Source organism: Setaria viridis, chromosome 8 (genome assembly GCF_005286985.2).
Source record: "Setaria viridis chromosome 8, Setaria_viridis_v4.0, whole genome shotgun sequence".
Classification (NCBI taxonomy): Eukaryota; Viridiplantae; Streptophyta; class Magnoliopsida; order Poales; family Poaceae; genus Setaria; species Setaria viridis.
The window spans coordinates 2145151-2281715 of NC_048270.2; the positions used below are offsets into that span (position 1 = coordinate 2145151).

Sequence of the window (136565 nt, forward strand, 5' to 3'; positions counted from 1 at the left end):
GCCGTGCAGGACTACGGCTACGCTCACTCCGGCGAGTTCCACTACCTCCTGCTCCGCCGCCTCCTACTCTGCCTCTCCGACAACAACCCCTTCTCCCCTCATGTAATGTAGCGGCACGGGTACTGTAGCACCACGTGGTAGTGTAGCTCGCGGGAAAAAAACCACCTAAGGGAAAGTGTGACTATTCCTACTAGTTCCTACAATTTCTGGAGCTGGATTTGCATCTGGTAGCCAAACAGTTACATAGCTCCCTATTTTCCTGAAGTTGGTAGAGCGGAGCTAAAAAACGTAGAGCTGGTGGAGCGGAGCGGATTTTTTTTTTGAGCGGAGCAGTCCCAAATAGACCCTTACTTGGCTCTCTAAACTTAGAGTAGGGATCTGCTGGAGTTTACAGGAACAATCTCCACGATAAGATCCCTAAGGAATTGGGCAACCTAAAGAATATGAATAGCTTGGATTTTTGTATGCCAACAAGCTCACTGGAGGAATCCCCAAGTCACTTTCCAAGTTCAACTCAGTATGATTCATGTATTGTTGTGGATACTTTCTTTGGCCACAAGTTTCAGCGCAAGAAGAAAGAGAAGAAAGAGATATAGTCCAAGGCTGGTTAGTTGTTCGGTTGGTTGATAAGATTGGAAGTTTGTTAGGGATTTGTTTAGGAGATTTGTTAGCTGGCTCTATAAATAAAGAGTATGGGTGTTTGTTTAGGCAAGCAGAGATAATCCTCAAGCTCATAAACCTCCAGCGTGAGGGAGCAAGGGTTATCCCTGCCATTGGTATTCAGAGTTCAATAAACAAGCCATAACATCTTTGTATCAGCTGGGATGTTCCTCGGCTCTGCTGATCGTCAATCCACCACCCCATCCTTCCTCCACGCGCCGCTAAACCCATCACTACACTGCAACCATGGGCGACGACTTCATCCGCAAGGCGGATTTCGATGAAGCCATCGAGTGGATGATCGCCAAGATGAACGACATCAGCAAGAAATTGATCTGAAGGTGGGCAGTGTCCGCCAGGAGCAAGGCCGCCTCTCCACCTCCATCAACAACATCCATAACCAAGTACTGGATAAGAACGACAGGTTCGACTTGACCTCGTCGTCCTCCTCGGGTGGCAAGCAGCCCGCCTCGGCAGCCATCCACAAGCTTCACTTCCCCAAGTATGATGGCGCCGAAGATCCTCTCGGTTGGTTGCACAAGTGCGACCAATTCTTCTGCTCCCAGGGCATACCGGAAGATCAGAAGGTCTGGACAACCTCCTTCTATATGGAGGGCGTTGCACAACAATGGTACTATTGATTGGAGAAGAACCAGGGTGTCCCTACTTGGCCCAAGTTCGTCGAGGGCGTCAACAAGCGCTTCGGTCCTCCCATCCGCAGCAATCCTTTGGGCGAGCTGGCACTCCTTCGTCGCACGAGCAGTGTCGATGACTTCTAGGACCAGTTTCTCAAGCTATTGGCGTGCTACGATAGCGTCACTAGCAGGCAATAGATCGCCATCTTCACGGCTGGTCTGGGCGAGCCAGTGGCAGAGGGAGGGAGGGGCTGAGGGGGGCCTGGCACCCCCAACATCTGGTGCCCCACAGTACCTCCTCCATTAGCTAGATAATATCTAATATAGTCAGTGCTATACTTAAATATAGTCAGTGCTATGCTTATTTATTCTCCCTCCGTATTCATCTCAACGACATTTATTTTATTTAGGATTATTCTTCCTTTTATCTTCTCATTTCATGTCCTTTGTCTTTATTATTACCGTGATTTTTTTTATTCTAGAATTAGATTGACCGGTGGAGGTTAGACACCAAGGTGTAATTAAATTTTGTTCCCATATTCTGATTTTTGGCCTTCTTTTGTATTGTAGAATAAACATTTTTTTATTATCTACGCTCTCGTTGTATATGTATTTCCTCATGTATGATTAATTGTTATCGCTTAAACAGCCTCCTATGCTCAAATTCTGGCTCCGGCCCTGGGGCGAGCCAATGTGCACCGATGTCGAGATGCACAAACCATAGACGTTCGAAGACGCCATGGCGTTGGCACGAGCATACGAACGCCGTTCACGGGTGGACGACGACACGGCGCGCTCCTTCGTCAAGACGTCCCCGCGCCTGCCAGCCACGCCGCGCACGCCGTCCGCGGCATCGACGCGGCAGGCGCCCCTTCGCCCGGCTCTGCCATCTCCTCAACAGCTGCTTAGTTTAAAAAAAACATGTTTTGTTTTGTCAGAAGCATAAGTACTCTCAATTCATTTTGTTTAGAAATACGTATGTGATGATTTTTAGTAAAGGATTAGAAGGAATTAGGTTTGGACCTCTAAATTCTAACGAGTAAGCCAGGAATCAATATATTTTTTCTAAGCTGATAACTGAAACTTGGTTGCATTTGTCTTGATAGGCGCTTCAACGGAAAAACAAACAAGTTGTAATAACTTTCATTGAAGATATTGACAGATACTGAGTATGGATTATTGGGCAGCTGTACTTGCTTGAAGTGTGACCAGAAGGAACCAAAACCCACCTCCCAAGGCAGTATAATACAGTTGATTGCGATGAGGCTTTGATTAAAGAGTCGTGATAGTGGTGCCATGTGATTAAACCAAAAAAAAGGGTATTCTTGTATCGAACGTTTTCGCAGGCTTCTTGTAAGTATAAAACAAATGAAAGGGAAAGCAGCTCACGCGCCCTTTCTTGTGTCACAACTTTCAATATGATAAACAGGTAAAAGCAAAACATGAACAAAAATTTAAAGCTGCCAAATTATAAATAAAGTAAACAAGCAGAGAACTCAGGCCTAGAGGACCTTTTCTATTCTTAGACTGCAAAATAATCTGCCACCTAATCTACCCATGCACATGGCCTTGACCCTTGAAGCACCCTTTCAAGGAATAACTTACGCGAACTAGCACACTGGACAAGTAGCTGCACCATTTAGCAGAGGTATGGTAAAGATGACAACAATACTATGAGTTTCATGTGGGTCAGCACTGAGCTTCAGTACTAAGATCTACATGTTCACTTTTAACAGATAAAACGTTGATGCTTAAAGATGAGAAATGCATACCTGCTTTAATAGGGTAGTGGTTGGGAAAAATAGGCAGGGAATTGTTTGCATCACAACAATGGACATTGGCATAAGTAATTAAGTCCAAAGGTCCAACTTCAATTACAGCATTTTCTGTAAACAAAAACAGTTAACGGTAGCGATAAACTCGAAACTTTTTACAGAAGATACTTGTAACAGAATTTAAGTATAATATAGAGTGAGGGGGAGGCAGAATCCAGAATAAATCTCTATGTTTAGTACAGACAACAATCAAAAGTTTACTGAAAAAAAACTACTGTCAAGGTTTGTACAAGATGCACATAAAGGGATGACAGAATGCACATGATTCAAATATTGCATGCCCGTGCCCTGCAAATGCTTAATTACTTGTAACCTTACATATATTCGCTGCAGAAGCACAAGCTAGCTATTATGTTCTTCTATTCTGACTTAGATGTTGGTCATCAAATTAGGTATACTTATAGGGTGGCTTCAATGGAGCAAGAGTCCTTACATTCGGACTGACATCATATTAATATGACAATAATACATTGAGGACCAGGGTGCAGCTTTTTATTAACCATGATAGCTGACCAGAAATTACTTTATTTTTTTTAACTGTGACTTTACATAATTTATAGCGGATAAAAAATTTATTAACTAGAGAAAATGTAGAAGGGAAATCGCATATGATGTTCTCATAGAAAATACATCCACAGCCTATGAGAAAGAACTTCCACACAAGAATTTGGGAGACTGAGTTTAATCTTTTCATTTAAACCCTGACAACTAAATGTCGTTTTGATAATTGAAACACTGAGCAAAAGAAACTTTTCTGTGTTAGCAGGACAAATTTTATAGCTACTCTGTATGAATTCTTCAAAGAGATAAAGACATAGATCAACACTAGGGTTCTCTTAGATCTGAAGCAAAATCTGAAACTGAACTATGTGTAGTTGAGGTCTGAGGCATGAGGATGACCACTGAAGGTGATACCGTAATGCACAATACAAGCAACATGTGAGAAAATATAAACAAACTGAAGGCATGTGCTTATCTCATCTCTAGATTAGTTAAAAAAAAGGGAGGGGGCATATGTTGTCATCATGAATTCAGTGTTGGTCCCTTCCCCTAATTACGATTCTGGAAGCCATAACTACAGGCTAATAAGCCACACATCTCGACAGGAAGGCAGAACATGATGTGCAGCACGGCATGAGAAATATGAGCATACTGCTAGAAGATTTAAGAAGGAAATGCTTCGATTGCATTGCTATAACAACATTCAGATGACAAACACATACGGACAAGGGCGTAACTCCAACCGTGTGTCCCCATCAGAAAAATATGGCTCTGTGTTAGCATCAACACGGCATTGTGTTGGGGAGCTTGGAGATAGACGCAGAAGATGGGATCAGGGCAGGAGTACCGGGGGAGTGATCGGTTGTTACTGACCGAGTGACCGACGAGGTGAGGCGCGCCGAAGCATCCGTCAGGGAAGGAGATGGAGCCAATTCAGAGAAAAAAAAGTGAAGCAACTGGGGGAAATTAGCCGGCGTTGGCGGCTAGTCCAACGCCGCCGAGCGCGAGGAGGTGGACGTCGGCGCCGGCTCGTCGGCCGGCTCCTTCCGGTCAGCCGTCGTCTGCCAGCACGGTTGTGATCCAGTGGCCTAGTGGGCTTCATCCTACTGATCTGGCCCATATTGTAGTAGTGGGCTGAAGAGCTCTTAATTACAACAAATAATAGGAGGCCCGGCGGTAGGTCCTTTTTTTTGCCTTTTTTTCCTCGGGTAATTGGCTAAGATAGTTTCCTCTCTCCTAACATTCCTGTGGTTCGGTTCAAAAAAAAGGAAAAAGAAGCATTCCTGCGATTTCAAATTTCAATTGCATACTGACTCGGCTGGCCGGCCGTCATCAAAGGCTGAGCTCTGGCAAAGTATGGGGCACAAGTTGATCTTACGGTCAAATTGCAATCCACACATCAGGCATCCGAATTTGAAGAACATGCGCATGTTTGGCAGCTAGCCGTATGGACTATGGATCACATTCATAGCTGCTTAACTGCCGGCAAGTCCTTTGTAGTTTGTACGATCCAACTTCGTTCTCCTCCCGGCATGTGTGTTTGCCCCAAGCTCCCTAAGACATGGGCAAATCGGCAAACGCGTTGCGTCCCCCTCCATCGAGCCGACACGTACAACAGTTTAGACAGCAGCGGTCTATAAACTATGCCATGTTATACACAGACAACTAAAAAGACAGCTTATCTGCAAGCTATTTACTTCATTCGTTGAAATAATATATTTGATATATGGGAGAACGAATAATATATTCAAATAAGTTGCATGAATCTCTGATCAATTCTATCTTTCCTTTCTCCTCTGGATCTCTAATCAAACCATTGCTCTGCTCACAGTCTACAACACGAATGCATGTAGTAATCAAAAGAGTACTCATGATAACACGAGCCAGCTCCCTCACAGGCATTTCCACGAACACATTGAGCACACCATCAAATCGACCAACGCAATCGGAGTTTCAAACCAACAGCTAGAGAAACTCATCAATCGAGCGGCGGTGTGCAGCCATCGTCGCCATGAGCAGTTGTAACCGCGCGGCCACATTGTCAATTTGTCATGGACAAAACACACTTCAAATCCTTGCACACAGCATTGAGCACACGGCTCGTGAATGTGGGCAAGTTGGAGAGGGGCTTCGGCTGCAACAACACGGCTCGTGAACGTGGGCAAGTTCGAGAGGGGCTTCGGCTGCAACAGTGGAGGTGACGAGGCGGCTTCCATGCCGGTGTCAGCGTCGTGCCGTGATTCCACTCCCCCGTCATCTTCTTCCTCGCCCGCGCACAGTAGGACCGGCTCAGCAACGACGACGAGGGCTTGCTCACCCGCACTCAACGCGCGCACGCCCGCGCGAGGTTGACATCTAGCAGGACACCCCGATCCCCTTTCGTGTCGGCGGCAGAGACCTGCAGCGTGGCCTTCTTGAAGCAAGCGGAGGCGAGTTTGGTGAGGAGGCGACAGGAGATCGACGACGAGTTTCTCCAGGGAAGAGGAATTGGAAGATTCTCCATGTGCCACCATCAACTTCGTCAAGCTCTTCAACCTCGACATCTTCCGACGTCGGGCGCTTGCCACGGAGGACCTCGTGTGAGAGGTACGTACGCCCATTCCGTTCTGCTCTGGGACCGCGCGGCCCGAACTCCTCTGCTGCGGCGCCGCCACAGCTCCCCCATGGCCGACGCCGATGCTTTCCGCCCTGCCGATGACACGGCGGCCTTGCGCGTTTGCGCAGCTGCGGCCGGGCGCGCGCATCGGATCCACGCTGCCGTCGACGAGCCACAGCAGCTCCTACAACGCGGCCGGGGTGTGGGTGATTTGCGTTGGAGTACGAGCGCGAGCTGTAGATGAACGAGACGCCGGCAACTCTCTCTTTCTTCAATTAATGACCATCACGGAGGCTAATTCTGCTGACCTGGACACAAATAGACGGCAACCGGCTATCCTTTGTACGTGGCCTAATCATCCGGCGTGTTGTCAGTCGGTGAACTCGTGAGTCGTGACCCATGGACAACACAAAGGTTCCAACTACATCTAGTACCCAGCTCTTTGTTCGTGGCTCGCTTGCTTGCTTGCCTAGCTAAGTCGCTATCTTCTAGCTCCGGCATGGCGGTATGGCAGGAAGCATCACGAAATAAACCGGCCCGTTCAGCAGAGGCTGGGTAGGAGGCGGAGGCCGGATGGGATGCGCGGGACCGATGGCGGCGCTCTCCTCATCGATCCCGCGGCCTTCTCCTTTCTCTCGCCTCGCCACGGCGACGCAGCACGCACTGGCAAGCAAGAAACCGCCGAGCTGAGGCGGCGACCCAGCTGGCCGGCCGGCCGGCCGGGACGGGCGCGCAACACCCATCCCTGTCGCGACGAAGCGCGTGCAGCAATGCAAACTCGACAAGGGATACCCAGAGGCCAGACCGCCAGAACATGCCGGTGCCGTCGTCGTGCCGTGGCGGCCGCGCGCGCCGCCATGCCTGACCGGCTTCACCGTCCAGGGGGCAGGGGGGACGGTATTTCATTTACCGTCCGGGCTGGAGTGCTCCTGAGCCGTCGGATGGCGTCTCCGCGGCTGGGATCGGATCTTCTGGATGGGGAGCGTTACCGCGTTGGTTTGGGCTGCGCCAAGTGAGGGCCCAGTTTCCTGAGCCCATTACCTCGCTGTGGGGCCCGTAGCCTCCTAGCGCATGCACCGCTGCCTCAGCGGCCGCCCTAGTTGCTTGCTCCGGCGCTCGCCGCCGGCGCCCATCGTAAGAGTACTCCAGCAAGCCCTCGAGCCAAAGTCCCCATAGATCAAATGGGATTCTCTCTATTTGTTTAAAGGATAGAAAAATATCTCCAACTCCAGCAATAGTCCATAATAGAGAGCTTCCTAAAGTCTTCTCTAGGAATGGAGGGTGAAGGGGAGAATTTGGAGACTTCCCAACATGGGGAGTCAAATTATTTTTGGAAATGAGAAGTCAAGTAGATAGGCTGCTGAAGTGCGTTTTTTACTTAGTCCTCTAAACTTGAAGTAGAAGGGCTATTTAGGGTCCGTTGGAGTTGCTCCAGGGGATGACCAGTCACGGCAGCTCCCGGTAGCCCACGGAGCGTGATCAACGCCAGCGCGGTCGATGCACGACTGCTCCTGCAGGCTGCAGGCGTAGAGAAACAGAGCAACACCCCAGGTCGTCATTCGTGTTCCACACAGCGAGGGATCGGGACGACGACGACCGATCGAGCCCGCGGGCAAGGAAGGCGGCGGCCGGCGAGGTGGCGGCGTCGGGCACCAGTACAGATGCGAGCTCTTTGGTAGTATAATACTACCAGGAGATGCTAATCACTGCACTTGTCAATTTGATAATAACGTTGCTGCTTGCCATCCCTGGCGTGAGTTTTGTGTATAAACAGGACTGATGAAACGTCAAGGTAGTGGTCAGATTATGCCACACTTGTTTAGTCAAATACTCAAATAACGATCTAAAGACTACACGCCAGACAGCCGAATTTGAAGACGTTCGAATGTTTGCAGGTAGCCCCGTACGGACGATGGATCATACTAGAGTAGCTGCTTAACTGCCGGAGAGTCGACACTTTTGTAGTTTGTACGATCCAGCTTCGTCCTCGTCCCGGCATGTGTCGCTCGCTCGCTCGGAAAGCCTCCATCTCGAGACACCAGACGTCTTGCGGTGCCTTTGCCATAACCCATAGGACATGAGCAAATCGCCAAATGCGCTGCTGCTGGCTGCGCCGATCATTGGAAGTGCCGCGCCGGCGAACTTTCCCGAGCCACGGCACCCGCACGGAGGCACGCCGGGTCCCGGACGACGCGCGCGCCCCCTTGCTTCTCGCTCGTCTCCCGACCCACGGAATCCCGGCAAACCTGCCAATTTTTCTCCATCACCGCCGAATAATCCCTGGGCGATGCCGCAATTGCTGCTCGGTTTCAACTCCCAGCAGCCACCACACTGCGCCCACTGCTCGCCCCGTGACAGGGGAGGTGACACTCCCAATGCCAGTCCCCACTGCAGCTGCAGCTTTCCTATGCTCCTTGCCCACCCCACCAAAGCCGTTGGCGCGCAGATGCCTTTTGACCTCACGCGCGCCGCGTACATAACCCAACTGCCGCCCGGCCGGCCAGTCACTCGCCTCGCCGGGCGCCGTCTCGTGCCGCCGCGATCGACGAGCGGGACGATGCGGAAGCTGCGCGAGCCGAGGGGCGGCGGGGAGAAGGTGGGCGTGCTGGCCTTCGAGGTGGCCGCGCTCATGTCGCGGGCCGCCGGCCTGTGGCGCGCGCTCGGGGACGCCCACCTCGCGCGCCTCCGCGCCGAGGCCATCCGCCTCGAGGGCGTGCGCCGCTTCGTCGCTGACGACGACGCCGCGCTCCTGGCCCTCGCGCTAGCCGAGAAGGCCGCCGCGTGCCGCGACCTCTCCCGCGCCGTGACGCGGCTCTCGGCGCGCTGCGCCGACCCGCTCGTCCGCCGGTTCGACGCCCTATTCGCGGCCCTCGTCAAGGGCGGCGGACGCGCCTCCGACCCGCACGGGCTGCGGTACGCCGCCGAGAAGAAGATGGACCGGAAGGCGCGCAAGATGCAGCGCCTGGTGGCCGCCACGGCGCACCTGTGCCACGAGATCGACGTGCTCGCGGAGCTCGAGCAGGCCCTGCGCCGCGACAGCCGCGGCGGGCACCGCGCGGCGAACGGCGGAGGGGAAACCGCGCGCCGCGTGGCGCGGCAGAGGCGGGAGGTTGAGCGCCTCCGGGGGGCCTCCCTCTGGAACCGCAGCTTCGACTACGCCGTCCGGCTGCTCGCCAGGTCGCTCTTCACCATCGTGACGAGGATCACAGAGGTGTTCGACCTGGAGCCAACGAACATCTCAATCTCCTCCTCCATGGATGACGACTCCAACTCCAAGGTCTCGCGGCTTTCATGGAGCAGCTCGTTCGTGAGCAGCAGCATGCAGTCCATGGTGTACCCTTCCGACGTCGTGGCCGCGGACACTCCTCAGAGGATGCTGCGTGCAAGATCCAGCAAGACTACCAGCGGCAACGCTCGTCGGTTTCTCATGTCCAGGAGCAAAAGCTTGAGGCAGCAGCTCAAGTGGCCGGCGGCTGGCAGGCACCTCGTCGGCTGCGTGGTCATGGGGAGCAATTCTCCGATCAGAAACGGGTGGATCCATGGCGACGCTGACCTTCCACTGAGCTTCAGCTACATATCCGCAGCCAGCAACGACGATTATTCCATCAGCATCAACTTCCAGCCCCAAACGGATCATCACACGAACGCGAGGCCTTCGACGTCCGTGTTCGAGTCCACGCACGACGTTCTGACCAACGCGCCGGCGACGTCCCTCGGCGGCGCCGGCCTGGCGCTGCACTACGCGAACCTCACCATGCTCATCGAGAAGCTCGCCGTCTCGCCTCACCACATCTGCTCCAACGAGAGGGACGACCTGTACGGCATGCTGACGGACAGGATCCGGGCGTCTCTCAAAGTGCGCCTCAAACCGTTCGCCGCCATGAACACGCCCTGCGACCCCGTCCTGGCCGCCGAGTGGTCCGACACCGTGCAGAGGATTCTGGGGTGGCTGGCGCCGCTCGCCCACAACATGATCCGGTGGCAGGCCGAGAGGAACTTCGAGAAGCGGAACGTCGCGTCGAGCGACGGCGTCCTGCTTCTGCAGACGCTCCATTTCGCAGATCTGAGGAAGACTGAAGCTGCGGTGACCGAGCTGCTCGTTGGTCTGAATTACCTCTGGAGATTTGGGAGGGAGCTCGAAGCAAAGGCCAAAATGGAGTCAGCGGGTTAGCGGCAACTACGATGGTTCCCTGGGTGACATGTGTCAATATCATATCTGTGATTCCAGTTGTAGGAGGCTGTCAAGCGTCAACTGAACTGAACTAGATGATGAGCTTGGATATTAAACCAGCGATAGCATCTCCCAGAACACAACAACACCTTGCTAATTTTGCTCCGTCAACGATGCTCCCAAGGAACAGGCATCAATCAACAGCTCGTCAGCTTGGATGCTGCTATTTCTGTACGTCTGATCTGCATTTCTGATAGTTACTTCCACCATTCCATGTAAAGGTCTTTTATGTACTCTCTCCTCTCTCCATTCTTAAATATATGATGCTGTTGACTTTTTTCATTTGTTTGACTATTCGTCTTTTCTACAAATATTTTTGCAAATAAATAAACTTACAAGTTAAATTTAAAGTACATTTGATAATAAACATAATGATACACATTTTACTTTAGTTAATTCAATAGATATTGGCGGTCAAAATTGAAGTAAAAAATCAACGGTGCCATATATCTAAAAACGGAGGGAGTAGTTATGTACTAATAAAGAGACACATATTTGCAGTGCTTCAGGAACAATTTTTAAAATTATTTAAACACAACTGAAATCATTATGCTTGTATTTGTACATAATGCGTTTCGAGTGGCTTTGTCTTTGTGAACATCTGCAGTTGAATGTCGATTTACCAATTACTTCGCACTTAGCTGATTTACATTGTGTATTGATATTGTGCTGACGAACTAAACAGTTATGTCCCCTAATATTCTTTTCTGGCAACTCTTGCCGATGATTTGAAGTAGCAGTTTAAAAAGCACCAAGATTTGGACATTATGCTCCACCAATCCAGCGGCATCCTTTTTTTGAGGTTAATCCAGCGGCATCCTTATAGAATTCAGTTTTCTTTGCATGCAAAGATTTATGTTTGCGAGGTGCTGAACTGGGCAGATATGTAACAAGTAGATCAATCCGGCCTGAGCAGGCCCGGCCTCTTCTGGCCCAACTAGCATTGCAATCAGGCCCAACTCGATAATTCTGTCTGATAAACTGTTAAGATGATGGGCCTTGGTATAGGTTTTCGGCCTGAAATGATTAGACTTTTCCTTATTAGCCCGGTCCAACGCCATGCCTTAACCCAAACAAACAAAAGAGGACCGAGGCACACAAATTTTCTTTTGCAAAAAATGAGAGAGTGGGAGAAGTGAACATACCTTAACCCAAACCAAAGAACCAAAATAGCAGTTAGCCTTATATTACGTAAGAAGAATGTAGAGTACACGTTCTCAGCTCATGAGAGAATCTGCTGTAACTGAGAATTTACGCATTTTAAAACTTAGTTTCAAATTGCTTTTGATTTTGTGTTATTAATTAAAGGTTTACCAATTTCTTCAATCATTGTGTCTTATCATGCTATTCAATTCACCTTTGAAGTTGACTATAGGCATGTTTGAACTGCGATTGCTTCATCTAATCCTTATGACCATTCTTTTAGGATTCGGAATTCTCATATAATCCTCATGGATTTCACATTTACTTTCTTGTCGATGATTAAAAAAGCTCATGTGACAAGTAAAACACATGAAAATTGCTGAGAAGCAGTAGTCTGAACCAATTGCTCCAAATAGATACATAACCTCACCTATTATTCAACCGGTGTCCTAGTGACATGAATTACGCCACCGAGAAGAAGATGGACCGGAAGGCACGCAAGATGCAGCGCCTGGTGGCCGCCACGGCGCACCTGTGCCACGAGATCGACGTGCTCGCGGAGCTCGAGCAGGCCCTGCGCCGCGACAGCCGCGGCGGGCACCGCGCGGCGAACGACGGAGGGGAAACCGCGCGCCGCGTGGCGCGGCAGAGGCAGGAGATTGAGCGCCTCGGGGGGGCCTCCCTCTGGAACCGCAGCTTCGACTACGCCGTCCGGCTGCTCGCCAGGTCGCTCTTCACCATCGTGACGAGGATCACAGAGGTGTTCGACCTGGAGCAAACGAACATCTCAATCTCCTCCTCCATGGATGACGACTTCAACTCCAAGGCCGGCGAGCCAACGAACATCTCAATCATCCAGAATAAAGTCCACCTTTTCATTAACTGGAGAGACAAAAGGTAAAGGTACAGCAAATTTGAGGTTATCTGGTATTCTGGTGTTACACTAGATGATCATGGATGCAACCAGATACATGGCGCAGCAAAATTGTCTAAAATCGCACCCAATTTGTGGAGAATGCAAGTGTGCAAGCCAGTGATTAACAATTATCGGCATCCTGCAGATCCGGGATGGCACTATTGCTGCATCCCTATTCTTGAACTGCCTCAGCTGAATCAACAACAAAGTTGGCTGCAGAAACACAGTTCACCACGATTGCTCACAAGATGACAAACTCCCAGGTAGATGCTGGCTCCTCGATATGTGATCAATCTCTATCCTTTCTTTTACCAGTTATCAACTCATCCTTATTTTCGGCCAGCCTCTGCTGTATCACGTTAGATGCCTCAGTTGGAGGAATTTCGTGGACAACTCCATTAGTTGCAGGAACTTCACCATCTTCTTTGCAGGAACCTCCCCTGCCAATACAAAGCCAAATCCTACCTCTCTCATTCCCAGACTTCTCTTCCATTGGGATGTGCCAACATCCCATTTCCGACTCCTGCAATGAAGATTAAATGAGCAACAGCAGATACTAAGCTCTAGAAAATGCTGAAAATAGAACACTTACTTGAATCTCTGAAGAATAAGGGGGTGGCATCACAAGCACCGCTTTTCCTTTATTAAAGGTGTACTTTACCTGCACAATTGTAACAAGTTTAGCAAATTCGCAAATAACAACTATCAGTAAAAGACAAAATCCAATGCATGGAGCAGGTTAAGAGAGAATTAATTACATTCTCTTTAGTTCAAACTATGTAGTAGTATTCTAAGCTTCTAGAACCAGGCTTTCTTTGTAATAACCATGCACAGAGAAATAGCACTATATCATAGGTTTTGCAGAGCTCACCTGATGACGTTGCTTCCACTTTGGAAAAAAGGACGACCCTAGAAGCTCGAATATGTGATCTCTCATTTCATCATTAGTCACAAGCAAACAATTTAGTTTGATTGCTGCATATAGCCAATACCTGGATGTTTGCATTTCATATAATTAGAAACATATAGGAGGAAATATAACAACGAAGAAAAATGAATAATCAACAAACTATGTGATTATAGATATTTGCGACCTCTGCAGAATTACAGCGTAAACAGGAAACACCTCCCAGTTTACAAGAAAAGGTGGCCGCAAGGTCTTTCCATTGTCTTTGAGAATTGAGCATAAACAGTAAGTTCAGAGATAATGAAGGCTAGAAACTGAGCATTACCAGTCATCGTTTGACCCACTTGGTGAAGTATACAAAGCCCCATTTGTTCTCCAAGTCTCAATCGAATGTCTATTAGATGAATTTTCCATAAGCTTGGCAATTCGTTTATTATGTAGTATGACAAGTGGCCATTTCCCATGATATCTATCCCGTAGCTCTGCTACAACGGCATCCAGCTGCTCTATATTAAGCATGCAAAGTCGAACAATAATTAGCACGTATTGCTTAATTATCAACATGAACATCTCAAAGCTCCTGAGCACCTGCACGCGTCGCTGAGCAGGACATGCTGCGACGGTGGGCGAGCGCTGCTAACGCCCTGGGGAAGAGCAGTGGGTGCAGAGAGAGGGAGCGAGGGAGAGGGGTTCTTGTATATGTTTGCTAGCGTGGCACCGTTTAAACGGTGCTCGCCTGCCAGATTTAGATTTTGAGAGTTCGTGGACCTAAGTGCCACACGAGACAAGTTTAAGGGCTACCGGTGTATTTAACTCTTTTTGTTATGTTGATATTGGTTTACACGTGTCATTCACCCCAAATCGTGTTGCAAGGTTGAACCTATTGTGGGAGGCTTTTGGTTTCCCTTGACCAAGTATCATCAGTGATATCACTGCGTTCTGATTTAACGCAGATTATGTATGAAACACTTATCTTTTTAAAACCTTTCTGAATTTAGAAACGAATTTGAAACATTACCCTCATTTCCATCCTGTATATATGTTTTTCTATCTTTTGTCCCTGTAAAATCAAACTAATTTGAATTATTATGTTCAGAACTACAAGCTGATTTACTTGTCCCATTTGCTAATAACAGGGCCTTGTGATTTCTAATGAACATTGCAGAGCATGTTATAAAGCGTATGCATGAACACCAAGGGGATGAAACCATTGATATATTTCTCATAACCTTTTGAACTTATCATTTAGCATATTTGTGTTCTAGTGTGACGTTTCAGCCACGAGACATGAGAAATGTTAGCTCATGGATTTTGGTTATTCATCATGGGTTCACAGATTTGTTTTTCTTTAAAAGAGTTGGGAAGTAGCTTTCTTTCTGGGTATATGTGGGGAAATGCATATGCAATCTTTTATTTATTGAGGTGACTGTAAAATTCTTGTCTGACTGAATATGCGATTTCAATCTACATGCTATACTTAGGGAAATTTGTGAATCTCCTAATGTTTGCTGCATGGCATGAATGCATATTTTACTGGTCCATAATGTGAAGTTCTGTATATAAACTTCTCGTGTTGACCCTTTAGAACATGCTAACTGGAGAGTTTTCTAGAGTAGTTAAACAAGAGATTTAGTTAAATTTGCACACATAGGTGGGGCCTGGCATACCCTAAGAATCGGCCTAGCCGGCCAGCCCATTAGTAAAAAAAAAAAGCACCGCAGTCAGCAGTCCCCACGTCGGTCTTCCTCGAGTCACGACTCGCGAAACTCCCGTCCTCCGAGTCCAAGACGGCGGACTGCGTCGAGCGCGGGGCGGGCGATTAGTTGCCCGGCTGCCGGCGGGGGATGGCCAGACAGCCGGATCACCGGCTCCTCTAGTCCTCCCTCCAGCCTCCGCGCTTCTTTCACAGCGGAGCTAGCGGCGAGGCGCCCGACCGACACCCTTCTTCCCAAATCCCGGCGGTCCTGCCTCGATTCGGCCTCCTCTGATCATATTAGTCAAGAAATTGATAATCAATTTGATGAAGTTAATATGGAGTTGCTTTCTTGTATGGTTGCCTTCAATCCTGCTAATTCATTTGCTTTATTTGATGCACAAAAGATACACAGACTCGCTGAATTTTATCCACAAGACATCACAAGCACGGATTTTCTAAAACTTGAATTCCAGCTCGATAATTATATTGATGATGTGAGATAAGATGATAGTTTCAAAGGCCTACAAGATCTTGTTAACTGAGACTCAGTTAAGCTTGTTGAAACAAAGAGGCATAATATTTATGATTTGGTTTACTTGCTTCTCAAATTGGTATTAGTTCTACCTGTGGCGACAGCTAGTGTTGAAAGGGATTTTTGTGCAATGACTTTGATCAAGAGTAAGCTAAGAAATAAGATGGGTGATAGTCTTTTGGATGATTGTCTTGTCACATTCATTGAGAAAGATATTTTCTTTGAAGTGGATGAAGAAGATATAATTAAGACTTTCATATCCATTAGAAATCGTAGGCCGGAGAAGAAGTAATATTGTAATTTTCTGAACTGTAGGTCTGTAAGCTTCTTTTAAACTATCTACATTATAATTTATGGACCTTTTAATTTAACCGTTGAATTCATGATATTATGAGATTTTTTATCTATGTTATTATTGTTTACCGATTTATTACCAAATTATTAGTTTGATCTTACAATATTGTATTTTGGATGATTGGCTCGGCAAACTCTAAGTTTAAATCCTAGCTCCGTCACTGTTTGCACTGGCTTATATGTGTGGAGTCACTTAACCTATGCACTTGGACCTCCACTCCCTTAGGTTTTATGAACCTAATTTGACAGCCTGCTCGTCTTTTATTTTCTACCAATCAGCTAGGAACGAACATGGTGATGTTTGCATCTCTGCCATCAATGGCTTACATGTCATTATGTATCACATTAGCAAGTCTTGTTTTGTTATTGGGTGGGATGACGGGGACTCTAGCTGGAATTGAATCAAAGTGGTAGATCACAGGGTATTCATTGCCATGTATTTCTGCAGTTGCATGGACTTGCATCAAACGGACCTTCCTACTTATGTGATTGTCCTATATGATCTCCTTTGATTTCATTTGCACACTGTAATCACATTAGCTAGAACACTCGCTTTTTGCTTCAAATTTGAAATTCATATCATGATGGACTAGAACGCTGAATTTCTTGATTGCTGAGTTAGTAATCACATTGTGGCGCTGCCACAGAAGCTGGACTCTTCATTGTTGTTGCCTTGTGGGCTGCCGTGTGCAAAGAACAAGAGCGCACGGTATTATAATAGCAGAGCAGAACACAGACAAGCGACAAGGAGCAGAGCAGAGCACAGCCAAGCACAAGCAGTAGAGTAGAGCAGAGCAACCGGGAGAGGAGGGGGAAGTCCGGGAGGGGGAAATAGTTATCTGGGCACATATGCAGAGTAGAGCAGAGCCAAGCGCAAGCATTCATGCACTCAAGCATGCAGCAGAGGTGTAGCAAGGCAAGCACAAACAGCAGAGCAGAGGGAAGGGAAGGTTGGGAGATGAATAGGCGAATAGTTACCTGGACAGAGCAGCGGGAATGGAGATGATGCAGATGCTTCCGGAGACTGGAGATTTGGAGAGGAACAAGGCCACGTTGTGAACGAGGTCCTTTCTCTTCTCTATTTCCCGCGCAATACTTGTGCATAGTGGCTGCCTCATCATCCAAGACGCCCACTTCAACCTGAGGCGGGTGCCACAGACATCCTGGCTAGGCGACGGCTATCCCCAGCACGCCCCCGGCGCCTTACGAACCATGATCCTAATACTATAAATTGTCACGTACTCACCTTGTAATCTTGTTTCAAGAATGCTCTATATGTTAACCTTCGTTTTTCCTTTTCCGGGTAGGGAAGTGGATATTGCTGTTAATTATGTTATGTTGATATTGGTTTCCACATATCATTCACCCCAAATGTGTTGCAAGGTTGAACCTATCATCGGAGGAATTTTTTTCCCTTGACCTTTATATCACTACGCTCTGGTTATGTATGAAACACTTGTCTTCTTAAAAACCTTAATTTAGAAACGAATTTGAAACATTATCTTCATTTACATTCTGTATATGTGTTTTCTACCTTTTGTCCTATATGATCTGCTTTGATTTCATTTGTGCATAGTTTTTTCAATTCAGACCTGGTGATTCTGAGGTTCATGTTGTGCTGATAAGCAGCCTACTATTCAGTAACACTTTCATGTGGCATGTTCATGTTAGCTAGCTAGAAATACTGTGCTTTTAGCTTCAAAATTCAAATTCATGACATGATGGACATTGACAATGAATTTCTTGATTGCCGAGCTATGTACACTGTAATCACATTGTGGGGCTGATAAAATAAGCAGCGGAGACACATAACAATTGAATCTTAAGCTTCACACAGAATCTGGACTAGTCATCCTCATTCCTGTCATGCTGGAAATGTCTTTCATACGTTTCAATCACAGCAATTGAATTCGTACTGGGGAGGATGGCAATGGTGCGTGAAGAGAGATCAATGTGGCAAATCTCACACTGTTCATTACCAGGTATCTCCGATTTCTGGTTATTTTAAATTTGCCTTGACATGTGACTTACTGAGGTATTGTATTTCATTTAATGGTAGTTCTGAATTTATGGTAACCTTGGATGGGGTTTGTCACTTTATCCACGCACGGACTTACAAAGGACAGCAAATGAGTATTTTTAGAGGGCTCCTGTCTAACCATGGACTATACTTTATGTACCCTTTTTTGACATGGTAATTTGAGGTTAATGGAAAAGTAGCATATTTTCCCTGTAGTTACCTTGGGTTTACTTTCGCATTGTTTTTTTTACAGAGTTTGCAACCAGTGTTTCATTATCAGATGAACGCAACCAGAGGGTATCACTCGTGGAGAGCCTTGGCGTTGCAGAATAGTCCCGCTCCAACTTGTAGATCGTATATACTCCCTCTGTTCTAAAATATAAGTTATTTTGATTTTTTTAGTTATATAGATTCTACTATGCTAACATGATAAACCCATAATCCATCCTGAGGAAAAACCAGGCTAAGAATAAGTGCTTTCATGACATTTAAATGTCCTGGAAAGTCTTGTTTTGTTTATATGCTTAAGCAAAGTAGTTCTGGAGGGCATGAAAGAAAAGCATCGTGTTGATGAGTATTGCTGGATGTTTAACTAATAGATCACGATCCACTAAGGGGGTGTTTGGATCCCCAAGCTAAACTTTAGCTCCTATCACATCAAATATTTAGATACTAATTAGGAGTATTAAACATAGACTATTTACAAAATCCATTGCACAGATGGAGGCTAAACGGCGAGATGAATCTATTAAGCCTAATTAGTCCATGATTTGACAATGTGCTGCTACAGTAACCGTTTGCTAATGATGGATTAATTAGGCTTAATAGATTCGTCTCGCCGTTTAGCCTCCATCTGTGCAATTAGTTTTATAATTAACTCATATTTAGTCCTCCTAATTAGCCTTCAAATATTTGATGTGACACAGACTAAACTTTAGCTGCAGGATCCAAACGCCCCCTAATAGTATTGTGATATATTTAACTGAACAAGGCCTAAGGATGGCCTTTAGGACAGCATTGCTTTCTCAGCCTAATTGGCGCCTTACATTTGGTGACCATACACGGCCCGTTAAGGAAATTTATGCCCAAGTTTGCTGAAGCATTGAAGTCACAAATGTTTTTGACTTCTGATGGCCTGTTTTTGACCTCCCATGGCCTAGTAGCAACCCTAGTTTTTATCAGCAATGACCAAATGTTAGCCCGGTTTTGCCCCATCTTAGGGTCTAATCATGGACCAATAAAACATGTTCTAGACTTCATGGTCATCGGATGCGTGTTCGGCCATGTAATCGTGTGCTATAGCTCACGGGAGGCTGAAAATGGCCTGAAGGGGCACAGTGGATGAAAACATCGGGGACGCTCGGAACACAAGAAAATGACCACCAGATACGTGTTTGGCCATTGTAACTGTGCGCTATAGTTGATAGGTCGAAAGCGGCTTGAAGAGGCATCAATGATGGAAACATGGGGGATGGTCGGAACACTTGAAAATGGCACTGGATAAGTGTGCTTATTCCTTGTAGGATGCTGAAAATGGCTTGGAAGGGTCATCTAGGATGGAAACTAGGTGGACAATAAGTGAAAATGGGCAGCGGACACGTGTTCGGTCATGTAACCATGTGCTATAGTCCACTAGAGGTCGGAAAACTGCCCTAGGGACTCTAGAGATGAAAACGTGAGGAACAGCTGAAAGGTTACGTGTTTGGCCATGACAGCCCTATTAGGAAGCGATAGAAGTGGAAAGATAGCTGGTTTCAGATTGGCATCCCATCTCTGAACTTTTGCTTCCCCCTTACTTCCATCTGTAATCCTGGGGCATCGAATTAAAAAGTATACAAATCACTTTCAGATGTAATTGAGGGTAAAGAGGGAAGGTTTCACGAGACTCTACAATGTTCAAATCGTTCATTCGTTAGGATGCCTCAGCTGCATACATTATTGCACTTCCACTTGACACCTATTTAAACGGTTCGTCTCGCCGCTACAAGGTATCATCAGATATAGAAGAATTAGAGACCGGGGGTAATAGCAAAAAAGAAATATAACTCGTCTGAGGAAGTGGGCGCAGGGGTAGTGGGGTAAGGTAATTGAAGTAAGTAGCCTGTTTCTTCCTGAAACTTCCCAAGAAAAATCCCGAATTGGATCCAAAATTGACGGATTAATCAACCAAAATAACCGTGAGAAGCCACAATGTTATAAGTCCCTTCTTCTCGACCAAATTTGTAACCCTTATTAGCAGACTCATTTTCAGTGGTTTCCCTGATCAAACTAGAGGTTACCAAGGAACCGTGTGCTATAGCCCACAGGTGGCCGGAAACAGCCAGGAAGGGCTTCGGGGATGGAAACAACGTGGACGGTCGGAACATATGAGAATGACCACGGGATACATGTTTGGCCCTGTAACAGTGTGCTATAGGAAGCCGGAAATGGCCCGGAGGGTCACCAGGGATGAAGATGCAGGGATGGATGGAACGTGTGAAAATGGCCACCAGTGGTTAGTGGCAGGTCTAGAGAGATATCTCATCAAATCGGTGAGTTATATCCGGTTTAAACGAGGATCAAAATGAGTGTATTTTCCACTCATCATATTGTCTTTTCGTAGCTGTACCGCCTTTAGTGTGTTGTATTGTTCCCCAAACACTAAGTCTCCGAGGCCCGATAAAATAAGGAAAGTGATAGCAGCCCAAAAATTGACAAGTTTCTTTCCCCCTTTGGCTTTCCTACTAGGATTCGGAATCCTCTTTCGCATGACAATCTTAATTATCTCCCATAGTCCAAAACTCACAAAAACATCAAAAATCCATCGAGAATAAATTAAGTAAAAAACATGCACACACAGATAATAATAATAATCATGTTTCAATAAAATTGCTAAGGCCAGAGACAATACATAAACATATTAGACTGTTCATGACACATATCACGATGGACAGTGTCGGTGTCCTTATTACAAGCAGCGAGAGGAATTAACTATGCTTGTCACCACACACGCGCGCACAGATGCACGACATACATATAGTTGAGACCAACGATGGATCAACTAGAGGTCGCCCCATATGGTGAACAATTTATTGGAGATAGACATTAACATAACTTGGCCATAGCTTGAAGCATAGCAACATATGCCTATGAATGGCATTCATGCTATCGTTTTAGGCTTGTCCTTCTTCCATCTTAGCAAGCACTCCCATTTCTTCCATCTTAGCAGCAACTGTCAAATTGAGATATGGAAATCCCATTAGCACATGAGTTAATTTTGCAGTGGAAATAGAGTACAAGATGTCTTCATGATATAAGTAATATGCCTGAAGTTGTGAGATGGGACGTGAAGTCAACAAATTACATTAACGGAAATGCATGGAAGGCCACACAAACGTATTAGTCCACGACATGCTACAATGCTTGTATGTACATATAACAAATTAAATGCATTGAATACAGTGAGTTTAGTGAGTTTACCAGAATCGGTCAGAATACATGGGAAACAACAAGTGTTGTTGTTCTTGCAGACTGTGTCGGAGGCACCCACAGCAATACAAGCAAAACAACATGCTTTTGCCCGGGCGGATACGCAGCAGCCGCACTGTGCCGCGGTGGCCGAGTTAACATTGAGGCTCAAGATGACCAGGCACATGATCACCATCAAAGCGGTAGTCCTCTTTCCCTCCATTGCCTCCTCACAATCTTAAAGCGGCAGTGAGTCACGTTGGTGTAACAAGCAGTACATCAGCTGGAAGATTGATATGTCTATAGATGCTTCTTCTTATCTTTCCACATACTGCACAATGTCAAAGTAAAATGAGAAAGGATAACAAGCGGATACAGAGTGATTGGATTTACTTGAGAAGCTTGAAGAAACATCCAGCAACAACAGAAAAGTCAAAGTATCAAGCGCATGGAGCTATAAAGCAGATTGTATCGGCTAGAAGATTCAGGACGTTGAACTTAATTAAGTTCGAAGCATGGCCATTGCGATAACTTTGCACGGGCATCACGGAGATGCCAACATACAGGAAAGCAGAACAATCAACAAGTGCCTCTGCTGATCGGTCAGGTCTCAGAGTTTGAGAAACTGGATCTGACGGATGTGAAATTAATCTATGTGGCTTCATGCAAATTTGTTCACAGGTTTGAACAGCATGTAATCTTTTTCAGGCATATATAATGGAGCGTGGGTGTGTTATGTTATCTTCTACTACAAATATAACATCAAATTCATTCGATCAGTTTGGCCGAGAGCCCAAAATACAACGGATATGCCATCCAACGGGGGAGAAAAAAAGATGAGGAACAGTATACTCTATCTTCGAAATGAGTTATAAAGATTCAGCTTAAAAAGAAATAACGAGGCGTCCAAGACTCGAGGAGCCAGTCAAGAGCAGACAAGAGGCACATAAGTGAATGCATCCACACCTTGGGATGCTGCAAACTTTTATGGGGCTATATATAGCCAAGTAAACTATTTTATCCTGCTGCAAGCTGCATACATAAGTTTATTTAACCTTTGTTCACAATACTCTTCATACACCATTCACACACGTCTCAGGGAGCTGCAGCAATGGCGGAGATCTTAGCTGGAGTGCTCACTTCCGCTGTCGTCGCTATTGCCAAAGACACAACCTAGCTCACCTCTGCTATTGCGGAGCAGGCCAATTTGCTGTGGAACTTCGGCGACGACCTGAAGGACATGAACTCGGTGCTGGAGTCCATCTCAGCAGCGCTCCAGGACGCTGACACTGGTAGTCTGCCAAGCTTAAGAAGAAGTGAAAAAGTAAGCAGGCCCGAGATCGAGCGCCAGGGTCAAAGCCTTGATGACCGGAGGGGTCGGCCATGGAATTCCAACCTCCATGACTGGCGCAAGGAAAAAATAACCTTCCATCCTCAACAAAAATCCCATTAGCTTTTTTACCTGGAACTAAAGAGGTTTTAGCCCCGTGCATATACCTTTAGTCCGGGTTGCTGTTACCAACCAGGAGTAAAAGGGTCCGACGGCACCAATCGGGACTAAAGCGTCCCCCACGAGTTACTATATAAAAGGATTGCATCCTCTACTCAGTCAGATGTACTGTGTAGGTGAGATGGTAAGGAAGCTATGCGTGAGGCTTGAGGTTGTGGGTTCGAATCCCACGCACCGCGCGCGCACGCACATATTTTGCGTGAAAATCGCGTGACGTGATCGGCCAAGGAGAAGTGGGTGCTGCTGTGGCTTAAGCGGCTGAGGCACGCCACCATAGACATCTCGGATTTGCTCGAAGACTACCAAGACACTAGCGAACCCTTAACGGCAAAGTTGAGTACTTATGCATGTCAGCATCTATGTTGTCCATGCTTCCAATGCAATAACAAGAAGGACTACTCTTCCTAGCAGATTCTTCACAACCACTCGTAAAGCTATGCGTTTCTCAATGCAATTTCGTAGAAGGCAATCGATCCAACCAAGCGACTAAATCATTCATCCTTGCTAATGATGTGCATCAGGTTTTCTATATGAAGGACATGTCTAGCAAATCCAAGATTTTAGAAGAAAAAGAAAAATCATGAGAGTCAAAGCGCCACATAGTTCTTCCAGGTAAAAAAACAATCATCCACTGGGATAGATCCAAAACGTCCATATTTAGACTTTTTGATAGCAGAAAAAACATGAAATGTCTAATATTTGTAGTATTAAAAGGAAAAATAATATATTCACTTGACTTTTTTTTTTCCGTAGCAACGCATAGTCAGACTTAATGCACGATGCCTGTGCATCCACTGGGCCTGCCCTTGTGGATCACGCGCACCAGGACACAGCTCATTAGCTAGTCGTGCTAATCCTTACCACCAAATAAAAAACTAGCATGTGTTGTGTGTTTGTGACCCTAAACGATCACAAATGAATAACGTTTGGGCTTTGCTAGCGCCTGGATGCCGGGTCCGGGATGCTAGCATCGGACGCACGAGCAGCCATCCGATCGGGTCCGACACCACTTCAGGATCTGGCTTAAAAGGAAGTCCCACCGAAACATTGTTCCATGTTGCATGAAACATCCCACTATCCATCCCCAGGTCTAGAGCAAGCACCACCTTCAAATCTGCCGCTCACCCAAGCTAAATAGGGGCATTAAAATTGCAGAAATATGTCGCATACCCTTCTCAAATTAAACTAAATGGCAACATCCAAAAATTTCTTATACAAAACCATGAAACATATCGATTAGATAGGTGTAACAAGATGGAATATGGTATGCAACATATAGATTCGGAAAAACAGATGAAACATTATGTAATGATTGTTGAAACAGTCGAGAAAAATTAAGAAAAGAAGCTTTATGCAAATTGCAAAAAGCTGAAATAAGTGGTTGAACACTTCAAATCACCAAATGCCACATTTGAAATGACTAGATGAAACATCACAAAATTAATTGTAACAGTTGAAGATGAAACATTCAAATGCCTTACCTTTCTCCAGATTTGACCCTCCAAGCATGAGTCCAGCCATTTGCACATTAGACCCTTGGGAGGAGCTCACCGGAGAACAACAAGACCGTGTTCTCCAACAATTTTCCAATCAAATTGCAACATAAAAAACAAAGCATTGCAACATCTGGCGAGCTACAACATCAACCAGTTAGGATCAGGAGAATGAGGGCAAACACAAGGCTAATAATGAGTTATATCCTGTTTAAACGAGGATAAAAATGAGTGTATTTTCCACTCATCATGTTGTCTTTTCGCAGCTGTACCGCCTTTAGTGTGTTGTATTGTTCCCCTAACACCAAGTCTCCAAGGCCCGACAAAATAAGGAAGGTGATAGCATCCCAGAAATCGACCAAGTTTCTTTCGCCCTTTGGCTTTCCTACTAGGATTCGGAATCCTCTTTCGCATGACAATTTTAATTATCTCCCATAGTCCAAAACTCACAAAAATATCAAAAATCGGCCGAGAATAAATTAAGTAAAAAACATGCACACACAGATAATAATAATAATAATCATGTTTCAATAAAATTGCTAAGACTAGAGACAATACATAAACATATTAGACTGTTCATGACACGTATCACGGTGGACTGTCTGTGTCCTTATTACAAGCAGCGAGAGGAATTAACTATGCTTGTCACCACACACACGTGTGCACAGATGCACGACATACATATAGTTGAGACCAACAGATGGATCAACTAGAGGTCGCCCCATATGGTGAAAAATTTATTGGAGATAAACATCAATATAACTTGGCCATAGCTTGAAGCATAGCAACATATGCCTATGAATGGTATTCATGCTATCGTTTTAGGGTTGTCCTTCTTCCATCCTAGCAGCAACTGTCAAATTGAGATATGGAAATCCCATTAGCGCATGAGTTAATTTTGCAATGGAAATAGAGTACAAGATGTCTTCATGATGTAAGTAATATGCCTGAAGTTGTGAGATGGGAAGTGAGGTCAACAAATTACTTTAACGGAAATGCATGGAAGGCCACACATACGTATTGGTCCACGATATGCTACAAAGCTTGTATGTACATATAACAAATTAAATGCATTGAATAGAGTGAGATTAGTGAACTTACCAGGATCGAACGGACCACAACCTCGGCCACAGCAGGTGATCTCGCAGACTGCGTCGAAGACACCCACAGCAGTACAAGCAGAACAACATTTTTTTGCCTGTTGGGATTCGCAGCAGCCGCACTGTGCCGCGGTGGCCGGGTTAACATTGAGGCTCAAGATGACCAGGCACATGATCACCATCAAAGCAGTAGTACCCTTTCCCTCCATTGCCTCCTCTTGCTGCTACCTTCCTTGGTTACCTAGCTAAGTTTATTGGTTTTGTGTTGAGAGGTGATTCTTGAATGGACGTTGCCGGCTGCAATTTATAGGCAGCTGCGCTATGTGATGATATGGACAAGGTGCAAATGGATGCTTGACATTCGCATCAAACAAAGCCCAATGGCAACTGCTGACACGCAATTAATTTCAGATCCACATCCAGCCATTGACTTGTAATTAAACTAAGCCCACGCGGTCCGCGAGATGCAGCGTCCGTAGCACAATAGGCAAAATTAGAATTCAGAGATAGTAGTGTGGGACATTTAATTCCTGCGCAAGCGCAGACGACGGTGCCAGCAGCTGCTACCATGAAACACGGTTACATAATTTGAAAATAATACATAATTAAAAACTAATACATAATTTGACACGGTGTACCTCGAGAACGTTTTGAAAATGTACTCTCGTTAGGCGTTCACCTCCTTAACAATAACTGCGACTGTAAAATAGGTACATCGACGCTAGCTAAATAAACCACTATAAGATTTAGCAAGAGATCATTTTATACAATTCTGTAACGAAAGAATTTGACAATTATAGTGTCCATATATTTTGACAAAAACGTCTAAATTATATAAGGAGGTGGGCCCGAAACAGTTGGATTAGCATATGGTTACCCGTTTGTTGTCTTCCGGCCCTAAAAAAGGGACCATCTTACTGAAAAAGGTTCTATTAGGCCATGCAGCCGCTCTGTGGTACCAAAAAGAAATTTTTGACACGGTTTTACATCGAGAACATTTTGAAACTAGACTTTGGTACGCAGTTCACCTGCTTAACAATAACGGCGTACATAGACGCTATCTAAATTAACCACTTTAAGATTTAGCGAGAGATCTATTTTTTTAATCCCGTATAATCGCGTAGCGACTGTAAGAAGGACTGAAAAATAAGTTTGATTACCATAACTCGTTAATGGAATAAACGATAGAGATTTCAGCGAGGCAGACTAGCCTTTCACACAGCAGCTCTGCACGCACCAACTGAGCTAGTTGGCATGATGTATTTGCTCTTACTCCCTTGGTCCCATGTAATTATCAGTTATACTTATGGGATACTTAGATGACTTGATGTATGAATCAAGAAAATGCATCTCAATAATTTAGAGACCATGCGCACATGCATGGGACAATAATATAGTGTGGAAGGTGTGCGTGAGGATCGTTATCTATATCGTGTGTTAGAAAAAGATTGCATATATAGTGCCATCATTCAATATAATTAATTGCGTGCATGTCATCGTTACAAGATTTCTAACATTTCCCAACACTTCTCTTACAAATGCCCAGTGGGTTTTAGCAAAATTTGGATAACTAGTAGCTACATGACTGTGGGAAATGATCATATTCGGAGTTATATTGTTACTGATTTGATAAACTGTTAAAAAAATGCAAATTGTATGAGAAAAATTGTCAGGCATTATTTGAGAAGTTAGCTTATAGCACGTACACTTTGCAAGATGACAGTATACTTAGAAGGATGACGGTATGGATCTGTGGCATGGGGAAGGTAGCTAGGTGGAGAAATAGAGATATCACGAGGCAGCGGTGGTACTACGTGGAGAGTGTAGTTAATGTTTGTCTTTCTTCGGATAGCACGTTAGCTGACCATTGACAACGTGTGATGATTTTACTAACATCAAAATTAGGCATGCCCCCTTTTTTTAATTGGTGCTCATAGAGGCATGAGTGGGAGGTTTTGGTGGGTGAGCGTTGGTGTGCAACTCGTGTGCGTGAGCATGTGTGCATAAGATAATGTGTTTTGTTAGAAAAAGAAGATAATGCCTGCAAACAATCCAGAATAGAAGGCGGGCCCCGACGACAAGATAATGCCTTACGTGGCGATGTCTCAACTTGTCACCTGGGGCGGCTTTTGCAGTTTCCCCATACACACACTAAGAGCCTCCGACCCTTTTTCATCAAACCTTCCCATGTAGTCATGCATATATCCATGATGATTTGAGTCTACTGATTGATACCTAGATGTTTTGCTTGTTTGTGAGAATTTTTAGTTTCTTTCTTTTTAGAGTGTCCACCTAAGATCCTAGGTGGCTTCACCTGAAAGCTTCGAAAGAAGCGTCCAAATTTAATCATAAGATTTTCTCAAAAGAGACTTAATTCTACCACTATAACTTGATTGGCTGCCCCAGCCTCACTACCGGAAACAGGAAATATGCCGAGTGTTTTTCCTTTGCCGAGTGCATTCCATCGGGCACTCGGCAAAGGAGGCATTTGCCGAGTGTCTCCATGGAAACACTCAGCATATACATTACACTCGGCATAAAACCTAGTTGCCGAGTGTCAGAGATAGAACACTCGGCAACAATAAACACGACACTTGGCAAAGACCTGACACTCGGCAACTATCCAACACGTGACTGGCACGTGCGACGTCCGTCAGATGACGTGCTGGCCATTAGAACTTTGCCGAGTGTCATTAACGGACACTCGGCAAAGCTAAGGTTTGCCGAGTGTTTTCGTGAAGCACTCGGCAAAGTTTAGGTTTGCTGAGTGTCGGGGATACATCCCCAGTACCCGCAAGGAAGGAAGAAGTCAGACTCCTACTAGGAATTCCCTGTAATCCGACTAGGACTAGTCCCGTGTACTCCTACTAGGACTCCTCCTTGTAATCCGACTAGTACTCTGCCCCCTGGAGTATATAAAGGAGGGCAGGGGTACCTAGCTCGGCAGGTCATACCTCAACACCCAAGCTCAGGACACACGAGAACAACTCCAGTTCATCAAATACAAACCAACATACAGGACGTAGGGTATTACGCGATCTAGCGGCCCGAACCTGTCTAAATCGTGTTCCTTGCGTCACCATTGATTCCTTGATTCTCGACGACCCTTACCGCACAAAAGACCACCTAGGGTACCCCCTAGGCAGGTTGCCGGTCTAAAACACCGACACTGAGTGTTTTTTGGAGGCACTCGGCAAAGTTAAAACTCTTTTTCTCTTTTGCCCTCCAAACTTTTTCTACTCCCCACATACAACATGTGGTACTACATGTTAAAAGTTGGTATATTTCCCGGTCCGTTTCCTATATTTAATTAATTAATTTCATTTAGAGGAATTTTTTTGTTTAAGTCAAATTTGAACCCCACATGATTCAAATAATGGAATAAAATGAGTGGAAAAATAATATTCATGTTATTGAGTCCGGATTGAAGCCTTATCCAAGAAATGAAAAGGAATTTCGAACATCTTGTTCAGTAAACATGACCACGAATGTGTGGCCGAATGGTTTTTAAATTCTAACAAACAAACAAACTCTGAAAATCACGAGATTTGCCAAGATCTCATGATATCATATGTGGAGGCTGTGGTAAAAAGTTGAGAAGGTTGTGCACAATTTATCACGTACGATGCTTACAAACCGAAGCATCTCCGAAGAAGAATCAACGAGTTGAGAAGGATCTTTTAAGATTTGGAGTCAAAGTGATGGTCGAATTAGGGTTTGACTTCAAACCTTTTTGTATAGGCAATAGACAACATAGATTGGTTCATGTCAAATTTTGGGAATTTTTCGGATTCGTTTGATAATTTTTATTTATTAACTGCAATTATAGAATTTTAATTGATATAAGTTCAATTTGAGCTATAACTCCATGAAATAATGGAATAATATTTGTAGAAAAATCAAATATGTATTGTTGAGTGAATTTGACAAGATTTTTGCAAAGTACATCGGAAAAAATTTGGTAAAGCACGTTATGGAAGTTATACATACATGAAATATGAATCCACTTTGCCGAGTGTTTTCGTGAAGCACTCGGCAAAGTTTAGGTTTGCCGAGTGTTTACTAAGCAACACTCGGCAAACTACGTCTAGAGGCCCACTGTTAGACGAGTGTACCATTTCAAAATTGTAAAAATAAAAATAAAAAAAGAGAGTTTGCCGAGTGCCCGCGATCTGGCACTCGGCATACCTTTACTTTGCCGAGTGCCAGATCGCGGGTACTCGGAAAACCTCCTGACTTAACCACCCGGTCTGCCGCACTCGAACCTCACGCGCACACACCGAAACACTTACCGCTGCACCCCTGTGCACCCGCCGCCGCCACCGTCGGACACCCCCGTCGCCCTAGCGCCCCGCCCCTAGCGCAGCCGCCGCCCCCGGCACCCCACCTGCCGCCCCCGATGCCCCACGGCCGGTGCCTCGCCCGACAGCCCGCCCCCGGCGTGGCCGTCGCCGCCGGACGCCCCCTCGCCCCTCCCGGTAATCCTCCAATCTATGTTGTTCAAGTTAGAAAATAGAAATTAGAAATTAGACAAGAAATTAGAAATTAGAAAAGGAGAAAAATTAGAAGTGGTAGGATAGAGAGGTGGTAGGGCTTTTTTTTAGAAATTAGAAAATGATGAATGATTTATGGTGATATCAAATTTCACTAATTTGAATGTTGTTGAAGTTTAACCATGAACTATTTGCTTTCTTGTCAAATTTTTGAATCCATGTCAATATCCATATTTCACTACTTGGAATCAACAAGTTTAAATCCATAACCTATCATTCTTCTGAAGAAAATATGGTTGTTTTGCAAGGTCCTCCCTACCCCATCTTGCCGCCATCATCCGCCATCCCCTCCCGCCGTCCCACACCTTCGAGTTGCCGGCCGTCGTTTTGCAAGGTATAAGAGCTATATGTGGTTGTCGGCCATCGTGCCATTCCGTTGGTGTGGATGTGGTTATCGACCATCGTGCCATTTTATTTGATGCAGGTTTTGGAAACCTCCCCGTGCAGGGGAGGTGCTGCCAAAATTTCGACTTGACACTACAATGTTCCTTTTCTTGCAGGAGAGGCTACGTTACCGTCCTCGACTCGTCACTTTGCAGGATAGCAAGGTGAGGCATCCTACACCTCTCTTTCCGTATGATGTTTGTATATCACATAACCTATCTAGGGGTCTCCCATTCGAAAGAGATACGGTTGGAAATATGCAGATCTTTGCATATCTATAATCGTATCTGTTTTGAATTGTCCACATTTTTTGGACAGCCCAAGGATGTGTAGGTGCGGTTAGTTTCCATGCTCTACTCCGATCCGTGATAGAATTTCTACAGCACCTCCCTGTTGTTCTCCGGATACACAATCTCCAAGCCTGGACGTGTATTTAGAGAACAGTGGGGAGGTGCTGCCGAAATTCTATCTCGGATCGGAGTAGAGCATGGAAACTAACTGCACGTACACATCCTCAGGTGGGATTAGGACCTATCTTCACCTATTAGATAGTATAGGAACATGTAGATGCAATGTGATTTTTTATATTACTCGCTGATATGCTAGAGGATGGATGACCGTGAGTGGATGCACACGGGCCACTCTAGTCAGGCTTCATTGACCGATGAATGGATTGACAACACCGATGCATTCTTGGAATGGGCGTTTGCTAGGGTCAAAGGAGCTAGTGTCACTTGGTGTCCGTGCAGCAGATGTGGAAACATGCATCAGCAAACCAAGTTGGTCATGGGTAAACATCTTGTTAAGAATAGATTTATGGCAGACTATACCAGGTGGATCTACCATGGTGAAACCGATCGTGGGAGAGAAGAGGTCTTGAGACAATGCATCAAGGAATATGATGATGATGCCGGGGTGGGAGACATGTTAAATGACTATCATGAAACACGTAGGGAGGAGGAGCCAGAGACTACCGCAAAGGCGTATTACGACATGTTGTTTGCGGCACAACAACTCCTTCACGGGCATACCAAGGTTTCTCAATTGGATGCCATTGCATGCCTAATGGCTGTGAAGTCCCAGTTTAGCTTGAGTCGAGACGCCTTCGATGTTATGCTGACAGTTTTTGGCAGCCTGCTCCCGGAGGGTCACATCTTGTCAAAGAGCATGTATGAGACACAGAAACTCCTTCGTGCACTTAAGATGCCATACAAGCAGATACATGCTTGCCCGAAGGGATGCATCTTATTTAGGAAAGAGTATGTGGAAGCAAAGTACTGTGTGAAGTGCAAATCATCTAGGTTCCTGAAGGTAGACTCTGGTGATGGTCAGAAGAAGCAGCTCGCAATCCCTGTGAAGAATCCGCGAAACAGATGACCTGGCACAAAAACGGACGTCGATACAATCCTGAGAAGCTGGTACACCCATCCAATGGTGAAGCCTGGATAAGGTTTGATGCGATTTATCGTGAGAAAGCTCTAGAGGCCTGTAATGTACGTGTTGCGCTAGCAACAGATGGGTTCAATCCTTATGGAATGGCGGCTGCCTCGTACACCTGTTGGCCCATGTTCATTATCCCCCTCAATCTCCCCCCTGGCATCCTCTTTCAATGACAGAACATATTTTTGTCGTTTATAATTCCAGAACACCCATGGAATAATATGAGTGTGTACATGGAGCCTCTGATTGATGATTTGGTCCGTGCTTGGGAGGAAGGGGTATGGACATACGACCGAGCTACAAAGACAAACTTCAAGATGCATGTTTGGTACCAGTACTCCCTGCATGACTTGCCGGCATATGGGATTTTCTGCGGCTGGTGTGTGCACGGGTAGTTCCCATGCCCAGTATGCAAGGCTTCTTTGAAGTTCATTTGGTTGACGAAGGGTGGAAAGTATTCTTCATTCGACAAACATCGAAAACTCCTCCCTCCTAACCATCCATTCAGACGAGACATCAAGAACTTTACGAAAGATGTTGTAGTTAAAGACCCCGCACCGTAGATGATGACAGGGGCCGCAGTTCATGCTCAATTAGATGCTCTCGAGGTCAATAATGAAGAAGGTGGTTTTGTGGAATAATGCGAGCAACATGCCTGGACTCAGAAGTCGTGCTTGTGAATCCTCCCCTATTTTGATAACCTTCTTCTTCCACATAATATTGATGTAATGTACACCGAAAAGAATATCGCCGAGGCAATTTTTGGTACAATCATGGACATTCCTGATAAGACAAAGCATAACGTTAAGGCTAGAGTGGATCAAGCGAGGTTATGCAACAGGCCAAAGCTAGACATGGCGCCTCCAAGAGCTGGCAAGTCGTGGAGAAAGCCTATAGCCGATTTTGTTCTGACGAGGGCCCAAAGGAGGGAGGTACTAGAATGGTTCCAAACGTTAATGTTCCCTGGTGGGCATGCAGCGAATCTGAAGAGGGGAGTGAATTTAGCTACTAGGCAGATCAACAGGCTCAAGAGTCATCATTACCATATATGGCTTGAGCGCCTACTTCCAGTGATGGTTCGAGGCTATGTCCCTGAGCATGTCTGGCAGGTGTTAGCGGAGTTGAGCAATTTCTTCTGCCAGTTTTGTGCCAAGGAGTTATCTCGTACCATGGTTGCAGAAATGGAAAGAATGGCGTCTGTGTTGCTCTGTAAGTTGGAGAAAATCTTTCCACCCGGCTTCTTCAATCTGATGCAGCATATGATTCTGCACCTCCCATATGAAGCACAAATGGGGGGGCCTATGCAGGGTTGTTGGTGGTATTCAATTGAGAGATGTCAAAAGGTTCTTCGAACTAAATGTAAAAATAAATGCAAAATTGAAGCATCCATTGCAGAGGCATACATTCCGGAGGAGGTGTTAAACTTCACAATAAAATACTATGCTGACAACCTTCCTAGTGTGCATAATCCACCCTCTTGTTACAATGCCGGCGAAGATGAATCAAGCCTTAGCATTTTCTAAGGGCAACTCAGAAGTGCAAGTGGTGCGACCCACAAGACCTTGAAACATGAAGAGTGGCGCATTATCATGCTGTATGTATTGACCAACCTATCCAAAGTGGAGCATTACATGTTGTAAGTTCTGAACAATCTTTTTCTTAAGTAGTCGCTATTCTGTGTCCAACTCCCATGTTTCTCGTTGGTACAGGAAATTTCATCGTCAATTCTGGCGTAAATCAAGGGAACCTACCCCGTATGAAGCTGAGACCATTCTTATAGAGGGTGCGGGAAATGGAATGCCCAATTTCATTTCTTGGTTCAAACAGAAGGTAAAATCCAAATTAGCTTGTACTTAGTTTGATATTACAAGTTGCTCGTACATGCGAATAATATAACAAACCACCCTGCTTGAACTTGCAGGGCCAAACCGATGCTTCTATGAGTGTCGAGTTGAGATAGGTTGTCGATGGCTATGCCTATAGGGTCAGGTCGTTTACCGGTTATGACGTGAATGGATATCGCTTTCACACAAGAAGCCACGAGCAGAGTCGGCTCAATCGAAGAACCACAAATACTGGAGTTTTTACGCCAGGCCTTGATGGGGTCGAGTACTACGGAAGAGGCTTCTTATTATCATTCCACATACTGCACAATGTTAAAGAAAAATGAGAAAGCATAACAAGCCGATACAGAGTGATTGGATTTACTTGAGGAGAAGCTTGAAGAAACATCCAGCAACAACAGAAAAGTCAAAGTATTGAGCCCATGGAGCTATAAAGCAGATTGTATCGGCTGAACAAAGATTCAGGACATTGGACTTACAAAAGTTCAAAGCATGACATTCATACTCCGAACTCGGGGGCCTTTGTTTTAGCCGGTGAAATCCCTCGTTTCGCATTGTTCATCAAGTCCACGTGCCCATGCAGCATAGCATTTTATTATGATACGTTGAGTTATGTCACATTGTTACTTTAAGTTATTTTTAAGTATTAGTTGTAGACAATTTAGTTGAAAATTTAAGTGGTTATTTTAAATTATTTTTATAATATGATAAGTGGGTAATTTAGATGAAGATTAGGGGGTTACTTTAGCTTATTTTATATAATGGCTGAGGTGGGTAATTCAGATATAGATTTAGGGGTTACTTTAGACTATTTTTTTTAGAAAATATAATAGATCCAATGGCTACGATGATTTGAGTCTATTGATTGATGTCTAGATGTTTTGCTTGTTTGTGAGAATTTTAAATTTTTTTTCTAGAGTGCTCACCTAGTAGCCACTGCTAGTGCACGTGCAACACGAGTGCCGGCCCATCTGGCACTAAGACCTCGTAAAGCTATGCGTTTGTCAATGCAGTTTCTTAGAAGGCAATAGATCCAACCAAGCGACTAAATCATTTGTCCTTACCAATGATGTGCATTATGTTTTTTATATGAAGGACATGTCTAGCAAACCTAAGATTTCAGAAGAAAAAGAAAAATCATAGGAGCCAAAGCGCCACATAGTTCTTCCACGTAAAAATAAATCATCCACTGGGCCATCACATAGTAGCGATCCAAAACGTCCATATTAAGACTTTTTGATAGCAGAAAAAATATGAAATGTCTAATATTTGTAGTATTAAAAGGAAAAATAATATATTCGCTTGACACCGGTGCGTAGTCAGACTTAATGCATGATGCCTGAGCATCCACTGGGCCTATGATGTGCAGCAGTGGCTCAGATGGCTGACCAGAAAAGTACACTTAATTTCAATGGTACCGACAAGACAAACCACCGTTGCTACTACTTTGTACTACTTGATACATATCTCCACCAAAAGCGAGGCACCCCTTTCCTCTCACGCTCCCTGAATCATGAGTTTATCTCTAATAGGTCAAACAAACCTTGATGATCACTTGTTAAAATGTCATCAGTATCGGTTATCATACCAACATAATCAAGCCGGCGCGTATAATAAGCACCAGAGCCGGCATTTGTACAAACTGGTATGGATAGTAAAAACTCAAATTTATAAATAAATGAAGATATTCAAAGCCCTCGCTCTCTTTTTTCATTAATTTTGCGGAATTCCCAGATTTGCATGAAAAAGGGATGAACCATTATTGGACGAACTGGCACACTTGTTTCTACCCGCTCTCCGGACAGCCCACAACCGCCCCCCGGTGTGAGTGTCCAAGTCTTGGATCGTTGCCCGCGTTAAGCTGTGCCACCGCACTGCACCACAGCGACAAAAGCCACACCACCGGCAGCATGTGCCAGTGGGGAGCGCTTATGCTGGCCATAGTGTCCCCGTAGGACCGCCGCGCGAGCCTGTGAGCCACCGACCGCCGTGCCCCCAAGGGCCATCACCGCGCCACCCGAGGATGCTCTCTACCCAGTGCTACGCGCCTCTGCCGGCTGCCTGCACCTGGGCCGCCACCGGTCGCCTGCACAGCCACGTGTTGCAGCCGCCCCCCTGCGCCGAGCCACCCCATTTCGCGTCGGAAGAACCACCTGAGTCTCGCACATCGAGGTCTTGCCGGTGATGACCATGGCCTCCAGGATCAAGTGCTACACAGTATTAGGCCTTGTCAAGTTTTCTATTCATTCGAGATCAAATGAAAAAGTTGGTACTCAAGACATACATCCATTAATCTAGTCGTGCTAATCCTTACCACAAAATAAAAACTAGCATGTGTCGTGTGTTTGTGACCCTAAACAATCACAAATGAATAACTTATCAACTTCAAAATTTAGCCGGTGAAATCTCATAAAAGAGAGATAAGTAAAATAGAGGTAGCGCATGCAGAGAGGGCAGGCCAGCACGTGCATGCAAAGGTGATTAGAATAAAAAAAAAAAGAGGAAGTTAATGCGTGGGAAGGAAGTCCATAGTCACGCTAATCACGCATGCGGATTGGAAGGATTGGAGGGAGCTTCGTTAGAAATGATTGTACATATGAGAAATTAGAATCCATGTATGTTAATATTTCCTTTTTTAGTGTTAGGAAAGTTTTGTACGGCTCATTGTCGTAGCTAATCAGGAGTGTAGGCAACCTCAAGGATATAAATATGTGCACCCGAGGCTTGCAAGATTTTATCTCTCGATTAATCAAAACAATTTTTCGGATCCACACTGCCAAACTCTTAAGAGTAGGAGTAATGTAGCTTTTCGACGAGTTTCTTCTTGCGCGCAGGGCTACATCAGCTTCGATATCGGACGAACTTGTAAGTACCATCACCCGATCATTACGCTAGTTATCGAGTTATCTTAGATTGTAAATAAAACTTTCTAGGTTTTATCCAATATTCCATTTGTCTTCGACGTTGCTCACAGTTATTTAACTGCTTAATTAAATCTGCTTAGGTTCTTCTCATCGGCTTCCTAGTCTTGTTTAAACGTTCACAATTTATCTGATCGGATCGGCTAGTTCGACCTTGCATGCTGTTATCGCTTTATCTATACTAGGTCCGATAGATCTTTACCCCTTCCCCTCGTATTGCTAGCAGTTGGATCCCTAACGTTAGAACGACACTGTTGAGAGCCGATGCATCGATTGAGTATCATCCATATCTCTATAATGTATCGTGGTTAATGGCAATTTAATGAAATTATAAAGGATAACAACGATCGTGCTTTCGGCGTTCCAAAAATCAATCAAGAATTCATCATGGTTGTGCAGTGTATGGAAACCTTATGGGAATAGTTAGATGGGAAATGCTGTATTATGTAATAATAAATCCAGGTACATCACAAATCAGGATGGATGGATGTCTAATACTGTTGAAAGAGATTGGAATAAAGCAGACTCATCTCAGACTATGCACCATGTCTGAGTGACCCACCTCACCTTGCCAGGTCACTGGTCTTGCCCTCGTGGTTCACCCGCATCAAGCCAGCACGCAAGCTATGATGTTGCCACCAGTGGTCAGTACACAAATCTAGCTACCAGTCGGATCCAAGGGCAGGCATGCATTTGTATTGTGGTTGTGCTTGAACATGGAGATGTCTTGTGATTGTCAGGCACCATCCATCCTCTCTCAGTTTCACTCCTCACACACGGATAGCACACACCAGGGACACGACACCATGCATGCCGATTTCATATTGTTAATATTTATTTTTTTAATGGTTGTTGAAACTATATAGTTAGTCCAATCTCACGTTTCCGATTATAAAAATTAACATAAAGAGATCGGAAGGAAGAGCCGGCATAATGAAGCCAACACATATAATAAGCACCAGAGCCGGCATTTATACAAACCGGTACGGATAGTAAAAACCAGAATTTATAAATAAAAAAATAATTTGCATATCTAGAGAGATATCTCATCAAATCGGTGAGTTATATCCGGTTAATTTAAACGAGGATAAAAATAAGTGTATTTTCCACTCATTATGTTGGCTTTTCGTAGCTGTACCGCCTTTAGTGTGCTGTATTCCCCTAACACCAAGTCTCCGAGGTCCGAGAAAATAAGGAAAGTGATAGCAGCCCAGGTATCGACCAAGTTTCTTTCCCACTTTGGCTTTCCTACTATGATTCGAAATCCTCTTTCGCATGACAATCTTAATTATCTCCCACAGTCCAAAGCTCAAAAAACATCAAAAATCCGCCGAGAATAAATTAAGTAAAAAACATGCACACATAGATAATAATAATAATCATGTTTCATTAAAATTGCTAAGGCTAGAGACAATACATAAACATATTAGACTGCTCGTGACACATATCACGGTGGTGTCTGTGTCCTTATTACAAGCAGCGAGAGGAATTAAATATGCTTGTCACCACACACACGCGCACACATATGCACAGCATACATATAGTTGAGACCAACAGATGGATTAACTAGAGGTCACCCCATATGGTGAACAATTTATTGGAGATAAACATTAACATAACTTGGCCATAGCTTGAAGCATAGTAACATATGCCTATGAATGGCATTCATGCTATGTTTTAGGCTTGTCCTTAGCATCTTCCATTTAGCAAGCACTGCCGTTTCTTCCATCTTAGCAGCAACTGTCAGATTGAGATATGGAAATCCCATTAGCGCATGAGTTAATTTTGCAGTGGAAATAGAGTACAAGATGTCTTCATGATGTAAGTAATATGCCTGATGTTGTGAGATGGGAAGTGAAGTCAATAAATTACATTAACCAAAATGCATGGAAGGCCACACATACGTATTAGTCCACGATATGCTACAAAGCTTGTATGTACATATACAAATTAAATGTATTGAATAGAGCGAGTTTATTGAATTTACCAGAATCGGACAGAACACATGGGAAACAACAAGTGTTCTTGCAGAGTGTGTCGGAGCCACCCGCAGTAATACAAGCAAAACAACATGCTTTTGCCCGAGCGGATACGCAGCAGCTGCACTGTGCCGCGGTGGCTGGGTTAACATTGAGGCTCAAGATGACCAGGCACATGATCACCATCAAAGCGATAGTCCTCTTTCCCTCCATTGCCTCCTTTTGCTGCTACCTTCCTTGGTTACCTAGCTAAGTTTATTGGTTTTGTGTTGAGAGGTGATTCTTGAATGGACGTTGCCGGCTGCAATTTATAGGCAGCTGCGCTATGTGATGATATGGACAAGGTGATATGGATGCTTGACATTGGCATCAAACAAAGCCCAGTGGCAACTGCTGACACGTGATTAAAAACTTGAAAAAGGGATGAACCATTAATGGACGAACTGGCACACTTACTTCTACCCGCTCCCCCGACACCCGACAACCGCCCCCCGGTGTGAGCGTCCAAGTCTTCAATCGTTGCCCGCGTTAAGCGGTGCCATCGCGCTGCACCACGGTGACATAAGCCACACCACCAGCTGCATGTGCCAGCGGGGAGCACCCTCACTGCCTGCCCACGAGGAGCGCTTATGCCTGCCATAGTGTCCCCGTAGAACCGCCGCGCGAGCCTGTGAGCCACCGGCCGTTGTGCCCCCAAGGGCCATCACCACACCACCCGAGGATGTTGTCTACCCGGTGCCACGCACCTCTGCCAGCTGCCTGCACCTCGGCCGCCACCAGTCGTGTTGGGATCCGACCTCGAGGGAAGCAGGATCACAACACACTATTGGGAAAGATGCTTCTTGACTTCAGAACAAAACAACTCACAATCCCTTCAATGAGCAGTCTTGTCAATGAATAGTGCGCGTGCGTTACAGCAGGGCGGTATCCCCTTTTATAGTGTCATAAAGTGACATTCTTACTTTCTCTAAACACCCTTGCTCAACCACTACATCCTATGAATATGCTTTACAAAGGGGTCATTTGGACCTTATGCCCGACACGTCGCACAGTTTTTGTTACATAATTGCTCCCGCTCAACTGCTACATTCATAGGATATTCCCCCGGTATGGTCTTTTGAGCACCACGTCTTTTGCGCCTTCCCTCGCTTGGCCTCGGGTAGTTGTTGCATTCGGAGCCCTCCCGACTTCGCTTGCCATCCCCTCCTTGGCTTCGCGGTGGAGAGGGGGTCCTCCGTTTCCATTTCCGAATTTGGCGTCTGAGTCCGCAATGCCATCCTGGTATTTGACCTGCGTCCAAAGAAAGGAGAGGAGCCTTGTACCTCTTGCGAGGCCGCTTCTGGTTAGTGATTAAGCTGCGCTTTCCCTAGCCTCGGGTTTAACTTCCGAGTCTTGGGTTTAGGTTCGTTACCGTGCGCTATGCTTGCTGTCCCGAAGCTAAAGTTCATCCCCCGAGGTTAGGTGATTTTCGGCGGATTGTAGAGGGTTTGATTCCACTGACTTCGAGGGGCAACGTTTTTCTTGGGCGATCCCCAACAGCAGCCCCTCATGGGTGAGGATAGGCGCCGACGACCAAACCCACGAAGTAAAAGTGCTCGCCCAAAAAACGTCACCCTCCAGCTGTTGTGCTGTGCAAACTATGCTTTCTGCCTCTTCAAGTCCTCCAGCTGTCTCAGGACCGAAACCAGTTCGTCCTCGAAGTCGCTTGGGTGTCTATCTTAGGTGTCTGGTGGTGGCTGATCTTCGTTGGCAGTTTTGGGCACGGCTCTTGCTTTTAGTGCCTTTGCTCTTAGGACCTGTTCGATTCTTGCACAACGCTCTCCCTTGTCTGACATGATCTGCTGTGTTGGTTTGGATGAGACAAGTTGCCTTCCTTCTGTGGCTTCGGGTTCTGTGGTGGTTCTTTTCTTTCTCTGTGGAGGCATCGTGGGCTGCTTCTCGGCTTAAAACACGGTGGGCGCCAAATGTTGGGATCCGACCTCGGGGGAAGCAGGATCACAGCACACTATTGGGAAAGATGCTTCTTGACTCCAGAACAAAACGACTCACCGTTGGGAAAGATGCTTCTTGACTCCAGAACAAAACGACTCACAATCCCTTCGACGAGCGATCTTGTCAATGAATAGTGCGCGTGCATTCCAGCAAGGCGGTATCCCCTTTATAGTGTCATAAAGTGACATTCTTACTTTCCCTAAACACCCTTGCTCAACCACTACATCCTATGAATATGCTTTACAAAAGGGTCATTTAGACCTTATGCCCGACACGTCGCATAGTTTTTATTACATAATTGCCCCCGCTCAACTGCTACATTCGTAGGATATTCCCCCTGGAATGGTCTTTTGAGCATCACATCTTTTGCGCCTTCCCTCGCTTGGCCTCGGGTAGTCGTCGCATTTGGAGCCTTCCCGACTTCGCTTGCCGTCCCCTCCTTGGCTTCGCGACGGAGAGGGAGTCCTTCATGTCCATTTCCGAATCTGGCGTCTGAGTCCGCAATGCCATCCCGGTGTTTGACCTATGTCCAAAGAAAGGAGAGGAGCCTTGTACCTCTTGCGAGGCCGCTTCTGGTTAGTGGTTAAGCTGCGCTTGCCCTAGCCTCGGGTTTAACTTCCGAGTCCCGGGTTTAGGTTCAGTACCGTGCGCTATGCTTGCTGTCCCGAACGTCGACCTCCTCCTAGCTCCATTGATTGGGTTGTGCCGCTCCTGAGTAGGATGAGGAGAAGAAATTGGTTGGAAATGTCGGAGAGGTGCCTTCCTATTGGAACCTGTATCTGCTTGCCGGGGTTACAGTCTTCTTTGCGAAAGATAGATGAAAAGTTAACATGCTTTGAAAAAACGTCACCCCCTCTTCTATCTTTCGGAAGGGAAACGAAATAAGGTGTGTCGCTGGGTCGGAGCCGCGGCCCTTTCTCGCGAAAGGCAGTAGAGTAGGTATCTTTGTTGAAAATGTCACCCCCTCCTATGGGCAACCACAACCGGCATCTGCACAACGCCCACTCTCCTCCGAGTTAGACCCCCACACCAACGACAGGTTCTAAGGATTGTAGTCCTCACCTGCCCCCAGCGCGTGAGCTGCGAGGATCTCCTTCCTAATGTTGGTCCCCAAAGCCTCATCCAGACCTTTCAACCTCGCCGGCAACTCAACACCTGCAGCGTCAACCTCGCCGGCAACTCAACACCTGCAGCGTAACGTTTAACCTTTAGCCTCACATGAGCTTTGCTACACACCTCCCCGAAGCTGCCCATCATCCTATGAATATGCTTTACAAAGGGGTCATTTGGACCTTCTGCCCGACACATCGCAAAGTCATCACTAATTTTGCTCCGTCAACGATGCTCCCAAGGAACAGGCATCAATCAACAGCTCGTCAGCTTGGATGCTGCTATTTCTGTACGTCTGATCTGCATTTCTGATAGTTACTTCCACCATTCCATGTAAAGGTCTTCTATGTAGTTATGTACTAATAAAGGAGACACATCAGATTTGCAGTGCTTCAGGAACAATTTTTAAAATCATTTAAACACAACTGAAATCATTATGCTTGTATTTGTACATAATGCGTTTCGCGTGGCTTTGTCTTAGTGAACATCTGCAGTTTAATGTCGATTTACCAATTACTTCGCACTTAGCTGATTTACATTGTGTATTGATATTGTGATGACGAACTAAACAGTTATGTCCCCTAATATTATTTTCTGGCAACTATTGCCGATGATTTTAAGTAGTAGCTTAAACAGCACCAAGATTTGGACATTATGCTCCACCAATCCAGCGGCATCCTTATAGAATTCAGTTTTCTTTGAATGCAAAGATTTATGTTTGCGAGGTGATGAACTGGGCAGATATGTAATGTAACAAGTAGATCAATCCGGCCTGAGCAGGCCCGGCCTCTTCTGGCCCAACTAGCATTGCAATCAGGCCCAACTCGATAATTCTGTCTGATAAGCTGTTAAGATGATGGGCCTTGGTATAGGTTTTCGGCCTGAAATGAATTAGACTTTTCCTTATTAGCCCGGTCCAACGCCATGCCTTAACCCAAACAAACAAAAGAGGACCGAGGCACACAAATTTTCTTTTGCAAAAAATGACACGGCGGGATAAGTGAACATACCTTAACCCAAACCAAAGAACCAAAATAGCAGTTAGCATTAAACTAAAAAAATAAACTTGTGCTTCAGCCTTCTCGAAGTTATGCCCTTGAAATAATCTCCCTTTATATTTGTCAACTTAAACAAAAATATTACATAAGAAGAATGTAGAGAACACGTTCTCAGCTCATGAGAGAATCTCCTGTAACTGAGAATTTAAGAATTTTAAAACTTAGTTTCAAATTGCTTTGGATTTTGTGTTATTAATTAAAGGTTTACCAATTTCTTCAATCATTGTGTCTTACCATGCTATTCAATTCACCTTTGACGTTGACTATAGGCATGTTTGAACTATGATTGCTTCATCTAATCCTTATGACCATTCTCTTAGGATTTGGAATTCTCATATAATCATCATGGGTTTCACATTTACTTTCTTGTCGATGATTTAAAAAAAGCCCATGTGACAAGTAAAACATACGAAAATTGCTAAGAGGCAGTTGTCTGAGCCAATTGCTCCAAAATAGATACATAGCCTCATCTAGTATTCAACCGGTGCCCTAGTGACATGAATTGAAATAAAAATGATTGGCTAGTCAGCCGAGCTTGGGAAGATGCTATGCTACAACATAGCACTCCCTAGGGCTTACGATTTAGCATCAAAGAATCATATAACATATCATAATGGCACACCGCACCCGGTTCATCGCACCGTTCAATTGTACACTTCTAATCATGTAGATTATTATGGCTGAATTGAACTACATAAACAAGCAATTCGAGAGGGACACCAGTTACAACATTTTGCCTATCTCACATACGGGTGTGGAGACGTTCACGAAGTTTAGTGTAAGCCTATGTGCAAAGATAGAACTAGAAGCAATCAGAGGTACAAACAACTACGCAGGTGTAGTCACACCAGCACACCTCGCACCTAGTCCACAGGTGGGCACACCCGCACACAAGCAACCGCTGGCGAGGAGCGAGAGTGCCAAGGGGCACCGCAGCACACAAGCAGCAAGTCCGGGCACTTGGCGCGAGCCAACCGTTGCCCCCCTGCCCTACCTGAGCAAGCAAGCTGACGGCACGCTCCCTCCACCGTTTTTGAATTTGAAAAACTCGGAGCACCTCCCTCCCTCCCTCCTTCCCTCCACCGCCTGGCGGCCGTCGACCAGCGGCCGTCGTACGTGCAAGACCTGGTGGTGGAACGCGCGCAGCCTGACCCGGTTCAGCCAGCTCGCGCGCGGACACGACGAGGCTGCACGCTTGCTCGAACCCAACCGGGTCCGTTCCCACCCGCGCGCCCGCATCCGCCCACGAAGGAACGAACGAACCAGCTCTCCCGAAGGGCCGAACGGACGACGGGACGAGCCAGCCGGTAGCCAACCGGGCGGGTCGGTCCGCACACACGCGCCACGACCCCCGCACCCGCACCCGCACCCCCGAAAAGGGAACTCGAACCGGAGTGACGCGAGCCAGGCTGGTGCGAGTCGGGGTGCGGCTCGGCCCTCCCTCGCCTGGTGTGCTTGCGCCCGTGCTACAGTTCTCTCTTCTCCTCCCTTCCCTTCCTCCCCTCTCCCCCCCCCCCCCCCATCCCCCCCCACCCCCATCATCTCCACCTCTTCCCCTCCCCCAACTCCTCTCCGCCGCCTCGCCTCCCGCCGCCATCGCCATAGGGTTTGCGGGCCCTGCAGCCGACCTTCCCCATATCCCGTTCCATTCATCCACGCAGGCTTATCGCTGCCGCCTTCGCCGCAGAAGGGCGAGATCGGCGGCTTCCGCAACTCCCAGATTCGTATCCGGTCATACCCGTCCCCGCATCCGCGCCGGCGCCGCCTCCGCTTCACCAATCCCGTCGGAATCTGTCCTGGAGGTCCGCGATTCGCTACGAGGATGGCTCTGTAGGGCGCACTCGCTAGGGTTTTCGGGCCCGGTACCATGGACGCCGTGGAGCCCCGGGAGGGTTCCGATCGGGTGCTGGACGCCTCCTCCGCCGCGGCGGCCCCGGCGCCGGATGCTGACGAGGTGGATATGGAGACCGCCGATGGCGGCGCTGCGGTGGGAGAACCTGCTACCCCACGCGCGGCCAGTGAGGCGGAGGCGGGTGAAGGCATCGCGGCGGAGCATGGGTGTGATGTGGGGGCCTCGGTGAGCAAGCCGAGGATGGAGGTTAATGAGGGCGGTGCAGCGGGCGGAGAGCACTCCGCGGCGCCTGAAGCAAACGAGGTGGATGAGGGCGGTGCTGCGGGTGAAGGACACTCTGATGTGCCTGCAGCGAAGGAGGTTGGTGAGGGCAGCATTCAGGGGGAAGTGCAAGATGTGGCTCCTGTGGTGTCTGAATCGAAGATGGAGGTGGACGAGGGTGGTGCTGCATGCAAAGAGAACTCTGCAGCTTCCACACTGAGCGAGGTGAATGTGGGGAGCGTTCCAGAGGCAGTGCAAGATTTGGCTCCCGTGGCATCTGAAATGAAGATGGAGGTGGATGAAGGCTGTGTTCAGGAGCAAGAGCGCACTGCAGTGGCTGCGGAAGGCAAGGTTAAGATGGAGGAAGGTGATGGCAGAGTGGCGAATCAAGGGCCTGCAACTCCTGCTGGGGGCCTTCAGGTGAAACAGGAGGTAGGGGAAAGCTTGGTGGGCCGCTACATTGGCCGGAGTGCTCCAGGGCATGCAAGGATTCTGATAGGGAAGGTTGCATCCTATGATAGCACAACTGGGGTCTACAGTGTGGTGTTTGAAGATGGACATGGTGAGGATTTGGGGCTTCCTCAACTCCAGGAATTTCTCATGTCCGATGAGAATGGTGCATTAGGCATGAAAGTGAGCTGCAGGAAAAGGAAGCTAGACTTGCTGGTTTCATCAGGGAGTGCCTCGGAGGTCAAAGAGCCATCAAGTACTAGGCAGAGGGTTGATGGATGCGAGTCGTCTGCCAGGCCTGATGCACCACAGCATAGTGGGTCTGGCTCGGATATGTCTGAGGATGTTGAATCTTCGAGTAATTCATCAGATTTCACTAAAGAAGGACCATCTGAGCCATGCCCTCCTGTACAGGCCGTGGAGTTGCCTCCGTCATCGGGAGACATTCCTGTGCCAGAAGAGTCCATAAGTTATCTCTTTTCTGTTTATAACTTCCTGCGATCGTTCAGCGTGCAGCTGTTCCTGAGTCCATTTGGGCTGGATGATTTTGTTGCGGCCATTAATTGCAGTGCGCAGAATAACTTGTTGGATGCTGTACATGTCTCGCTATTGCGCGCACTGAGGCGGCATCTTGAATCTAAATCTGGTGGAGGATCTCAGCTTGCCTCAAATTGCTTGAAGTAAGTACTCTATATTCCAACCCCTTCTTAACTACAATAACTATTTCGTAACTGCTGTGTTTCCTTACTTAAAATTCTGATAATAATTTCACTTTCCTTGAAATGTGTGCAGGTATCTGGATTGGACATTATTAGATGCATTGACTTGGCCAACTTTCTTACTAGAGTACCTGTATGTGATGGGTTGCATTAAGAATCTAGGGGGACGGAGTTTTGGTAGAAGCCTCCTAGCCACGGAATACTATAAACTTCCTGTTGCCATGAAGCTGAGGGTGCTGCAAATACTCTGTGATCATGTCATTGAATCAGATGAGCTCAAAACTGAACTGGAGGACCGAGAAGGCTATAATGAGGAAATGGAATATGAGATTGATTCTAGCGCCCTTTTGGAGGCTGGTTCAAGAGCAGTCTCGAACAGAGCCTCAAAGGCCTCTGCTTACAAAAAGATGAATGATTTGCAGAACGTGGAAAGCACTCCAAATGTAACAAATTCAGAAGGTACTGTAGCGGACACTTCTCAGGATGGCAACAGTGATGATTGCCGAATATGTGGAATGGATGGGACTTTGGTATGCTGCGATGGCTGCCCATGGGCATATCACTCGAGATGTATTGGTCAAAACAAAGCCTTCCTTCCTCAGGGAGAATGGTTTTGTCCAGAATGTGTTATTAACAAGCTTGGACCAACTTCGTCAAGAATTGAGCGTGGTGCAAGAGGGGCTCAAACGTTTGGCAATGATATGTGCGGGAGGCTATTCTTAGGAACTTGCGATTATTTGCTGGTGTAAGTTCTTGCAAATTAACCATACAATACTTCAGTTTTACTCATGATTTGTTCTGCATGACCTGCTACGGTGTGTCCTATACTTCCTTTAATATTTGCTCCATGAAATACTTCAGGATCGGAACATCTTCAGCTGTGGAGTCTTATTCAAGATATTACAATCGTTATGATGTTGTCAAGGTCCTCCAAAGACTTGCTCTCTCAGATGCATATGTGGATATATGCAGTCAAATAGAAGAATACTGGAAGCATTTAGTTGGTATAGCTCAGAGTGAGAGATCAAAAATAGGTAAAGAAGTTGGTGTGAGCCATACTCCACAACCCGGTATGTTGAGTTTTACTCCTATGAAAGCAGGAGATGGAAGTATCTGGACAACTTTAAAAGATGGAGGGGACAGTAAAACAGTAGCACTTCCTCAAACATATATGCAGCAGAAATTTGTGTCTAATGAGGAACAAAAATGTATGCCCAGCTTAGTCGCTGCCGCTGAGAAGAATGCTGAAGTTTGCAATCAAACTCTATCAGCTCAGTATAACATACATAACACACCCAGAAATGGAGCTTTTGGACCATCCGTGGTATCGTCAATTTCTCATCAGAATGGATCCATTGTAAAGGGTGCGTATAACATAGCGCACGCACAGCCAACTCAAAGTATATCCCGTCCAGACTTACCCACTAACGTTGGAAGTAATGGCATGCCTAGGGAAGGTACCGTGAGCACCATTTCTGCAAAGGCAGAATCATTTTGTCCATCTTATCAAGGTAAACAACACCTTCAGCTGTTTGCTGAAAGATCTGGAAACATGAGTGGTGGCAAGGCAGCAAAATTTTCATCTTTTAAACCACAGGCTTACATGAATCTCTACAATCATGGCAATATTGCAGCATCTGCTGCTGCCAATCTTGCTGTTATTACATCTGATGAGGGTAAGGTTTCAGCATCCAAACAGACTGCAAACCCAAGGAAAAGAATGGCTGCAGACAATTCCCTACAGTTGAAAGCATTTTCCTCAGCAGCCGCACAATTTGTTTGGCCAAGTACTGAAAAGAAGCTTATGGAAGTCCCAAGAGATAGGTGTGGTTGGTGCCTTGCTTGTAGAAGTTCAGCAATTGGAAATAAAAAGGCTTGTTTTCTTAACATGGCCACTGCAAATGCTGCTAAAGGGTCTGCTCGAATTCTTAGTGTCATGCATGTAATAAAAAATTCTGATAGCCATTTCCCCAGTATTGTTGCTTATTTAGCCAACATGGAGGAAAGTTTGCGTGGCCTATTAGTTGGTTCACTACAGGACGCGCAGCAGAAAGAACGATGGCATCAACAACTACGAGAAGCTTCCAACTGCAGAACTGTAATACCCCTATTGCTTGAGGTGAGTTATAGGATTCAGTTAATAATTTTTCTGTATCCTTTGATACTCAATATTCTACAACCAAGTAACGATATAGTATATGACCCCGGATGCTGTCAGCAAGCGGTGGTATTAAATAGATTACTAATTTCAAATTTCTTATGCACCTTGAGCTAGATACATGATATTCATGCATGTATGCTTTTAATAAAGGAAATTACCTCTACATACAATGTTACGGACTGTTAAAGATTTAGTATGCAATAAAGGATATTGAAAGAAAGATAGAAGTTACTTTTAAGAAAGTTATTGCCATAAATGATAGTCACAGGAAGTGAGCCTAGCTCAACTGGTTGGGGTGGGAGTCCTTTTGAACGCGAATTTGTGTGCCCATTTCTTTCTTCTTAATGAAAAAACACATAATTTCTCCTAGGTTGGATCTCCTTTTTTATATAAATGGGAGTAAAAATGACTACAGTTGTTATGTCATTAAAAATTGTTACTATTCTATGCAGTTGGAAAGCAACATCCGTGGAGTGGCATTTTCTGCAAGCTGGTTGAAGCCAATAGATGACTGGCCTGTGGAATCTCCTGGTCTATCGGCTGGGGCATCTCGTCCTGCACAATACCAAAAACGTGGAGCTGGTGGAAGGCGTGGCAGAAGACGTTCGTTGGCATCTGAATGTGGTACTGCTACTGCTACTGCTACTGATGATGACAACAGCTGGACTTGGTGGACCGGAGGAAATATTTCAAAACGTACTTTGCAGAGGGGGGCTGTTCTATGTTCAACCATAAGAAAAGTTGCTCGCCAAGGTACTGTGCATTTAACTGTTACTAGTCTTATTTCATCCTCTATCAGTCTCCAGGGCATGAACAAGTTGTCGTGTTTTGACTCCCACTAGGTGGTAAAACTAGGATAGCAGGTTTACCTTACCATGAAGCTTCCAATTTTCCAAGACGATCTCGTCAATTTGCTTGGAGAGCATGTGTTGGACTAAGCCAGACTTCATCTCAACTTGCTCTGCAGGTTAGCACTTCTGTTCTGATGTTATAAAGAGTACTATCAAACCTACTTTAGCAATGATCCTAATATTTATTTCTCTCAGGTTAGATATCTTGATGCCCACATTAGATGGAAGGAATTCATCCCTCCAGATCAAATTCCTTCAGATGGAAAAAGTTCTGATGCTGACTTTTCCGCCCTCAGAAATGCTGTAATCTGTGATAAAAAAATAATTGACAATAAGATAAGATATGCACTTAAGTTTCCCAACCAGAAGCATCTTCCTGTGCGTGTGACAAAAAATATCTTGGAAGCAGAAGGTGATCAGGATGAAAATAGCAAATTGTGGTTTTCCGAAAACCACGTGCCACTGTACATGTTGCGAGAATTTGAGCAGAATTATGGTAGTAGCTCCTTGCCTAGTCCAGGAATTTCAAACTCTAACTGTTTCACCAATTTGTACCCAAGAGTAAAAGCATATACCGGAGATGTCTTTTCTTATCTCTTTCACAAAGGAGATGTTTATCCCTGCACCTCATGCAAGAAGGATGTTCTGTACAGGTTTGTTTTTCTACTTCGCCTCGTTATGTGATAAACTGATCATACATTCATTCTTGTTTGAGATACTAACTTTTGTATTTTTGTTGATCGCATGCAGGGATGTTGTTAAATGCAGCTCTTGTCAAGGTATGATTTTATGGCATGCACTTTAGATGATTTGTTTTCCTTTTTTATCCTCATAGTATCCAAGAGTATTATTGATCGATTTCTGAGCTCTCCAATACTTAGTCTCACTATTGCTGTCTAAAAATAACTTTCAGGTTATTGTCATAAAGAGTGTACATCAAGATCTATTGTTAGCAAAGGAGGCAGTGCTACTTCCAATTTGACATGCAAGCTATGCCTCCAGAAGCGGAATCTTATGCTGACAAGTTACAATACAAATGTAAGTTATATCCGCCCCCAACAGAAGAGTACTGGCCAACAGCAAGTGACCGCTCCCAAAGTTGTCTTTAAGGTTGGTTCTTCCCATTCTGCTGAACCTTCCCTGAAAGTTGAAGCGCAGACAGTCACAAAGGTTAAAGCACAGCCAGCCACAAAGGTTAAAACACAGCCACTTGCAAATGTGGAAGCTCAGCCAATTATGAATGTGAAGGCCCAGCCAATCGCGAAGGTGGAATCCCAGACACTTGCAAAAGTGGAAGCCTTGCCAATCACAAATGCGGCAACTACGAATATCATTAGCGTACCAGCTCAGCCAAAGACAAAAGCAAAAAAGTCAAAATCAGAAAAACCTAAGAAACCTAAAAAAGTTCAAGCGATCACATATTTTGGTCTCGTATGGAAGAAAAATAAGAACGACAAGGATGATGGAAATGAATTCAGGGCGAATGATGTGATCCTTAAAAGTAAGGATGGCATAGGTTCGTCAATAAAACCAACTTGTTGCCTCTGTAACAAAACTTATTCTCCGGAATTCCTGTATGTACGCTGTGAGAGGTGCAGAAGTAAGTCTATTTAGCATTGTTGCATCTTAAAGTATTATCCTTTTGTGTTATGTAATAATTTTTTTAATATCTTGGTATTCCCTGCACACAGATTGGTTTCATGGTGATGCCTTGCAACTTGAGGATGAAAGGATTGATGAGTTGGTTGCGTACCGATGCTGTAGGTGCCGAAGGAGAGCCATACCCCAATGTCCTCATTCAGATGATTATATAAAGCCTGAACCAGAATGTAGTGAACAAACAGTTGCTACATCATCGCAGTCAACAATGCTATCTAGTGAGGCGACTTTTGCTTTAGGAGATCAGGACCCACTGCTCGCTTCATATGGAATCGTTGAACCAATTGGGGAAGAAACAGTTGATGCTGATTTATCCACTAACATGGTAAGCTTTGCCCCAGGAAGCAACAAGAAGCTGTCAATAAGAAGAGCACAAGCTAAAAATTGTGAATACCTTGATCAAGCAAGATCTGCGAATGAGTATTATATCCAGAATCAATCTCAAGGGAATGGGAACATCAATTTCAGCCACATGAATGAATATTCCTTTTCGGAGGCTGACAGCGTGGATGCTTCAGAGCTATTGGGGTGGGATTTTTCCCAAGGAACTGCATATGCTGCCCCTCCTGAATCCACTGCTACTCACCAAGCAAATGACACTAGCTGTGGCAACTTTGCAATTGACCAATATGAACCCCAGACTTATTTCTCATTTACTGAGCTGCTTGAAGCTGATGATACACAGCTTGACAGTGCATTTGGGATGTCTACTAATCTGCAAGGCAATGGCAACTGTACAGGAAACTTCGATCAACAGGGAGCTGGTTTTGATGAAATGTATTTTATGATAGAAGATGGAGCTTCAAATATGAACTTCCCAGCAGATGATCCCTCCCCTGATGTGGTAGCATGTCACAAGTGCCAGAACACTGAGCCACCACCTGATCTCAAATGTGCAGTCTGTAACCTGCAGATACACCGGCAATGCTCACCTTGGGATGAAAATGTGCCGCCTGCTGCGAGTGGCGATTGGAGTTGTGGTGGTTGTCGAGAGTGGCGATGATTACATTCTGTACTTCATTGCATCTGTTGAGAGTGGCAGCGCCAACTGTGATAGCAGGTAACCACCTTGGTCTTCCATTTTTATACGGATAGGATTTTTGTTAACTAGGTTTTAGTTCCTGAACATGCTTTCTGTTTAGGTGGAAGGTATACGGGTGAAGCGTGCCACGGATCTGGATGAAAATTTTCCATCAAGCTGTTATGATGTGGTGCTACTGATTGTTCGGATGCTGGGGTTGATCATTTGACATAAGTTTAACCATCATATAGTTAGACTAGCAATGACTGCTGCGGAGTTTACACTGTAAATACTAAAGGATGGGTCACAGAGACCATTTTCCATTCTTTAGCAACATGGTATATGGTTCTGAAAAACCATATTCGTGTAATTGTATTACCACCTTGCAACTTGCATTGTTCTCCTCGTCTTTTCAGATAGAGGCCTTTGCCAGAGTGGTCTGCCATTGCTATGCTCTATATATTTGCCTTAGTTTCTTTTTCTCAGTATGCGAAAACGCTTAGTATTTGCCCTTACAGCTTGGTGCATGCTGCTGCGATGAGATGAAAGATTTTTGAGAAGATAGCAAAATTGTGGTGCTCCATTTAGCTTGAGAAATTCGAGTGATGTTGCTGAGAATGTTTCATCACCGTTTTTTAGGGCAGAGAATGTTTCTCTTTTTCTTTTGAGGAAGAAATTTTTCATCGTTGTATTTATGTTTTTGTTCTTGTTTCGTTTTTTTAGCAAATTTTGTTCTTGTTTCGTGTGAAATGAACACCGCATCGGGCTAACACAAGTCGATCAGCCATCTCAAGCAGGTCTCCGGCCCAATTCCTTACTGGGCTCCATTAGGGCTCTTGCATCTAATGTGGGCTGGTCTGTATTTTCGAAAGGCGGGCCATCGCAGGAGAGAGAGGGCCTTCTTCTACTTGTTCCCTTGTTCCGCTCCGGCCGGCAGCTCTCCACCACCGCGATCTGTCGTCCTCCATCTGCGGCGGCGATGGCGCTCTCCTCCTCCCGGCCGCACCACCTCCTGCGCCCACTCCTCCGCGGCTTCCACGCCTCCGCGCAGGTTCTGTCGCGGGCGGAGCCGCACGAGTTCTCCAAGCCTAGCGGGTACCTGGGCAGCTGGGAGTCCGCTGGGGAGCCCCGGCAGGCGTGGGCGCAGCTAGACCGGCTGAGCAAGGGGTACGCGCGCGACGTGCGGCAGCTGCGGCGGCAGTACGCCTACGAAGTGCAGCTGATGGAGGCCGAGCGGCAGCGGAAGGCAGAGGCGCGCGCCGAGGCCGCCCGCGTCGCCAACGAGGAGCGCAAGGCAGCCAAGGCCGCCGCCGCGCAGACGCGCGCGGCCGAGCGGCGCGCGTTCGAGGAGGACTTCCGCCAGGCCCTTGTAAGTTTGCTTTCCCCGTCTCCTTCCCTCTCTTCCCCATCGTTCTCCCAGTTCGCCATTGCACACAACTTGTTTGGTGAATTGCCTCGTCCATTTGGACTTCTTAGAATGCGAGTCTTAACATTGTGTAAGTTGATATATTAGTTTGGGATTAAGAGGGCGTCTAATCCTAGACCTGCCTGTTTCAGTCATGTTAGCTTCAGTTCAGACGTATGCATAACAACAGCGTCTTTAGCACTCAACTGTAAAGCTAATTGAGATTGGTGCCGTGAAATGTTTGTAACTGAGATGAGATAACTTGCAGATGAAAGAAAGGGCTGAGAAGCTGGAGAGCTGGCGGAAAAAGGAGAAGCTCCAGGAGCAGAAGAAGGCGGAGCACAAGGAGCTCCTGCACAAGAAGAGCAGTGTGTGGCTTACTGAAGATAAACTTGAAGATCAAATACTTGATGCTATCAAGAATACCACTCCTCTATAAGGTTGCTGTGAGGTTAGTTGTACTCTTTTTCTTGCTGTATCATCGCTAACTTTTCTCATCTCTCCAATTTGAAACAGGAAGAGCATCCATGTTAAAATATTTATTTAACGTGTTTGGAGTAAAAATTTTAAAGTATGCAGCCTAAGAAATGGACAACTTAAAATCAAGTTGTCTTAAATAGATGAAGTGCCTATATAGATTGCAAGTCATCGTTTAGATTTTAGGAGATTTGTAGTCTTTGATCCTAGTGAATAGAAGGTTCCATGGAAACATTGAACCAACTTAAATGGATAATGCTTACACTGATTTGAAGCTTTTAGACTTGGATTTATAATGCTTTTGTCTGTGGAGCTTCATTCATATGAACATATGCTTCTCTAGCTTGTAGCCTTTTACATGAAGTTATGTATATGCATAAATCTTACAGAAAATCCAATACCAAAAAATCACTGGTTAGACATTCTTCTATTATTCACCTTGAGACCATATAAGGTGTATTGCAGGCTACAGACTTTTCAAATTTAAGGGACAATTATTGGGAGGCAGAATAGGCATGAATCACTATTACTTTGGAGTTTAGTACCAACTTAGTTGTAAATTTACTTAAGATCTCGTGGAAATGGAGCTCTGATCACAATTGGCTATGAAACAATATCAGGCTTATGGAGTTCAGAACATATAAACATCGAAAGTTTGAACTTTCAATCAGCATTACTCGTATGGTAATTACTAATTTACTAAAAATAAACCGGTACAGGTCACTACGCTTCTGTATACCGCTAGCTCTTCGCAATTTTTTTTGACTGAAAGGATCTTTACGAACTTTGGACGCCAAATTCAAAAATCGCTACTTGGGAGGGGCTAATGAGTGCACCGTTTAGATAAAGTATGATCCATGCCGCCCATTAGTGGTAGGTCAGGCATACATGGAGGGTTTTCAAAAAACCGAGTGGTCAGGAACTTCAAACTTCAACATTTGTTGCATTTCAGATAATAATTGAAGGGGTTCCAGAAGATCTGCATTAATTTTCATTAAGAAATGAGTTTAGATCTCTATGTAATTGTGATGTCCAAAAGTAATTAGGTAACAGCATATCAAATTATGGTATATATCAGTATCTAGAAAAACTGAACGTGTGTGATATCCTTGCTCTGAGCCCTACAGAAATTCCCGAAGGATTTATAATTTTCTAGCTACAAAAGCATTATGTGCTATAAATATTACAATGAGCTAATGGAGCTTTCTGAGTATAGGTTTTGTAGCCAATGCTTCATTTTTCAGATTGAATCAGTAGCATTTATTTCTAGATTAGAATGTAGAGTGGACTTTGCTCAAATTAGGAGTATTTTTTTTTGTAATACAGCTTGGACGAGAATTGCATGGATAAAACTCTGATAGTCTGATTAATAGATACAATGTCTGTATTTTGGTTTTAAAGTTTGTAAGACGACTGGTGGATTTTCATTTTTCTTATTTGCATCCCCTCAGCATGGTTTTGTGGTTATCACCTTTATTGACAGGCTTTGTATTCAGTAAACCTTCACTACATTATATCCATTTTTCTACTGCGGTAGACACGTGGTGGGCAAAATCAAAATCCTGTAGTGACCTTATCTTGCATTGAGTTGACCACGCTCTTGGAAGATACTGACTAGCATCATTTTTCGTTATGCAGGAAGCCAATAGCTGCATGCGAATCAAGAGGAGGACTAGATTATACCCAGCAACCAGACTAGGCCATAAGAATCAGTTTGGGTTTGAGATGTAATGTTATATGTTTGTTAATTTGACTGGATCGCATCAAGCTGCTTGGAGAGATGGCTTTCCTCAATTCTTCACTGAGCAGAAATTATTTAGCTGGCTGCACTCAGAACTGCTGCTGTTCAAAGTTTGCTACCCTCCTTTTCTTGTGGATTAGGGATAATGATTCGCCATTTGTTCTGGTTTGCATAAACTCTTGGCACGATCTGGAAGAACAGGACGTTGCTGTCGAGTCATATGATTTCCCTTTGGCAGTATTTTTCTTGTTAGTTCGATGAACTATCATCCATACTGTTACTGATGTTTTTTTTCTTTACGATTGTTGAGGCATCGTGCTGCTACTATTTTGTCCTAATTGGCGGCTGGCGCCCCCGCAATGGTGCAATCAACTTGCGAGAGAAACGGGATGTGATGACTGATGAGAATGTGAGCGTGAAAAGAAGAGGCAAAGGGCAAAGCAAAATGGAGCAAAAGCGCCGCATGATGAGTCCGTTGCCTTTCTTGTCACGCCGAGAGAGGATCATGATTTCACCCTCATCCCTGTTTCTCATTCTCAAGGTAAGATAAGACCAAGACCAGTGGTAAACTTGCATCTTGAGGGTCCATGGTTCATGTCCCAGAACTGAAGCACAACAATATTTCAGAACACTGGAATTTCTGTAAAGGATCATATAGCATGCAAACTAGTCTAGGCCTGTTTGCAACATGGGTACTTTTCCTATTTCTTAGGGAAAAAATTAAACTGCTTCGTCTGCAATTCTTGTGAAAATTACTGTGTTTCCAAAATGGCCTTGTCCGATCATCACTATGTGCTGCTGTGCATTGTGGTGTGATGGAGAAGACTGCTCTCCTACCTAGGCCTAGGGGACCTATGGGCAGACAGTCACAGAGCAAAAGCGAAAAGTGGAAGCATCCAGTACTGACGAGCCTGACACTGGGCTATGGCCTGTCCAAAAGAAAACAGTAGAGTGAAGAGGTCCCAGTTCAAACACATCCTGATTTCAAAAATCAAAAGGCACGGTTGTTCTCTTGTTCCAATGCAGATTATGGAGCAGCCAAGATCACTCATGGCTTTGATTGAGTAATTCCTCCATGCCGATCTTGCAATAGCCCCAACCACACTCGCCGTTGCAAACAGCAACAATGGCTCTGCAGTTCTTGGCGCGTTCCATGGGGTTCTTGGCGATCTTGGCGTGCCTGAGCTTGGCAATGCCGGCGGCGGCGGCAGCGGGAGCGGCAGCCGCGACCGTGCCGCAGCCGGAGCCGGAGGTGAAGCCGAGCGACACGGACGCGCTCACCATCTTCCGCCACGGCGCCGACGCGCACGGCATCCTGGCCGCCAACTGGAGCAGCGGCGACGCCTGCGCCGGCCGCTGGACGGGCGTCGGCTGCTCCGCCGACGGCCGCCGCGTCACCTCGGTCGCGCTCCCGTCGCTGGACCTGCGGGGCCCGCTCGACCCGCTCTCCCACCTCGCCGAGCTCCGCGCGCTGGACCTCCGCGGGAACCGCCTCAACGGCACGCTCGACGCGCTCCTCCGCGGCGCCCCCAACCTCGTGCTGCTCTACCTCTCCCACAACGACATCTCCGGCGCCATACCCGACGCCGTCGCGCGGCTCCCTCGCCTCGTCCGCGTCGACCTCGCCGACAACAGCCTGAGCGGGCCCATACCGGCAGCGGCGCTCGGCAAGCTCACTGGCCTCCTCACGCTCAAGCTCCAGGACAACCTCCTCACCGGCCTTCTCCCGGACGTCACCGCCGCGCTGCCCCGCCTCGCCGAGTTCAACGCCTCCAACAACCAGCTCTCCGGCCGGGTGCCCGACGCCATGCGCGCCAGGTTCGGCCTCGCCTCCTTCGCCGGCAATGCCGGCCTCTGCGGGCCCGCGCCGCCGCTGCCGCCTTGTTCGTTCCTGCCGCGCGAGCCCGCCCCGACCCCGCCTTCGTCCGTGCCTTCCTCCATGGTGCCGTCCAACCCGGCGGCGTCCTCCTCCGTCGCTTCGTCCTCGCCGGCACTGGCGACCCCGGAGTCGCTCGGTGGGGCTGGCAAGGGGGGCTTGAGGCCCGGCGCAATCGCGGGGATCGCCGTCGGCAATGCCCTGTTCTTCTTTGCTCTGGCGTCGCTGCTTGTAGCGTGTTGCTGCTGCGGGCGAGGCAGCGGCGGCGAGCCTGCAGCCAAGAAGAGGAAGAGACGCGGTCGCGTCGGCCTCGAGGACGGAGATGGCGCGCTGTTCGGCCACCTCAAGGGGGAGCAACCGGCTCGTCCGGGCAGCGCCGGCAGGTGCAGCGACGGCGGCGACAGCGACGGTGCGCGCAGCAAGCTTGTGTTCTTCGGGGCGGATGGCGAGGGCGGGGAGGACGGCGGCGGCGACAGCGATGGCAGCGCCGGGGGAAGGCCAAGGGGCGGCGCGCCGCTGACCTCGCACCTGCAGGAGAGGCGGAGCAGGTTCCAGCTGGAGGAGCTGCTGCGCGCGTCGGCGGAGATGGTCGGCCGGGGCAGCCTCGGCACCGTGTACCGCGCGGTGCTGGGCGATGGGCGCATGGTCGCCGTGAAGCGGCTGCGTGACGCCAACCCCTGCGCCCGCGAGGAGTTCCACCGGTACATGGACCTCATCGGCCGGCTCCGCCACCCGCACCTCGTCCCCCTCAGGGCCTTCTACTACGCCAAGCAGGAGAAGCTCCTCATCTACGACTACCTCCCCAACGGCAACCTCCACGACCGCCTCCACGGTACCATCTCCGGCGATCCTTTTGTCGATAATCATCCCCAAGCAGGAGAATCTGACACGAACAATGTTCTTGCCATTGTCTGAATGATTGATCATTCAGGACACAAGATGACGGGCGAGTCGCCGCTGGACTGGACGACGAGGGTGAGGCTGCTGCTCGGGGCGGCGCGCGGGCTGGCGTGCATCCACCGGGAGTACCGCACGTCCGGCGTGCCCCACGGCAACATCAAGTCCACCAACGTCCTGCTCGACAAGGGCGGCGCCGCCCGCGTCGCCGACTTCGGCCTCGCGCTCCTCCTTAGCCCGGCGCACGCCATCGCCCGCCTCGGCGGCTACATGGCCCCCGAGCAGGCCGACAACAAGCGGCTCTCCCAGGAAGCCGACGTGTACAGCTTCGGCGTGCTCGTGCTGGAGGCGCTGACCGGCAGGTCGCCAGCGACGCAGCACCCGCACCCCTTGCCCGACGCCGCGGACGCGCAGAGGAGGGACAAGAGGAGCGGCGCGGCGGCGGCGGCGGCGGCGGCGAGCCTCCCCGAGTGGGTGCGGTCGGTGGTGCAGGAGGAGTGGACGGCGGAGGTGTTCGACGTGGAGCTGCTCCGGTACCGGGACATCGAGGAGGAGATGGTGGCGATGCTGCACGTGGCGCTGGCGTGCGTGGCGCCGCAGCCGGAGCAGCGGCCGTCCATGGGCGACGTGGTGAGGATGATCGAGAGCGTGCCGGTGGACCAGTCGCCGATGCCCGAGGAGGACAGGGACGTCTCGGTGACGTCGCCGTCCATCGGCGTCACCACCGACGACGGGGGTGGCCGGCTCAGCTACTAGTTCAGGCAGCCTTAGCGCTCGTCTTTGGTTGACTGTAATGTAATACTGGTGTGATGTTCGTTAACGTGGTGCTATGGTTTTGGTAGAACGCTGTGAATCTGTGATGCTCAAGGCCATACAATATATATTTGGGCCGGTTTGTTTGAAGAAACTTGGATTCAGTAGTAGTGGCACCAACTATAAAAGAAAATTATCTCTCTTTTTTTGTTTGAAACGAAGAAAATGATCTCTTTAGGCATACAGTTTGATTTCATCTCAAGATAAACGTGGAAACGGTTATTTGATTTGATTTCATATATTTGATTGAGTTGACGATTAACAGCTGCATTTCTCTTGCTCCATGTATTCCCAACCCAACTTGTGCAGTCATTTGGATACCATGGCAGAAAGGAGAGTGGTCAAAATCGTGAAGAAGGTTGACGACCAGGATTCCTGTAATCCTTCTCTGGACCACGTGTTTGGCCTAGAAGTTCTTTCCCCTGCAATCCGGTCAAGTTCAAGCAGAATAGTAGATCACGCTATGTTGGATTGGAGAATAGTACCTGGACCTGGACCTGGACCGGTTCGTAAGATGTTCTGGAAGAAAGAACAAGAGGAAAGCGACGGGCAGTGCCAAACCATGGCATGACACAGTAGCTCGGCATGACTGAAAGGGGGAAAAAAAGCTCAAGAATGGAGCGCAGAGGGGTGGGTCCGTTGGGATTCGAGTTGACCGGGAGGCATTAGCTTGGAACACGAGAAGAAATGCGTCAAACCCAATGACGCAGCAGCTTTCGCTGGGCCCACTGCCAGGCCCAGCTCACGGTTTTGGGCCGTTCCGTTGGTTCCACGGGAATGTCGCCATCCACCGGTTCGCGGACCATTGGTTTGGAAACCTTTCCCATAGCATATGCCGCCGTAGGATTTTTGCCACGATCGCATCGTGATTAAGAGCGAGCAGCGGAGGCGAGGGGAGAGAGCGCACTAGCCATCTGCATAGATCCACCACTGCTTTCTTGGAGAAGAAGAGGAGAAGAGGGGACACAAGGGGAGCCGCCGCCGCTCTCCCCGCATCGCCCCCGCCCCTCCCGATCTGACCCGAAGCGCGAGCAGCAGCCAGGCAGGATGCATTCGACGAATCTGCTGCTCGAGGAGCCCATCCGGATGGCCTCCATCCTGGAGCCATCGAAGACGGTAAGCAGCAGCACACCCCTCTGTATTCCTCCTCTTTGTTCAGATTTGTTCAATTGGGCGGGTTTTGCGAACCCTAGCTTAGCGGATTGCTCCGTCCCTGATTGATTTTTCTGGATCGTTTCTGATTTTTGATCGTGTGGGAAAAACAAAAACCAAATAGAGCTTCTTCCCGGCTATGACGAAGATCGTCGGCACGCTGGGGCCCAAGTCGCGCTCCGTCGACACCATCTCCTCATGCCTCAAGGCCGGCATGTCTGGTAAACCACACTCTTGACTGTTTCAATGGGATGCGTCGCAAGCTCTTACTCGTTATTACCTATAAAGTCTAGTTAGAGCTGATTTTTGTTTTCTCCTCTTGTTCTCGCCAGTCGCACGTTTCGATTTCTCGTGGGGGGACGCCGACTACCACCAGGAGACGCTCGAGAACCTCAAGCTCGCCATAAAGGCCACCAAGAAGCTATGTGCCGTAAGTGCCCTGCTTCTGACGAACCTCGTTCTACTACCACCATATGCCACGATGTGGCTTCTCTTGTTGGGCGACGTGACAATTGGTATCCTTCTTTGCTCGCAGGTCATGCTTGACACTGTCGGCCCGGAGCTGCAGGTGGTGAACAAGAGTGAAACCTCGATCTCCCTTGAGGAGAATGGCACTGTTGTTCTCACACCTCATCAGGGCCAAGAAGCCTCCTCCAACTTGCTGCCCATCAACTTCTCTGGACTCGCCAAGGTTAACATGTGCTCATGCTGTTCTTCTTTTTGTCAGATCTAGTTTCCTATGTTGCATTTACTTCTATGTTAAGCTGCAACTGCTAGTAGGTCATTCTCTGGCTATCCACTATAGATTTTTTTTTCCCTTTTTGCATTGTGCGCCAACATAGAGGTCAAATTAAAACAAAATCTTTGGTCCTTGTAGGCTGTGAAACCAGGTGCGACAATATTTGTGGGGCAATACTTGTTCACCGGCAGTGAGACTACTTCAGTTTGGTTGGAGGTAAAACAGCATTTGTTATCCCATACCTATGAGGAATTGTATTGTTTGTTTCGCATGCTATTCCGTACGATTTGGTTTGCTTTCTGCATTTTCTGATACCAAAAACTCTCATCTGCCTGCTGTAGGTTTCTGAAGTTAATGGAGATGACGTGGTCTGTATAATCAAGAACACCGCTACCTTGGCTGGGTCACTGTTCACACTGCATTGCTCCCAGATTCATATTGACTTACCCACGCTGTCTGATGAGGATAAGGATGTAAGTTACTACTGATAAAATTGTGATTAGGATATCCTTGTGTAACTTTGGCATTTTGTGTCGTTTCATTCCTTTTAGAATTTCACCTTTAACAACATAAATTTGCAGCCCTGCCCTCTAGCGCAGCTTAAAACTTACAGGCATGAACTGTTTTCAGGTTATCAAAAAGTGGGGTGCTCCGAATAAGATTGACTTCCTCTCTTTGTCTTACACAAGACATGCAGAAGATGTGCGGCAGGTAGGTGACTAATGACATCACCGATGCATTTTGAGTTATTCAGTTTGCTTGGCTGTTTGCCCTCTTTAATTGATGTGCTTCCAAGTTCCAAGCATTCAAGCAATACCTGTTTCTTCAATGAGAAGGCCGCATTGCTATATTTGAATACAGTATCTCCCGTTTGTTTGCGCTCAATACTTGAGAAAAATGTTATAAACAGTGGCAGTATTTTTTCTTACAATGCAGGCACGGGAGTTCCTCTCGAAATTGGGCGATCTTAGCCAGACTCAGATTTTTGCTAAAATTGAGAATGTTGAGGTATTTTAAAGATAACCTTTTATTTTATTTTATTTTATTCTCGAAAGCATCTTTTTACTTTATTAGCCAGCTATCATTTGTTTTTCCACCGATCCACTCTTATAACTTTGCAGGGCTTGAACCATTTTGACGAAATACTGGCTGAGGCAGACGGTATCATTCTGTCAAGAGGAAATCTGGGAATTGATCTTCCACCTGAGAAGGTTCTCTATCTCGTCTAAATTGTTTGCAGTTCACGTCACTTAATTTAGACATGTTAATTTTTGGGAGAGCTTACTGTTGAGATTCACACACCAGCCAATTCACCCGAAACTTAAACCTTAAGAGGCATGGTGGTGATGTACACGTCTTGTAACTTCAGTGCTCCCCTCATGTTTGGGCTCCTACAACCACACACCAAGCTGCATGGGCCTGAAGTGGTTCACATGCTCTGGCCAATTCACCCAAAGCTTAAACCTTAAGAGGCATGGTGGTGATGTCCACGTCTTGTAACTTCAGTGCTCCTCTCACATTTGGGCTCCTACAACCACACACCATGCTACATGGGCTTGAAGTGGTTCACAATTATTTTTTATTGACCACTAGAAGTATAGAACCTTGACTTTGTTACCAGATTGAGTTTCATGCATCTACTAGTTGACCCTAATCCTAAGCTGTTGCGTGAAGATGGACAATATACACTAGCTTTTAGTGTCAGTCTTCAACATTTTAGCTCAATTTCTTTGTTTCATCTTAAGATGCGATTTGTCTTTGCCCCTAGGTATAAGGTTCTAATTTTTTTCTTTTCAATCTGTAATATAATGATGCACAGCTCTCATGCGTGCTTGAGAAAATTTTAAGATACGGAATTGTTCCTGCTTTGCCGCTACTTTATTTGGTATTTCTTTGCCTCTCCATATCACAGGTCTTTTTGTTTCAAAAGTCTGCTCTGCACAAGTGCAACATGGCTGGAAAGCCTGCTGTTGTCACTCGTGTTGTGGACAGTATGACTGACAACCTCAGGCCTACTCGTGCGGAGGCGACTGATGTTGCAAATGCAGTACTTGATGGTAAGTTGTCAGTTTTTATTGCATTCTGAAAAGTATTGGGTAGACTTGGGCTTTGATAGTCCGACACACACCTGCTCCTTCGTGCACCAAAACAAGTGTGTTGAAACAAATTTAATCGTGAAAGCCAACTGTTTTTATTTTAGGGAGTGATGCCATTCTCCTTGGTGCTGAGACTCTCCGTGGTTTATATCCAGTTGAGACTATTTCAACAGTAGGGAGAATTTGTGCTGAGGTGAAATCTCTATCAAGTTCCGTGTTTTCTGTATAATTGAATGTATTTTCAACAAGTATACTTAGTTCAAATCTGATGCCTGCTTTTTCATTCTGCACCTGACTTGTCTCCCATCAATTGTTTCACAGGCTGAAAAGGTCTTTAATCAAGATTTATACTACAAGCGAACTGTGAAATATGTGGGTGAGCCTATGACCCACTTGGAATCGATTGCTTCATCTGCGGTAAGGTCTTCATTTCTTCTCAGGTTCCAATCTTCGTTTACTGTTCACATGTGAATCAATTTTCTGTCATTTATTGAAGTAGTATCACAAAGTCTGTAAAACATGGATTTCTAAGTCTGAAATAGTTCCATAACTATTTTCTAGGTACGGGCTGCTATCAAAGTTAAAGCCTCTGTCATCATTTGCTTCACCTCTTCTGGACGAGCTGCAAGGTAGGGAGAAATGGGTATTACTCGTACAATTTTGTGGTTTAACAGAAATGAATCTCATATATTATGTGTACCTGCAGATTAATTGCCAAGTACAGGCCCTCCATGCCTGTTCTATCTGTGGTCATCCCCCGTCTAAAGACAAACCAACTAAGGTGGAGTTTCACTGGTGCATTTGAGGTACGTGAATAGCCTTTTTGTCTTTTGTTTTTGATCTGTACATGTCTCTGTTTGGGGAATCCGGGGGATATCTAATATTAGCATGCTGATAATTGATTTTGTAAAAATATAACTTTGGGATTACAAGGGTTTTCTTATTGACATCCAACATCTAACATCATTGTACAAGTCAATGCAGAGGAGCAACATATCAATACATGCCATACAATACTAGGGAAGGAAAGTTCACATAGTTGTAGCAATTAACTTTTCTTCCTGAAAGCTGTACTGATAGACACTGGTTCTTTATTTCCCCTGGTACTTAGTTCTGTTTGGTTCAAGTTAGTTCCTTTGTGTGGATATTTACTCAATGTATTATCTGTGGAATCTTCTGGTTCTGTTGCAAACATGTCTACGTTAACATTCTATGGAAATAGTAGGGAAGAACCTTACAATTTACCTTTTTGTACTTTGTATAAAGACACGTGCTCATTTTAGGTGATGTAAGCCCATATTTTTGTATTCTTTTTCTGCAGGCAAGACAATCGCTCATAGTTAGAGGCCTCTTTCCAATGCTTGCCGATCCACGCCATCCAGTAAGTTTCTTTTATTGGCTACATGAATTGTGAACATGCACTACATATTTGTTCACCTTTAAAGTTCTTGGGCATGGGCTTTTACTGGTTTCTAAAATGTATCAAGTCTAGTAGACCCATCCACCTTACAACACAGGGCTAGAGTAAACCTATGAAGCACACACTTGAATTCTTTATTGCTGGTTTTGAGCTTCTATGCTAATTCCGACAGCTTGAGCTTGGTTGCTAAAATTATTACTACTCTGACTGGGTGGTGACTTGCCTTACTGCTGATCCTACTGTGTGTCTTTCAGGCTGAATCTACCAGCGCTACAAATGAGTCAGTTCTGAAGGTTGCTCTTGACCACGGCAAAGCTTCCGGTGTAATCAAGTCCCATGATCGCGTTGTCGTTTGCCAGAAGGTGGGAGATTCATCTGTTGTGAAGATCATCGAGCTGGACGATTAGACAAGCAGCCTATGCTTGTTGGCTAGGGCATGTTTTGCCAATTTTTGAAAAGGCCTAAACTTGTTGGCTTTGTATAATCCTATAGCTTCGCAACATGAGCAGTTTTTCCTATGGTGTCATCATAGGATTTGCTCTGCAATCTAAAACTCCTATGATGCTGGTTGGAAGTTGTCCCACCTAATGGGCTGATGGAATAATGAAATCATACTGTACCCTTTATATGCCTTTTGCTGCTCGTTACGTCTGTTACGATCCATTCAATTTGGAGGAAGGCGGTTAACCTTTGATTAACCATTCAATCTGACTACAAGGTGATAGTGCCGTATCATCAGGTGCAACGTCTGAGTTGCCCCTGAATCATCGCTGAGAACCTGCAGCCCGTTCGGCAGCGCTGAAAATTTGCCCCTGAATCATCGCTGAGAACCGATTTAGCTGGCAATCCACAAATTTGTTTTGCTGCTCAAGCACTACAGTGTGCTGCCTCGCAAAAATGTCCGAAATCCTTTGAACTAGCCATGCTAATGCCATTATCAGCCACTATGGAAAGAATCTACAACTTGGTCATCACACGGGCACGGCCAGCGCCCAACGCCACCTGACGCCACCGCCGGCCCCGACCAACCCACGCATCCGCCACCGCCGCCACCACCATTCCGATTCCAAGCCTCGCGCACTCCGGAACGCAGCACGCGCTGCTCTGCCCCAGCAGATCGCACCACCTCACCGACCCCGCCTGCTCCCCTCTTCCACCCCCGAGCCACTAGCCGTGTCCCGTGGACATGTCCCGCCGCGTGACGGCCGCCCGCGACCGGTGCTTGGAGCTGGAGCGCGTCATCGCCGGCCGCGCCCGCTCGGGAAGCCTCGGCCTCGACGACGCCCTCAAGCTTTTCGACGAATTGCTCCCGATCGCCAGGCCCGCCTCGGTTCACGCCTTCAACCAGCTCCTCACCGTCGTCTCTCGCGCCAAGGGCAGGGGCTCCTTAACCTCCGCGCTCGTCGTCTCCCTCTTCAACCGGATGGCCCGTGCCTCCCCCACCAAGGTAGCTCCCGACCTGCGCACCTACAGCATCCTCATCGGTCGCTTCTGTAGCATGGGCCACCTAGATTTCGTTTTCGCCGCCTTTGGCCTCATCCTTAAGAAGGGCTTTAGTGTGAATGCCATAGTCATAAATCAGCTTCTCAATGGTCTCTGTGACGCAAAGAGGGTGGGTGAGGCCATGAACGTATTGCTCCGACGAATGCCCGAGTTTGGTTGCACGCCCAATTTAGTCTCATACAACACGATTCTCAAGGGTTTCTGCAATGAAAATAGAGCTCAGGAGGCACTTGAGCTGCTCCACATGATGGCTGATGATGGAGGTGGTAGCTGCCCACCAGACGTGGTGGCGTACAACACTGTCATCAATGGCTTCTTTAGAGAGGGTCAGGTGGACACAGCTTACAGCCTATTTCATGAAATGCTAGATCGGGGGATTCTGCCAGATGCTGTGACCTACAACACAGTCATTGATGGCCTATGCAAAGCTGGAGCAGTTGGCAGGGCTGAGGGTGTCCTTCAGGAGATGATCCATAAAGGTGTTAAGCCAGATAATAGGACATATAATTGTCTGATCAATGGATATTGCACTACAGGACAGTGGAAAGAGGTGCTTCGAATCCTCAATGAAATGTCCACACAGGGTCTGCGAGCAGATGTTGTTACTTATAATTTGCTGCTGGATTATCTTTGCAAGAATAGAAACATCACAGAAGCTAGAAAGATTTTTGATTCTATGATTGGAAAGGGAATAAAACCTAATGTGACTACCTATAGCACTCTGCTTAATGGGTATGCTTCGAAAGGAGATCTTGCTGATATGCATGATTTCTTAGATCTGATGGTAGCAGATGGTATTTCACCTGACCATCCCGTCTTCAACATAGTGTTCCGTGCATATTCTAAAGGTGGTATGATAGATGAGGCAATGCATATATTTGACCAGATGAGGCAGCATGGGTTGAGTCCTGATGTAGTCAGCTATGGAGCACTAATAGATGCACTTTGCAAATTGGGAAGGGTGGACGAGGCCATGCTTAAATTCAATCAGATGATCAATGAAGGGGTGACTCCTAATATCGTTGTTTTTACCTCCCTAGTTTATGGACTGTGCACCGTTGATAAATGGCGAAAGGCTGAGGAGTTACTTGATGTTATGGTCTCGGCTGGTTTGGAACCTGATGTTGTTGCCTATAATACTTTGCTTCACGGCTACTGTAGAGCTGGCAGGATATACGATGCATTTAGACTTTTCCGACAAATGTTGAGCAATGCAGTTATGCCTGGAGTTGCCACTTACAACACCATACTGCATGGTTTATTTCAGTATGGGAGATTTTCTGAAGCAAAGGAACTCTACGTCAATATGATCAAAAGTGGAATGCAGTTGGACATTTACACGTACAACATAATTCTGAATGGTCTTTGCAAAAACAATTTTGTTGATGATGCATTCAAAATGTTTCAGAGTCTATGTTCTATGGATTCTCAACTTGACATTATTACTTTCACCATTATAATTGATGCTTTGCTCAAAAGTGGCAGAAAGGAAGATGCCATGGGTATGTTCACTGCTATCTCAGCCCATGGTTTAGTTCCAGATGTTGTGACCTATCGCTTAGTGACAGAAAATCTCATTAAACAAGGGTTGCTAGAGGAGTTTGACAATCTGTTTTTGGCCATGGAAAAGAGTGGATGCACTCCAAACTCAGGTATGCTAAATGCTATAATTAGGAGGCTGTTGGATAGAGGTGAGATAATGAGGGCCGGGGTTTACCTCTCCAAAATTGATGAGAAGAACTTCTCACTTGAGGCATCCACTACTTCCTTGCTATTATCAGTTCTCTCTAGGGAAGAATATCGGCACCATGCGAAGTCCCTGCCTAAAAAGTACCATTGTTTTGTGGATGTTGATAAATGAGCATTATTGCAAATGAATTGAATTCTAACTGTATTGAGACATCTTGATGTGACATGCAAATTTGTTGGAGTAATTATGTCTGTCTAATGCACTGTCTCATGCTCTGATTTACTTTCCATGTTCTGTGGTCTCCTTTTTTTAGAGAATTGTTATCCTGATCTTCAGCATCAAGTTATCACCAAGTAAAATTATCTTGTTTTCAGTTCCAGTTATCTTTATAACAGGGGTCAATTTACAAGTTAATGGGTGCCACAAAGTTTGGATACTTTTCGTTGCATAATTTGTTAAGAAATCCTGCACTCTTGACTCCCGAAGGTAAAATGAATCATAAGTGTCTACTTTTTGCAATTCCATGGATTAGGTATATCCAATACTATCATTCTATGGAGGTTAGGAACAGTTGGATTTGTTTGTTTTGTGTGAAGTGTTGGATTTGCCAACTTTGACATGATTATCTTCTATGTTGCTTATTCTTTAGATGTTTTTGAAGATATTAATTTTACATTCCCTGTTAGATGTTTTGTGTGAAGTGGTCTTCTTTGATTGTTGAAATTCTTTAGATAAATGTTATCCTGTTTCTTAGTATGAAATTCTGCACCCGGCAAAATTCTTGTTTCCATTCCTAGTTATTTTACAGCAGTAAATAGTTTACTAATTCACGGGTACCGCAGAGGTTTTTTTCATTTTTATTGCATAATTTATTAAGAGATCCGACACTCCCTGGGTAACATCTGGACTTCTTGATCCTTGAGATGGTTACTATATTTTAAGCTTTGTATTTTTTGGTCTCCATCAGTAGCATTTATTATGTGGACGAAGGTCTTTACCTTTGACTCATTTATCAGGTTGAGTTTCACTTTCACACCTACCAGTTTACCCAAAATCCTAAGCTGCTGAGAGAAGATAGACAATACACATGAACTTTTAGCAACAGAACCTTAAATGTTTAAACTCATATTTCTGTAATCCTATTAGGATGCATAATTATCCATGTTTTACTTCTAGTTTATTTTTCCTTTGATCTTTGCCTCTCTGTGTTTTTGTTTAAAAGATCTGCTCTGCACAAGTGCAACATGGCTGGAAAGCCTGCTGTTGTCACTCACGGAATCATGGCGTGGACAGTATGACTGACGATGCCAGACCTGCTCAGGAGGAGGCAACTGATGTGGCAAATGCAGTACTTGACGGCAAGTTGTTGACAGTTTTAGTTGCTTTTTGAAAATCTTGGGTAGACTTGGGACCAGTGCACTCGGAAAGGACAGTTCAATCATGAATTGCAATTGTTTTTACTGCAGGGAGTGATGCCATTCTCCTTGGTGCTGAGACTCGTGACTTACATACAGTTGAGACTATCTCAACAGTGGGCAAAATTGTGTTGAGGTGAAATTTCTGTTGAGTTATATGTTTTCTAGAAAAAGGGTTGCATTTTTAACATTTATCATTACTTCAGTGCAAATATGATGACTGTTTTTTTGGCTCTGCTTCTGACTGATAGGATAAGTCTTAGTGGTGTGGTTGGTGGTGCATGTGGGCACCTTTATCTTTATGTAATAGCTATCTTATCTCTAAGCTACCTGCCCTCTATGGTTGGACATCTATATATGTACCCAAACTGCTAGGTTATTGTTAGAGTTAATAGAAAGAATTCAGTTTGGGCCAACATTGACTTGCCTTCATTGATTTAGTTATATTCGTTTGCCACTTTTTACAGGCTGAGAAGGTATTCCACCATGATTTGTCAGCAAGTGTACTGTGAAACATGTGGGAGAACCCATGACCCAGTTGGAGTCTATTGCTTATCAAATTCAGCCTTTGTTTAATCTACATGGGAAACTCTTTCTGTCTATTAATGTTTTATCACCGTCACAAATTTGTCATGAAACACGGATTTTTTAGTCTATGGATTAAGTGCTTTCTAGGTGTGACTGTGCGGGCTGCTATCAAAGTTAACACATCTGTGATCATTTGCTTCACCACTTCTGGGCGGGCTGCAAGGTAGATAGAAATGAATATTGCTTCTACAGTCGTGCAGTTTAGTGGAAATTAGTCTCATGCATATCTATATGATCTGCAGGCTCACCGCTAAGTATAGGCCCAGCATGCTTGTTCTTTCTGTTGCCATTCCTCATCTAAAGACAAACCAACTGAAGTGGAGTTTCACTGGTGCTTTTGAGGTAGTGTGTTCATGATCTTTCGTGTTTCCTATTTGTGCAATATGGGCATTGTCTCATTATTATTGGCATGCTTTTCATTTATTTGTGAATGGTAACATTGGTCTTGTGAAGTTTCTCTTGTTGACATTGAACATGAACCATACAGCATTGCATAACTCAGTATAGAATAGCTGTATGTCAATATGTCCCATGTGATACTCGGAAGAGGCAGGTTATTTGGCTATCAAACTTTTGTGCCACATGGCAACATTATTACTATCCCATGCAGAGTGTCGTTCTGAATTTTGATACATATTGGTTCATTTTCCCCCAGTACTCTGTTCATTCATGATTCTAGTAGGATTTCTCTCAATACTGCATGTGGCATCTTCCTTTTCTTGAGACATTTTTTATTCAAAACAATAATTAAGAGCCTTGACTCCTTTTTGTTTGAGAAGACAGGCCTGTGCTGATATTTGGCACTATGTAACTCGTATTTGTTGTATGGTTTCTTCTAGGCAAGACAATCACTCATTGTTTTTCCTGATGCTTGTTGATCCACGGCATCCAGTAAGTTAACAATCTCTTTTAATTCATGAATCTAGTATGCAACACATACTGGTTGGATTTCGTTCAGTTGCAAAATACATTAATCCCTATCATTGGGAGGGAGGAATTCTACAGATTTGTAGCACACTAGAATGCAGCTCACTAATTCAATTCTAAACCTTTTCATGGTCTGATAGCATGGTTAATCAAAAGATATTTCCAATTTTAAAAATTCTCTGGTTAATTGAGCCAATCCTTATAGGAGAAGGCTTCATTAAACTGATAATGCTTGAAGTGGTGATGCCACTTAGCTTGTTCTTGGTGCTTAACTCTGGTTGTCTTAATCTCCTGAGCAGATATGAAGTTTTTGTTTTGTCATGTTTCGTGTATTTCCATTGCGTGGTGCAAATTGATTGATTACTCCTGTCCGAACTAATGAGTGATTGCCTGGTGACTTGGTATTAATCATATACATTGGCTTTCAGGCTGAGTCTACCAGCGCTGCAAATGAGTCAGTTCTGAAGGTTTATCTTGACCACGGCAAAGCCTCTGGTGTGATGAATTTCCATGATTGTGTCGTTGTTCGGCAGATAGCAGGAGTCATTGGTTGTGAAGATCTTGAGCTGGATGACTGGACACGTCTACTAGGGCATTGTTTTGCCGATTTTTGTCTAGGGTGAAACTTAGTGGCCTTTGCAAAATAAGGAGTTTTTCCTATGATGCCATCCCAGGATTTTGCTTAGCAATGTAAAACTCCTACGATGTATGTTGAAGTTTTCAAATTATACAACATTACAACCTAAATGTGCTCCATCAAACTGTAGATCCCTTGCTATTGTTTGACCAGAGCCTGTTTTTCATTCATCTATTCATTTTGCCGCTCATCACGTTTGTTTTGATCAATTCAATTGGGAGAAAGGTTATTAGTATCTTGATCTGTTTCTTATACTAGCATGAAATCTACCATCCTGTCAGTGTTTAAACACTTAGGTGAATGCAGTCTGGTCTAGATCCTACGCAGGAACTCAATTAGATAAGTACCAGCGTGTGTCTAAAGGACTAGTTACCGTTGTGAATCAACGCTGATACTGTTTTAGCAAGTCATTAGAACCAACGCTTACATAGCAAAACAGTTGACACAGCTCTCTCTTTGTATTCAACTTCTCATAGCTTGTAATATACAAATTCATTTGCTTCTTGATCATTTACAAGTGTTGATAGCTTCACTCCAGCCTTTACAATGTTCACACAACAATATTTGAAACTATACATATCCTTTTAGCTTGCTATGCTAGTGCCATTATCAGGCACTATGGAAGGAATGGTATAATGAAGCTACAATTTGTAAAAAAAAAAAAAGCAGTAGTTCCAGTGGACCAGTCCTCCAGCCCTGTGGTGGCAGGGCGCTTACTCTATATTGTGCCCAGGGCAACTTAATGAACAATTTTTACTCAAAAAGCTACCGATGCTTCCATCAGAATAGGTCACTAGTTTGATGGGTTATTCAGTATGATTGCCAAGTGTTGCTGCGTTGTTCCTCGATGACAGGAGTGCGTGACATCTGCGGAGGATAAGAAGATATCCAATTTGCCCACAAATTTGCAACTTTAACAATATAGTGATTGCCATTCCACATGATCAACTTCATTCCTACATGGAAGCAACAGGAGTAATTCGTTGAGCTCTTGAAAGAAAAATCAGACAGCCAAAAAATTTTCATTCTGAAAATAGTAGAACCGCAGCACAAGTTTTACCTGGTACAGAACTGGGTGGCAGGAGGCTTAGTCTACATGTTGTCTTGTTGGTGGGAAGAAAATTTTGTAGGCTGGGCACCTCAAGTTCATTAATATTGTTTATGGACTCCAAAAGAGCTTTAGCCACAGATGCATCTACGTGATTGCTGTCAACAACCCTTTTAAGAGCCATTTCTAAACCACTTGTCCAAGCATTAATACATCTGTCCAAACAAACCAGCATTTTACTCAACATTCCAGGATCTGCAAGAACCCAAGGCTTGAAACACTGCATGGAGAAACATAAAATCTGTGCAACTCTATATATCTCCCCAAGAGCAATAAAGTAATGACCACCTGTAAAACCAACATAGCTGAAAGTTTATAGTTGAATTCCATCTGTGAAGATAAACGATCATCCAAAAACAAACGATAAAGCTTTACTGATTGTGCAAAATATTTATACCTTCAGAAATCACTCGGTCGCAGACATTTGTATGACAAGATTCTTGCCAAATCGCTGCACCATACTGCAATTCTTGGGCACAGGGCAGAAGCATACTGTACCATGCACCAACATAGTCACCTTGTTCCTTTCTGGAAGCTAGCTCCAATGTATGAAGGGTGGAAACACTGTGCTTGTAAAGTTCAACTGCCACACTTGTATCTTCAATTGCCTGTAATTACGTATCACACAGAAAATGTTCAATCAATATATTATTTACTTTCCCTAATCAAAATCAGATCATCAGTCCATCAATCATTCTATCAAGAAGCAGAAGTTAAAAATTGCAAGATTGAGTGCACATACTGCACATAATAAACAACAGAAATTCACTCAAGAAAAATTTCAAGAGTCATTTACCAAAAGGGATTGCTGGTGATAATAATAAACAGTGACATCACGACAAAATCATGATGTCAAACTGAGCAGAGAGAAATTAGGTGGTTGAGAAAGAATATTAGTGTATTGATCTTAAATAAATTTAGATTAAAAATCAATATTTCAAGACAGCAATTTACAAGAAGGAAAACTTTATTTCTGATTTCTGCACTGCCAACAGTAGGGAAAGCTCCTACAACAGCATACTGATAATGAGCAGGAACTTACGTAACATAAACGATTATACTTATACATACCCGTGAAATCTTTTCTGCTAAACAATACTCTTGTTCAAAATCCTTCAGTTGTTCCTCTTTGATACAGTTAAGCAGTTCTGTTATACATACATCCCTAGGATGTTCCTCTGTCCAAAAGCCATTGGGCAGTGAAGAATCTTTTAGTTTGTCATATATTTCCTGGATATTGAGGAAAATGCATTAAAAATTATAGTTTGTCCTCGAATTGATGCATGTTAACTCAAAGAAATTTTCGATATATTCAAAAGACAAATCTCATTTATAACCACAGATAATCAGAACACACCTGAATCTCCCTTCCGATTGCTGTTGCTTTCCTGTTTTCACCAGAGAGTGTAAAAACCTTCTGTGCTGCCTGAAGGCATATCCTTAGTTACTAAATCATGAAGCAACAAAATATACCAATAAAGTCGTTTATAGTGTATTGAGTAATCACCAACCTTAAGATCCTTCACATGCCGGAATACTAGTGCCAAGGACTCTTCTTTCAACCTATGGTAGAAGTCAATCAAAATGCAATCACCTGTTGAACTACTGGAACGGTTTTCATCTGTTTCAAATGAAGAGTTCTGATCACTGATCATTAGTGTACATCAAAAGAAAAATAAACTAAAATTGTGTCAGCGGATAACTTAAATATAGTGAAATCTCACCATTTCATTGTTAGAAAACAAATCATACGAATTCTGCATACTTTCTGCAGAGCTTTCCTCAATGTGAATAACATCTGCCCGGACACTCTCTTTGTACAGGTTGAGTATGGCTGAATATGACAATAATGGTTTACTTTTTTGATAACCAGAGTCCAGAGGTCCTAGTGTTGTGAAACCAATGAGTTTGGTCGGTGATTTTCTAAAGCAGGTCAGGTTTGGCAGCCTAGCTTGAAATTTACAAGCATGTAAGGAATCAATAATCCTTCCATCTGTTACCCCAAAAACAGCGTCGTTCATATCATCCCAGTAGCCCACCCTTCATTTTACACCACACTTATTCAAGTTTGCATTATGTTAAGTATCACATTTCATCACCATATATACACATCATGCTTGAAATAATCATATATCATGCTGGGGAAATCCAAATGTTCCTTTCAGATAGTGCCGATGTCATTATACAGTCATTCCAACTAATGACTCCAAACATCTCATGGCAATTTGGCAAAGAAAGCTACTAAATAAGTTACGGAGGGAGAAATGCAACACAGAATGCCACGCTCACCTCAATCTTTCCCATCCCATCCCCAGGCGCTCGTCCGCCTCGATCCTGATCGGCAGGTTCCGCCGTCGCCGCCGTGAATTCCCAATCATCGTCTCCGATCCCTTCGCCGTCCTCCGCCTCCTCTTGCGGACCCGCATCCGCAGCGCCGCCGGCGGTGGGGGAAGGCTGAGATCCGTAGAGGCCAGCGATGAGGTCCTTCAGATCCGCTGGCCTCGATCCGTCGGTGGTGCAGGACACGGCGCGCTGTGGCGCGGTGGCCGTCGGCGGCGGCCCCGCCGATCCTTCCTCCTCCTGGTCGTCGCCGGCGCCGAACAGGGAGAGAGGGAGCGGGCCCCGCGGCTTCTCCCAGGAGGAGGGAGCGGCGTCGGAGGTGGCCGTCGGAGGGGTGGGCGGCGCGGAGGCGTCCGCGTTGGATCCGAGCTCGCTCGCCACGAAGTCGCCCCAGTCGTCGTCGAAGGCCGCGAAGGTGGCCGGCCGGGGATCGGCGAGGGCCGGCTGCGGCGCGGTGGGCGCGGGTGCGGAGGCGAAGGTGAAGTCGCCGAAATCGAAGTCGTCGTCGAGGAAGGGCGCGGGGGGCGGCGGGAACGCGACGGCGTCCATTGCGCAGGGGAGCGGCGCTGGCGCGCGCGTGCGTTGTTGCTCGGCGGCTGGAAAGGGAGGGAATAATGCAACCCGTTGATGACGCGCAGGTATCAGTTTGTGCGGGCGGCCCACCCCACCAGGGCAAAACTTCCCTTCGATGTACACTGAATTCTAGGAAGAAAATTAGGTGCGCACCATATGTAAACCGCATCCAGTGCACACCCGTGCGCTCGCGTGACGCGTGGACGCCAATTCCAATCCGACGGGAGCCCTCGCGACACTCGTCCAGCGGCTCTCGCTCGCTCCGGGAACCGCGTGCGCCAGCGGCTCGCTCGGCTGCCTGGCTCGCGAATCGCACGGCTGCATGGACGCGTTTTCAGCGTCGGGAAGGAATTAACGCCAGCTAATCGCGCAGCAGTCGCGCGTGTCCTCCTCGGTGCTGCCGCTGTCAGTCTAGCTCAGCCGTCGTCTTCTTCGTCAGGTGGTAGTATCATGCCGACATGAGCTTGGCTCTCAAGGATGAACTGGCGCGGTAATTGGAATCAAATTAATCCATTGATTAGTAATTAACAGCAGTGTGCTAATGGAGTACGGAGGACTACTAGAGTAATTAGCTAGTCAACACAGGCTTTGCATCTGGCTACCCCAGCTGGATGGTTAGTCCGGGCCTTGGCTATGCATCGATCAACAACAAAAATGCTTTGCTTGATTTGATTTGGTTTGTTTTGGGGGGCTCGCTGAATGGGCGAGGAGCCGAGGATGACATCAGAAGTGTTCGAACAGCTGCTGCATGTCGGCGGCCTTGTCGTCGCACCGGTGCAGCGCGGCGGGGGGCGGCACCACGGGCGGGGGCGAGGATCGTAGCAGCGCCACATGTTGAGGCCCGTGAAGAAGGCGTGCGCCTTCACGTCGGCGGCGCCACTCTTCGACCCGAGCCGGGTGCGTGGGTCCTTGTCTAGGAGCCGTGCGATCAGGTCGCGCGCCGCGGCGTCGCCGCCGCCGCCGCCGTGGGAGGAGGCGGCAGCGGGGAACTCGAGCAAGCGGCGCACGATGTTGCAGAGCGTGGCCTTGCTGGTCTCCCCCACGAACGGGGTGCATCCGTAGATGAGCTCGTAGAGGAACACGCCGTAGGCCCACCAGTCCACGGCGGCGCCGTCCCCGCCGCCGCGCGCCACCTCGGGGGCCACATACTCGTGCGTTCCCACGAAGGAGCTCGACCGCGCGTCCACGGGCTCCGCCACGAACCGCGGCCGGGGCGCGGCGGATGACCGGCGCTTCCACCGCCGCAGACGGAGGAGCTGCAACTCCGGGATCGGGAGGCACGTCGGCGCTGGCGCCGGCGCGCCCTCCCCCCTGTCGCGGCTCCTCGCGTCCTCTAGCGCCGGCGACGCCGTGGACTCGAGCGACAGGTCGAAGTCGGTGTCGGTGAGCATGATGTGGCCGTCGCCCCGGATGAGCACGTCCTCCGGCTTGAGGTCGCGGTACACGATGCCCATCATGTGCAGGTACTCGAGGGCGAGGAGCACCTCGCCGGCGTAGAACCGCGCGGAGGAGAGCGGGAAGCGGCGGCTCGGCATGCGGTGGTAGAGGGAGTGGAGGTCGCCGCCGGGGCAGAACTCCATGACGACGCACGAGAAATCCGCGCCGGCGTCGAAGTCCGCGAACATGGTGGGCAAGAACGGGTGGTCGAGCCGTCGGAAAACGCATCCATGCAGCCGTGCGATTCGCGAGCCATGCAGCCGAGCGAGCGAGCTGCTAGCGCACGCGGTTGCCGGAGCGAGCGAGCCGCTGGACGAGTATCGCGAGCGCTGCCGTCGGATTGGAATTGACGTCCACGCGTCACGCGAGCGCACGGGTGTGCACCGGATGGGGTTTGCATCCGGTGCGCACCTAATTTTCTCCCGAATTCTACCGTTCTGCGTTTCAAAAAAAAATCTACTGGTCTGAAACCGTACTGCGAGGGTGGTAATGGATCATAGCCCTCATACCTCCTTCACAATCTAACTAAATCTTATCTATTTTTAGTTTAAAATCATATATTATTATAGCCCGGTCCTTATGGAACCCGATCCTTAAATTTGCTAGGCTAAATTAGAGGATCCTTTATCACCCCTGTTTGTCATCGATCACTCAAACACACAAAGATGTAATTAGGTAAAGTGGAGTTTTTTACCATGATTTATACAAAATCTAATGAAATAAATATTTTGAAAATAAGCCTACCCAATAAATATTTTCACATCTTGTTTCTTTGTCGCACCAATCTGCATAGTGTGATTGGATCATGGTGTAACGCCATCATACATCGGCACTGCAAGCCTGCCACGCTAGCACGAGAGCTACAATTTGACTGGTACGTGGTAAAATGGTTGATAGATGAGAAGCACGATCCTTTTATATTGCTTTGCATTGAATATTTTATTAGTATATATGTCTTTCTGTTTTGAGCAAATTCCATGTCTCCATTTGAGTCGGTACTAGCTATATATCCATTCATTCAAGTTTCTTGTATATCCATATGGATTGAATTGGGATTGTTTTGCCTATCTAGATTAGGCCTAAAGAGTTCATAAAAATCATTGTCTCAGATAAGAATGGTGCCCGGTGATCAGAAAAAAGTATGGAATTCGCACAAGAAATCATGCGAGGCACGCTTTTAACTTCTTTCCATCTGCCGTGGGCTGTCGGCTGAGCTTGCGGGCTGGCCCGGTTTCCTTCTGTGGCTGGGCCGTCAGCTGAAAACCCCTGCTAGCTGGCCGGGTCCGTTACACCCGCCTCTACCTCCTCTCGGTAGTGTTTGTGACGCGAGCACTCGAAGATCGCGAAACCCAGCGCGACCCGACACGCAACTATGGCCACCGTCCGACCCCAATCGCCAGCGGGCCCCGCCCCTTCTCCCCCGCAGGAGGGGCGGCACGGTGACGCCCCCAACCCGCCCGCCGCCTCCGGCGAACCCCCAGCGGCGGCGGGTCCGGGCGGCGGGGGCGGCGAGATCGCCGCGCTCGACAAGCAGCTTGCCGTCGGCGGCGGCGGCGGCGGTGAGGAGAGGAAGATGGGTGGAGGAGCTAGCGCCGGCGCAGGCGGGGGAAGGAAGCTGGTGGCGGAGGCCATGCGCAAGTACGCCGCGCCGCGGTCGTCGCGGTTCCACGGCGTCACAAGGTGCGGGCCGGCAACCCTGGGGAATAGGGGGGCGGTGGCCGCGGCTGCCCCGTCCGGGTGCCTCTCGTCGTGGTTTGGATTGATTAGGTTGTTCGCTGCTGCTCTGGCCGCAGGCTGAAGTGGAGCGGCAAGTACGAGGCGCACCTCTGGGACAACACCAGCCAGGTCGAGGGCCGCAAGCGCAAGGGCAAGCACGGTATGCACTCTACCAACCTCAACTCCGAGCTCTAGCTCACTGCAAAATCTTCTGAATGTTTCAACCATTGTTGTCTATATAAGATGGAACCAACCCTGCAGTTTAATTAGGTGTGTCGATGCCATGTGCAAATGCATTGCCTTAGGCAAACAGTGGCACATGTACTAAACGGCAGGATCAGTTATCCAGATTACATTTCTTTTTGCTTTTTGCGGCAGAGTAGCTAATCAGTCGAATACATCGTATTCCTGGCCTCTTTCATGATGTCTTAATTGCATCTTCAATACAGCAACTAGAGTTCAGAAAGTCACCTATTATGCTCTATCCTAATTCTACCTTTAAAGGAGGATAGATCATGAGGCTAGGATAGTATTATTGTGTTAAGAAAGTTTGTGCCTATGGATGGGTGCATCAGGTGCGCCGTCAATCTTGTATTCGTGAATGGTTTATCGATGTTCTTTTTTATTTATCTTTGAAATAGGATATATAGCACCGCAAAACTTGTGCTTTATGAGGTACATGTATTGTGCTCAAAGTTATGTTTTCTGTAATCTTTATGATTTTCTATCAGAAATGTTAATCGCCATAATAAGGTGTAAATAGGTCACAATACAAGACGAATTTGATGCTTAAAAATGCGCTAGGATTCATGATATCAGCATATGCTCTGGATAAAGAGTCATTCTCCTAATAGCACATGTCCAGTCACGTCCCTAATTTTCCAGTCTTTTTAAGCTGATCCTTCATTTAATTGTGCATGGAACTTGGTTTCTACTCTTGGCTGCTGTTTGGTCTTCAGTGTACTTAGGTGAGTGGTGCTACTCGTGGAAGGGGCTCATTTGGAACACAAAACTGCTCAAGTTTTAACTTCTTTTCTGGCATCACAGGCAGCTATGTTACTGAAGAGCAAGCTGCAAAGGCACATGATTTGGCAGCCCTTAAATATTGGGGCACAGGTCCAAACACCAAACTGAACTTCAGTGTAAGATTTTTTTTCCTTGATAATTCTGTGTAAGAATTGAATGTTGTTTAGTGCATACTTATATGTTTAGGAACTAGCGTATCTTGTTCAAGAACTGGGAAAGTAAATTGCATTAATAGCTTTTATTTGTTATCAGATTTCTGACTATGAGAAAGAAATCGAGATTATGAAGACCATGTCTCAAGATGAATTTGTAGCCTACATAAGGAGGTCAGTGGTACATTCAAAAATTTATATTGTAGTACTTATATGATGTGATCTTTCTTTTTTATTGTCATGATTTATTGTTATAGGCAAAGCAGTTGTTTCTCAAGAGGTACTTCATCATACAGGGGTGTGACCAGGTGATGTTCCTTCTTTGCTAAATGAACTAATAACCATTTGGTATCCTTTGAATGGAGCAAAAAAAATGTTGTGCTTAACTAGGGACATTTGAATGGTCTGTTGCAATTTTGCAACTTTCTCTAATCACTTTTTTTTACCAACAGACGAAAAGATGGTAAATGGCAAGCACGAATTGGTAGGATTGGTGAGAGTAGAGACACCAAAGACATTTACCTTGGGACTTTTGGTGAGTTATAGTTTTCTACCTTGTTGAACTTCCAAAGCTTTTCTGAATGATAGTCACTAGGCACTACGAGCTTGTTTCTGTCAACTAGAAAGCTACTGTTGATTGATATTTGATGCGCAATTATCCTTAAAATTGGCCATGGCTTGCAGACACTGAAGAAGAGGCGGCAGAAGCTTATGACATAGCAGCAATTGAGCTTCGTGGTGTTCATGCCGTTACCAACTTTGACATTAGTAACTACTGTGAAGATGGTTTGAGAAAACTAGAAGGCCCGTCAGAAGTGGCGAAGCTGGAAGGTCCATCGGAGGTCATGAAGCTCGCTGGACAATAGACACTAGAAATCTAGAATAGCAACATGTACATTATTTCTCCATTTCATTTCCTTTGTCATAATATTTCACCCTCCTTTTGGTATTCCTGTTACCTTCTTTTTTCCCCTTTCGTGAGTTTTCACCGCGCCTTGTTGTGTAAGCCAGTATTTACTGGCTCTGAAGGACAGTGTGATGTTGTATTCCAGCCTCACCAAAAGGTCTTACTAACCTTTGATGCAGCAGCGAAAGTTACAATGTCGTAGCTTGATGGATGGTTGTTTTTGTTTTAATGTTTTTACATGCTGTTACTTCCACCGCTGTTCAAGTATAAGCGTTCGTACATTGAAAATGCTGTACTGTATACACAAAAAACATTAGGTAACCTGCACAGCTACAGCAGCCAAGTTGATGAGGCTGTGCAGCTGCAGCCGAAACAGCCGCAGCACAACATTTTCCGTTTGGATTGGGACATCCACCAGGTCTCTCTTAATTCTGCCCGGTCGGATTGAGACATCAACACGAGACTTGACGAAAAACTCTGCTCGATCGGATTGGGACATCGACCTGAGCCTCCACGAATTTTGCCCGGTCGGATTGGGATGTCAACACGAGCCATCACACAACCAACACCACATACTGGATCCTCTTTTTTTTAAAAGGAAAGAGAAATAAAGGCAAAGAAAGAAAGCTTTTTTTTAAAGGAAAGAGAAACAAAGGAAAAGAAACAAAACGCTCGCTCGGTACCATCGCTTAAGCATGCCACTTTGCCAGAATTGCATGACATCGTGACGCCGAAGATGTCGCCGATGCCAGCCCAAACCGGCTTGGGTTTTCACCCGTCTCATCCGACAGGGAAGGCCAACATCCTAGTCGTTTGGCCCTAGATAGGAGCCAAGGTCTGCGCCAGAGATGCTCAACGTCACCTTCAAGAAGGACATGACTCCAATGGCGCCATTGACGCCATCCTAAGAAGGGATGAGTTTTCACCCGCATCATCACTGTGGTGCAAAGAGATAGCCGACGCCATCAGCCCCACCACCATGGCGCTGCTGGTGAGCCTCTGCACGGCCGCAACCAACGACACCACCACGATGATGCTGGCATACGCCCGAGCAAACCGTTTTCGGCCATGCCACCGCGGTGTCGCCGATACACCACTGCACAACACTTTGGAGCCCACCCACCGCACCAGATCGAACAGATGCCGGCACCTAGGAGCCCATCCACCACAGGGGCAGAGCGCGACGCCACTGGAGCGACTAGCCGCCGCAGGGCGTTGGGCGACACCGTGCGCGCCGGTCGCGGACACCACCACAGCCGAGGCACCTTGCACCAGCCGCCGTAGCCGAGCCATGCTGCCTGAGCCGCGGTCACCGCCCATACCGGGCAACACCGACTGCTGGCCACCGGCGCCACCGTAGCCGAGCCAAGCGTGCGCCCGACGCACGCACCGCTGAAGCCAGGCCCCGTTGTCACCGCCTCAAGAAGCAGCCACCACCGCAAATCCCCGGCACACCGAGGCTCCGGGGAAGGAGATCCGGCGGCCGAGGGTGCGGATCCAGCCAGACCCTAGGCAGATCTGGTCGCGAACGGTCGGCGGCAACCGCCGCTGCCATGATCGCCACCAAAGAGAGCACGAGGGGAGGAAAGGAGAGGAGGAGGGTGGTGGAGCCCCGCCGCCGCCTTCCTTGCAGCCGCTCGGGGCGACAGCGAGGAGGGGAGGCGGCGCTGGAAGGGGCGGCGGCTCCACCCGAGCCGTTCCGAGGAGGAGCGACGCGGGGGCTAGATTACTCGAGGAACATTTGATAGAAATGAATATTGCTTCTACAGTTCTGCAGTTTAGTGGAAATGAGTCTCATGTATATCTATATGATCAGCAGGCTCACCGCTAAATATAGGCCCAGCATACTAGTTCTTTCTGTTGCCATTCCTTGTCTAAAGACAAACCAACTGAAGTGGAGTTTCACTGGTGCTTTTGAGGTAGTGTTCATGATCTTTCGTGTTTCCTACTTGTGCAATATGGGCATTGTCTCATTATTGTTGCCATGCTTTTCATTTATTTGTGAATGGTAACATTGGTCTTGTGAAGTTTCTCTTGTTGACATTGAACACCTAACATAGAAAATGGCATAACTCAGTATAGAATAGCTCTATGTCAATATGTCCCATGTGATACTCGGAAGAGGCAAGTTATTTGGCTATCAAACTTATGATCTACCACATGGCAACATTCTTGATATCTCATGCAGAGTGTTGTTCTGAATTTTGATAGATATTGGTTCATTTTCCACCTAGTGCTCTGTTCGTTCGTGATTCTAGTAGGATTTCGCTCAATACTGCATCTGTGGTATCTTCCTTTTCTTGAGACATTTTTATTGAAAACAATAATTAAGAGCCTTGACTCCTTTTTTGTTTGAGAAGACAGGCCTGTGCTGATATTTGACACTATGTAACTCGTATTTGTTGTATGGTTTCTTCTAGGCAAGACAGTCACTCATTGTTTTCTCTGATGCTTGCTGATCCACGGCATCCAGTAAGTTAACAATCTCTTTAATTCATGAATCTAGTATGCAAAACACATACTGGTTGGATTTCGTTCAGTTGCAAAACACATCAATCCCTATCATTGGGACATTTGGAACACAAACTGCTCAAGTTTTAACGTCTTTTCTGGCACACAGGCAGCTATGTTACTGAAGAGCAGGCTGCAAAGGCACATGATTTGGCAGCCCTTAAATATTGGGGCACAGATCCAAACACCAAACTGAACTTCAGTGTAAGATTTTTTTCTTGATAATTCTGTGTAAGAATTGTATGTTGCTTAATGCATACTGATATGTTTAGTGAAAGAGACATTTAGGTGAGCGAAGATTAGATTGATTACACAGGAGCACAGGCTACAACCATATATAGGTCTGGTCCCTAGACGTAGGGGCAGCTAGGGTTAGGAACCCTAACTGCCACCCTTAACTCGCTAGGGCCGGCGGCGCCCACAGGCAGGCTGCCTGCCAACTCATACACGTAGCAGGGCCCGTAGACCCACTAGTGTACATACAGGTAAATACAATCTAACACCTCCTCCCTAGTCGGAACGTCGACGCAGCAAACGTTGAGACTGGACCTAAACTCAGTGAACACTGAAGACGGCAGTCCTTTGGTGAAGATGTCGGCAAACTGTGAGGACGTCGGTACATGAAGGACGCGGACGTCACCAAGAGACACGCATTCCCGAATGAAGTGCAGATCAATCTCCACATGCTTGGTGCGCTGGTGATGGACCGGATTAGATGCCATGTACAATGAGCTAATGTTGTCGCAGTAGACCAATGTCACTCTGGTCGGTGGGGCGCCCAACTCGAGCAAGAGTTGACAGAGCCAGGTAGCCTCAGCGACGGAGTTGGCGACAGCACGATACTCGGCCTCAGCACTGGAGCAAGAAATAGTGTGCTGGTGTTTGGAGGACCAAGACACCATATTGTCGCCGAAGAAAACCGCGTAGCCGGAGGTGGATCGACGAGTGTTTGGACAACCTACCCAATCAGCGTCGGAGTAGGCCACAAGCTTGGAGGAGGAGGACGGTTGAATATGGAGACCCAGAGTAGCAGTGCCATGAAAATAGCGCAGGATGCGCTTGAGAGCAACCAGGTGGCGCTCTCGAGGATCGTGCATATGCAAACAGATCTGCTGAACGGCATAAGCGATATCCGGTCGGGTGAAAGTCAGGTACTGCAGTGCACCAGCGAGACTGCGATAGGCAGTGGCATCTTGGACAGGAGGTCCAGCATCAGCTGATAGCTTGGTGCAGGTGTCAATGGGGGTGGCGCAAGTCTTACAATCAGACATATTGGCACACTTCAGAATGTCCAGGGTGTACAGATGCTGAGACAGAAATATACCGCTAGCGGTGCGCTGAACATGAACACCGAGAAAGTCATGAAGATTACCCAGATCTGACATAGAAAACTCCCGCTGCAAAGCTGCAATAGAGCGCTGAAGAAGACCGGGAGTAGAGGCAGTGAGGACAATATCATCAACATATAAAAGTAAATAAACGATATATGTGCCCCGGTGATAGATGAATAGCGAAGTATCCGACTTGGCCTCATGAAACCCAAGTGACAGCAAATAGGAAGCAAACCGACTGTTCCAAGCGCGCGGAGCCTATTTAAGGTCATAGAGGGATTTGTTGAGCTTGCAAACAAAACCTGGATGAGCTGGATCCTCAAAACCAGAGGGCTGAGTGCCATACACAATTTCAGACAAAGTCCCATGTAGGAAAGCATTCTTAACATCCAACTGATGAATTGGCCACTGTCGAGAGAGGGCTAGAGATAGGACGGTGCGAACGGTGGCTGGCTTCACAACTGGGCTAAAAGTTTCATCGTAGTCGATGCCAGGACGCTGTGTGAAACCCCGAAGTACCCAACGTGCCTTGTACCTTTCCAATGAACCATCGGCATGGAATTTGTGTTTGAACACCTATTTACCTGTGACAACATTAGCTTTGGGAGGACGAGGCACCAAGTCCCAAGTGTGATTCTGAAGCAAAGCATTGTGCTCCTCCTGCATAGCTGACCGCCAATGAGGATCAGCAAAAGTGCTCCGAAAGGAGGTGGGCACCAGCGACAACACGGTGGTGTGAAGTAGAGTCGGGAAGCGATGATCGAGCTTGGACCGAGTCTGCATAGGGTGCTGATTTACCGCTGGAGGGCACGGGATAGCACCCTTAGGCGGAGGGGCGAGCGGGTTGATGGGAGTAGGCGGTGGAGCACTCGACGGCCCACGGATGCTCGGTGCGGTCGGGGTCGGGGCGATCGGGGCGGCGTCCAGCGGCCCCCAACGCGTCAACGGTCCATGAGCGCCAGGCGTGATCGGGGTTAAGGCGGTCGAGGCGGCGTACAGCATCCCCCAACGCGTCGACAGTCCACGGGCGCCAGGCACAGTCGGGGTCGGGGCGGCGTCCAGTGGCCCCCAACGCGGCAACGGTCCACGGGCACCAGGCGCAGACAGGGTCGGGGCGCCAGGCACGGTCGGGGCGACGTCCAGCGTCCCCCAACACGGCGACAGTCCATGGGCGCCAGGTGCGGTCGGGGTTGGGTGCCAGGCGCGGTCGAGGCGGCGTCCAGCGTCCCCCAACGTGTCGACGGTCCACGGGCGTCAGGCGCGATCGGGGTCGCGGTGGTCGGGGTAGTGCTAGAAATCGGCGCAGGGTGGGGAACTGGTGCATGGGCCCACACAAGCGGCACCCAGGGAGCGGCAGGGGCCAACACGGCATCACCAGAAGCCGGCGCGGTGGTGCCAGGGGCCGACAATGTGTTGGACGGGGAGGAACCTGCACGTGGAGAAAATGGTGACAGACTAGCAGAAGTCGGCACTGGATCAGTAGAATCGTCCACAAAGTCGAACGCCACAGGTGAAGGTGTAGAGGTCGCGGAAGTGAACGGAAAGACAGACTCATCGAAGACGACGTGCCGAGAGATGATGAGACGATTCAAAGAGAGGTCAAGGCAGCGGTATCCCTTATGATGCGCCAAATAGTCGAGGAAGACACACAACATGGAGCGAGGTGCGAGCTTGTGCGTGGCTGTGGCGGATAGGTTGGGGTAGCATGCGGACCCGAAGACTCTAAGGTGGTCGTACGTGGGTTCGAAACCGAAAAGTGCAAGGTGTGGTGTACGAAACTGAAGAGTCAAAGTGGGTAGAATGTTGAGGAGGTGGATGGCGGCGTGGAGGGCCTCAACCCAGTAGGACGGAGGGGCACTAGCCTCGAAGAGGAGGGTCCGGATGACGTTGTTGATGGAGCGGATCATACGCTCAGCGTGGCCGTTCTGGGAGGAGGTGTAGGGGCACGACATGCGAAGGTGAACTCCATGTCCATGGGAGAGAAAAAAACGTGCGCGTGCTGGAGTTATCGAACTCACGGCCGTTGTCGCACTGAACAACCTTGATGGTGGTGCCGAACTGGGTGGAGACAAAAGCAAACAAGTTAGACAACGTGGAGAACGTGTCAGACTTAAGATGCAAAGGAAAAGTCCACAAGTAGTGTGAGCAATCATCAAGGATGACAAGATAGTACTTGTAACCAGAGACACTAAGAATAGGAGATGTCCATAAATCACAATGTATAATGTAAAACTTATGAGACGCTCGAGAAGTGGACAAAGCAAAAGGTAGGCGAACATGTTTGCCTAACTGACACGCATGGCATAAGGAGGCGCCTGGCGAGGGAGTAGCAGCAATCGACGACTGGGCGAGTCTAGAGAGTATGGCGGCGCCAGGGTGACCAAGACACTGGTGCCAGACAGAAGCGGAGGGAGGCCCGACCTGGAGAGCGGTGACAGCAGGGAGGTGCAGCGGGTACAGGGGGCTGGGGCTATTGCACCGAACGATCTCTCTCCGGGACGGAAGATCCTTCACAGAACAGCCAGCGGGATCAAACTCCACAGAAACATTATTGTCAGTAGTGAACTAGCGCACAGATATAAGATTCTTAATAATGTGGGGGGAAACCAAAATATTGTTGAGACGAAAAGGACTAGGAAGATGTGCAATGCCAGTGAGAGAGACGGGAAGCAACATGCCGTTGCCGACAACAATGGAGGAAGGAGTGGGATACCGCGGAGGAGAGGGATGCGAGAGAGTACCAGGGTCGGAGGACACATGGGAGGAGGCACCTGAGTCGAAGTACCACCCCTACTGCCGCTGAGACTGTTGAAGTGTCATGGTGTGAAAGGAGTTGGCGAGCGACTGCTGATCCCATGATGGCACGGCAGAGAACCCTGGAGGCGGCTAGCTCCAGGCGCAGAGGGCCTGCGGTTGAGTCGCAGGTTGGGATGCCGGGCACGGGAGTGGCGCCAGGGGGGTTAGGGGGACCCAGGCCACATCTGGATCATCCCTGTCCACGGATCGTAGAAGGAGGGCTAGGTGCTGGGAGGACTAGGCGCAGCGCCAAACCCGGGCATGGTTTGCTGCTGTTGCTGCGGCTGCTTGCCCTTGTTGCGGCCGCGGCTGCCCCGGTTGCCGCAGGGCTGCTGCTGCTGCGGCTGCTGGCCGTGCTTGGACGGCTGGCCGCCCGAGCCGGCTTGACCCTGGTCGGCACCTCCCTGCGCAGGTTGGGAGGAGGCAGAGGAGGCGGAGTCGGGGCCACCAGACGAGGCGGTGACGAGGGCGGTGGCTGCCGAAGTCGTGGACATGGTGAGCTCCTCTAGGAGCAGGTCAGCGCGAGCCTCCAGGAAGGAGGGGAACGAACGAGCGCGATGAAGGTGCATGCCGATAGAAGAGAAGCGATCAGCGAGCCCACGGATAAGGTTGAGGACGAGGGTGCGGTTGGGGACGGCCTCGCCGAGGTCATCGAGGGCGTTGGCCATGCTCTTCATGTGGTAGCAGTAGTCGGTGACGCTGAGATCGCCCTGGCAAAAAGTGCGAAACTCGATTTCCAGAAGAAGAGCACGAGTCTCGCGGTTACCGATGAACTGTTCCTCCAAGGCCAACCCGACGGCGCGGGCGGTGGTGTGCAAGGAGACGGCAACTTCCTCCAGGTCGGCGGAGATGGTGCCAGAGAGCCACGTGAGGATGACGCAGTCCATCCGGACCCAGTCGGAATGGGTGCTGACGGTGTCGGTGAGGACGTGGCCGGATAGCGAGTACTTGCTGAGGGTGAGGAGAAATTGGTTGCGCCACCGCGTGTAGTTGCCAGTCTTGACGTCGAGGATGATGGTGACAATGGCGCGGATGTTCTGGACAGCCACCGCCTGAGCATGGAGCGCCACGAGGTGGGTAGCTTCCTGATGGAGGAGGGCGTCGTCGAGGTTGTCGCCGAAGATGGCGTCATCGGGGCGAGGGGGACCGAGAGCGCGCTTCAACGCCTCGCGCTCACGGGCAATGGCGGCGATGGCGGCCTGCTCACAGGCAGTAGCCTCCTCGCGGGCAGCAACAGTGGCGGTGAGGACGCGCTCGGCGGCCTCCACACGAGCATGGGCGTCGGCAGCGGCGGCGACGGCGGTGGCCTCGTGCTGCACTGCGTCGCGCTTAGAGGCAGCGGGGGCGGTGGCAGCTGCGCCGCTTGGGGCGCTAGGAGCGACGGCAGGGCGTTCGAGGCGCCAGCAGGGGCGGCGACAGGAGCGCTGAGGGAGCGGGAGAGAAGGCGTGGATGTTGCGCGAAAAGCGGAAGCTAGAGACCTAGGGCTGAAACCTAGACTCGTGATACCATGAAAGAGACATTTAGGCGAGGAAAGATTAGATTGATTATACAGGAGCACAGGCTACAACCATATATAGGCCTGGGGGACCAGACGCAGGGGGCTGCCACCCTTGACTCGCTAGGGCCGGTGGCACCCACATGCAGGCCGCCTGCCAGCTCATATACGTAGCAGGGCCCGTAGGCCCACTAGTATACATACAGTATACATACAGATAAATACAATCTAATATTTAGGAACTAGCGTATCTTGTTCAAGAACTGGGAAAGTAAATTGCATTAATAGCTTTTATTTGTTATCAGATTTCTGACTATGAGAAAGAAATCGAGATTATGAAGACCATGTCTCAAGATGAATTTGTAGCCTACATAAGGAGGTCAGTGGTACATTCAAACATTTATATTGTAGCACTTATATGATGTGATCTTTTTTATTGTCATGATTTATTGTTATAGGCAAAGCAGTTGTTTCTCAAGAGGTACTTCATCATACCGGGGTGTGACCAGGTGATGTTCCTTCTTTGCTAAATGAACTAATAACCATTTGATATCCTTTGAATGAGCAAAAAAAAAATGTTGTGCTTAACTGGGGACGGTTGAATGGTCTGTTGCAATTTTGCAACTTTCTCTAATCACTTTTTTACCAACAGACAAAAGGATGGTAAATGGCAAGCACGAATTGGTAGGATTGGTGAGAGTAGAGACACCAAAGACATTTACCTTGGGACTTTCGGTGAGTTATAGTTTTCTACCTTGTTGAACTTCCAAAGCTTTTCTGAATGATAGTCACTAGGCACTACGAGCTTGTTTCTGTCAACTAGAAAGCTACTGTTGATTGATATTTGATGCGCAATTATTTTTAAAATTGGCCATGGCTTGCAGACACCGAAGAAGAGGCGGCAGAAGCTTATGACATAGGCCTGTTGTCTTCCACTTACTTATTTTTAGCACCCGTCACATCGAATGTTTAGATACTAATTAGGAGTATTAAACGTAGACTATTTACAAAACCCATTACATAAGTGGAATCTAAACGGCGAGACGAATCTATTAAGTCTAATTAGTCCATGATTTGACAATGTGTTGCTACAGTAAATATTTGCTAATGATAGATTAATTAGGCTTAATAGATTCGTCTCGCCGTTTAGATTCCATTTATGTAATTAGTTTTGTAAATAGTCTACGTTTAATACTCCTAATTAGTATCTAAACATTCGATGTGACACGTGCTAAAAATAAGACATAGGAAGAAAACGCCCCCATAGCAGCAATTGAGCTTCGTGGTTACTGTTTACCAATGTAAGAGTAAGCAAGGAAAGTGAGGACGAGGAAGATAAGCACTGCTCCTGTAAATCCTGTTCGGTCCTTCAGATGGAATTTAAATGACAGCATGAATGCCTTCACAGGAATGCACTGACTGGTTACTGTTTACCAATGTACGAGTAACACTGTACTACCCAACTTGGTCATGGCCACACCTGCTGTTGACAAAATTTGAGCAGGAGCCAGTAATAAAACTCGATTAGGATCCGTCAATCCACCATAAACGCCGAAAAGAGGGAAAAATTACAAATGATTGTACAGGTACCTGCTACCAGAAAGATCACTGAAATTTATTCCAATAGTAATCAAGCAACCAATAGGGACTGGAACGGAGTGATATTTGCCTTACAGCTACACTAGACGCACTAGCCGGGAGGGATACATAGCAGAACAAGCAGTGATAAGCAGCCTTTACATTACCGCTGCAAATAGACGATGGACCTGCTACCTGAAAAGGCACCGTACAATGGCCGACAGAGGCTCACGCCTGTGGCGGTGGCTTGGCGATGGCGACGGGGAAGTCGATGACGACCACCTTCTCGAGTGCGGCCATGAACGTGGCGGCGAACGCGGCGTGCTTCTCGTGGGACACGTAGGCGGTGAGGTCGTCGGCGGAGGCGAAGGTGAGGGAGAAGACGTGGGTGAAGCCCTGCGTCAGCATCTCCTGGTTCAGCACGTCCTGCCCCCTGCAACAACAGTTTCAGTATTCATTCGTTCGTTCGTTCATGGAGGCCATGAACACATTGCAATATCTAGCTATGGTAGCCCATCTCTCTTTTAGTTTAGTGATCATCGTGATACTGTCCTTGCTGGGCATGTCAGTTTTGAGTAAAGCAGACTCTGAAGAAGTTGGACAGATACCTGGATGACTGAACAAAAGCTTGCTTAACACATTCAGACTTCTAATAGCATGCGTTACTACTTGAAGATGTAGTGTAAAGTTTACCCAAAAAGTTGAAATGCTGAATACACATTCAGCTTCACTGAAGTAAAGCACTAATAGCTAGTTTCTGAAGAAGTTGCTATGCGCGCTGAGTGACTGAACGTAAGCCTATAACACATTCAGACTCCTACACATCCTTGACGAAAGGGGGGAAATGGAGGAGGAAGTGCAAAGGTAACTCGATCATCATAGTGTTACCACTCGAAGGATTTGACCATGTCCATCTGGGCGGCAAGGTCGGCCATGCCTTTGAGGACGTCCTCCACCACGACGCCCTCCTTGAACTTCACCAGGCACAGGTGCTTCACCTCCCCCATGCCGCACTCCGAATGGCTTTGCAGAGAGGATCGGAGTGCCAATGCGATGGACCGTGGCGCCATGATGCCCGCCCAATTTAAGGCCGGAGCACCGACAGAGCTGCTCCTCTCGCGCACTGGGCTGAATCATTTCGGCACAGTAAACACGACGCACAGAGCTGCTGGTTTGAGAGCATGCTGACGCGGTTAGATCTAGGATGAGTCGCTCGTGCATGATTTCGATTGGACCGACCGACATCCACGTACGACGGTGCGTGGGCAGCCATATGATGTGCCGGTGCTCTTTGCTCTCCCCTCCCCTCTTCTGCATCTCTGTTGTGGAGATTGGGGTTTTGCTTTCCATGATGAGAGATTTTGTTACGGTGATCTGAATGATCTTCTGGTCCTGTTGGATCAGAATTCTTGGTCAGTATTATGGAACACGCGCATGATGCATCACCATCTACCGGCTAATCTCTCCCAGGTTCAGAGACAAGTAATAGGAGATTGGATTCAGACCACATGGTGCTACAGCAGACGTGTGGTATGGATACTACTACTGTCATGTCTGACTGAGCATTCCTTAGTTACACGCTGACAAGATGGCAACTGGTCGTCATGCTGTTCAGGAAGAATTGTTACATGCGTACCTGAGTGAGACAGCTGCATCAGCAGTTGATCTCCAGTATCCCCCCAGAGAAGCGAAGCGTTTTCATTTCAAATGCTTTTGTCAGTTACGTTTAATCTCCAGTACGGAAAGCATGTCAATGTCAAACGCTCTGACCACATGGGACTAATTGATCAAGATTAACTTCATCCTATTTGCTCATGGCAACACAAAATGTGAGAAGACTTTGGATGCAATTACCTGTTTTGTTTTAGAGTATGCCTGAAGAGGAAGAAGAAGAAAATGTGCACTCTCTTTTTTTTTCCTCCAACAAGAAAGAAACCTGAATGATTGCTCATATATACAACAAACCCCTCAAAGCTAACCTACAACAGCCATCCACCAGTGCAGATGTTTTCACATTTTACAGGACCTTCACCCTGCAGTTCTGCAGAAAACAGAGACGCCAAAGCAGCTGCTATTTGCAGGGCCCTAGCTGGGTAGATCTGTCCACCTGCTTTCTTACTGTTTGGCTGTTATTCTCAGGCGTGGGGTTAACTTCAGAAAACGGCATGTTGTTAGCCCCATCCACTGATGGGGCGGATGCCACCTGATTCTCCTGGTCGGGCTCATGTCTAGGAACCTCTGATGCCATTGATGAATGTCCAGCGCTAACCAACAGGCAGCGGCATGGATCTGATCTTGACGATTCAGGAGAGCTTGGGGAGCTTATCACTATGCTGTGTAGAGGAGGAGGTGTGGTGTGTTCGCTATCAGTATCAGGGTTACCAAGCAATGAGATTCTACAGACTGGGCAGGTTGTGTTCTGCTCCAGCCACAAATCTATACAGGCCATGTGGAAATCATGACCGCAGTAAGGAAGGGTGCGTAGCACATCTTTCTCTTCGTATTCCGCAAGACAGATGATGCACCTGCCAAAAATGATGAAGCAGTTCAGTGACTAGGTTTAGTGCCATCAAAGACGGTTGCTAAAGAAAATCAACAGAAAACAGAAACGGCGATCTGAATACCATGCAGCTAGGTTTAAGCAATCAAGAACAGTTTAGTTACTGCTAAGCATTCTGCCAGATGAATGGTTAATCCATTACTGTTTCCCTTTCAACAGGCACCGCAGATGAGGTTAACCAACTTGATAACAGATGCCTCATCATTGGTCTCTATCATCTTATTCAGGAATAGTTAAACAGATATACCCTATTTTGATGTGATGGATCAAGTGGTCTTAGCTGTCCAGTAACAATGCAAGATGAGGGACCTAATGATTCAATTGTCAATGTCCAGCATAACACAGTAATCAAGGCACTGGTACTAAAATATCACACCATTTTTCTCTATTTAGGCACCGAAACCCTCAAGGACAAGGCACCTGCATCCTCAAGGACAACTTCTTTGGTACTGAAAATGTAATTAACATGCTCGATGATGACCTTTTCAGTGCCAAAAGGCTACCTCCTAATAGGGTGGTGCATCATGATTGTTCAGTAACATTAAGCAAGCACAGACCCTAAAACCCTCAAGGACAAGGCACCGGCACCCTCAAGGACAACTTCTTTGGTACTGAAAATGTAATTAACATGCTTGATGATGACCTTTTCAGTGCCAAAAGGCTACCTCCTAATAAGGTGGTGCATCATGATTGTTCAGTAACATTAAGCAAGCACAGACTTGGCAAAGGGGTGCAATGAAAAATGTAGGAAAACTTGTCAGTAAAATTTTAGGAAATATGTTAACATTAACTGATGGCAAGTAAGGTTGAGCCATAATTTCTCCTTAACTTTGTTTCGGTAATTAAAACACTGAAAACATCATTTCCAGATGAAGAGGACCCAATAGAACTTGTGTTAGCTTATATACCGTCTACAGTCTAATCAACTTTCACATTCAACAACCAGGAACGGAACCATTTCACATTCCCAGTCCCACCCCCAAAATAGTATACAAGTAGTATACTGGACAAGCATAACAGTGCTACCAGACGAACATAGCAGTGATCCCCACAAGCACCCAAGTAAGCTGATAGTAACACTGACATCTGCCAAAACACCTACAAGCCACTGATTGCGGCATCCAGATCCCCAATTTGCAATGCTACTTCTATAACGGGAGGGGAGAGAGATGCCCATAGAACCTGTTCGTGACCCATCTGAGAGTGCCCTCCCAACTACAAGCCCCTAGTTGCAGCATGCCGACTCCCAACCATCGAGAAATCCTACCAGCAGAAACGTGCACGATCAGGCATGACAGTTCCGTTCAAACTGCAATTTCCTAATGACGAACTCGCCCACCGTCCACCACCGGCGAGTAACCAATTCCACCGCTCTGCGAACTCAACTCGACCCGTCGACCACACGCGAAAGCAAGAGCGCAGTAACGGCGGCACGCGGTAGATTCGAAGCTTACATTGCACGGGACGCTACAGTAGCGAGAGGTGGGTGGCGTGCAGGCACAGATTGGAATCGCGGATTGCCAACCCAGAGAATCAGAGGTAATAACGGATCGCGATCGGCACGGGAAATGAACCTGAAGTACTTACTGGGAATCGGCGTCGGAGTCGGAGGAGTCGGAGGCGCCCGAGCCGCCACCACCACCGCCGCCGCCGGCGAAGGCGCGGGTGGGGAAGTTGGCGACGGCAGCGGGATCGAGTCCCCCACCGGCGCCGCCGCCCGCGGAGTGGCGTGGGACGGCGAAGGAATAGTGGGAGGCGGTGAACTGCGGGAGGGGCGGGGCGCGGCGGGAGCGGCGGCGGAGGAGCGCGCAGGCGAGGCGGGAGCAGACGAAGACGATGAAGATGACGCTGAAGCAGAAGCCCGCGAGCGCGAGCGCCATGCTCGACGACATGGCGGGGCCCATCGCGGCGGCCTCCGCCCCCCGCCTCGCCTCGCCTCAGTGCCCCCGGGCGGCTGGGCGCGGCCTCTCCTCCCTCCCTCTACTAGTGAGGTGGTGTGGAGGACCTGTGGCTGTGGTGGTGGCCTGGTGGGCTGTGCCGATGCGACGCGCACTCGCCGGCCGCGCCCTGGTAGCCTTTTTTGCCTTTGCGTTGACGTTTTCAGTGGCCTGCTACTGCTCGGGACGCCTCCTTTTGCCTTTGCCTTGCTTTGTGGTGTGGCGTGGCGTCGCGTGGCGTGGGTGGATTTTCTAGCTGTTGCGGACGATCCGCGAGCCGAACAAAATGTTGGGTGCGGGATGCCCGCGACCGCACCGCAACAGCTTCCTCTTCCGGCTCCAACGGAACGGAACGGAACGGCGCGCTACTGGCGGTAGTGGGCGACGCGCAAGCACACCAGGCGTCTCATCAGATAAGAAAAAATGACGTGGTGTGCATGCATTCCAGCATTCGTCAACGTTTAGATTGGCATGGAATGTCGCGGCATCGAGCACGTTGCTTGGTAGAATGTCAGGTACTGTAGGTTACAAAAGGGAGTCAACGACACGTTAGTGAAAGGAGGAAGAGCACAATGGAAAAGGGTGACGTTTTCGGATAGCATTAGGCCACGAGAACAAAGCAAAATGTTAGTGAAATGAAAGGAGGAAAAGCACTTTGGAAAGCGTAAATGTTCCGATACGATTATGCCAGAAGATGAGAAGAACAAAGAAAAAAATAATAAAAGAAATGGAGATGCGGGGTATCGATCCCCGTACCTCTCGCATGCTAAGCGAGCGCTCTACCATCTGAGCTACATCCCCGGACGATTTTCTGCCTTACGGAGAGATTATAAGAATCAATATCTGTAGAGTTGTCTCTATACGGGCCGTGCTGGACAAAATTGCTCGTTAATTGATCCTAGCAGACAGCCCGCGGACACTGGGCCTTCCTTTCTTTACGCTGTATATAATGAATGGGTTGGGCCTCCCTTTTGTGTAAGAGAAGCACTGGGCCATCCTACGCAGCTGCCTCTTCGTGTCGGAGAAAGTCCATTTTATTCCCATCACATATCCACTTTATCCTCTTAACCTCCTGAACAAAATTTTAGCTCACTTTACTCTCCTGAACTATTTCATTTGATCCAATCTACCCCTAATTAGATTTCTCTTTTTTGTTTCTTCGTGTATGCGTTGAATTTTGAATTTAAATTTTGTGAGCATATACAAAATGATGCCTTGTTAGAAAATTATACGAATAATTTTTCATGGTTATTTTCATAGGTTAGGAATATTTAATACAAAATTGACCTTAGATATACAAAATTGTACGAAAAGTAATCATGAAAAAATTCTAATATATTTTTTTAACATGGAACATCATATTATAAGTCAACTGATAAAACCTAAAATTAAAATTCAATTTGTACGCGAAGAAACAAAAAAGAGAAATCTAATTAGAGGATAGATTGGATCAAATGAAATAGTTTAGGGGAGTAAAGTGAGCATAAATTTTACTTAGGGAGTTAAGCGGACAAATTAACGAAGGGAGTAAAATAGACTTTTTTTTTCCCTTCATGTCCATAGACCGCGCGCAATTTTCAGCAGTAACGGACGACGGAGAGGCTGAACCGACCATGGCAAAAGATGCAGTATTTCGCGTGTACTCATGTCCACAGATCACATGGATTCAACAACTAATCAGTGTGTTCGGCACAGCTGCGCTCTGAACCCCCAACCCAAGGACTGGCCAGCTGAAGCGAACAGAGCCGATAGAAACCAACCGTCAGCTCTGAACCCCCAACCCAAGGACTGGTAGTGCTAGTGCAGAGCGCGACCGCATACCGGATACTAGCAAGCAAACATCTGCCCCCACATCACATTTGTGTTTGTCCGTCTGAAAGCTAGGCGGCAATGCCGCTGGCGTCTGAACTCTGCACTCCATCATCTATACAAATGGGGTCTTCGAAGAATCGAGATGTCTCTCTAGCTGGCTGCATCCCCTGCAAACTGATGAGTGCATGTCTGATGCCTCTCCGCAACCGACCTCAGGGTCCCACATATCCAATCCTAATACCAAACATATGGACCCCCTTAACATTCTAGCATTCGAGATAAAGATTCAGACTTCAGAGTAGCCATCCCATCCGTAGAAACAGATATGCTGCTGGCAGCTTGATCGTCCTGATCGCTAGAGAGGGAGCAGAAAGCCAGAAAGGGCAGCTCCGCTCAGCTACGGGAGAAAGCAGCGCGGCCACGGGCCTCCCACGTTCTCTGGGTATCGGGGTATGGGTTTGGCGCATCCATTTGGAGTCATCAGACAAATCCCATCACATTGCCGCCATCAGAGTAGGCCCAGCGGTTCAAAATGTCTTCGGCTCTTCTCTGCCACTCGTCGTCGTCTCCCTCTTCTTATTGTGATTCCAAACACAAAACGTCCGACCTGGAATTAGCGCTAGGCCACCGCAGGCCTGATTATTTGATGCGATGCGACTTTGAGAGCTGCTGTTGCCTCTGCGGATCACGAGATAAATCGAGCACCGAAACTGGTTTGAAAACTTACAAGAAAACAACGGAAAGGCCGGGGTGTCGAGCCAGCTGCACGGCAAATCATGCTTTCCCAGTCGTAAGCTACTATTCTAAGCGTGTCCTCTAGCCGTTAGGTCAAAGTCACTAATTCAAGGAACACAATGGCAATTAGGACGTCTCCAGCAATCCATCCAACTCTTAAGTAGAACTAATTGTTTATAGTACAAAAGATAAGAGACTAGTTAGGAGTGAAGAGATAATCTCGCTCATTTCCCAATGCACATTTCTCTCGCTGTACAATATTCAAGACTAGCTGCTGCATATCCTCTCTCCTCTAAATTGATTAACTTAAAGTTAGTGCTAGCTCATATTATTGGAGACACTTTTAGGCGCCAAACTTAGTTACAATCTGATCAGATCTGCTCGCGGCAGCAATCAGGGTAGAATGTTCCAAGCATCCACGGAAACGGAATGGAATAGTGCAAGGAAACAAGATCTCTCACTCCGGAGAACAGGGCCTGCATGTTCCCCGGAATTCCAAGACTAGAAAAATATAAAAACGAAATCAACGGGTCTCTCGGAATTCCGGCCCGGCCCATCACCATCCAATCACCGTCCACCTCCCTCGTGTCCCCTTCAAATTAAAATCCCCATCGCCACCACCACTCCTCTGCTCTTCTTCATCTTCCTCCTCGGCTCCCCTGTCCCCCGCAGGCCGCAGTTGCCGCAGCCGAGCCCAGCGCAATCCCACCAGCGCGCCGCAGCAAGTCGCAATGCCCCCCGACGGCGACGCCACCGCGGACCTCGCGGTGGACGAGCTGCAGAGCCTCAGCTTCGGTTCCTCCTCGCGCTCCCGCTCCGCCTCCACCGTCTCCACCGCCACCGCCTCATGCTCCACCTCCTCCTCGGGTCCACTCCACCACCTCCAGCTCCCGCCGCGTTCCACGACGCCCACCGCTGCCGCCGCCTCCACGCAAACAATCCCGCGCCTCGGGCCCGTCTCCCTCTCCGACATCCGCTTCCTGCGGCGGCTCGGCGCGGGGGACATCGGCAGCGTGTACCTCGCCGAGGTCAGGGCGAAGAAGGAGAAGCCCAACAGCGGCGGCGGCGCTGGCGTGGGTGCCGTGCTGGTGGCCGCGAAGGTGATGGACCGGAAGGAGCTGGAGGGGCGGAACAAGGAGGGCCGCGCGCGCACGGAGCGCGAGATCCTCGAGGCCGTGGACCACCCGTTCCTGCCGCGGCTCTACGGCGTCGCCGAGGGGGACCGATGGTCCTGCCTCCTCACCGAGTTCTGCCCCGGCGGCGACCTCCACGTCCTGCGACAGCGCCAGCCGCACCGACGCTTCTCCGAGGCCGCAGTCAGGTACGATACCTACCGTGTTGATCCACATCTGCGATCATGAATTCATGCCGTGAATGTAGTGAGCGTGCCTCGAAATTTTGACGGGTATTCATGTTCAAAGGGCCATTTTTGGGGGCTAAAATGTTGGCCCGATTCATGTTGATCCGTAGGTATTAAAGCTAGTGATTCTAGGCTTTTTGGGGAAGAAGAATCCGGCAGGTTTCCTGCAGTTTTGATTGATTGCTGCGGCGCTCTGTTTGTTTCCTTTTGGTGTTTTATTGTTCCTTTTTTACTTGTTTTTTTTTTGTATCCTTTCGTGTGTTTGTAGTGCACTATAGTTTAAGGATCTAGTGGATGCAGTCGGCCCCTTGTGTCTTCGGTTGGGCATGCATCCGCCTGGTTCTTGGTTTCCTCTGAATGCGTTTGATCATGAAAAACAGAGAGCGCTGCACAACGTCAGATTATTGCTTCCCTCTTGTTGGATGCATCCTTTAACGACAACGATAGAATCATAGAAACAGGTCACAAATAGAAAAGCAACGGCAGTGTGCGAGTGCGATGCGAAATAGTACGAAGAAGAAACTATTTTTTTTTTCTGTTGGACACTAAATCTGGAAACACTTGCCCGGCCCACCATGATCCGGTTTCGTTATCTGAAGAAGGGGAAAAAAAAATTTGGAGACCGGACATCATGGATTGGAGCTCACTGTCACAGCACAGTCTGTTGCTTTTGAGCCATGCATACTATACTGTGACTCTGTCATCAGCACCACACAGCCCCCACACCATATGATCCACCAGTGTTCCTCCTCCTGCGGAGCCCTCAAGTCAAGCCCCTGTCCATGTTACCATGCATGGAAGTAAAAGCTGTGCTCGGCATATGCGCTTGCTATAAGCTCCTTTCCAGGCGTAGCGTCGTGCGTACCTTCAAGTGATCCCGGCTTGGGTCCCAGGCTCTCACCTTCACTACTGTACACCGCACTGTATGAACGGATAGTGACTTTATTCACTTCTCGGACGGCAAAATACGTTCGTACGTATTAGGAGTATACTAGGCTGCAGTGGTTGAGTGGTGGACTGGTGGTGGTTTTTATTTCGGTTCCTGCTGCAGCTACGGTCGCTGAAACGATTGCGGCATCATGTGGATACGTTCGTCAGTCAAGGCCTCGATGCTAGTACATGGGTCCACCTAACAGAGTAGTACCTCAGTTGCACACTTTTGGGCGCTAGTGCTTTCATTTTTATTTTATTTTTTTGGTTAAAAAAGAGATACTTAATCTAGTCTGTTTCGGCTCATTATTGAAGAGGTTCACGTCGCACGGCTCAAAAAAATTCCAAGCACGTACTCCTTGGCCGTGAGACGCGGCTTCCCACACACACGTACCAGTATACTAACCAACCGTAGCGTTGTGAATTGCGATGGTACACGCTGCGGGTTCACCACCAGCTGCCGGCGACCAACGACAACATGGAGATCACCAGCCACCATCGGACGGAGCATCGTGGCACCGCCACATGGTACGGCCGGGCTGAGACGACGGGCACGAGCGGCGCCCGTGTGCTGCGGCGCTGGAAGCGGTTCCAGGAACATGGCACCATGCCATCAGTACATGCCATGCAGTCTTTTGATGTAGATGCTGCTTTGCGTTGGTCAAGGAGGCCTTTTTATTAACCCACATGTGATGCGCAAGAATGGCAGCTCTGAAACACATACACAGCCTATGACCGGTCTCGGTTGAAGCCATCTTAGCTAGCTAGGGCATTTCTTGTAAGGGTTAATCTAATCTAACCCCAAGGCAAGGATTAAAAATTGCATGCACACATGCATGGGGGAACTTCTTGAGTTCTTCTCACTTGGATCAGTCTAGCAGTAAACCCAAGGAAGGGATTAACAATTGCCATGCACACATGGGGGTTGCATTCCTTTGCAGCATTAAACTAGAGCCGTCAGTCGGTCCAGGCTCCCCCACCGTGCAACTCCCAACAGCCACGCCACCATGATGCGCTAATTCGAGCACTGTCTGATGCCTTTTCCGCCGTCTGCAACCTGTTACCTCTGCTCCGATCCTCTGCACTGGAGCAGAACACAGTACAGGTTACTGACCTTGCCGTTAGTGGTTGCACGCCAGCACTGCAGCACAGGTGTGGCTGTGGCTGGCCTCCTTGGCTCTTTTGGTTACAGGCATGTGATGTGAGCAAAGTCGAGCATGCACACGCACGCTTTTTCAGCATGCAATTGCACTTGCAGCTGCCATGAACACGCGCAGCTTTGCTAGTTCTATCAACGTCTAACCAATTGCTGGTGTGGATGCAGCTGCAGTTGATCCAAGCTCAACGCAAAGTTTGCAATGATTTTTTTGGCCTACAGTTGGACGCATTTGATTATGAATGATAGCAGTGCTAAAAATGAATTTCAGATCAAATTTACGTGTGGTGGCAACCTGTCAAATGATTACTGATGGGGAAACAAAAAAAAATGACAGATTTGATTATGCATGATGACACTGCTAAATGATGAATTTTGAGCGCAAATCAAGACCTAGCAGCTAATTAATGCCGGCACTGTCACACAGGTTCTACGCGGCCGAGGTGGTTGCCGCGCTGGAGTACATCCACATGGTGGACATCGTGTACCGCGACCTCAAGCCCGAGAACGTCCTCGTCCGCGCCGACGGCCACATCATGCTCACCGACTTCGACCTCTCCCTCAAGTGCGACCCCACCGCGCCCACGCCCGCTCACGTCATCTCCGACCCGCTCTCCTCCCTCGCCGGCCGCTCCGCCGCCGTGTCCACGTCCTGCACCATCTCCTCCTGCATCGTCCCCACCGTGTCCTGCTTCCAGCTCTTCCCCGGCCGCGGCCGCAGCCGCCGGCGCCGGCGCTGGCGCACCAAGAAGCCGTCGTCGTCCAACAGCGGAAACATCAGCAGATTCCCCTCCGGCGGCAGTGGTGGGCTCGAGCTGGAGTTTGTTGCCGAGCCAGTGGAGCTCCGGTCCATGTCGTTCGTCGGCACGCACGAGTACCTGGCGCCCGAGATCGTGTCCGGGGAAGGCCACGGCAGCTCCGTCGACTGGTGGACGCTGGGCGTCTTCATCTTCGAGCTCCTCTACGGGGTGACCCCGTTCAAGGGCTACGACAATGAGATGACGCTGGCAAACATCGTGGCGCGCGCGCTCGAGTTCCCCAAGGAGCCCTCGGTGTCGTCGGTCGCCAAGGACCTCGTCACCGCGCTACTCGCCAAGGACCCCGCCCGGCGGCTCGGCGCCACGGTTGGCGCGGCCGCGATCAAGCGGCACCCGTTCTTCAGCGGCGTCAACTGGGCGCTGCTCCGGTGCGCCACGCCACCGTACGTGCCGCCGCCGTTCAGCTTGGGGAATAATGTCAAGGGTGGTGCGGCTGGTGGTGGCGGTGCCGGCAGCAGCGCCAACGATGACGGCATGTCGGACGACGACGACAGTTGTCCCGGCACGCCCGTGGAGTACTACTAGACAAGCCAAGGAGAAGCGTCCATATGTCGACCTGCGCGTGTGTGAAAAGAAGCTGCCTGCCCTGCCCGGCCTGATGCCATCGCCGGGACCCGATCAGGCAGCTCTTGTCTGAGTCCGGCCGAGCCGGCGCGCGTGCACGTGGTGGGGGATGGACCACGGCGCGAGCACGAGGCAGCCGGGTCGGGGGGGACACCGCGCGCTGTCGCCTCAAGTGGTTGCGAGCTGCCTGTCTCCGAGAGCTCTTGCGCCATGGCAAGCAGGCGACAATGCGCACGCTGTATGAATAACTTAATGCCGTTCTTGTTGCAGTTTTTAGCACTAGTACATGTCTTAACCTGGCTTCAGTTGTGGCAATTGCCAGGTCGCATTGGTTAGTGCCTGTCTCTGGAAAATGTGTAGCTAGCTAGAGCTAATACATGCGGGGGTGTTGCTTGGAACGCATAGGAAATTCTTGTGAAATCTCGTGTTCCAAGCAGGACCTTTTTGGAATTGTATCATGCATGTTCTTGAGTTTTTCACTTGTTGTGTTATCATATACCATCGTTAATTACTTGCTAGTACCATTAAGAACGTAGAAAAGCACAAGTCCAATTCATTCTTGGCAGATGGCAAGGAGATGTGCAGTTGATGTAAGCATGAGCGGCGAGTTGGAGATGAGGTGGGGGAGGGACCTCGTCAGGGCAGGCGCGCGGCTAATGATACGAGGTCCGGGGCTTGGGCGGCAACCAGGGGACACGAGACGCGGAGACGATGATGGGAGCAGCAGTGGGCCTGGGAAGGAATTTCTTTCACGCCGCGCTCGTGCGCCTCGCGCTGTATGATCACATCACCCGCGGCCGGTTCACGGCCGGACGACGCCTACTTCTAGAGGCGATGGGCGTGAAAGAGGGAGGAAGGGAATGTAAAGCGGTAAAGACGCTGCTGCGCACAGAGAAAAGTTACTACCATACCAGCTGGACTGTATAGAAAGGCAAAGCCAGTGGTAAAAGGAGTATAAAAGGCCTAAAGGATACACAAACTGCAGTTGCAATGATCGTTCTACAGGACGTGCCATCGAATGCATGCCAGTCTACGCTGACACAGATGAAATGCGGCAAATCCAAAGAAGATGCTGCTGCTTCACCTTCACTTCACCGGATGAGAACACTGTGTGCTTGCATCTTCCATGTCCAAACATAAGATGATTCTTTTTTTTTTTCGTTCACAAACATTTAAAAACTCAAGCCACTTATTAACTGAGAGAGAACGTTTGGTTTGGTGCTTGAGGATCTTTTTTTTCCCTAAGAAGAATAACACAGAAACTCCAATGTCGAGAGATTTAGCCCAACACGATAATAATTTTAGGCCTGATGCCCTTGTTGGGCTGGCCCTGCCTGGGGCAGACAATAATTTCAACTGGAAATCATCAGGCCTTTCTTCGGCCCGGCCCAAGATATGGATTTCCTCTTGATGGGCCCAAGCTGCAGGGCTAGTCATGTACTCCAGTCATCCCACGTCACTAGCAGCGTTCGGCAATCAAGCTTTTCTGACAACCTGCCACACTGCAAATCGAGGAATTTCATAATCAACTCTCCCTCGAACTTCCCGCGCCCCGCTGACTTCCCTTCAGTCAAACCCAAGATCCTGCCTGCTCCGTCGCCGGCACGCCCCCACGACCCACTCAGCCACTATCCCCCACAGCGTTTGCAACGCAGCGATCGAATGCGTACGCCGGCGGGCGGCGGATGGCTGCTGCAGCCGCGGGGCAGCAGCAGCAAGCTCACACAGCGGGCCATCAACAACATCAGGTTCACCCTGCTCTGCGCCTTCGTCACGTTCCTCGTCCTCCGCGGCACCGTCGGCGTCAACCGCCGCCTCGTCTACATCGCCGGCTCCGACCGCGCGCCGCCCGGCGCAAAGGCCACAGAGGACATCGAGCGCATCCTCCGCGAGATCCGCGCCGACTCCGACCCCGACCCCGAACCCAACGACGACGGCAACACATCGCCGTCGACCCGGGCAACGCGGTACTACGACCGCGGCAGCGCGTGGTCGACGGCGAACTACAGTCTGGGGCCCCGGGTCACGCGGTGGAACGCCAGGCGCCGGCGGTGGCTGCACCTGAACCCGGGGTTCCCGTCCCGCGATGCGCGCGGCAACCCGCGCGTCCTGCTCGTCACGGCCTCGCCGCCGGGGCCCTGCGACGACCCCGCCGGCGACCACTTCCTGCTCCGGGCGACTAAGAACAAGATCGACTACTGCCGCCTCCACGGCATCGAGCTCGCGCACATCACTGCGCGCCTCGACGGCGAGCTCACGGGCGGCTGGGCCAAGCTCCCGCTGCTGCGCCGCCTCATGCTCGCGCACCCGGAGGTGGAGTGGCTATGGTGGGTGGACGGCGACGCGCTCGTCACCGACATGGGGTTCGAGCTCCCACTCGCGCGCTACGAGGGCGCCCACCTCGTCGTCCACGGCAATTCCTACCTCCTCTTCCAGCTCCGCTCCTGGGTCGCCGTCAGCACCGGCAGCTTCCTGATCCGGAACTGCCAGTGGTCGCTGGAGCTGCTCGACGCCTGGGCCGTGATGGGGTCCAGAGGCCGCGCCCGCAACGACGCCGGCAAGCTGCTGACGGCGACCCTCCATGGACGGCCGGCGTTCGAGGCCGACGACCAGTCGGCGCTCATCCACCTGCTGATCACCGAGAAGGAGCGGTGGATGGAGAAGGTGTACCTCGAGAACGAGTACTACCTGCACGGCCACTGGTCGGGGCTCGTCGATCGGTACGAGCAGGCGATGGAGAAGCACCACCCGGGTTACGGCGACGACCGGTGGCCGTTCGTCACGCACTTCGTCGGATGCAAGCCTTGCGGCGGCGGCGTCGGCAGGTCAATCAGGAGCGGCGGCAATTCCAGTGACGAGTACCCGCTGGACCGGTGCGTCAGGGGAATGGAACGCGCCTTCAACTTCGCCGATAACCAGGTTCTCCGGCTGTACGGCTTCCGGCACGAGTCGCTGGCGAGCGCCGAGGTCAGGCGGGTGACGAACCGGTCGGCGAACCCGCTGGAGGCTAAGGAGGAGGCTATCTCTTTCTTGAAGAAACCCAAGGACCCGGATGTCAAGAGCCATGATGTACGCAGAAATCGAAAGCGCAAAGGAAAGAGAGACTCTGTTCTTGAAAGAATTCTGAAGAGGCTGGGATGGACGCCTGAGATTTGATAATTTTTTTAATGTTCTTGTATTTCAGTTTGCAGTAGCTAGAGCTAGCACACACAGCAACAAGAACATACAGCAAGTGATCTGCAGTTACTTGTTTGTTGTTTTAGTTCTGGGTTGAGTCAGGACTCAGGACAAATGAATTGGCGGAAGAGGTTCAAACATTGCTACGTTCAGAGTCTTCAGTAAATAGTACTAATTGAAGTCACGCTGACTCTGAAATCTCTGTCTAAAGTACTAATTGATCAGATTTCCCAGCTTTGACATAGCATAGATCTGCTGATGAAAATGATAGCACTACCAATTCTTCAGATAAAATATTTGCGCATTTGTTGTGCAAAGAGAACTGAAACGAAGCCACTCTGACGAGCATTAGTGCTACAACTCAAAATACTGTGTTTGAACCATACGTTTCTTGCCTGTTTCATTTTGACCTGAATCCTAAACAAAACAACTAGTACCAGCGAAATCTGAAGAATTGTTGTGTATTAGTGGCACAATTCACAGTCGCATTGTTTGAACCATGCATTTCTTGCCTATTTCGTATTGCTCTGAATCCAACTAAAAACATCGAACACACTTACTGCTTGCACTAGCTACTGCAAAACTGAAAGCCAAGAACAAACAAAGAACTCAGAAAAACTTGTAACTTTCAAGAACATAGTCTCCCTCTCTCTCCAACGAGGCCTACTAGACGCGCTGGAACTTGGCGTCCATCTTGAGCGCGGCCTCCTTGGCCTCGAGCGGGTTGGCCCTCGGGTCGGTGACCCTCCTGACCTTGGCGCTCACCAGCGACCGGTGCTGGAAGCCGTAGAGCCTGAGCACCTGGTTGTCGGCGAAGTTGAAGGCGCGCTCCATCCCCCTCAGGCACCGCTCCAGCGGGTAGTCCTCGTACCTCCCGCAGGTCTTGCACCCGACGAAGTGCGTGATGAACGGCCAGCGGTCGTCGCCGAGCCCCGGGTGGTGCTCCTCCATCATCTGCTCGTACCTGTCCACCAGCCCCGTCCAGAAGCCATGGAGGTAGAACTCCGTCTCGATTTGCACCTTCTCCATCCACTTGTCCTTCTGGATGAGCAGCAGGTGGATCAGCACCGACTGGTCGTCGGCCTCGAACGGTGGCCGGCCGGACAGGCTCGCCGTCAGCAGCTTCCCGGCCTCGATGCGGGACGGGCCTCTTGGGCCCATGGGCACCCACGCGTCAAGCAGGTCCAGCGACCACTGGCAGTTGCGGAGCAGGAAGATGCCGGCGTTGAGGGAGATCCAGGAGCGCTTCTCGAAGAGGAGGTCCGGGTAGCCGTGGACGACGAGGTTGCGGCCCTCGTAGCGGGAGAACGGGAGCTCGAAGGCCATGTCGGTGAAGATGGCGTCGCTGTCCATCCACCAGATCCACTCCACCTCCGGGTGCGCCAGCATGAGGCGGCGCACCAGCGGGATCTTGGACCAGTACCCCGTCAGCTCCGGGTCCAGGTGCGCCATGTTGTGCACGATGTCCATGCCGTGGAGCCGGCAGTAGTCGATCTTGTTCTTGATCGCCTTGAGGAGGTAGTGGTCGCCGGCGGGGTTGTCGCAGGGCCCCGGCGGCGAGCCGGTGACGAGCAGGACCTTCGGGTTGCCGCGCGCGTCGCGGGAAGGGAACTCCGGGTGCCGGGACAGCCACTCCTGGCGCTGGGAGTCCCAGTCGCTCACCTTGGGGCCCAGGCTGTACTCCTTCACCTTGATCAGCGTCGCCGACGGCGAGAACGAGAAGTTGCCGAAGCCGCCGGCCGTCACGTTACTGGGGGACGACGAGGAGGAGGAGCCGCCGTCCCCGACGAAGACTACGACCTCGTCGGGCTCGGAGTCGGAGCGGATCTCGGCGAGGATGCGCTCGATGTCCTCGACGACCTTGGCGTCGGCAGCGGCGCCGTCGGGGTCGCCGCTGTTGACGAGGAGGTTGAAGCCGGCGGTGCCGCGGAGGACAAGCACGGTGATGAAGCCGCAGAGGAGCGTGATCTTGATGTTGTTCATGGTCCGCTGCCGCTGCTTCTTGATGCTGCTCGCACGCATCCGCCCACCGCCGCCGGCCACCCCCATGCTGCTACCTCGCGGATGGATCTCTCGATCGTCGTTGGAAGCTGTGAGAGCTAGTGATTGATGGGGCTGTCGGGTGGAGTTAGATGTATAGGGAGGAGGGACAGGGTTTTGGACGAGCAGGAGCAGGCAGGAACGTTCGGTTCCAGGAGGTGGCACGTTTGTGTGCAGTGGAAGTCAGCGGGGGCGCGGGAACTACGAGGGAGGAGGTGAATACGAAATTGCTCGGATTTTGCAGAGAGGTACGGCAGGCGAGAGCACGATTCCCGTTCTGCATTACTATATGCTCACCGTCCCGTAGGGAGATGTCAGAATGTGACTATCGTGAGGTTCTGCATGCTGTGCTCTTTGTTGACTATAATTGGAGAGTGTGACAGTGTGTGCTTCTTCAACCGAGGGCTGTGCATGTAGCGATATTATTTACTATAGGGCTTCCTTTAAGATTTTAGTAGTAACGCAAATCTACCCTGGCTGTAAGATACTAGATATATAGGAGATTAATTGTTCTAAGGGGTAAAAAAGGGAGATTCTTCACCAAAGCCCTATTTCTGCAAAAATATAATTCACTCAACTTTGCACACTTGCTGAATTCTGCAGTATAGGAAGCAAGAACAAACCAAGAGTCGGATCTCTGCATCACAGAACAATAGTGTCAATGCAAAATTACTGTAACCAATAGTTGCAGGGGATGTCTCTTGTTATTATTATGTGGTTTTTGAGCCCTGTTTTCCTTAAAAACTATGGCAAAGATCTTGCCATCCTTTCGGAATAAAATAATAATTACAGTTGGCGTAGACTTCATGCTCTAGGCCGGTGTGACAGGTCTACCATTTCCATTGCTTGCATTCTGATCTCAGCTGGATAATCATTCACACACCCAATCCTTGGACCAGCCCCAGTGCTCCATTTCATGGACAACTTGTGCCCAAGCTGGTAAGATTTAGACTCGCTCTTGGATTTTATCCTCTCAAGAATTGCCTTCTGCGGGACATCAATGGCAGCTTTTGGGCTACGCAAACCACCTGATAAGGTTCTTTGGTATGTTAGCTTGGCTTGTTCTTCAGGAGCATCCTTGCCTTCATCACCTTCCATTGTGTTTGGAGAGAGAACCACTTGTGGGGTATTGGCAGAAACGACAATGTTCTGTGTATCGTTAGGCGTTGGATCGTCGCAGCAGTCATCTTTGGTGAATGGACGTGCCTGAATGGTCAAAACTAGCTCCTTATGAGAAAACCCATCTATGACAACATATGTAAATCTGATATTGTGATGACTATATTGGTCTACCTTGATTTCTTTGAGATCAACCCCACTCTCTTCAAGGAATTTCATGAAATTGACGAGGTTCTCCATGCTTGGCTTGTAATGACCACTGTAGGTCACGATGGACTTATCCAAAAATAATAAAAAAATAGAAAAACATGAGAGCAGGACAAATCAAAGTATGGAATAATACTATCTTTTGCTCTAGGCAGAAATACAAGGGGTCAACAAAATCCATGGCCGTCGCAATTAACTTCCATGGTGGTTGTTTCAAGATAAGTAACTAACTTGATGGGTAGGACTATAGTAGATACAAAAGTATACATTTTGCTATGCTAACTCCACAAGTCACAAACATATTTATAAATAAGATCAAACTTTTGATATGTATTGAACATTTATCCTTGAAAACAGATGTATCTCTGAATTCTTGTTTTTAAATTTGTATAATAGTGAATTAATTAAGGGATCATCAACTGTTGGACAAAAACATATATATTCGGCTTGGTCATAAATTTAGAATTAATGAACAACATAAGCAAGAATACTAAGGATTTTTTTACAAATAAAAACAAAGTGTTTTTTTACCAAGAAAGTAAAAAAAAGCACCACATCAAACAGTGATGTCACAGTGGGGCATACAACAATACCTTGATCACTCCATTTTCTGCTGTAAGTTTTCCAGCAGCTATGATAGCACCTCCTGCTAAAAAGCTAGAGTGCTGAAATACACCTTTCTCCTTCTGGATGAATAAATCAGGTTATAGAAATATATATTGGCCTAATCATAAGCTAAAAGAATTGCTATAATATTGTTTCTAGAGCATTGCAAGTATGGAAGTCGTTGAAAAAGTAAACAAGGTACCTTGCCAGAATAAAGTTTTCTTGCTGTGCTCATTACAAAAATCCACTCAGCTTCTTCAGGACCTTGGCTTGTATCAAGTGGTTCTCCAGATTGCTTATGGATAACCTTTCCCTCATTAATGATGTATTCATAGAGCTCATGCTCTCGCTGTAGAACATAGGGAACTTAATAGAACTTACTTCATACATAGTAGTAGTATGTTTAGTAGAAACCGAATGAAGAGCTTGTCTAACAAAGAATTCCTTTTTTCCAATTTAGCAGTGTGCCGTGTTTAAAGTCAAATGCATTTTTGCATAGTCATAACTAATGAGAAAAAACAAATAAGTAGCATGAACAAAAGTAGGTCAGGTCATGGCAGATGATATTCACGTTTCATTTAAAACAATAATTGATATTTGAGGCTATGTAAAAATACAGCATATCAACAATTTTATTATTAATAAAAATATTACAAAAATATGCAACACATATTTGAACAGGGAAAAAATATCTTTGAAAAGGTGAACTTATCTTTACATAACAACAATAGTGGCATTTAATAAAAAAAAGCATCATATAACTAAATTGAGGTTTTATGGGTAAAGTGTCAAGCCCTTATACAAACTCTTCTCGCAATATTTTGATACCGATATATGGCACGATTTATGGATAAAGATAGCCTGAACATATATTTCTTACAGGACCGAGGTATTTTATGCATTGCTTCTTAAGCAGAGTTCTTGGACACTCAGGGAGATCAATATATTTTCCATTCCCAACATCAAGCCTGCAAATGGAAGCGGACTTGCTAAAATTGCCATGCAATCGAACTAACATCTTAAATTGCTCAAAAGTTTTTCAATATGCACATATATATTATCATATGTTATGCCAACTGCATCAACTTGTTCTATTACGAAAATATGCAAATGCAGTATGTTCTCACCAATAGAAGAAGGGCTGGCTGGCTTGGCTTTGGCACCAAAAATCATAGTAGAAGTGCAGGTTGTGCCCAGACCGATGTTGTGGATCGATCTACAAAGCAACCAGTGGATATATTATATATTATTATAGCGCTACCGTTGAGAGTGTTGAATATGCTGAAAGTGGCATCTTTTAACCCACATGCAGTTACAATGAAAAATCCTAAGAGTAATTAATATTGAATTAAAAGTAGTGGTAGTGGATTGGTACTAGTTATACTCACAGCCTCGAGCCAGTGCTGTGAAGCCAACTTGAGAGCCTTGCTATCTCTAGAGAGACCTTGACCAACCTGGGTCAATCACATAAATATATGACAAAGAGAGCGATGTCGGAGAAGTCAAAACAAAATGAGATTTCCCAGCATAATGAACATTTGTGAAGTATAGCGATTGAAACCTTAGATGCTTTGAGGCTAACTCGATTCCAATGTGATGCTACACTCTTAGGCTTGGGTTCAACGAAGGAGATAGTGCTATGGTTGAGCCGTGCAAAGTTCAGCGCTTGCCACCTTCATTCATCCAAACTCAAACCCTATTATTGTTTTATCAAAACTTATTTGGACACGCATCAAGGAGAATCAATTTAGTTTTTCTTTGGGACCTTGCATTCTCCATGAACTCCAAATAATACATAGTATCAAGAACCAAAACAAGATAAGTGGTAGGGAAAAGTTACAGGAAAAAATATCTTCCAAAGTAGCAAATTAAAATGGCCTACATAATTAATCACTTAGAGCACCAATGTACTAAAACACGTAAAAATTTTAAACCAACTTAAGTTTATAATTGGATTCAAGAAGACAAAGCTATACTATATTCTAACCAAGGCTAGCTAATTATAAAAATGATGACCACATGGATTTTGGTTACCCTGGGAACCTTGCAATGATGTTGTAAAATATGGATACATAAGCTAGCAGGTATCAAAGGATCCATAGTTGGGATTATAAATCCCAAGTCTAGGCTATAGATTCTCTTTTTGTTGTCAACCACATAAAACTCAAACACGTTAAATATCTTTGCATCATCATCTTCAATTTGGTCATGTCCGAACATGCAAAGTATTTGTTAAAATTGTAGTGAATTTTTAAATAAATTGTCCTTTTTCTCATATTTTTGCTATACCTTAATAGAGATGTTTTGCTGCTTTTTGAAATTTACTCCCTCCGTCTTGAAATATAAGGATTTTTATTTGTTCTAAGTCAAATTACTCTAAGTTTGATCATCTAACACATTAAATAAGTAAATTATAAAAATATATTTCGTAATGAATCTAATTATGCTCATTTGATACGTTAAATATTATTGCTCTTTTCTACAATTTGGTAAGTTTGATCATCTAACACATTAAATAAGTAAATTATGAAAATATATTTTGTAATGAATCTAATTATGCTCCTTCGACTACAATTTGGTCAAATTAACATTAGTTTGACTTATTAGAACAAACCAAAATACCTTGCAATTCAGAATGGAGGGAGTATATATTTTGTTAAAATTACAATATTTTTTTAATTCTAGGTTACTGCTATGCTGTTGAATATGTTTACTCAAGCTTATAAAAGGTGAGGGAATTAGAGTTGGTGAATTAGTGCTGCTAATTGAAATTGTGCACGTATATATATGTATTTTACAATAAGATTCAATCGAACAAACCTGGAGAAATTCGCTTCAAAAAAACAAACCTGGAGAAATCTCACCCAGGGAAACTAAGAAAGAGCAGAGGAGAGGAGTCGTCTATAAAAAAGAAGAGGTAAAGCAGAGGAAGAGAGAAAGGAAAGGGCAAAAGTGGTGTGGGGTCTCGTTACCAGAGCTCTTCTACAACGACGGCGGAATCGGCGAGCTTCCGCCTGGTCCGGTAGCCACGGTACGCCTTCTGCAGCTTGGTCGCCGCCGCGTCATCCATGCTGCCGCCGTTTCCCGCAACCGGGCACCTCGGAGAATCCGCAGCGCCGAAGCCGGCCGGAGGGAAAGCCGCCTCCGTCTCCAGCTTCTGATTTCTATGAAGACCGAGCAAGCAGTTTTAGCTTGGTCGCGAGGCAGAGGATGACTGCAGCTAGCCTTCACGAGTAGGCGCAGGAAAGCATCCCATTCCCGTTCGCCTTTAGACTAAGACTACTATAATCCTGGTAACAAGAAGTATACCACGCATTCTGCGCATGCAATTGTTAATTCTCTTTTGAAGGAGCCCTCACCAGAATTAACAATAATGGCATATGGTTCGTTATCAAAAGAAGAAGATGACCCCGACCGAGGCCAGTCGTAGGCTGTGTAGGTATTTCAGAGCTGTCATTCTTGCGCATCATCGTCTCCACGAGAGAGGAGCACTAGTGATGGTCTGGTGTCATGTTCCCGGAACGGTTCCTGCGCCGTAGCAGACGGGCGCCTCTCGTGCACGTCTTCCCAGCCGGGCGTACGTAGCATGTGCCATGATGTGTTGATGGTGGCGAATTGGCGATCTGTCCATGTTGTTGGTCGCCGGCAGGTGAACCCGCTGCACGGGTGATTCATTGGGTTGCATGATCAGTGCTATCCTTGTGGTAAGATATTAGACATAGGAGATTCATTGCTTCATCAAGATTAAAAAAAGGATATTCCTTCACAAAAGCGCTATTTGTGCAACAATGTAAGTCAGACAAGAAACTGCTGAATTCTAGCTAGGAATTAAGCAAGAACAAACCAAGAGTCCGACCTTTTCACTTTTGCAATACAGAAATATCAACGCAAAGCTACAGTAAAAACTCATCCCTCGTGGAGGACTTGCTCCAAGGTATTGCAGTAAAAAGAATTTTTTCGCAAGCTGCAGGATCGAAAAAAGACCAAAGGCCGGATACCCATGACTTGCTCTGAAACTAGCCACATGCAAGGGGCCTTTTTTGTGAGATTCAGTGTCACACCCCAAAATTTTTATTTTGGGCTGTGAATAAACAAAATCAATAAAATCAGTTTTTTTCTTATTTATAAAATATTCCAACAATTAGTTAATAGCACAACACTTAATTATATGAAATAAATAGTTTCTAAATTAAACAAAATAGTCAATATAGGTTATATATTTTTGTTTGGCTCACGGGTCATGCCAAATAGTTTGCATCTGGGGTTTCTTGTTTGGAAAGTGTATTTCAAAATTCGATAGAAGTTCATTTCAACATAATTTGAGTTAGATTAAATCCTAAACACCATTTGGACCGGCTCACTCTTTGTTTCTTCCTTCCTCTTCTTTTCTTTTTGCTTTTCGGAACCGAAACCGAACCATTCATTCTCTCCAACAGGACCGAGCTCAGATTCAGCACAAACCGCCAGCCCGACAAGCTCCTTCTTCTCTCTTGCTCGGCGCGGCAACAGCCTGCATGGAACCACTGCCCTCGCCGCAAACAGCAAGCATCAGGTGGATCCCGAACATCTCTAGTGGTATCATCTAGGTTTCTGAACTCTCAAAATGCATTATTGGATTATGAACTTATCTTAGGGCGATGTCATCATCTAGATTCCCAAACTCTCAAAATGTATTTGAAGTCCCTGAACTTTTCTCAGGGTGTTATCCAAGTCCCCAATAAAGTCTCAAACTGCATTTTCGGTCCGAAATCTTGTCAGGTGCTAAGCATGAGAGGATGGTGGAGCAGGAGGCTAGTGACGATGGTGTAGGAGTTGGAGGATGACTAGGGGCTAAGATCTGGCTGGTGCATAGGCTCAGGCATGGGTCTTGCAACCAGAAGGTGAGGTTTGTTGCAGTGTCGCCGATGCTTGATTGCTGGAGCTAGGACACAGTAGCCTGGGCAGGAGAGAAAACATCACGGTGGCAGGAAGGGGCGAGATCTATCATGAGAACTAGGAGTCCTAATCTTTCCCTCCGTTTGGTTTAGTAATGACGTTATGAGTTTAAGGATCTAAAAAGGTATTTAGAGAGTTTAACGGCTCCGGATGACATTTCGGGAGAAATGTGGAATCTAGAAATTTATTTTAAGAATTTAGATATCTAGATGGTACCTTGGGATAAGTTTAGCACCTTAAAATATATTTTGAGTGTTTAGAGACCTAAATAACACAGTAACAGTAAGACAGGTTCAGGAACCACCCATGCATTTTGCCAACCTCACTAATAGCTCATATGTTAGAGTCTTAATTAGACCACCCTTACAGAAATTCTCGGACTTCGCGCAACTGCTTTACGTAGGAGCAGCTCTAAGTATAATATAGTAAAACCATAAATGACGATACATAGGAACAACAAAATGAAATTAGTCACAAGCTTAGTGATAACTTTATCCTGCACGCACTGAGTGAATCATGGCAGAAAAAAGTCATTAGAGAGATGCTCCCTCTGCCTGAAATCTAAGATATTGTGGTTAGCATAAGTTTGATCAAATTTATAAAAAAAAATCTCATCGTAGGCACACCGACGTATAACAGCGCCTCATTCATGCACGCCACCAGCATACATCACATCACATTTTATTGGTTAGTTATACGCCGGCGTGCCTGCGATGAGATCCTTTTTTCTATAAATTTGGTCAAACGTAGGCTAACTAAAGTCTACAGCACGTACAACTGCCACAAAGTCTACAGCGTTCCACGTGCTCCATCGACCGATCGATGATTCAAAGTATCTTAGTATCACGCATGGCGGTTTGATGCATGCGATACATGTACAGCGTACTAGTGCTATTCTGTCAAGAGTTAGGCGCTAGGTCCATGACTCCAGCGGCCAATCCAGTCTCCAGGCGATCACGGCCCCATGCCCAGCCCAGGCCAGCCTTGCACTAGGTTTTGTTGCAAGTAGTCTCCAGGTCCACAAACTGGAAATGCTAGCAGGTAGTCGTAAGCATGAAACACTAGCGTGCAGGGTATAGCCAGGAACTCATTTTTTTTTCATTGTTAGGGGAACCAGCAATAGTATTTTTTTTGAATTTGGTTCAATTCAAAAAATTTCAGTGGAAAATCGGAAACCATAGGGAATCCAAGCCCCTGCCCCCCTCCCTCCACCACTGAAAACTTGTGCATCGTCGTCGTTTTAATTTGGAGCCGATGGAGAGATCAGATGTCAAGGAGGACACGCTCCATGGGTGGAAACTTTGGCTTCATCGGTGTACGATAACCCCGGAGAGACACTTGCAACCTGACTGGCTTGCGTGCACACGCTGCTAGGCGGCTACGCTAGGCCAATGCAGACACTAGCTTCTGCCGAGCGATCACCCTGCATGCCCGCTGGCCTATAAATACCAGGTATCGGCAAACTTGAAGCAGGCACACAAACACACACGGTTGGGATTTGGGAACACAGCTAGGTAGCGATGGCATCCAACAAGTCCTCCATAGCTTCCCCTGCTCTCATGTTCCTAGCCGTGGCAGCACTCATATTGGCCACTTCTGTGCGGGCCCAGACACCCGCTCCTACGCCGGCACCGACTCCAGCTCCAGCGCCGGTGCCGGCCCCTACACCTACGCCTACTCCAGCACCAACCCCGGCTCCGACGCCTGCACCGACGCCAGCACCCACTCCAGCTCCGACGCCTGCACCGACTCCAGCTCCGACGCCAGCTCCGACGCCAGCACCCACTCCAGCTCCGACGCCAGCACCTGTGCCCACGCCTGCCCCGGCACCATCCCAAGGTCCTTGTCCTTCTGGCTTCCCTAACCTCGCCGCGCTTGTATTAGCGAAGCCGGTGTACCTTAGACGCGGTATCGTCCTGACTCTCTTCCCTAAGCCGGTCCCCCAAGGCACCAGCACCAAAGTATGCGTGTGCTTTCCCTCTACTAACATCACCATCGTCGGCCTCGTCAAGCCCAACTTGGCTGGCCCCTACACATGCGTGCGTGGGCAGAGCCTGAACGTACTTCCATGAGAATGCGTACGCACGACCCAAAATGTGCCGCATGTATATGCATGCGATCATGTCCGCGTGCGTCCAATTAACTACTCGTATACGTACTATATACATACATACACTATAGAATAACGAGCTCATCCTGCTGTATGCGAATGCATGCGCCGTATCTGCATGCGGATGAGATTGAGATCTACAGATGCATGTAACGTGTGTGAAATGCATGTTCGTGTAATCATGTTGTGTTTTGTACGTGTGCTCACCAAATACATATATTTATTGGAAGAATCTATATTGATTAAATGCTTTCATTATTACTTCTCCTGTCAAGTATTTTTCACGCTACTACGTGTCCTGCAGTTGTTATACATGTTCGAATTCGATCATAAGATGATATGCAACATAAAGGTCGATGTATCACTCAATGATATGCAACATAAAGATCGATGCACTTCGTGCTACTACTTATTTATCGCTGTTGACTTTTTACCACGATGTTTGATTATTTGTCTTATTCAAAAATTTAATGCAAATATACAAAAAGATCAGTCATGCTTACAATATCATTGCTGATAATTAATTACAAACTAAACAAACACTACGTACATATTTTTTGAATAAGATGAATAGTCAAACACCATGATCAGAAGTCAACATCGACAAATATTTCGATACGGAGGAAATACCAAGTAAGAAAATATTTGCATCAGCCTTCTCGCATATGAAGTATGCCTCCATCTAATAGAGGTAGCACCACACCGCTATCTTGTCCACACGCATTGGTCCTTTTAATTATGATTGCTAACATGTCTGCTATAATGTTAAATAAAATGGGGGATAAAGGATCTCCTTGTTGAAGATTTTTTCCTTGTTACCAATCCCGGTTCCAGCCAGACTCCATTCAGAAAATGATTCCTGGGTCCTACTCGGGTTTGGAAAAATAAGAACATTAACATTTATTGCCACACTCCAACCAGAAACAAAAAAAAATAGTATCCAAGATATTCACTTGGATGAGAACCCTTCTATTTGAAGTGTTTGCAGTAGGAACGGCCATCTCGCTTTATCGTAAGCCCTTTCAAAATCAATTTTTATAAAATAACCCACTTTGTTTCCTTCAACGTAGCTCATCATGAACATGGTCTCATGCAAGATGACGACTCCTTCATATACGTCCTTGCTTAAAAGTCGTTTGAGTTGGGATAATTATATGATCCACAACTGAACTTGTTCTAAAACAGGCCGCTTTAGTGAAGATTTTAAAAAAATCATTTTGCGCAGACAGTCGACCTATATTCCTGAATTTGATTTGCTTCTTGGAATTTCAGGATCAGCGCTATAACTCCAAAGTTGAGGTTGAAGAGACACTAATAGAGAACTCACCTTCCATCCACCCCCTTTTGTCTCAGTTTAAATTTGACCCGTGACTAAAGGTTCATCAACCGGGACTAAAACTCAGCCACTGGCGGGGGGCTTACCAACGGGGACTAAAGATCCCCTTTAGTCCCGGTTGTAAAGGCCAGTGGTCTGGAGGGGCCTTTTGTCCCAGTTGGAAACACCAACTGGGACTAAAGGGGGTCCTTCAGTCCGGGTTGGTGCTTCCAACTGGGACAAAAGGGTCCCTACCCTCATTCCATGCGCCCCCCCTCCACCTCCTCCTCTCTCTCTCACGCGCCTTATCTCCTGCGCCCTCCCTCTGTGCCCCTGGCCTCCCATTCTCATGCGCCTTATCTCTTGCGCCCTCCCACTCCCACCGTCGCCCCCCCTTCCCCTCCCTCCCGGCGCAGCCGCCCCCTCCCCTCCCTCTCCTGAAGCCGCCCCCTCCCCTTCCCCCTCTGCTCGCCCCTCATTGGCACCAGTGAGGAGCGACAGTGGGGTGAGGTGCAGGGCAGCGCAATAAGAGATGAGTCAGGTGGCGAGGTGCGGCGGCGGCGAGCTTGGTGGCCAAGAGGAAGTCGGGTGTTGTGGTGTTTGAGTTCTTGCTTTGGCTTTGTATCTTTTTTTTTGCAGGATTACATCCACACTATGGTGGTGGCAGCGGGTGGATGGGGGTGAGTGGCGGTGGGTGGATGCAACGGCGAGTGGATGCGTCGGGCGGCCGGAGGCGGCGCGGGCGCGGGGTGAGCGGATCTTTTTTTATTTTTTTAAATGTTTTAGTCCCGGTTGGTAAAAACAACAGGACTACCTGGAACTAAAGATCGCCCATTTGTCTTAAAAAATAAATTTCGGAGCGATTTTCGGTATATTTGTGCCCCACCAACTGGGACTTTTATGTTTTCTAGTAGTGAGAGGTAAAGTTCCTATATGTAGTTCATGAAACATTTCCAGCAAGTCTTGTTTGACGATATCCCAGAACTTTTGATAATAAGCCGGGAAACCATACGAGCCGTGCCAGGTGCTTTGTTATATTCCATTTAAAAATCTGCATCTCGAATCTCCTTTTCTCCTTTTCAATGAATGGATCCGTGAAAAATTCGTTTTTAGATGCAGCTAGTCCATTCCACAACATCGCAGTGGATTAACTTTTGCTTTCTCCTGGAGTATCGTTGTACGCTGAGAGTTTCATGCAAAAACAAATATTTAATAGATTGTGATCTATTTAGCGGCTAGCCTGCAAAATTGCGTAATATATCCTTCTTATGCCAAAATCCTTGACCTAAAAGTGAAACTAAATTTCAACCAAACTAATAGCTCAAATGTGAGTATGACCAAACTATATAATAATCGCTCGGAACGTACTTAAGATCAGCTCTAATTATAGTAGAAAACATAAATGATGATACATGATGTGGTTAAGGTCTAACTCTAGATATAGGAACAACAAAATGAAGCTAGTGTCAGTTTTAATAATAATATAACCTCGCACAGTGAGTGAATAGTGATAGCGAGAAAAAGAATATTGGAGAGAAAGGAGAGAAAAAAAAGACAGGAACCAGGTGCGTTTGAACGACACGGTAGGCACGGCGGCGGCGTACAGGTCACTCCTAATGCACAGTTTCATCACATTGTTATACAAGACTGCAAACTTGGTAACCGTGCCTGTCTGGTTTTATGGGGATGAAACTCCTCTCTTATTTTATGAAACTCCATCCCCTCTCTCCTCATAAAAATCTTGCGAAGTCAGCAAAATTATTGGTGTGACATACACTAGTAGAGAATTGGCTTTCGATGCACCCCATTTTATCCCGGTTTAAAGTTGGCTCTGGACAAAAGGTTCACCAACCGGGACTAAAGCTCGGTCACTGGTGGGGGGCTCACCAACCGGGACCTTTTATCCCGGTTGCAAAGGCTAGTGTGAAAAAAAGATCCTGAGAGGCATTTTATCCCGGTTGGTAACACCAACCGGGATAAAAGGGTCGAGAGTCTTTTATCCCGGTTTGTAATACCAACCGGGATAAAAGGGGGTCATTTATCCCGGTTGGTATTTTAAACCGGGATAAAAGGGTCCCGAATGAGGTCACTGGAACAGGACTAAATCCCTCGAACCCTTTTATCCCGGTTTGTAATACCAACCTGGATAAAAGGGGGTCTTTTATCCCGGTTGGTGTTTCCAACCGGGATAAAAGGGTCCCCACGAGTTAATACAAAAGGATAGCATCCCCTCCATAGTCAGATGTGGTGTGTAGGTGGGATGGCAAGGAAGCTATGCGCGAGGCTGGAGGTTGTGGGTTCGAATCCCACGCAGATATTTCGTGTGGGGGGCTTCCTGGTAGCTCGGGATTTTTTTTTTGCCGACCGTGGTGACCCGTTTTATCTACCAACCGGGATAAAAGGGGGTCTTTTGTCCCGGTTGAGTGACCCGGGATAAAAGACCCCCCTTTTGTCCCGGATGGATTTTCGGGAGATTTGCACCCTACCAATCAGGACTAAAAGCCAATTCTCTACTAGTGATAGAATAATGCTAATGAAACTTATTATGAAACTCCCACGGCCTAACAACAGCTCCCATGCACGCACGTTATCAGCTGTACATCTCATTTTGATGTATGCTGGTAAGGGTGCAGTACGACTGCTACAAAGTCTACAGGGTTCCACGTGCCCCATCTACCGATGATGCAACGAGCCCCCAGGTGTGTGCAAGGCCTTGGTCAAACGATCGAGGGAGCTAGAACTAGCTAAGGTATGATCATGATGCCATGGTCGTGGATGTGCACTCACTACGCTTACAGAGTACAGTGTACTAATGCTATTCTGTCAAGAGTTAGGCGCTAGCTTCATGACTCCAAGAAGCAATCAAGCAATCACCATGCCCGGCTGGCTAGTGATAGAGAGAGCAGATCGATCTAGTTTTCATTACACGACGCACGTGTTTGCGCTACTACTAGTATAGAAATTAAACCCCTTTATTCACGCACTTTTCACTGGCCTTGCTCCGAGGGTACGGTGGTGATCTCTGTTGATATATGCAAAACGCACGCAAGGTTCTTGCTATTCTATGGTGTATTCTTCTTGTTGCTACTCCATCCTAGGAACTTGACCGCGCAGACCTGTTCCATATTTAGGACAAACTAATAATTACTTCAAAAATCAACTAAAGTGCTTTGTCGTTATAAAGTCATATATGTAGGAACAGAGCTAGTAAAGCGGAGCTAGCCTTTGCCGTTGGGGCCAAGCGACCGCGATAAATTTTGTAAAACCAATGAAAAGCAACTGATCATCATTATCTATTATCTTAATACGATAGCGTTAAAAGAAGGCACCACACGTTCACTGAGAGGACTTAGAAATCAGCATATTAATCGAAAAAAGAGAAAAATATACACCGTTAGCTTTTATGAAGATCTAATGGTCTAGATAAGCCAAATAGTCAATATCTAATTCGGAATTAAAATATGAAGAATAAGTAGTTTGATTCCTATATACGGAGTGTCTGATTTTTTATGATCTAATGGACAAGATTTTAACTAGAGAGTCCGTGTAGAAATACAGCTATATATTTGATTTCTTTTCATCTCATCCATATCTCTTGCGCTCCATTATTGCTAGAAGTTTTATTAGGAAGGGATAATTAAAGATGGTAGAGCAACTTCAAGAGGCTGCTAATCTTACCCCAATATCTTTTTTAGGAAAAAAGAGAGAAAAAATGAACTCCAACAATCCACCTAAACCTTCCCTAATTTTTTAGCGACGCTAAAACAGCCTACCACCGCGTATATTTTAGCGTTGGCGTTCCTCCCCCAATCCTGATCCCCGCACGCCCGTGCGTCCCTTCCGATGGGCTCAATACGATGACGTGGCCTGTGTTTGAAATATTGGGGGCTATTTATTAACGATCTGCTGTGGACTGATATGTTTTTGGGGGAAATTTTTGTTGGAGAACCCCCAATATATAATTTTGGGGAAGAATTTTTTAGGATACTCTTGGAGTTGCTCTAAGCCCTAGAAATAATAGCAATAGCACACAAGAGTGCTTCCTTTTCCCAATGAGTCCGTACGTAGTTTGCAGTGGAAGCACAAAATTTTTCTCTCTAATTCCCTATTGTTTCAGCTGCTACAGAGCTTTGAGTGAGGTTTGCCTTATGCAACGTACACGATAGATGGACTCCTGGTCCGTGAGGAGTTCGCGGAGTTCATCCAGAAGCAGACTATAGACTCCCTATGCTCCACCAGCCTGAAGCTTGACAAAACACTGTTGGGCGCGCCCCTTGCTGGAGATGGCGACCAAGCGGGTGACTGAGGGCGTCCCCAGCATGGGCAAGGTGGTGAGCAAGCTAGCTGTCACCCTGAGCGTTATGCTGGTGCAAAAATTCATCGAGGGCGTCAAGTGACTTGAAAGCCTAATCCGCGTGACTCCATGATGGCCAAGCTGAATTAAGTGTGAAGTGCTAATGTATGCATGCCACCACAAATAAACAATAATCTCTAAATGGTGCATTGTGTTTTAATTTGATGGACGATGGCGTGAGCTCTCGAACTAGAAGCTCAAAAATCGGATCAAGCGAGATGAAGAACCTGACTACCTGAGTAGTCTCTTGGACATGGTCAAATGTTACTCCAGCCAACGGCCGGTTCAACTATATTGTGGCTCGATCGGCGACTTGGTAAGGAGCGATGTGCAGCTCACCTAGGTAGCCGATCATGGTTCGCATTTGTGTGTGTGGCCGCAACTAAGTAGGATTGTACGAAGACAATGCAATGCGAACTCTTAGCAACTTATTGATGACCGCGTAGACCGCCTGTACTACCTCCCTCCATATTCGAGACAAACTAATTACTTCTAAAATCAACTAAAGTGCTAGCTTGTCATCGTAATAAACGTCATATATTTAAGAACATAGCTAGCAAGCGGAGCTAAGTAGCCTTTGCCGTTGGGGTCGATTGACCCCAGTAAAACTCTGCAAAACCAATGAAAATCAAGCTACTGTTCACCATTGTTACTGAGACCCCGATAAAACTCTGCAAAACCAATGGAAATCAAGCTACTGTTCACCATTGTTACTGACGACGACGACCCAGCGTGAAAGAGTGATGACCCCGGTAGCGGGCTTCGCTCCTGTTAATAGTACGTAATCATCTGGTGTAAAACTAGCACCTGTCAGCATAGTCTTTTGTACCTGTTGCAAGTTGCAAGTGTCCAAGTCCACAAGCGTACGGTAACCATTCGTGGGTACATACAAGCAAGAAGCCGTAGGCAGGCAATGCGCGCACTCTTGTGGATCATCGTCGTCGCCTATGTTTCGTGGAGCCGAGGGATCGGAGAAGCAGCAGCTAGCCATTGTTGAAACGATAGATGAGCTAGAGGAAGCTGCCTATGGTCGATGATGTGCAACCTGGAATGTCAAGGAGGGCACGTTCCATGGGTGGAAAACTTTGGCTTCTCATTTGTGCGCCGCCCCACGAGCAGTACACGACTGACCTGCTGCTGCGTGCGTGCCCTAGGCGGCTAGGGCGCCAATCCTGAAACTTCTGCTGCCGAGCAATCGCCTGCCCTGCCCGCTGCCGCTGGGCGCTGGCCTATAAGTAGGACGTGTGGCCGATACGCTTGAAGGCAGAAACACATACGGTTGGGAACATACAATATCCATCCGCAGGTAGTAGCTAGCGATGGCATCCGACAAGTCCATAGCCGCTTCCCCTGCGCTCGTGTTCCTTGCCGTGGCAGCACTCATGGTGGCCGCTTCCGTGCGCGCCCAGGCTCCGACGCCTGCGCCCACGCCGGCTCCAGCACCAACTCCGGCTCCGACTCCTGCTCCGGCACCATCCCAGCCTGCGCCCACGCCGGCTCCAGCACCAACTCCGGCTCCGACTCCTGCTCCAGCACCATCCCAGAGTCCTTGCCCTCCCGGCTTCTCCAACTCCACCGCGTTTATTCTAGGGGTGAAGCAGTTCCTTAGACGCGGCATCCTTCTGTTGGGGCCCTTCCTTGCGCCGGTCATCCCAGGCACCAGCACCACAAAATGCTTGTGCTATTACTCTACCAACATCACCACCAACGTCCAGCCCATCGTGGGGATCTTCCCGGTCCCGCCCATCGTCAGGCCCAACGTCATTGGGCCCATCGCATGCGTGCGTGGACCGGCCACCATTAACTTCTAACTAATTACTCGGATATTATATATAAATATATAATACTATGAATAACGAGCTCATCGTTTATGTGTGTGCATGCATGCGTCGTGTCAGCATGCATGCGGATGAGACTAATTCGCACGTCACAGTACGCTGCGGTACTACAGGAGGAGATGAGTTGAGTTGACCTATACAGATGTAACGGGGTGACATTGTTCGTGTTGTGTTGTAATATGGCTATCAGTTTGGCAGACCACTCTAATCATCATTGATAATAATATTAAGTGGATCTATATTGTTTTAAAAACATTACTGCCCTCCGTTTCAAATTACAGGTCGTTTTGATTTTCTAGATGCATAGTTTTTGCTATACACCTAGATATAGTATATGTGCATAATAGTATTTACCAACTTAGAAAAGTTAAAAACGACCTACAATTTGAAACGGAGGGAGTATAATGAGTAAACCCCTACGTCTATATCTACTAAATAATCTACCTCTACCATTATAAAAATAATCTAATAAAGTAACCACCTAATATTAATCTTAATTATCGACATACTTCTGCCATTATGAAAGGTAATATAATTTGACTCCATAAATTTACAACCAAATATCCACCTTTTTCAATAAGAAAGATCATCTAAAGTGACCCCCTACATTTGCATAGAAATTACCTAACTCAGTCATTATTGAAAATAAACTAAAACAACCCCTTAGATCTACATGTAAATTACCAAGATATGCTACTTATGAAAAGAGTATAATAAATTAAAGTATCCCAACATATATATATATATATATATATATGCTTCAAAATCACCGATTTCTACCACTAATAATATATAATAAAACAAACTTGAAGAAAGTATACATATATATATGTCTATATATATATATATATATATATAATACCATAGTTTCAGTGGGAACCCATTTGGTAGTCCTGGTGGGCCCAGGATTACCATGGGATTTGACCATTTTTCAATTAGTACTTAGCCTAGCCCAATACAAATAGCCCGCACCTTGCTCACAGTTAGTTTTGACTTCAATTTTTCAATCAATTCTCCACAGTTATGTGATCATTGGTCTACTTGAATGATTTACAATAATTCTTATGTATCGGATCTTGAAAGGCTACGTGATAACTCATATGTTTACCATTACATTTTGTGTTATGATAAGTGAATATCAATGTTTTAGTACTTTGCAATATTCCTTATAGCATACTTCTGTTACAAGGCCACAACCACAACTAAGTCTTTGTATTTTTGAGATTGTTTTCTTTAACATGACAACCATTGATTTGTAATATACCATTTAATTTTCTCTTTTGAGTGCTTAATTTGTCATTTGTTGCTATTATATTTTTAGTTATGCAAGTTTCAAACTTATATTTTGAATTTAAGATATTATAGGAATTTTTAATATATTTGTATTGTGATTTTGATTATTTTATACTTGTATATACCATATTTCTTGGAAAGGTATTTCAATTTGCATGGCAAATTATACTCATATATGAAATTATGTATTGGTGTATTGGCTGGCCATGCCTAAATTGAAATCCTGGTCCGCCAGTGCATAGTTTAACAATCTTGGAAAAAGTTTCTTGAATGAATCACGTACCAGTGGCTCTAAGAATGTATTTTGGATAATACTATTACTCTCTGATAATATGTTAATTGCTGCTTTAGACAAATTTCTCATGTTGGACGGAACAGTGTAACATATATGTATTAATAGGTTAACTATAAGCACTCATTTTAAAAATAATGTGTACTACCACACTCATAATTCTTTGATAGAGGAAAACCAACATTTTGAGCACTACTATGCTGCAGGCTAAAACGCCTGCTTATTTTATTGTAGTAACTGAAAAGTGCAGCCTTGGACCTAGAATGAGGAATAATGTAGAGCCAGTCTAGGACTTCAGAATTTTTAGATTTTTTTTTCTAATGCATCTCGTGAGGAATAACGTAGGGCTAGCCTTTATGATGTGCCCATTCATAGATTACATAAATACTGTCATATCTGCTTCAAGCTGTCCGGGCTGTGATATACTGTCATATAAGAGATTCTGCACAGAACCTATTTCTGCAATAGTTACAGTCCACAACTAGGCACACTTGAAAACTTTGCAGTGCAGTACATCTGACTGTAACCACAGAACAGGTGAATCGCAGCACGAGCAAACCAAGGATATGAGCTTTTCAGTGTAGAAAAATTGACAAGGCAGAATTACAGTAAAGAGACAGCTTAACCACATGGCTTCATGGTAGTTGCTTGACATAAGCTCCTCTAACTTTCTAACTTAGCTGAGGCAGGGAGGCCTGCATCGTAGCGAGCGGCGATGTTGGTGAGGTTGCTTTTGTCGGGGACAAGCACGAAGGTAGCCTCCTTGAAGCCGATGGTGTTGATGCCCTTGGTGACAAGTCCACCATTTCCAGAGCCTGCATTCTGAGCTCCATTGGGTAGTCCTTGACACATCCAATTCTTGGACCAGCCCCAGTGCTCCATTTCAGGGACAGCCTGTGGCCAAGCTGATAGGACTTGGACTCACCCTTGGACTTCATCCTCTCAAGAATCGCCTTCTGCAGGATGCCAGTGGCTCTGGGACTTTGAAGGCCACCAGACAAGGTTCTTTGGTAGGTTGGTTTGGCTTGTTCTGCAGGAGCGTTCTCGCCTTCATCGCCTTCTGTCATGTTTGGAGAGGAAATCACTTCTGGAGGAACTGAACCCATGAATTCAGCAGTAAGGTTCTGTGAACCATCAGGCACCGGATCTTCATTGTAGTCTTCTTTGGTGGATGAACGCACCTGAGTGGCCAAAACCAAGCACATTAAATGGAATCATCCGCAATTTGGTGAGAGGAGCATATTTTAGCTTGTGAATGGTTGAAATGGTGTACCTCAACTTCTTTGAGATCAACTCCATTCTCTTCAAGGAAGTTCATGAAATTGCTTAGGTTCTCTGCGCTTGGTTTGTAGTGACCACTATAGGCCCAGATGGACTTATCCAGAACAGAGCACAAAAAATTAGCAGCCAATAAGAAAGCACAGGAACAAGACATAATCAGAGTATAAAATATTAGCAGGATGATAAAACAATGAAATGTATGCATGACACGCTCTTGAAAAATTAGCCAGATGATAGAATAATGAAAGAACCCATTAACTTGTCATGGCTGAATCAAGATAAGTTGACAACTTGATACTCCGATGTGTACTAGATAGATGTAAATTCAGAAACTACATTTTCCCACTATACTCCTCCAAATTTCAGGGAAAATATTTTTTATGAATGGATACGAGTTTATATTTTGTATTTGTCCTCCAAAAAGTATTTCAAAACATTTATCAATGGTAGCTTATGGAATAGAAAAGAATGATTTGAAGGACCATGCACGATGAATTCATCAATTCCAAGACACCAAGAGAGCTTTTTGGTCAAAGGTGCTTGATTAAGGGATAGGCAATAACCCAGGCAGGAATACAAAGAAAGCAAAATACTATGATAAAAATGCATAAAAAGCTAACACTTAATAGGGTATGGTTGCTCAAAAATACCTTGATAATTCCATTTTCCGCTGTAAATCTTCCAGCAGCTATAGTAGTGCCTCCTGCTAAAAAGCTGGAATGCTGGAATACACCTCTCTCTTTCTGGATGGATAAATCAGGATACAGAAATAGATTTAGCGGTGCTAAACGTAATGTGACAAAATGAGACATAAGACATACTATTGTTACAGCAGAAATGCAAGTGCAAAACCCGTATGAGTACAAAAGTTACCTTCCCAGCATACAGTCTTTTTGCTGTGCTCATAACAAAAATCCATTTAGTCCCTTTAGGACCTTGGCTTGTATCAAGTGGTTCTCCAGACTGTTTGTGTATAATCTTTCCCTCATTAATGATGTATTCATAGTTCTCACGCTCTTGCTGCAAGACATTAGATAATTGTCAGAGCTTGTAACCCTTTGGGAGGTTTCATTCCAAGAAAATGTTAAGTTTGCTAAAAAGAAATTCCTTTTGCTGTGCTTGACTATGTATACTATTTTAAAGCCAATGCACTTCTGTTAATGGTCATGATTCACGGTTTAAGTGAATAATAGTACGGACAGAAGCAGGACAGTTCGTGCTTGAATCTATTCATGTTTGGAATCACAATTCAGGCCTGAGGCTGCACCAAATGCAGTTCATATATGAAGCAATTTGATAGTATAAGTTTCAATTTGAGAAACATAATCTAGTACAAAGATTGTAATATATATATTTCTTAGAAAAGATGAATCGCAAAAGGCTTCAGAGACCAACATAAATTCTGCCGGTGAAGTCAGTCGAGCAATCATACAGCTCCTGACAGATGCTTTGAGGAAGGTTATATGGCATGAGTTCTAAACAAGGATAGGCAGACATTGTGGAACATTTCTTACCGGACCAAGATACTTAATGCATTGCTTCCTCAGCTTTGCTCTTGGACACTCTGGAAGGTCTAGCTCCTTTCCTTCTCCAACATCAAGCCTGTATGTGTCAACAACTCACTTAAATTGTCATGTAATAAAACTGAACTGAAATTCCTAGTATAAACAGTGATTCAACCTTAACTAAAATATCTGGTATGAGCAGACAGTCAAATATGTCCATCTCTCTCCCATTTGTTATGCAGAGTGCACTACTTTGTTCAAATAAGAGAATCTGCAAATGTAACTAAGCAAATTGCAGCAATGTTCTTACCAGTAGAAGAAGGGCTGGCCGGCCTGGCTTTGACACCAGACATCGTAGTAGAAGTGCAGGTTGTGCCCATATCTATGCCGCGGGTCGATCTGTACAAGAACAAAATGAATACTGCTATAAACAGGCATTGCATCTAGTGTATCACTCTAAGAAGAGGAGATGTGCATCACTTGTATGACGTCAATAGTGGACCTTTTATGATCAATGTTCGCACATGACTTTTTCTTTTTTAAACCGAGAATGTTCACACATGACTAAAACTGCTAGGTCAACTGATACTTAAAGTAGCCTCTTCACGCACACATGAGAGCACAGCAACAAAATCTAAAAAAGCAAATACTACTAAACTGACAAACAGTACTCTAGTGGGATTTGTACGATTTGTACTCACAGCCTCGATCCAGTGCTGGAAAGCCAGCTTGAGAGCCTTGCCGTCTCTGGATAAACCCTGACCCACCTGTTACAAGCAAGCAAAATGAGCATCAAAGGAAACAAAAAAAGAAAAACGTTTTCTGGTGAAGAAGACAGAGGACATGAGGGACTTTTGTGCATGTTTTCTCAGGTAGCAATTGGGGGCACCTTGGATGCATTGAGGCTGACCCGGTTCCAGCGCGAGGCGGCTGTCTCCGGCTTGGGTTCGTCGAAGAAGGAGACGGTGCTGTGGCTGAGGCGCGCGAAGTCCAGCGCCTGCCACCTTCATCCATTCATCCGACAGAAATAAAAATAAGAACCCTTCGTTTCAGTTAAAGCTTCCCCCCAAACAAATCCTCATCAGTTACCATCGATTTCAACAGCCGTTACCATCAACAAGAACCAAACTAGGCATTTCTCTGGGGGACACCAAAATCGCTAAGAAAGGAGGCACCTTTTCATGGAACAGTACATCAAGAACCAGTGGGGGAAAATTGTACTAGCAATGAAGGTTGTTTCAAGAAAGGGACCGCTCTCCTTTAACAAATCAAACGGCACGAAATAGGAGCCGGTAGTCTCCCAGAAGAGATGGATATGAGTAGAAGTACCAGAGCTCCTCGACGACGACGGCGGAGTCGGCGAGCTTCCGGCGTGTCCGGTAGCCACGGTAAGCCTTCTGCAGCTTCGTCGCGGCGCCATCCTCGCCGCTCCCGCCGGCGCTTCCCTCCACCGGCGGCGACGGAGATTCCAGTTTGTCCGACTGAAACCTTGGAGGATCCGTAGAATCCAACCCCAGCGGAGGCGGCGCCGCCTCCACCTCCATTTCTTTGAGATTTTAGGAGCGAGAACGGTTCTGCTTGTGCAGTCAGCACCTTCGCAAAGTGTCGAGAGCAGAGCAGGTGGGGAATTTAATCCGGGTTAGCACGCGAGGCGATGGAATAATTAAATGCGTTTAATCTTGAGGATTGAGAGAGAGAGAGAGAGAGAGAGAGAGAGAGAGAGAGAGAGAGAGAGAGAGAGGAGGGGGTCGTATCGTATCTCATTCGCCGGGGTGGTACGGACCTGCGGATACGACGACGACGAGTCGTTGGCGCCACCTACCGGCTGTCCGGCTCTGTGCTTTCTGTTCCTTGGCGGGTGGCGCCATTACTGCGCGAGGCGTGGCTGGCCCACATGTCATGGAGTGATTAGCAGCAGCGCCATGATGACCAAGGCGTACTTGCTAGGACGACTAGCTACTAGCTACTGGTGCTAATGGAAGACTGACTCTGACTCGGTGAGGAAGCTGGCACACGGCTGTGTGGGCGGTGACGGCCTCGACACCTGTCGCTCTCCGGCGCCTCCGCGCCGGATCGGGACCGGTCGCCGTCGTTGTCGTCGACGGGCTGCACGCCCCCGTACGCGCGCACTCTGTGCTTTTTGTGCCTGTCGTGGCTCCTCTCTGCTCTCCGTTGCAGAATCTTGTGCTAGGCTGCTAGCATAGCACACACAACTCAGCTGACAGAGGTACTCCGTACTAGGCACTGCACCAACTCAGCTGACGGAGGAATTGGATACGTGATAGCAGTGTCACGTGAGATGTTATAAAACTAATGCAGAACTTCTAATTCGCGAGACGAATCTATTAAGCCTAATTAATTCATAATTAACAAATGGTTATTGTATCACCACATTTTCAAATCATGGACTAATTAGATTTAATAGATTCATCTCGCCAATTAGACTCCATCTATACAATTAGTTTTGTAATTATTCTATATTTAATACTAAACATCCCATCCAACATCCCATCCAACAGTTTCCCATCCAACAGTTGACTCGCAAGCCCCGCAGGCCTTCGAGAATGGAGCCTGCAAACCCGATGCCGATGGAACGCACGCCGAGGTCAACGTACGAGAACCAAGATCGCATCACGGCCGGGGCGTGTGCGTATACGGAAGGGAAATAAAGAGCTACCTGCTCCCCAGAGAACAGGTCGATCAGTCCAAGCTGTGATAGTATAATGTTCCGGACCCATAATATTATTATTAACATTCAGGCTGCAGGCAGGGCCCAGCTGCACGTCACGGCCAACGGCCAACGGTGAGAAAGTCAGAGCTGGTATTCTTGTACAGTTCTGCACCCAATCATGTGTCTGCCAAACATGCATCACACCGTCGCATCACGTCTCGCTTCAGCCTTCACTTATCTCGGTTTTGCACAGGCAACCTCACATGGTCTTCCTCTGATTTCTCCGGACTAGCGGATGCAGATGATGGCATTTTGTTTGACCCTCCGACGCAGGGACGGGTTAGGATAGGATAGGGAGATTAGGGAGCAGCTAAGTTAATCGATGGACAAAATATTAAAACATATATTTAGCTCTTAAAAGAAACAAATGGACCATGAGGGCGGAGCCTACTGCCTCCATCCCTGTTCCGACGTCCTGCAGTTGCGTTTTATCCATCGATCTACGTGACAGGGACCGTGGTATCCTGTCCATGAGATAACCCATCTCTACGATATAGATACAGATATGCATTAAAATGGCTATTAGAGCATCTCCAGCAGAACTATTATATTGCAAGAGTTTGTAAAAAAAAGTGCTCGGAGAGACTTTTTTCCCCAATAATTATTAGAACAACCCAATAATTCACCCCAACTTTTTTTTTTAAAAAAAGGAGAAGTTTAACTATCAAATACGGTAGAAGTTGTAACTATCCCAAGTCTTCCGGTAACAATGAAATGGATATTGGGATATCCCCATTAATTAGTTATTAGAAAATATTTATTGCTCTTAGGACCCAAAAATAGCGAGCTAGTATAAAAATCGCAATATCTAATAATTAATTTTTCCCATCTACGTACTACAATTAAGAAATACAGCGGTCGATATATCACAAAATTAGATCATTCCTGCACTAGCACGTGGCACGGTAGTACCCTACTTCCCTTGTGTTCATTACTCTATTAACCCAATTGCTTGGTAACCACTACATAAAGATACACTGGTTGATCCACAAAATCATAAGAAAAAACCAGATAAAAAGGAAAAGAAAAGAGAGGTTAAAAATAGGGAGCAAGGACCAGGGACGACGAAGCGAGGTGACGGTGGCAACACCATCCGAGCGGTAGAGGCCATCCGGCGGACAGAATCAGCACGGGAGCGAGACTGCGAGCATGGGCAGTGGTTAGGAAGGGTGGGGGTGGTCGAGTGGAGATGTGGAGTCTGATTGATTTTAGCAAGTCAAAGTTTTGGCAAATCAATCTTTTAGCTACTATTTAGTTTGCTTCTAAAATTTGCCAACATCTTTCATTTATTTTATTGAAATATTGGCAAACTTATTACTCATCTTTTAGCTTGCCAAAATTTTAGCACGCCCAAATTTTGGCATATCAATCATGCTCGTGGTTTCAGGAGGCGGAGAGAACCACCGGTCCGGGAGCGAGACTACGGGCATGGGCAGTGGTTAGGAAGGGTGGTCGGGTGGAGAGTGGAGTCTGATTGATTTTAGCAAGTCAAAGTTTTGGCAAATCAACCTTTTAGCTACTATTATTTGGTTTGCTTCTAAAATTTGCCAATATCTTTCATTTATTTTATTGAAATATTGGCAAACCTTTTGCTCATCTTTTAGCTTGCCAAAATTTTAGCACGCCCAAATTTTGGCATATCAATCATGCTCATGGTTTCGGGAGGCGGAGAGAACCACCGGTACGGTGTTGAAGATATAAAGTTGCACGTGCAGTTCGCATGTTGCCATAACCAATTTAGGGCAAGTACATTAGTGTTATCTAATAGGGGGTCTCATGCATTGACACGTAATCTTGAGATGACTTAATAAACAATCTGTACCATGTCTTTTTAAGTTATCTTATAGTAATTATATTTTCTTAATTTGTGCATAGAAAAAGAAAGAAATATTGTGAGTTGCATGCAACCACAAGTCGTACAATAATGGTTGAGTAGTCATCTTATAATCCTAAAATCTAACCTATGAGGTGGTTATTTCGTGAAACAATAACCTCTTTCTCTTTCACCATCCTCTCTCCTCCGCATCATTAAAAATCTCACGTGGCATTATATGAGACTGTAGTGTAGCAATGTACAATGAACTTCACAGGTCAAATAAAAGAATTTGAAGGCCTTCTTATAACGTTGGGCTTTTCCCTTATGGACGACGGCCCAAAGCGACACTACTAATTGGATGGAAGTACAGATGAGGCCCAAAAGCACCATTCTGCGTGAGCAACAGGCACAGCGCATGGCGACTGCCGACATGTGAACAACGCACGGCCGTAGTTCAGCAGAAATGTGACTCTGCTAAAAGAAGGCAGAAATGTGACTTGAGTCTTAAAAAAAAAAGAAATGTGACTGTGAGATTTAGAAATGTACGATTTGTGCAAAGACTAGGATGCAATGCCACTCGATCCCCTGCACCTTTTCTTCGAAAGCAAAACATGCAATTATTTGACCTCAATCATAGAGAAATGAATAGGCCATTAGGACAAGGGGAGTAGTACGTACGAGGTAGCGTCGCAACTGGGATTGCTTCGTTTTGTAGGCCGTCATGCACATGACTTAGACTGTGTTAGCATAGATTCTTTTCTTACAGAAACAGGTTTCCAGCCCCCCGGCTTAATCGGGTGACGCGTGCACTATTATCAGTATATTACCACGACATATAATGTACAGCTAAAGCAGCTGACGATCGAGCTGACCCTGAAAACCTGCGATGGATGAAGGAAGCTTCACATAGCTGGAAAGCAGTAGTCCACGGGTACGTGTCCCGGTATAAAGTTCAGTACGTGCAAGCATGGACGCGTATACAAGCTAGGCATCATGTACACTTGGGAACGTCGCCAAAATCCCGTCTTGAACTATACGCAGTGCCCCGTGAAGTTAGCTGATATACGACCTTTCCATCGCCTATAAATTTGGAGCAATCTTGCATGAAACCATATCCCATCACATTCGGCACCACTGCGGCTAGCTCCACAGCCACAGTGCAGTGTGCTTTTCTGTAGTCCAGATGGCTAGGCTGGGGGCATTGCTTCCTTTGGCCCTCGCGGCTGTCGTCCTCCTGCTCGCCGTCGCCGTGGACGCCGCCACGCCTGCCGCCAGGCCACCCAAGGCCCAGGGGCCGAAAGACCCGCAGCCACCGCGGAACGAGAAGCCCAAGCCGAAGCCGATGAAGGTCAAGTGCAAGGACCGCAAGCTCTACCCTTACTGCTATGGTAAACCCATGGAGTGCCCCGCCGAGTGTTCCCAGTCGTGCTACGCCGACTGCAACTCCTGCAAATCCGTCTGCGGTAAGCACGCTAGCTCCATCTCCCTTGATCTTGATTGACGACGACGCATCTATTGATCTTGTCCATCTGTTCTGATATGCAGTGTGCAGCGTTCCGGGGGCCTGCGGCGACCCGCGGTTCATCGGCGGCGACGGCAACGCCTTCTACTTCCACGGCCGGAGGGACGCCGACTTCTGCGTCGTCTCCGACCGGGACCTCCACATCAACGCCCACTTCATCGGCAAGCGCGGCGCCGACGGCATGTCTCGGGACTTCACCTGGATCCAGGCCATCGCCGTGCTCTTCGACGGCCACCGCCTCTACGTCGGCGCCCGGAAGACCGCCGCCTGGGACGACGACGTCGACCGCATGGAGCTCGCCCTCGACGGCGTGCCCGTGAGCCTCCCGCAGGAGGTGGACGCGACATGGACGTCCAGCGCCGTGCCGATGCTGTCGATCACCCGCACCAAGGCGGCCAACGGCGTGCTCGTCGTGCTCGACGGCAAGTTCAAGATAAGGGCCAACGCCGTGCCCATCACCGAGGAGGAGTCGAGGGTGCACCGGTACGGCGTCACCACCGACGACTGCCTCGCGCACCTCGACCTGGCCTTCAAGTTCGACACGCTCACCGGCGACGTGCACGGCGTGGTCGGCCAGACCTACCGCTCCGACTACGTGAACGGGTTCGATGTCAAGGCATCCATGCCCACCATGGGAGGGGAGAGCAACTTCGCCACGTCCAGCCTCTTCGCGCCCGACTGCGCCGTGGCGCGTTATCACGCACCAGCTGGTCACCGTGGTGATGGCGTTGCAATGGCGTGAGAGCTCGCTGGCGCCATCACCTGTGCCAGTGTGGTGTGTGAGGAGTAACTGAAGGTGTACCTCTACTTATTATATACTGCAAGCCCAAGAGCGGGGTAAACTACGATGTTGTCGGAGTTGTACCATGCATGCATGTTTGCATGGTCGTGAAATTCACAGTAATAAACTTGCTATTGGTTGATGTGTTCATGGAAAATTATAATGTCAATTATATTGGTGACTTATATTTTAATGCATCCTTTTTAATTGAATTTTTCCGTTGGCTGACCTAGAGTCTTTGTATTCAGTAGTAGCGGTCGCTCAAGTTAAGGTTTGGATTTTACTTAGATCAATATATCTTTGAACAGTGGTCGTTTTCATTGGTCAGTGAGATCCCAACTTCAAGTGCTAAATCAAAGTTGTCTATAAATAGAGAAGAAGTGGTCCTGCGATTGTAAGATTCGGATCATATTGATTGGAAGCTGGATCGTTCGTGTCAAGTCTCCACCAAATGAGGAGATAACCTCACCTCCGATCGGGCACCCTACTTCCCATCAGAATCAGCGTCCAGAAGCTCCTTCCTAGATTCATCCTGCAGTATGTTCGAGAAGAATGTAACGAGGCATCACAAACAACCAATGCAACCAAATCATCCAAAGCAGTCAAGTAGTTAGCCGTTTATATGTATCCACTTGGGGAAATTATTCTAGGTAGCCCCGCTGGTTGGTCCCCAAGAATATATCCATCTACTTGCAGTTTTCATTGCTCCTCCTCGATATTGTACTGCAGTGCAGGCCTTACCTGCAACAGGAATGGATTAGGAGGAAGAAGCTAGTAAATCGGAGCCTCCTATCCTATTTTTATATATATTTTGATGAAGTAACAAAATCATATATACAGCAAGTTTAGGTGAAGATGCATGAATTGAAATCGGAGGGTGGTCGCCGGTCACGGGCCAGCAGTGAGCACTGAGCAGCGATCAGGCGGTGACGAGTGGGTGAGATGGCGAGTGGGCTGCAACTTCTTGGCTGCTGCCCAAAGCCCACTCACCAACCTCAGTCCAGTCAGATGCTATAGACTATGTTGATAATACTCATGCCGAGGATGAAATAACCAAAATGAAACACAACAGAATTCATATTGCTAGGTGATAACACATTATACAACTGCTGCCAACGCAATGTTCTATGTCGCTATATAAATTCAGCATGGCAATAATATACATGACCAAAAGCAAAGCTAAGTTTATCACTAGAACCAACGTATACATTAGCAACATCACATTGTCGAAACAAGTGACCAAGCGACCATAATATCTAATGTGCAGAAGCCAAGGCGGCGAAGAACGCCATGGCTTGCACCACCCTTCTTAGCCTTACAAGACTTGTTCTTGTCCACCACAATTTCCTCACCTCGCCCTGCCTTCACACAAACCTCCAACACAAACCTGGCCTGACTCGCAAGGATATAGTTGCCTCCACCGAATGAACAATAGAGCCAAGCTCAAACTCCAGCGAAGTCAAGTTGCGGTAAGGTACTGCTAGAAAGCTCATGCTTTCATCCTCAGATTGAGTAGTGCCCTTAACTTTCAGGTCAACCTCAAATGTCACAGGGTCCACCAATACAACGGCACGGGTAGGATCTGTCAGCTTC

At 47.0% G+C, this 136565-nt stretch overlaps 19 protein-coding genes, 2 long non-coding RNA genes, 1 other non-coding gene and 1 pseudogene across 25 annotated transcripts; 12 read left to right on the top strand and 11 right to left on the bottom strand.

Moving 5' to 3' along the window:
* Positions 1 to 8776: 8776 nt before the first annotated feature.
* On the top strand, positions 8777 to 10736 carry LOC117833237 (uncharacterized). The gene has a single exon (XM_034712667.2). The coding sequence runs from the start codon at positions 8785 to 8787 to the stop codon at positions 10396 to 10398; it is 1614 nt and encodes a 537-aa protein (XP_034568558.2). The 5' UTR covers positions 8777 to 8784; the 3' UTR covers positions 10399 to 10736.
* A 2070-nt stretch (positions 10737 to 12806) lies between these two features.
* LOC117866582 (proteinaceous RNase P 2-like) lies at positions 12807 to 14015 on the bottom strand. The gene is made up of 4 exons (XM_034750825.1): positions 13750 to 14015; positions 13389 to 13509; positions 13110 to 13178; positions 12807 to 13040 (listed from the first exon to the last, which is right to left on the bottom strand). Exons 1-4 carry the CDS (start codon positions 13992 to 13994, stop codon positions 12807 to 12809), a joined length of 669 nt encoding a protein of 222 aa, XP_034606716.1. The 5' UTR covers positions 13995 to 14015.
* A 6851-nt stretch (positions 14016 to 20866) lies between these two features.
* LOC117866583 (uncharacterized) lies at positions 20867 to 21983 on the bottom strand. The gene is made up of 2 exons (XM_034750826.2): positions 21486 to 21983; positions 20867 to 21237 (listed from the first exon to the last, which is right to left on the bottom strand). The coding sequence occupies exons 1-2, from the start codon at positions 21694 to 21696 to the stop codon at positions 21179 to 21181; spliced, it is 270 nt and encodes an 89-aa protein (XP_034606717.1). The 5' UTR covers positions 21697 to 21983; the 3' UTR covers positions 20867 to 21178.
* Positions 21984 to 24981: 2998 nt separating this feature from the next.
* LOC140223582 (uncharacterized) lies at positions 24982 to 26051 on the bottom strand. The gene is made up of 2 exons (XR_011898921.1): positions 25578 to 26051; positions 24982 to 25329 (listed from the first exon to the last, which is right to left on the bottom strand). It is a non-coding gene; the product is annotated as an uncharacterized lncRNA (long non-coding RNA).
* An 18337-nt stretch (positions 26052 to 44388) lies between these two features.
* Positions 44389 to 52263, top strand: LOC117833151 (DDT domain-containing protein PTM). 2 transcript variants are annotated; one of them, XM_034712560.2, is made up of 10 exons: positions 44389 to 46100; positions 46213 to 46884; positions 47001 to 48258; positions 48753 to 49053; positions 49143 to 49267; positions 49347 to 49804; positions 49902 to 49930; positions 50065 to 50751; positions 50843 to 51870; positions 51929 to 52263. In XM_034712560.2, exons 1-9 carry the CDS (start codon positions 44725 to 44727, stop codon positions 51811 to 51813), a joined length of 5877 nt encoding a protein of 1958 aa, XP_034568451.1. In that variant the 5' UTR covers positions 44389 to 44724; the 3' UTR covers positions 51814 to 51870; positions 51929 to 52263. The 2 variants fall into 2 exon arrangements, with proteins under 2 accessions (XP_034568451.1, XP_034568450.1); XM_034712559.2 differs by having other exon boundaries at positions 51953 to 52263.
* Positions 52264 to 52405: 142 nt separating this feature from the next.
* LOC117833156 (uncharacterized) lies at positions 52406 to 55694 on the top strand. Its single transcript, XM_034712567.2, has 3 exons — positions 52406 to 53200; positions 53505 to 53687; positions 55352 to 55694. Exons 1-2 carry the CDS (start codon positions 52811 to 52813, stop codon positions 53673 to 53675), a joined length of 561 nt encoding a protein of 186 aa, XP_034568458.1. The 5' UTR covers positions 52406 to 52810; the 3' UTR covers positions 53676 to 53687; positions 55352 to 55694.
* Positions 55695 to 55841: 147 nt separating this feature from the next.
* Positions 55842 to 59221, top strand: LOC117833152 (leucine-rich repeat receptor-like protein kinase PXC1). Its single transcript, XM_034712561.2, has 2 exons — positions 55842 to 58162; positions 58262 to 59221. Exons 1-2 carry the CDS (start codon positions 56581 to 56583, stop codon positions 58981 to 58983), a joined length of 2304 nt encoding a protein of 767 aa, XP_034568452.1. The 5' UTR covers positions 55842 to 56580; the 3' UTR covers positions 58984 to 59221.
* Positions 59222 to 59871: 650 nt separating this feature from the next.
* Positions 59872 to 65073, top strand: LOC117833155 (pyruvate kinase 1, cytosolic). The gene is made up of 16 exons (XM_034712566.2): positions 59872 to 60156; positions 60317 to 60413; positions 60525 to 60622; positions 60728 to 60883; positions 61070 to 61147; positions 61273 to 61404; positions 61562 to 61642; positions 61868 to 61939; positions 62053 to 62142; positions 62844 to 62988; positions 63132 to 63220; positions 63349 to 63444; positions 63589 to 63656; positions 63734 to 63833; positions 64349 to 64408; positions 64702 to 65073. Exons 1-16 carry the CDS (start codon positions 60088 to 60090, stop codon positions 64852 to 64854), a joined length of 1584 nt encoding a protein of 527 aa, XP_034568457.1. The 5' UTR covers positions 59872 to 60087; the 3' UTR covers positions 64855 to 65073.
* Positions 65074 to 65204: 131 nt separating this feature from the next.
* On the top strand, positions 65205 to 71142 carry LOC117833153 (uncharacterized). The gene is made up of 5 exons (XM_072295534.1): positions 65205 to 67602; positions 68863 to 69002; positions 69111 to 69191; positions 69523 to 69806; positions 69886 to 71142. The coding sequence occupies exons 1-2, from the start codon at positions 65634 to 65636 to the stop codon at positions 68940 to 68942; spliced, it is 2049 nt and encodes a 682-aa protein (XP_072151635.1). The 5' UTR covers positions 65205 to 65633; the 3' UTR covers positions 68943 to 69002; positions 69111 to 69191; positions 69523 to 69806; positions 69886 to 71142.
* Positions 71143 to 71635: 493 nt separating this feature from the next.
* On the bottom strand, positions 71636 to 75350 carry LOC117833154 (uncharacterized). Of its 2 annotated transcripts, none has more exons than XM_034712564.2 (7): positions 74605 to 75350; positions 73827 to 73955; positions 73673 to 73741; positions 73387 to 73545; positions 72713 to 72923; positions 72268 to 72603; positions 71636 to 72163 (listed from the first exon to the last, which is right to left on the bottom strand). In XM_034712564.2, the coding sequence occupies exons 1-7, from the start codon at positions 75202 to 75204 to the stop codon at positions 72018 to 72020; spliced, it is 1650 nt and encodes a 549-aa protein (XP_034568455.1). In that variant the 5' UTR covers positions 75205 to 75350; the 3' UTR covers positions 71636 to 72017. The 2 variants fall into 2 exon arrangements, with proteins under 2 accessions (XP_034568455.1, XP_034568456.1); XM_034712565.2 differs by lacking the exon at positions 74605 to 75350 and adding an exon at positions 74040 to 74568.
* A 505-nt stretch (positions 75351 to 75855) lies between these two features.
* LOC117833238 (protein kinase PINOID-like) lies at positions 75856 to 77472 on the bottom strand (annotated as a pseudogene).
* Positions 77473 to 77991: 519 nt separating this feature from the next.
* On the top strand, positions 77992 to 80677 carry LOC117833284 (AP2-like ethylene-responsive transcription factor AIL1). 2 transcript variants are annotated; one of them, XM_034712726.2, is made up of 8 exons: positions 77992 to 78345; positions 78459 to 78541; positions 79341 to 79349; positions 79429 to 79523; positions 79660 to 79733; positions 79817 to 79867; positions 80012 to 80094; positions 80244 to 80677. In XM_034712726.2, the coding sequence occupies exons 1-8, from the start codon at positions 78038 to 78040 to the stop codon at positions 80423 to 80425; spliced, it is 885 nt and encodes a 294-aa protein (XP_034568617.1). In that variant the 5' UTR covers positions 77992 to 78037; the 3' UTR covers positions 80426 to 80677. The 2 variants fall into 2 exon arrangements, with proteins under 2 accessions (XP_034568617.1, XP_072151636.1); XM_072295535.1 differs by lacking the exon at positions 79341 to 79349.
* Positions 80678 to 83075: 2398 nt separating this feature from the next.
* On the top strand, positions 83076 to 89520 carry LOC117833239 (uncharacterized). The gene is made up of 5 exons (XR_011899005.1): positions 83076 to 83181; positions 88906 to 88979; positions 89059 to 89109; positions 89253 to 89335; positions 89485 to 89520. It is a non-coding gene; the product is annotated as an uncharacterized lncRNA (long non-coding RNA).
* A 674-nt stretch (positions 89521 to 90194) lies between these two features.
* On the bottom strand, positions 90195 to 91252 carry LOC117833286 (stress-response A/B barrel domain-containing protein At5g22580). The gene is made up of 2 exons (XM_034712728.2): positions 91067 to 91252; positions 90195 to 90611 (listed from the first exon to the last, which is right to left on the bottom strand). Exons 1-2 carry the CDS (start codon positions 91246 to 91248, stop codon positions 90407 to 90409), a joined length of 387 nt encoding a protein of 128 aa, XP_034568619.1. The 5' UTR covers positions 91249 to 91252; the 3' UTR covers positions 90195 to 90406.
* Positions 91253 to 91961: 709 nt separating this feature from the next.
* Positions 91962 to 94871, bottom strand: LOC117833285 (E3 ubiquitin-protein ligase ATL41). The gene is made up of 2 exons (XM_034712727.2): positions 94326 to 94871; positions 91962 to 92703 (listed from the first exon to the last, which is right to left on the bottom strand). Exons 1-2 carry the CDS (start codon positions 94640 to 94642, stop codon positions 92250 to 92252), a joined length of 771 nt encoding a protein of 256 aa, XP_034568618.1. The 5' UTR covers positions 94643 to 94871; the 3' UTR covers positions 91962 to 92249.
* A 532-nt stretch (positions 94872 to 95403) lies between these two features.
* Positions 95404 to 95476, bottom strand: TRNAA-AGC (transfer RNA alanine (anticodon AGC)). Its single transcript has one exon. It is a non-coding gene; the product is annotated as a tRNA-Ala (tRNA).
* A 2288-nt stretch (positions 95477 to 97764) lies between these two features.
* On the top strand, positions 97765 to 102561 carry LOC117866434 (serine/threonine-protein kinase AGC1-5). The gene is made up of 2 exons (XM_034750640.2): positions 97765 to 98543; positions 101096 to 102561. Exons 1-2 carry the CDS (start codon positions 97954 to 97956, stop codon positions 102009 to 102011), a joined length of 1506 nt encoding a protein of 501 aa, XP_034606531.1. The 5' UTR covers positions 97765 to 97953; the 3' UTR covers positions 102012 to 102561.
* A 983-nt stretch (positions 102562 to 103544) lies between these two features.
* LOC117866435 (probable glycosyltransferase 3) lies at positions 103545 to 105588 on the top strand. The gene has a single exon (XM_034750641.2). It carries the CDS (start codon positions 103713 to 103715, stop codon positions 105204 to 105206), a length of 1494 nt encoding a protein of 497 aa, XP_034606532.1. The 5' UTR covers positions 103545 to 103712; the 3' UTR covers positions 105207 to 105588.
* Positions 105589 to 105674: 86 nt separating this feature from the next.
* Positions 105675 to 107679, bottom strand: LOC117866925 (probable glycosyltransferase 3). Its single transcript, XM_034751224.2, has one exon. The coding sequence runs from the start codon at positions 107274 to 107276 to the stop codon at positions 105894 to 105896; it is 1383 nt and encodes a 460-aa protein (XP_034607115.1). The 5' UTR covers positions 107277 to 107679; the 3' UTR covers positions 105675 to 105893.
* A 246-nt stretch (positions 107680 to 107925) lies between these two features.
* On the bottom strand, positions 107926 to 112557 carry LOC117866922 (IQ domain-containing protein IQM3). Its single transcript, XM_034751219.2, has 9 exons — positions 112172 to 112557; positions 110761 to 110872; positions 110588 to 110653; positions 110327 to 110415; positions 110080 to 110167; positions 109402 to 109548; positions 109187 to 109279; positions 108561 to 108662; positions 107926 to 108473 (listed from the first exon to the last, which is right to left on the bottom strand). Exons 1-9 carry the CDS (start codon positions 112267 to 112269, stop codon positions 108072 to 108074), a joined length of 1197 nt encoding a protein of 398 aa, XP_034607110.1. The 5' UTR covers positions 112270 to 112557; the 3' UTR covers positions 107926 to 108071.
* Positions 112558 to 115600: 3043 nt separating this feature from the next.
* Positions 115601 to 116505, top strand: LOC117833561 (uncharacterized). Its single transcript, XM_034713114.1, has one exon. The coding sequence runs from the start codon at positions 115655 to 115657 to the stop codon at positions 116204 to 116206; it is 552 nt and encodes a 183-aa protein (XP_034569005.1). The 5' UTR covers positions 115601 to 115654; the 3' UTR covers positions 116207 to 116505.
* A 9161-nt stretch (positions 116506 to 125666) lies between these two features.
* Positions 125667 to 129797, bottom strand: LOC117833559 (IQ domain-containing protein IQM3). Its single transcript, XM_034713112.2, has 9 exons — positions 129452 to 129797; positions 129012 to 129126; positions 128824 to 128889; positions 128433 to 128521; positions 128132 to 128219; positions 127491 to 127637; positions 127268 to 127360; positions 126610 to 126711; positions 125667 to 126517 (listed from the first exon to the last, which is right to left on the bottom strand). The coding sequence occupies exons 1-9, from the start codon at positions 129664 to 129666 to the stop codon at positions 126008 to 126010; spliced, it is 1425 nt and encodes a 474-aa protein (XP_034569003.1). The 5' UTR covers positions 129667 to 129797; the 3' UTR covers positions 125667 to 126007.
* Positions 129798 to 133770: 3973 nt separating this feature from the next.
* Positions 133771 to 135165, top strand: LOC117833560 (uncharacterized). Its single transcript, XM_034713113.2, has 2 exons — positions 133771 to 134132; positions 134215 to 135165. Exons 1-2 carry the CDS (start codon positions 133853 to 133855, stop codon positions 134931 to 134933), a joined length of 999 nt encoding a protein of 332 aa, XP_034569004.1. The 5' UTR covers positions 133771 to 133852; the 3' UTR covers positions 134934 to 135165.
* The last annotated feature ends 1400 nt before the right edge of the window (positions 135166 to 136565 follow it).

Bases quoted from the DNA above. Each gene is read 5' to 3' on its own strand.
- LOC117833561 (XM_034713114.1), top strand. From the start codon at position 115,655: ATGGCATCCAACAAGTCCTCCATAGCTTCCCCTGCTCTCATGTTCCTA.
- LOC117833155 (XM_034712566.2), top strand. From the start codon at position 60,088: ATGCATTCGACGAATCTGCTGCTCGAGGAGCCCATCCGGATGGCCTCC. The intron at 60,414-60,524 runs GTAAACCACACT...TGTTCTCGCCAG, and splicing joins CCTCAAGGCCGGCATGTCTG to TCGCACGTTTCGATTTCTCG. The intron at 62,989-63,131 runs GTAAGTTGTCAG...TTTTTATTTTAG, and splicing joins TGCAAATGCAGTACTTGATG to GGAGTGATGCCATTCTCCTT.
- LOC117833559 (XM_034713112.2), bottom strand. From the start codon at position 129,666: ATGGAGGTGGAGGCGGCGCCGCCTCCGCTGGGGTTGGATTCTACGGAT. The intron at 129,127-129,451 runs GTACTTCTACTC...GAATGGATGAAG, and splicing joins GTCGTCGTCGAGGAGCTCTG to GTGGCAGGCGCTGGACTTCG. The intron at 126,518-126,609 runs GTACACCATTTC...TTGGCCACTCAG, and splicing joins TTGATCTCAAAGAAGTTGAG to GTGCGTTCATCCACCAAAGA.
- LOC117866582 (XM_034750825.1), bottom strand. From the start codon at position 13,994: ATGTTCATGTTGATAATTAAGCAATACGTGCTAATTATTGTTCGACTT. The intron at 13,510-13,749 runs GTAATGCTCAGT...GCAAACATCCAG, and splicing joins AGTGGGTCAAACGATGACTG to GTATTGGCTATATGCAGCAA. The intron at 13,041-13,109 runs GTAAGTGTTCTA...TCTTCATTGCAG, and splicing joins CTTATTCTTCAGAGATTCAA to GAGTCGGAAATGGGATGTTG.
- LOC117833153 (XM_072295534.1), top strand. From the start codon at position 65,634: ATGTCCCGCCGCGTGACGGCCGCCCGCGACCGGTGCTTGGAGCTGGAG. The intron at 67,603-68,862 runs GTATGCTAAATG...TTTGTTTAAAAG, and splicing joins TGGATGCACTCCAAACTCAG to ATCTGCTCTGCACAAGTGCA.
- LOC117833560 (XM_034713113.2), top strand. From the start codon at position 133,853: ATGGCTAGGCTGGGGGCATTGCTTCCTTTGGCCCTCGCGGCTGTCGTC. The intron at 134,133-134,214 runs GTAAGCACGCTA...TCTGATATGCAG, and splicing joins CTCCTGCAAATCCGTCTGCG to TGTGCAGCGTTCCGGGGGCC.
- LOC117866925 (XM_034751224.2), bottom strand. From the start codon at position 107,276: ATGGGGGTGGCCGGCGGCGGTGGGCGGATGCGTGCGAGCAGCATCAAG.
- LOC117833284 (XM_034712726.2), top strand. From the start codon at position 78,038: ATGGCCACCGTCCGACCCCAATCGCCAGCGGGCCCCGCCCCTTCTCCC. The intron at 79,734-79,816 runs GTCAGTGGTACA...TTATTGTTATAG, and splicing joins TTTGTAGCCTACATAAGGAG to GCAAAGCAGTTGTTTCTCAA. The intron at 79,868-80,011 runs GTGATGTTCCTT...TTTTACCAACAG, and splicing joins TCATACAGGGGTGTGACCAG to ACGAAAAGATGGTAAATGGC.
- LOC117833152 (XM_034712561.2), top strand. From the start codon at position 56,581: ATGGCTCTGCAGTTCTTGGCGCGTTCCATGGGGTTCTTGGCGATCTTG. The intron at 58,163-58,261 runs GTACCATCTCCG...TTGATCATTCAG, and splicing joins CCTCCACGACCGCCTCCACG to GACACAAGATGACGGGCGAG.
- LOC117833237 (XM_034712667.2), top strand. From the start codon at position 8,785: ATGCGGAAGCTGCGCGAGCCGAGGGGCGGCGGGGAGAAGGTGGGCGTG.
- LOC117833151 (XM_034712560.2), top strand. From the start codon at position 44,725: ATGGACGCCGTGGAGCCCCGGGAGGGTTCCGATCGGGTGCTGGACGCC. The intron at 46,101-46,212 runs GTAAGTACTCTA...AAATGTGTGCAG, and splicing joins CTTGCCTCAAATTGCTTGAA to GTATCTGGATTGGACATTAT. The intron at 49,268-49,346 runs GTTAGCACTTCT...TATTTCTCTCAG, and splicing joins CATCTCAACTTGCTCTGCAG to GTTAGATATCTTGATGCCCA.
- LOC117866434 (XM_034750640.2), top strand. From the start codon at position 97,954: ATGCCCCCCGACGGCGACGCCACCGCGGACCTCGCGGTGGACGAGCTG. The intron at 98,544-101,095 runs GTACGATACCTA...ACTGTCACACAG, and splicing joins TTCTCCGAGGCCGCAGTCAG to GTTCTACGCGGCCGAGGTGG.
- LOC117833286 (XM_034712728.2), bottom strand. From the start codon at position 91,248: ATGGCGCCACGGTCCATCGCATTGGCACTCCGATCCTCTCTGCAAAGC. The intron at 90,612-91,066 runs GTAACACTATGA...CTGTTGTTGCAG, and splicing joins ATGGTCAAATCCTTCGAGTG to GGGGCAGGACGTGCTGAACC.
- LOC117866435 (XM_034750641.2), top strand. From the start codon at position 103,713: ATGCGTACGCCGGCGGGCGGCGGATGGCTGCTGCAGCCGCGGGGCAGC.
- LOC117833156 (XM_034712567.2), top strand. From the start codon at position 52,811: ATGGCGCTCTCCTCCTCCCGGCCGCACCACCTCCTGCGCCCACTCCTC. The intron at 53,201-53,504 runs GTAAGTTTGCTT...GATAACTTGCAG, and splicing joins AGGACTTCCGCCAGGCCCTT to ATGAAAGAAAGGGCTGAGAA.
- LOC117833285 (XM_034712727.2), bottom strand. From the start codon at position 94,642: ATGGGCCCCGCCATGTCGTCGAGCATGGCGCTCGCGCTCGCGGGCTTC. The intron at 92,704-94,325 runs GTAAGTACTTCA...CATTTTTGGCAG, and splicing joins GACTCCGACGCCGATTCCCA to GTGCATCATCTGTCTTGCGG.
- LOC117833154 (XM_034712564.2), bottom strand. From the start codon at position 75,204: ATGGACGCCGTCGCGTTCCCGCCGCCCCCCGCGCCCTTCCTCGACGAC. The intron at 73,956-74,604 runs GTGAGCGTGGCA...ATCAGTGATCAG, and splicing joins ATGGGATGGGAAAGATTGAG to AACTCTTCATTTGAAACAGA. The intron at 72,604-72,712 runs GTATAAATATTT...TTGGTTTTACAG, and splicing joins CGACCGAGTGATTTCTGAAG to GTGGTCATTACTTTATTGCT.
- LOC117866583 (XM_034750826.2), bottom strand. From the start codon at position 21,696: ATGGAGGGAAAGAGGACTACCGCTTTGATGGTGATCATGTGCCTGGTC. The intron at 21,238-21,485 runs GTAAACTCACTA...TCAATTTGACAG, and splicing joins ATGTATTCTGACCGATTCTG to TTGCTGCTAAGATGGAAGAA.
- LOC117866922 (XM_034751219.2), bottom strand. From the start codon at position 112,269: ATGGATGACGCGGCGGCGACCAAGCTGCAGAAGGCGTACCGTGGCTAC. The intron at 110,168-110,326 runs GTGAGAACATAC...TTCCATTTGCAG, and splicing joins AGCCAGCCCTTCTTCTATTG to GCTTGATGTTGGGAATGGAA. The intron at 108,474-108,560 runs GTAGACCAATAT...TTGACCATTCAG, and splicing joins TTGATCTCAAAGAAATCAAG to GCACGTCCATTCACCAAAGA.